The sequence below is a fragment of the Vicia villosa genome, linkage group LG6 (assembly GCF_029867415.1).
Source record: "Vicia villosa cultivar HV-30 ecotype Madison, WI linkage group LG6, Vvil1.0, whole genome shotgun sequence".
Classification (NCBI taxonomy): Eukaryota; Viridiplantae; Streptophyta; class Magnoliopsida; order Fabales; family Fabaceae; genus Vicia; species Vicia villosa.
This window is the reverse complement of record NC_081185.1, coordinates 123,439,587-123,570,540: the sequence shown is the minus strand read 5'-3', so window position 1 is coordinate 123,570,540 and position 130,954 is coordinate 123,439,587. Positions and strand designations below refer to the sequence as shown.

The window sequence follows — 130,954 nt, the reverse complement described above, 5'->3', positions numbered from 1 at the left end:
TAGATCGTAATAATTGAACACTTCGCAAAAATGAAGAAAAGGAGTAGAGAGAATGTTTCAAAAATTATTTTTATATATGATAACAAAAGAGTAACTTTCATTTAATGGTTTTTTACTATGCATTCAGGTAATATTTTAAATTCAATATTTTCATTTAATATAAATTAAAAATTCTATTTAAATTTAGACCTTCTATCTTGATCTAATGATCGCAAATGCAAATGTCCCAAATGCGCGGATGCATAAAATTATAACTGTAATGAATTTGAATTCTAGAATAACGCTTTAGGTTTCTCTAGTCACATTTTTTTTGTCTCCAATGAATATTATAGTAATTGAGACCCATTGATATGTGAAGGTAAGAAATCACATGTTGCAATCAAGGAGGGTGGGAATGGGGACAAAAGATACCTCCAAATCCAGACAATGTATTTGTCCTTACAACAATTTTTTGGATCCATGTCTTGTTGTAGTAGCTTTTGTAATTTGCTACCATCCGTAAATCATGTGCTTGTTTTGACTTTATCTATGTTGTATTTTAAAAATGGAAGATTGACTATGCTACCATGTCACATGGAGTGGGGTAAGAAGCTATACATGCACCTAAGATAAGGTGGCCCCTCTTTTCAAATTCACACTTTCAGAATATTTATAATTGTTTGATAAAGATTGAAAATAACTTTTAAAATTGAAGTTTATAATTAAAAATATTGTATGATTCATGTATTTCTCTCGCATACAATTTTATTTTGGTAAGAAAATAGAGCATAGGTTTGCTCAAGATATTTGAGGTGAGGTTCATCTGCTGAACCTATCAACTAATGATAAAATATGGTCTAAAATGTGATTACTTGCATTATTAGTATTTATTTACTCTTTTAGTTTTACATGACCTAAACTAGTTTCATGAGGAAATGTCCATGCTATCAACAAAATAAGTGTTTGATGTCTATTTGCGTGATAATCATACAAACTTTGTTGACTCATCATTTATTGGAGAATTTCAAATTTCTAAATATTTTTAAATTAAGGTTCATTCTCCAAATACTCCTCGAGTCAAAAAAGTTTCTTGACATCTCATAAAGTTGATTAGGTTAAATGTAATAATGATGACATTATTATTGGCAGCATTGTTGCCTTACTAATTAATATACTTTTGTTGTTACTCTTGATGGTTTGGTTCAAAATTCTGACATCACTATCAAGGTTGTTAAAATCTCGAGTTAAAATTTAAATTCTATAGATTTTACGTTTTTAGGTCAGCATTTCGTGTTAAATCAAAACTAAAAAACTTTTTATGTAAAATCGTATTCTGGAGCGATTTTACATGATTTAAATCTTTCTAAAATCGGTGAAATCGTGTAAAATCATGTTAAATCGTTGGATTTTACTCTGACCTGATTTTACTTTTTTTTTTGTCAAAGTTAAAAATCACATGTTATATTTTGACCCATAAATTTTCTCTATGGATTTTTAGTTTTATTCACATTCATATCTTGGTTATAATAGTAAAGAATTTTTAACATTTGGAGATGGATTTAATCAAGTCGAATATGAATGTTCTAATTAATGAAGAAGATGTTGTAGAAGGATTGAACTTTTGATTAAGTTGAAGAAGAAGATGAAAAAATTTCTTTTTTTGAACTTGAAAAACTTATGAAACTATTATTTTTTTATAATCTTTTGGATGTTATATTTTATGATTTGGTGGAAAATTTATGTAGTTTGATACATGTTTGTGAATATTACACTTTATTATGATGATATAGTATATTTTTGTTTTATAATTAATTTAAAATTTTAAATAATTAATGTATTTAGAATATTATATATATATATATATATATATATATATATATATATATATATATATATATATATATGTCGTATATATAAATTTAATATAATTTTAATATGAGGTACACTCGATGATTTTACGTTTTGATTTTACCTAGGTAAAACGAGTTAAGGTAAAAACTCGATTCTGACAACCTTGATCACTGCCACTCTACATGCTAAGTTTATTGGAGTGAGTTGATCATTGAGATTGCTTATAAAAAGGACGACATTCTCTCTTAATTGAATCAAATTTCCAACTAGCCAAGAAATATTACAACACTCCTTAAAAGTTAAACAATATATGGAAGAATTGTTTGGTTTTGGCTTCATAATGAATTGTTAAAAGATGCAATTCATTGTTTTAGTAAGAAAGTTGTATTCAATCTAGTCGAAGTTATTATAGACAACATAGTCAAAGTAAGTTAAGTAGAAGTAAGTTGTATTCGACGAAGTCGAATACAACATATGTGTCGAAGTGTGTAAGTAAATATTCAACAGAGTCGAATACTGCATTTTGTAAGTTGTCTGTTTTGGTTGTTTATATATAGGTAACGATGTAAATAAAAAAGTAGCAACTTCATAATAATAAAATCCCTTTTCACAATTCTCTCTCTCTCTCCCTCTCTCTCTCTCTCACACGCACACACACACACACACACTCTCTCTCTCTCCTTCATTCTTCTTGAAAATCTTAGATGTTCCAACAAATTGGTATCACTGAGCCCTGTTGTGATTCAAAGTGAATATGTAATGGCAAGTAGAAACACAACATCAACGTAATTTTCAGCGAATCTACCAGTTTTTAAAGGTGAGAACAACAAGAGGTGAGTTGTGCAGATGAAGGTCATCTTCAGATTTCAGGATGTAGCTGAAATAATGTGTGATGAAGTACTTGCATTGAAAAGAAAATGCAAATGATATTCTGAAGGCTGCACATAAGGAACAAAGAAAGACAAATGAAAAAGCTCTTTTCTTGATTCACTAGTGTATGTATCCAAATGTGTTCGAGAAGATCATTAAAGAAGAAACGTCCAAAGAAGCGTGGGACAAGTTGAAGAATGTGTACGGTGGAGATAAAAAACTGAAAAAGGGTGAAATTGAAAACATTGAGAAAATAGTTTGAGTTAGGTCAAATGTAATAATGATGACATTATTATTGGCAGCATTGTTGCCTTACTAATTAATATACTTTTGTTGTTACTCTGGATGGTTTGGTTCAAAATTCTGACATCACTATCAAGGTTGTTAAAATCTCGAGTTAAAATTTAAATTCTATAGATTTTACGTTTTTAGGTCAGCATTTCGTGTTAAATCAAAACTAAAAAACTTTTTATGTAAAATCGTATTCTGGAGCGATTTTACATGATTTAAATCTTTCTAAAATCGGTGAAATCGTGTAAAATCATGTTAAATCGTTGGATTTTACTCTGACCTGATTTTACTTTTTTTTTTTGTCAAAGTTAAAAATCACATGTTATATTTTGACCCATAAATTTTCTCTATGGATTTTTAGTTTTATTCACATTCATATCTTGGTTATAATAGTAAAGAATTTTTAACATTTGGAGATGGATTTAATCAAGTCGAATATGAATGTTCTAATTAATGAAGAAGATGTTGTAGAAGGATTGAACTTTTGATTAAGTTGAAGAAGAAGATGAAAAAATTTCTTTTTTTGAACTTGAAAAACTTATGAAACTATTATTTTTTTATAATCTTTTGGATGTTATATTTTATGATTTGGTGGAAAATTTATGTAGTTTGATACATGTTTGTGAATATTACACTTTATTATGATGATATAGTATATTTTTGTTTTATAATTAATTTAAAATTTTAAATAATTAATGTATTTAGAATATTATATATATATATATATATATATATATATATATATATATATATATATATATATATATATATATATATATATATATGTCGTATATATAAATTTAATATAATTTTAATATGAGGTACACTCGATGATTTTACGTTTTGATTTTACCTAGGTAAAACGAGTTAAGGTAAAAACTCGATTCTGACAACCTTGATCACTGCCACTCTACATGCTAAGTTTATTGGAGTGAGTTGATCATTGAGATTGCTTATAAAAAGGACGACATTCTCTCTTAATTGAATCAAATTTCCAACTAGCCAAGAAATATTACAACACTCCTTAAAAGTTAAACAATATATGGAAGAATTGTTTGGTTTTGGCTTCATAATGAATTGTTAAAAGATGCAATTCATTGTTTTAGTAAGAAAGTTGTATTCAATCTAGTCGAAGTTATTATAGACAACATAGTCAAAGTAAGTTAAGTAGAAGTAAGTTGTATTCGACGAAGTCGAATACAACATATGTGTCGAAGTGTGTAAGTAAATATTCAACAGAGTCGAATACTGCATTTTGTAAGTTGTCTGTTTTGGTTGTTTATATATAGGTAACGATGTAAAGAAAAAAGTAGCAACTTCATAATAATAAAATCCCTTTTCACAATTCTCTCTCTCTCTCTCTCTCTCTCTCCCTCTCTCTCTCACACACACACACACACACACACACACACACACACACTCTCTCTCTCTCTCTCTCTCTCTCTCTCCTTCATTCTTCTTGAAAATCTTAGATGTTCCAACAAATTGGTATCACTGAGCCCTGTTGTGATTCAAAGTGAATATGTAATGGCAAGTAGAAACACAACATCAACGTAATTTTCAGCGAATCTACCAGTTTTTAAAGGTGAGAACAACAAGAGGTGAGTTGTGCAGATGAAGGTCATCTTCAGATTTCAGGATGTAGCTGAAATAATGTGTGATGAAGTACTTGCATTGAAAAGAAAATGCAAATGATATTCTGAAGGCTGCACATAAGGAACAAAGAAAGACAAATGAAAAAGCTCTTTTCTTGATTCACTAGTGTATGTATCCAAATGTGTTCGAGAAGATCATTAAAGAAGAAACGTCCAAAGAAGCGTGGGACAAGTTGAAGAATGTGTACGGTGGAGATAAAAAACTGAAAAAGGGTGAAATTGAAAACATTGAGAAAATAGTTTGAGATAACACAGATGTAAGAAGATGAATCAATTGTTAATTTTTTCTCATGATTAGTGTTACTCAACAACCAGATGAAGGTGTGTCGCGAATCATTCAATAATTTGCAGAAGATTGAAAAAGTGTTGAGATATCTGAATGTAAATTTTGATTATATTGTAGTATCTATCTAAGATTCCAAGAACCTAGCTGAGATGAAGTTAGGAGAGCTTCAAGCTTCATTAGAGGCTCATGAGATGAGGCTGACGCAGAGGAACTCAAAAAGGAAAAAGGAGGCTGAACAGGCATTGCAAGCAAGATTCATCAAGAAGTCTGGTAAAGAAAAAGCAAAGGAATAAAAGAATCTTGCTAATGATGAGAATTCAAGCAAGAATTCAAAGAATCATAGTGAATCCACCAAGAAAGACATGATCAAATAGTACGCGAGTAAGAAAGTTTACATGAAGGAGGTGCAGTGCTACAATTGTCAAGGATTTTGTCATTATGCTCGAGACTGTCAAAGAAAGAATGAATCAAGAGCAAAAGATAATGAAGAAGTGCAATATGCACATGCTGGAGAAAGTGACTTTGATGATGTGTTACTCATGGCCAACACTAAGTCGAGGAATGAACAAACCAACATGTGATACCTGCACTTAGGTTCAGTAACCACATGATTAGTAATAAAAATTGGTTCACCAAGTTAGATGAATCTTTTAAGAAAGTGGTCAAGTTTGCATATGGCAGGAACATCACATCAGGTGGAAAAGGAAACATATATATGGTTAGAAAGGATGGTCGGAATGCCAATATCACTAATGTATTCTATGTACCTTCGACCGCAATGTACACACTTAATAGATGTCCAACCAAGAAGATAGTCGACATGACACCTTATGAGGCTTGGATAAGGCATAAGCCATGTTAAACATCTTAGAGTATTTTGATCAATGTATTTCAGGAAGATACAAGAGCAATTGAGGAAGAAGCTAGATGATTTAAGTCATACCCTGATGCTCATAGATTGTCATTTGACTGGTGCATACAAATTGTATTGCCTAAATAATGATAAACTAGTGATCAGTAAGAATGTTCTGGTTGACGAAAGCAAAAGGTGGAATTAGGCGGAGAGGAGTCACTTCAACATATGCAGGAGACAATCCCAACTGTGCTTGAAGTAGACCAGCAAAATGAAGACATAATCACTCAAAATGAAGAAACACTCAGGTAGAATATTAGAAGATCGACTATAACAAGAACTAAGTCGACAAGGCTAGCTAGATATGAGAGATTTCCATATCAAACAATTGAGGCAGATGGTGATCTCATAGAAGAAGCGATGATGATGGCTGAATTAGAACCAATTAATTTGGATCAAACCATGACTGATTCGAATTAGTTGGCAGCCATGAAAGAATAACTCAGGGCAATTGAGAAAAATAAGACCTGGGAACTTGTCAAAAGATCTAGCAAGAAACCAATTGATGTGAAGTGAGTGTTCAAGATGAAATCGAGGCCAAGTGGTGAAATTTTCAAGTATAAGACAAGACTAGTGGCAAGATGTTTTCTACAAAATCTTGGTATCTACTTCAAGGAAGTCTATATACTTGTTGCAAGGTTGGAAATAATCATGATTGTTGTGTCGAATGCATCATACAAAGGATGGAAGATACATCAATTAGATGTAAAGTCAGCATTTATAAATGAATCAGTGGAAGAAGATGTCTATGTTAGTCAACCATTAGGATTCAAAATCAAAAGGTAAGAGTAGAAGGTGTACAGATTGAGGAAGACTCTATATGGCTTGAAACAAGCCCCAAGGGCTTGGAATAAAAGAATAGTTAACTTCCCGAACGAAGTAGGTTTCAGAAAGTATGTTTCAAAAGATGAAGTATATATCAATAATGCAAACATGGTCCATAGAATTATTTTATGTCTATATGTGGATGATTTGTTGATCACATATGCAAATGAAGCAGAGATACAAAGAGCCAAGTCAAAACTAATGCAGGAATTTGAAATATCCGACCTAGGGAATTTGTCATATTTCTTAAAAATAGAGTTTAAAGACACAAGTGAAAGAGTGATCTTGCACCCAAAAAAGTATGCTCAATATATCTTAAAAATGTTTAAGATGAACAACTGTAATGCATCAATCACATCATTAGAGACACGAGCAAAGTAGAAAAGAGAGATAAATGATGAGATTTTAAATGCAACATTATACAAACAAATTATCGGATCTCTAATATACTTATGTAATACTAGACCTGACATTTATCAAAGTGTTAACTTTTGAACAAATTTATGAATCTCTAAGGTTAATGGACGATAATTTTATCAAACAAACCATATTTTCCTTCTCATAATTTTTCTTTATTTAATTGTATGAAATGTTTCAAAGTGACACACATTTTGAGAAGGATGGAGTACTATAAAACATGAACCTTCTTAAGACGCTCATTGTGGGAAGTGCCAAAAAAACATATCCATATAGCATATGACAACACTTGCATAGATTTTTTAAACAAAACAATTCCCTTAGCAAAATGGAATCTCTTGTAAACTTACCGACATACCAACAGAAAGAACCAAAAAACATTTAATAAATAGTATGAATGAAAAAAGAATGTATATAGTACATCTCTTGCTTATCCCGTGAAGCTATCACAAAATATATACCAAAAATAAACTGTCACAAAAATCACACTCATATATTTACTACATCTATTATTTATTTCCCTACTATATAACAAACATTTATCCCTAGACTCCTATAGTATTTTCTTATTTCAAACCCTTCTGTTTTAGAGACACTTCTTATTCATGGCTACTACTACTATCATAAAATCACTTGCTTTGGCTTTTGTGGTAATTATATTCCTTGAAAATTCACATTTTGTGAATTCAACTACTACTACTAATCCTGAGCCAACAATTTCAGCTTCTCCAGGTGTTTTACCTACTCCAGATATTTCCTCATTTTTTCCTACTCCAATGAGTTCCTTTGAAGCTCCTTTTGAGTCTGAGGCATCTGCACCAACACCAAGTTCAGGAGACTTTCATGACAACAAGTCTTCTAGTTCAACTAGATTGGAATATTGTGTTGCTGCATTCATTGTTGGTGTTATGTTCTCTAGTTTCTTTCTAAGTATAGCATAAGCATTTTGGTTGTATTTGTCTTAAGAAGGCTGAGGTTGCCATTTGCCTTCACTTTATGTTGATGTTCTTTCTTTCTACTATTAATTTATGTTCGGTAAATTACCGTTGATTTGCTTAATTATTTATGATATGATAGATTAGATCATTAATCAATGTGAGTTCTGCAATTTTGGCTTGTATTTGTAATTCCAAGTTTAAAGACTTTTGTTCCATATTTTGGGTCTATTTGGAATGCATAAGGGGGTTTATGGTGATACCTTATAAATCTATATATGGCTTATAGTTTGTTTGAAATACAATAAGTTAAGTTTCTAGTTTATACTACCACCTTAAATATAGAACTCCTATATGAAAAAATTCGGAAAATAAAATAAAATTAAAAGCTTGATAATTGATAACGTTTTTTTATACAAGTTTGTCCTTTAAGAAAGAGAGTTAATTTATATTTTTATAATAGTATTTAATTAATTTCAAAAAGTGATTTAAATAAATAAGGATGTATATATTAATAAAAATAATAATTCATGCAGTAAAAAATTTATAAATTTAAAGAGAGTAATATTTTTTTTAAATATATTATATTAAGTGACTGAGATACTAACTTACAAGTTCATATGATTATTTTTTATTCAATAATGATTATTTTGTAAGAATTTATAATTTATTTTTATAATTGTATTATTATTTTTATTTAAATTCATTCAAATAATTTGTACTTTATTATTTTCTCTCTAAATTATATTTTCATTATCTTAATTTAAAATAAATAAATAAATATTAAACATAATTTTATATTATTTTATATTTATAAATTATTTTAACTAGAAATTATACCAAACATTTTAAATTTAATCAGCTAAATTATTTAATATCAACTAAAGAACTATATTATTTTTTACTTATAAATTTATCTTGCTGTAAGCTAACTTTATGTTATTTTTTTCATCAAGCAAAAAATTTCTTCACCCACCTCCTAACCTTCTTGCTCACCCCTGGTGAATTTACAACATTATCTCTTGTTTCGGAAGTTCATTTCCGAAACGGTATTTTTTTTGGAAAAAAGGTGTTTTCGGAAATGAACTTCCGAAAACGTGTTTTTTTTAATATAAAATATTGGTTTCGGAGATGCATCTCCGAAATAAAGTTACATTATCAGAAAATGTGGTGTTTCGGAAGTTCATCTCCGAACGCACCCCCATGATGGAATTCGGAAATGAACCTCCGAATTTATGTCTGGACAGAAGAAAAATGAAAAACAACAACGATTCGCTTTATTTAATCGGGTGAAGATTACAACGATAATATTACTGAAAATTAAAGTTACATATTGTTGAACACGGGTAGGTGGGGATGAGTCAACATTTTGATAACGTTGTCCGCCGATCTTTGAAGTTTGGCGTCCAACTCGATCGGGCCTTTCGAAGAAAATCGGTCGAACGTTGTCCACATAACCGCTAAATCTTCGTTGTTCTTGATCTCAAAAGGTGTGAACTTAATGCTTCCCTCGTCGTTAAGCGATGGCGAGCGGTACTCGAGCTTGACAACCTTTCGATTCTCGGGATAGCGCAAAAGCGTGTTGAGCGACGGTATCAATTCCGCAAACGGCGTGTCGCGCGAGAAGCGAAATTGAAACGGCATCGGGTAGCCGGTTTCAAAGTAGACGAATGCTAGGTGGGGGTAGGTTTGTGTCATTTGTGTTTTGTGGTGTGAAGAGGATGAAGAAGAGTGTGTAGTATTTATAGACTTATTGGAGCATTGATGGCCCAACAAACCTTATCCTGCCTCAGGGGACATTTCGGAAATGAACTTCCGAAAATAGGCTCCAGACATGTATATTTCGGAAGTTCATTTCCGAATTATGCAGAAACAGAGGTGAATTTTGCATTTTGTGCATTGCATTCTGTTTTAAAACATTACCAAAAGCATACAAAATAGGCAATGACAACATAAAACATACTTATATTATATATGTATTGAATCGGTCCGATTTTACATGATAAACAACAATACATACAAAAAATGATCGTTACAAACAAAAACGATCCGGAACGAACTAAAATTCACCGAACCAATCGGTGGATCCTAAGTCCAAAATAGGCACGTTCTTCGACCGCTCTCTATTTTGCTCGCGCTCTTTGCTCATCATTTCTTCAAACTCCTCCATCCTCGAAACGAACGGATCCGGCCAAGTCTCCGCCTCATTGGAACGATGTGCCGTCCATTGACAAGAAGTAGCCGGTATAGGACAACCCGGTTTCAAAAACACTTGAACGAAGTGCCGCGATCGTAGATACCCGATGCATATGATGCGGCCCGACACGTCCAACGGCGGTCGACTATGAAGTGGAAAGAAAGTCTCACTTAGTCCAAACCTCGTCAAATCGATACACACCATATCATACGCACTTGCCATTAGATGACCCATATCGGGGAATGACATCCACTTCGAAACCGGAGCGATACCGGTAAGTGATGGAACAAGTGCATCATGAATTTTTGCAAACTTTTCTTGATTTTCATATAGTCGACCGTAGATATCCCGATACGAAGTCAACTCCGCAATGAGTTCCCGTCGGACTAAAGTGTGATTATTTTCCCCTTTACCGAGCAAACCCGCAACGGCCCGATATCCACAATTGTCGTCGCCTCCAACATCAACGATGTTATCGATATATTTGTGCATAAAAAGTGGCATCTCATCAATGTAGACAATTGTTGATTTTTTGATCGGCGGTGTACGAGGTGGCTTCGAAATACGGGCTCCTTTGTTACCACTACACTTAGACTTCGGTGTCTTATGAATTTCTGGGAACGATGCATCAACATGTTCAAAGTAGGAAGGAGATCGTTTTGTTGACGTGTCATCTTGTGTAATTTTGGACTTTTTCGGTGCACCTTTCGTTTTAACCAGTTGAGATGGCGGTTTCAAATCGGTGGTCTCCGGAAATGCGATCTTTCGCAATTGTTCTTTTATGTGCATTTTTGTTGTGTCGTCCGCTTTAGCAAACATCTCCATTATCACTTCCAACTCGTCGGAGATGGTGATTTTGGAGTCATTTTCTTTCGGCGGGTCAAAATCATCAAAACGAAGCTTCTTCCAATGGTCGGCTACCTCATCCATGCGTATTGGGGAATTCATTTTCTTCTTTTTTGCAAGTATACAAGCACATGGAAGGCCGTATGTCTTTCTAATGGTGCACCCACATAATGAACTATCGGGCCCCGTGGTCTCCGACCGCTTAGCTTCATGAAACAAAAAATTCAAACCCGTTCGAGATATGTTGTAAATCAATTGGGAGAATAGAATTTGGCCCTTATACCGGTGTTCCATAACCGTCTTGCTCCGACCGAACGATGTTTGAATTTCATTGTGTTGATTTTCAAGCATTTGGTTCACGGTGTCCCATCCCCGACACAAATCTCCCTTGCTATCACCCAACCACCTCTTGAAGACCGCATGTGCGGATTCAACACGGTTAGTCGTGGTGCAACCAAGATGTCTAACTCGATTTGTCCAAGCGCACATGACTTTTTCTCTAACTTTGTCAAGAATGGTGGATTCGACGTAATGACAAAATGTCCTAATGGAACCACACAAAGACCTAAAGTGTACCAATTTCTCGGTATACACCTCTTCGGAGTGTGCATCCAAAATTTCCTTCCATGCCGACATTATCCTTTCAACCACAACACCGGTTTTGACAACTTTACCGTTTTCATCCGGCCTATCTTTTGTCCCAACCGCGGGTTTCAACTTGCTTCTCACGTTGCAAGTTATGTGATACCGGCAAAGTAACGCGGTCGATGTCGGGAAGACGGTATCGACCGCATTCATCAAAGCATTGTCTCGATCGGTGACAATGACGTTTGGCATAACCTCTTGATCAACTAACAAAGACTTGCAAATTCCCAAGGCCCACGTAAAGTTTTCTTCTTTTTCACACTCCAAAAAAGCAAACCCCACCGAATAAGTCTTGTCCGTCGAGGTCACACCGACGATCTCTAGAAGAGGAAGCCTATACTTGTTTGTCTTGTACGTCGAATCCATGACTAGAACGGTTGGAAATGTGTTGAACAATTTGATACTTTCGGGATGAGTCCAAAAAATATCACGCACGGTAACTTTGTCCTCGGAGGTTCGGAAGCTTGAAACATAATTGTTATCGCCTAGAAGTTTCAAAAGTTGTTGCATTTCCGACCGAGGGCCCATATTCAAAACCTTGAGATTGTGCCGTTCATTGTAAACTTGCTTGATATTTGAAACGCTATCCGGTTTCTTACGCTTCAAATCGGCAAGTATGTTGCGAGGCGCCACTTTGACTATCGTTAGGTCCGATATCACATTTCTCTCTTCGCGGGACAAACGACACGCCATTGGATGCCCGTGTAACTTGACATCCAAGGCATGATTATGCATTCCACAAATTACGGTTAACCGCCACAAATCATCAACCCTCCGAGTGGCACGTAACTTAAACGGACACCTGCACTTTCTCGATCCCGTGTCCTCGTGTTTTAGCACCCGGTTTGATTGTACATATCTACCACCCCGTTCACAATTCAAAACAACGAAAGCTTTCCGCCTACTATTTTCGTTGTCCGACCTTAAAATAACAATTCCAAATCCATGTTTGTTAGCTTCCTTCCGAACCCAATCAATCAATTGTTCTCGACTACCGAAACTCCGATCATTTGTAAAATGTTGCCGAACATCGACCGCATTGATCATGGGAGTAGCGTCAATAACCGGATCGTTATTAACGTTGACAATTTCCGGATTTAATACTCCATCGTCTTGCACAATGTTGTCCGGATGCACCATACCTAACAAATGCAAAAATTAGCAAAATTGGCCAAAACTGTTTTTTTTTTAACTGCCAGGGCATATTTCGGAAGTTCATTTCCGAAATTTATTAGGTGATATATTTCGCAAATGAACTTCCGAACCATATCAGTTTTCAGCATAAATTTGTTGAATCAATGTAGTGAAATAGGGGATGAAATGAGAGATGTTTACCTGAAATTGTAGCTTTCTATGCTCCCTTTAACGTGATCAACGGTTTGAAACTTGATTTTAGGGCGAAAAATTGATGGAGATTGATTGGGTTTTAGAGAGGGTTTTGAGAAGTTTTGGAGAAAAATGATGAAATAGTGAAGGAGGGAAATTTGTATATGCAGAAATATTTTCGGAAATGAACTTCCGAAAATATTCACGGTTTTGAATTTTTTATGACTTCGGAGATGCATCTCCGAAAATACCAAAAAAGTGGTGTTTTCGGAGATGCATTTCCGAAGGCAAAAAAAAAATCAAAAAAAAAATAACTTCGGAAGTTCATTTCCGAAGCAGGGGCAGTTTTGGGTTTTCGCTGGGGGTGACCCCCCATAGGGAGGTGGGTAAAGAAATTTTCCCAAATAATGATGGTTAAAATTGATTTTGACTTTGAATTATTGTTAAATTTTATAATTTTTATTTTAAATGTAATTTTAACACTCAAATTTACTAGCTATACCTATATAAAGTTTGGTGTAGTTTATCTTCATTCAAATGGTAACCTTAAAAATGTTTTTGCAGAGAAATTTTGGGGCAAGATACTTGATATGTAGATCGGTTAGAACTTAGAAGAGATTCTAGCCATATTAATTCCTCAGAAGTCCGAGCCAATGCATAATATTCTTCTTCAGTGTTTGAGTGAGCGACCAATGACTATTTTTTCGAGCTCCAATCATGATCAAATACACACATGATCCTGATGTGGATCTTCTTTCATTCGGATCACTGGCCCAAAGAAAATCATTATATGTTCTAAGAGAGAATTTCTGCGAAGGATCAGATGGAGTGAGGATCAAACCATGGTGTGTTGTGCCACTAAGATATCGAAGAATCTATTTAAATGCACTGTGATTCCAATATTTGAGCCATGAACTAACATGGCTTATTGACACAAAAGGTGGTTATGTCAGATCTTGTTAAGGTCATATATTATAGGTCTTCATTCAACAATTGTTCTGTAAAGAGGAGGATCATGTAGGACATCTTTGTCATGCTTACTCAATTAGCAATGGCTAAACATTGGAGTTTTGACTTCGTTGACAACAATCATGCTTGCCTTAACTAACAAGTCTTTTATATACTTGGTTTGAGTGAGAACTATAACAACATTTGGTTGATTATGTACTTCAATACCAAGAAAATATTTTGGTTTGTCAAGTTTCTTGAGAGAAAACTTGTGATAAAGTTTAGAAATTAGGTCACGAATTAGCTTAGGAGAGGTTCTTATGAGTAAACTGTCATCTACATACATCAATGTATACAAGGTTATTTTCTGATGATGATAAACAAAGAGAGAATGGTCACATTTGATTTGTTGGAGGAAAAACTAAATTGTATCAATGCTTGATGAAGCTTTTCATACCAAGTCCTAGGTACCTATTTAAGCCCATAGACCGTCTTCTTCAATTTGCATACAAGTGTTGAATTGGTGTTAACCAAGTTAATGGTTATTGCATATACACTTGTTCATGAAGATCTCCATTTAAAAAAGAATTGTTATATCAATTTGTTCGAATATCCCATTCCCATTTGTATGTAAGAGCTAAGGACATAATGACTTGATGTTGCCATCGAAATTTTCCTAAACCTTAAAAATTTACTTGCAACCAATTGATTGTTTGTATGACGGAAGAGGAGTCCATCAATCCAAAAGTAATCTCAAATCTTACCTTTAACATCTCCCGAAATCTTCAACTCTTTATTCTTTATAGTTAGAGAAGCGACTTTATAAAAAAATATGTTAAATTTACTTTTCTTTAAACTTTTATACCTTCTGATTGGGTTTTGGTCTGGTGTCTTTTTTATTTTTTTTTACTTCAATCTTTTTTAATATATTGAGACATTATTTTAAAAAAAAAAAATTGGTGAATATTTTGTTCAAGTTATAAAATTTCTGGCGGCACAACGGCAACCGTGGACGGACTGCTCGTGGCAGCTTGCGGTGGCGTACAATACATTGCTATGGTAGAAAACACGAATAACCTATAACAACAACATCTTAATTACAATGATTCAATTTGTATGGAGAAGAACACGATCATCATCACCATCATTATCAATTAACAAGTATAAACGCATGCACACAGCAACCACTACTACTACAGAATGGACCAAAAACGCCAACCTAAGAAGCATGTTCGGCAAATACGTCGACAAAACTAGCGTCTATAGTTGGAACTCAATCATCGCCGATTTCGCTAGAACCGGCGACTCTTTACAAGCTCTCTACGCCTTCTCTTCAATGCGCAAACTCTCTCTTCACCCAAACCGTTCTTCTTTCCCTTGCACCATCAAATCATGTTCCTCATTGTCCGACCTCCGCGCCGGAAAACAGACTCACCAACAGGCTTTTGTCTTTGGATACGCCTCTGATGTATTTGTTGCATCTGCTCTCATTGATATGTATTCTAAATGTAGTCGTTTGAATGATGCCCGGAAACTGTTTGACGAAATTCCTAACAGAAATGTTGTTTCTTGGACTTCCATGATTACTGGGTATGTTCAAAACGAGTATGCCGGTGAAGCGGTGTGTTTGTTTAAAGAGATGTTGTTGGTTGAGGAGAGTGATTACGAAGAGGGTGTTACTGTTAGTGTGGATTCAGTTCTTTTGGGTTGTGTTATTTCGGCTTGTGCTCGGGTGTGTTTGAAAAGTGTGACTGAATGTGTTCATGGATTTGTGGTCAAGAAGGGGTTTGAAGGGTGTTTGCCAGTTGGGAATACGTTGATGGATGCTTATGCTAAGTGTGGGGAGATAGGTGGATCTAGGAAAGTGTTTGATGGGATGGAGGAGAGTGATGTTTGTTCTTGGAACTCTTTGATTGCTATATATGCACGTGATGGATTGTCAGCAGAGGCTTTAAGCGTGTTTAGTGATATGGTGAAGAGGGGTGAGGTAAGATATAATGCTGTCACGTTATCTTCGGTGTTGTTAGCTTGTGCTAGTTCTGGAGCTTTGCAAATAGGGAAATGTATACATGATCAGGTATTGCTAGCTAGCTTCATTGTTTTAGTTGATAATCATACAAATTTTGGATTTAATTATTTATCGCATTTTTGGGTCTGTGCATAAATCTGCTTATGTATAACTCTGCCTATGCTGCATTACGTAGTAGTTCTAAGTTTAGAGAAAATGTGAGGGTTGTGTATAGTAGCTGACAGCCAAGGTAGAACTTTGTTCAATTCTCATGACATGGATTGACCAAATTATTTTAATAGAACATTATGGCGTCATTTGTTGTAATTGTATTTTTATACAGAATCTTTAGTCAGGACTTAGGTGAGAATTGTTTGTCTAGCTGATGTATCTGTTTTCTTTTACTATAGGTTGTCAAGATGGAATTGGAGGATAATGTGTTTGTAGGCACTTCTATAGTTGATATGTACTGCAAATGTGGGAGAGTTGAGATGGCAAGGAAGGCATTTGATCGCATGAAAAACAAAAATGTTAAATCGTGGAGTGTTATGGTTGCTGGTTATGGAATGCATGGACGTGGAAAAGAGGCTATGGAAGTCTTCTACGAGATGATAAGGTCTGGAGTCAAACCAAATTACATTACTTTTGTGTCTGTTTTAGCTGCTTGCAGTCATGCTGGCCTGTTGAAAGAAGGGTGGAGTTGGTTTAATAAAATGAAACGTGAATTTGATGTTGAACCTGGGATTGAGCATTATTCATGCATTGTTGATCTCCTTGGGCGAGCTGGCTATCTTAAAGAAGCTTATGGTTTGATCCAGGAAATGAAGGTGAGACCTGATTTTATAGTTTGGGGTTCTCTTCTTGGGGCTTGTAGGATTCACAAGAACGTTGAACTAGGGGAGATTGCTGCAAGAAAACTTTTTGAGTTAGATCCAAGTAATTGTGGATATTATGTACTACTCTCCAATATTTATGCTGATGCTGGAAGGTGGGATGACGTGGAGAGGATGAGAATTTTAATGAAGAATCATGGAATACTTAAAACTCCTGGATATAGTATAGTTGAAGATAAAGGTAGGATACATGTATTTTTAGTTGGAGATAAGGAGCACCCACAACATGAGAAGATCTATGAGTATTTGGACGAATTAAATGTCAAGCTGCAAGAACTTGGCTATATGCCAAATGTAACATCAGTGCTCCATGATGTTGATGAGGAAGAGAAAGGAATGGTTTTAAGAGTTCACAGTGAGAAACTAGCTGTTGCCTTTGGAATCATGAATTCAGTTCCTGGATCAGCCATCCATATTATAAAAAATCTTAGAATTTGTGGGGACTGCCACATTGCAATTAAATTGATTTCCAAAATAGTAAATCGAGAAATAATTATCAGAGATTCAAAGCGATTTCATCATTTCAAGGATGGTGTGTGTTCTTGTGGAGACTATTGGTGACAGTAACTGAAATAAAGGAGTCAGAATTTATTGTGTTGGATGTGCATTACTTGTTCCCCATCAAAGCCTGACCAGAAGCTTGTATGGTGCACGCAACTTTGTGTTACATTTGTGAAGGTGCATATCCAGGGAATCAATTAGTTCCAGTAAGAACAATGAATAGATCACTTATTCTCAGTTCAAATACATAATGTTATTGTTCTACTGCAAAAGCACAATAAAACTCAAGTGCAAATTTTACAAAAGGTAACTGTTTTATTTGAAAATTGAGAAGCATCAACAATCATTACGAACGTGTAAAATAATACTCTTCTGGGTACTTAATGTGCCTACATTGCTGCGATTTCTAAAAGTACTCACTTGCTTGCTATACAAACTAGCATATAATAGCAAATTCTTCCAGAATTATCCACAAGAGATTGTTTCTCAATTGGAGCACAATACTGTTAGAATGACAAGTCTACAAGATATCATGGAGAGCAACCTCTGAAGAGCTTGCTCACAGATTTTCTTCCTGGTCTTGACATCTGCGATTGGCTGCATTCTGAATCAGCATTGGAGTTCCTTGACGAAATCTGGAGGGCCTTGTTCTCGTGCTTCAAAGTTTCCACCTCTAACTGAAGCCTTCTAATGGTTTCCCTCTTTTCATCATTTCTTTGGACCAACTCTTCTATCTGGTGCAGAGTATCATCTGTAAGTTTTGTCATCAGATACTTCAATGCTGGCCACGTACTTTCAAATTCGGAATGGATTACTAATGGGTCTTCAGTTCCCTGTTTTAATTCCATATCCTCAATCTTCATTAAAATATTTTCATTGGTGGAAAAATCTGTCATTCTATCTTCAAGTTGAATGTCAAGGCACTCAAATTCTGATTCTAATTTCCGGCTGCAAGGGTTAGATGGAAATACATCATCTTTCTTCTTTAATATCTCAAAATCTAAATTAGTGCCATTAGATTTGACATCTGAATGCTTCAAGAGAGATTTCATATGGCTATTATAACCCTTTCTGGGTTTCTTATTCTCAAAGTTACATGTTGCTCTTCTGGTGCAGCTAGCACATATGGTTTTTGATGTAGCAGAAGATGATAAAGATCCTGAATGAAAGGAACCATGAGATGTTTTAGACTTTAGTTGGTTATAAGCTAAGGCTATAACACGGTATGATCGGCCAAATTCCTCAAGCATCTGTACGAGGTCTTCTCTCCAATCGCAGTACACGTGTTCTTGGTTTGGAGAATTGACATCTTCTAAAATAGTCTTCATGGCTCCCAATTTCTCGTCCAAATCTAAAACTCAATCAAAAGTAAGTAGTTTATGGAATCAAATCAGAATTCCTATTTATTACAGAACTTAAAAGATGAATGTATAATTCTTAATATGTTGATGCCCTCACTGCCTTTAATTAAACCTCTGGCATGTTTTGTCTAGTGTTTCAGATGACAACAATCATGAAAAAATTGCAATAATTTGGTTCATATTTTTTGCTTCTTAAAATCAATTCTTTAATGGGCAAAACTTGATTTCAAGAGATTTGATTTATTTTTTGAAATATAGTTCTATGTTATCACTTCCAAAAACAAACCGAATAACTTATAAACATCACTCTTAAATATAAGTTAGTTTGGTTGACATTAACATTTTCAAAATCAATTTTATCCCATATATTTTTTCTAGAACAAATATATGGGAAAGCTTGTACAGCATAACACTAATTACTTGCAAAGTTGCAATCAACCATGGACTAACTTTTCTGTAGGGACAGTTGTAAATCGACTATATTGACTTCAAACTTTAGACTATATTTTGTTCTAGCCTTACTTTTATATACTTTCTATTCACAAAGTCAAGTAAAAAATGCCAACAACTTGTTAAAAAAACTAGCATTCAACATGCAGCAGAAAGAATAATAAAAGAAAGAAACCTGATATGGTTGTTTGAAGCCATTGAGACTGGTAGATAGGAGCAGAACTCCATGATTGACCATCTTCATTCTCCATGAACATTGATGTGATTATTCATTACCTCATCAAAAATAAATTTATCAGAAAACCAAAGGAGACAACAGGGTGAAGTGTAAAGAAAGTAAGTAAAGAATTTGAAAATTAAGTTCCTGGCTGGCATATAATTAACCAAGATCATACGTTAAGTAGATTCCTTATCAAATTCGAAAATGGAAATTAAAATAATGTCCCATTATAACTAATTATGCGGATGATTGATTGTCCTTTAATGACTAAAGTATAATTTTGGCAACAAGTTTAATGTCAAAATGACCAAATTAATTACTAGGTTACAACTTTAATTTCAAAATAGTCTTGAGCACTTGTTTGAGAGGGTAAAGATCTCTTTCGTCGAGAACTGAAGATCATGAATTCGGGTGATTAATATATAGTTGTGTGTACTGGATATCTGATTTATAAATAAAAAAATCAAAATATAGGGTTTTTGTTTATTGGTTTTTTCTCTAATATATTGAAGAGTTAAATGATTATGCAATGACGGTGTAAAATAGTTTTACACTGTTATCCAAAAGAAAAATATCGTTTGGCCATGTCATATCAATAATTTCAAAATTATAGTCTGATTTGCCAGGATATATGGTCGTGAATAGTTACACTGTAAAATTATTTATATTGTCCATGCATCATCTATTTCTCTGGTCAATTGCAAGTTCTGAGTTGGATATCCTTATTTAGGTTTGAACTTTAAATCTAATATATAAATTTGCATTGATTATTATGATTTCCTATCTAGAAAAAAAGATGTGGTCAGTTAAAAAAATTTAGATTCAAATTCAAATTATATATAACACATTAATCATTATCATGTTTTATTTAAGGAAGCTTGTGTATGTGATAATATGATTTGAAATTACTTGTAATAAAAATTGAAATGATTTCATAGATTTAAAATGTAATTTAATACATAAAAAAATATTAATTTAAAACACGTGTTAGTAGTAACTTTATTTTACGAAAAATAATAATAATAGAGGAATTTAAGAAAACAAATGTATAATAATAACATCACATGAAAGAAATAAAAAGAGGGGAAAGGGAGAAAGAAAGGAGAGAAAAAATAATAAATATAACTATTCTCTTTTGCGAAGTGCAAGTTGTATTTGAATTTTCCAAATCAATTGGAACAAAAGTTGAGCGAGCCAAAGCAATTGGAGGATTGAGAGGCAAAACAAGGTGGCGTTGAAATTGAATTGATTGTTTATTCTTCCCCATTATGAGAGGAATCAAATAAAATATTCCACCGCATGCTCTCCTAACCTTTTTCCGTCAACATTGGAGAACAAATACCATTCATCCCTTTTTTTCTTTTTTTTTTTATTGATCGAGAGTGTATATTTAAATTAATTTAAATTCATTCAAAAATGTTTTAAAATTGTATTTAAATATTGTGGACTTTGCAAACTATTGCTGTTTTAATAAAGTCAATTACTGAAATTGATAGTCTTATGCTGTTTGAAGCGGAGGAGAGTAAACATCCTAAAACGGTAGGAAAAAATTACAATTTAATTTTAATGGATGAAAATAAAATTTGATTGGTGTTTTGTTCATAAATCATAAATAATTGATGACGAAATGTGGTAAGACTCTAGTGCGGTAGAAGGTGCTTTCGTTACGACAGAGCAACGTAAATCTAAATTATTAGCACTGCAACTTTCAAATCAGTGAATGAATGACTGGTGTTGAGAATGAATAAAATACCATAGCCTTGGTAAGACTTTGGTCATAATCATCTTAAGTCCTTTGACATGGAATGTGGGGGCCCTTCGATTACATCTGACGACAAGCAATCATCTATAAGCAAAGATTTGGTGATGGCTTCTTGACTACGGGACTACTTGACCTTCACCAAATTCGACGTTCGTGCCTTTGTATTGGGCCTTCTCGTAATTGGGTATCTCCGTCTTTGAGCCTAAGGCCGACCCGAAATAGTTGCCCAAAAGGTTTGTCATTATGCAACAATGTGGAAACCTGAGATTATGGGATCACTTTCATCCTCTGCTGAAATATTCTAGACAATTATGACTAAGGCATAGGAGTCTCTGGCTAAAGCTAAGAAAGATTTGTTTGATGTCAAGGATACCCTTGTTCCTTCCTCGACCATTACTAAATGTTATAAGTTGTGTTCATTGTTTGGTTAGAAATTTTCTTTGTATAAAGAGGTTTGTGGGCACATCCTTCTAAAAGCTCACAAGTTTAGTGGACACTCTCAAGAATAATTCTTGGGGACATGAGTAGGTCATTCTAAGGTCGAACATTTATAATTCTCTACTATTTTTCTCTTCCTCTTATCTATTTTATTTTCAGTAATTCTCTTTCCTTTAGTTTTCTACTGCCTATTTATTCATTGGTTTTATAAAATATTTTCAAACTCTGATTTTCAAAATGAATTTGTTTTCAGCCAAAGTTTTTTAAATCTTCACAACTCGCCCTCTTTTGTATAGGGTCACATATCCAACAAGCGGCATCATAGTCTAACTCTTATTTAAAGACTAATCGTCTCAGGGGGAATATGACTTCTAACACTTCTTTTAACAAGAGGACTTTCTTAAACACACCTTCATCGTTTAATTGTGATGGGTTTTAGTTGTAGAAAGCTAAAATTAAAATCTTATTTAAATTATTAATCTTGAATTACAGGAAAACAATAATCAATTGTCTGTTTATCCCTACTCACAATGTTAATGATGAATCGGTAGATAAATCTGATTTCCTTTGGACAACAGAAGATAAGAGAAAGTTTGAAGTTGATTTTAAAGCAAAAAAACCTTTTAATCATGTTTTTAAGTTAAAATTAATTTCTTTATATTTTAAATTGTAAATTTGCTAAGGAAATGTGAGACACTCTTGAAATGATCTACGGAGTATCTCCAAGTATCAAACAAGAGAGAATGAAACGCACGAGGTGAAGATGTTGAAACACTAGATGAATGTGAATGTTGCTTTCACGTATGGTGTTCGGTCTTTAGATATTCTGTAAACCATGTTATAACTTTCATCGCTAACAAAAATATCTAAGAGTTAAAATTTGAAATCAGAAACCTTAACCAATCCTTAAATCGAGAGATGAAAATGTTTATAATTTTCAAGATAAATCCAAGAAGAAAGATATCAATGAGAAACTATAAAAGTTGATACAACTGTTGAAAGATGGGGGGATGAGATCAAACTTAGATTAATTTTAGCAATTTTATCAAAGAACTCTTTTGAATAAGAAGAAGAAAAATCAACTTTAGTAGTTTCCTTTGAAATAAAAATCAACTCAAAATATTCAACAACCAACGGAGCGTACAAAGAAGAAGAGGAAGTTTCATCCAGTGGAATCTTCAAATGGATTAATGAGAGAGAAGTCTTAACAAATAATATCGTTGAAAAATTGACATAAAAAAGAAATCTTGATTAATCAACCTCTAGTAGAATCTTCAGAGAGTCTTCATTCAACGAATAAGAATAAGTTTGATTGAAAGCTTCTCAAGAATAAGATGATTGTGAAGTATCAACTTTATCATACAAGTAAATGTTTAAATTGAAAGCTTCTCAAGAAGAAGATGATTGTGAAGTTGCCTCTGCACTGGGTCGAGACAAGGTATGTTGATGTTTTGCGGCCCAAGACAACAAATTGTCACCAAGATACATGCAATACCCAGAGATAGATCTTCTTGTGTGTGGACAGCCAGCCTTATCAACATCTATGTAAAATGATTTTGCGTCCCTTTATTTGATTAAAAAAACATTCCTATTTGGTTTAAATTCTCTATTTTGATGTCAAAAAGTGATACACACGTCTACACATAAGAAGAAAAGATTCACACTTTCTTTATTTATTTTGGGTGAGTCATTCACATGTGGAAATTAGGAGTACTGCTAGAAAGAAACGCGACTAAAGTAAGGACTCTTCTTCATACAATTCATAATTAAAATGTTGATATTTTATTTGGATGCTTTATGAAAAGAATATTAAAAAATTAGTTTTTATTATAATAAATAAGAGAAATTTCTAAGCAATATTTGATTTTTTTTTAAATAAGGCTGATATATATATATCAAAAGGAAAAATGGTACAAAAAGACAGGGGGGACTATACCAATACCCTCTCAACCAGAAGTAAACTTAAAGAAAGGCAAACCAAGCCCATTCTTTACAAAATCAACCCTTACAGCAAGAGGGAGAGAAGAGTAGTAAGTAGTACCAGTTAAATCTAAGCCTATGTTAGCGAGGGTATCAACACAGCTGTTCCCTTCTCTATATATGTGAGAAACGATAAAATTCCAGTGAGAAACTAAGTAGATACAATTCAACCATCTAGATCTAATCGCCCAAGGGACACGAAACAGGGGTTTAAAAGCAAGCACCACCGCCTTCGAATCCGATTCCAGCCAAACATTCTTCCAATTCTTCTCATGGGTGAACTCAATTGCTTGTATAGCACCCGAGAGTTCAGCAATGAGAGAATTAGATTCACCCAAAAAACAAGGAAAATTTCTATACACTGATTGATTTTGTAAAAGAGGAAATTTATATGCACAAGTAATTTTGTAAAAAGAGATAAATACTTTTGTATATATTATGTTAATTGGAAGGTAGGATATATACTTTTCTATAAGATTTTCCTATATATTGTGTTGATTGTGGTATAGAATATGTATTTATAAATATAAATATTAGTATAACTAATTAATGAAAAATTTATCTATATACGATTTTACTCAATCTTAATTTTTATTTAATTCTTGAGTTTATACCAATAAAATTGTAATAAAATATGAAATAATGGATAAAAGGAATTTTATGATTTTAATCACACACATGATGATGCATAAATGTATGTAATACGGTGTTGTCTAAGTGATGGGGTTTTATTCTTTTTTTTATCATCATATCATATGCATTTTTGTATGGTGCCTTAGTGACGGGTTAATTTCTTTATTAGTGTTAGAGCATACATACTTGTATTTAACGAAAGCTCCATAAAATTTAAGTTATGTTATTAAAAATGTTTGTGTGTTGCTGATACAAACAAATGATATAAGGGGGGCTAAAAATCCAAAAAAAAAAACAAGAAGACTACACATGAAAAACACGGGATAATGCCTCCCAAAACAAATCAGAAGTATATGTTAGAAAACCTAAAAAAGATAACTATCATACATCATTTTTCCTAGATTATTCTGGAGACTAAGATTAATTAAAGCATCAACACTCCTATTAGCTTCTTGGAAAATATGATGAACTGAATCTCCAAATCTATGATGAGCACCAACATAACGTTATTGAGGAAGGTCTTGCTTAGCTTGATGATATAAGCATTCTTGTTGATAGATTGATACACCACCCTGTTGTCGATTTGAAGGAAGACCCTCCTATGCCCTCGATCATAAGCCAATAGAAGACCAAGTTGGATAGCTTTAAATTCTGCTTTAATGACAGAGGCATATCCCATATTATGAGAAATACCTCTAATCCATAAACTGCATACAAGTTAGTCTTTATTGCTCCAACGGTATTAAGATCCAACCAATCAACATTTAGGGGAGATCGACTAATAAGGATAGTGACTTCTCACTTTTGGCGGACCTTCTGCATAAGGCTTGTGCTATCTTTGTAGACTAATTTTTTCCTTCTTATTTCAATCACCCGATTTGTAGCCATTATGTAGTCTTCGTTGTGATTCCTTTGATCTCTCTAGTATCATAACATGTGGCATTTAGTAGCCCAAGTGTTGCTTTAGTCACGATCCTTTATGTCATTTATATTGATACTTATCCACCCCTGCAAACCGCTATCAAAGAAATTTTCCCAATTTTCCTCATCCACCAAGTTACATCATATAATATTAGCATTGTCACAGTCTCATAAAAGATGCATGATTGTTTCATCTTTATAATGACAACAGGACAATCAGTCATGCTCAAATGTCTTAGAGAAGATCCCTAATTGGCGATCAAACATTTATGCTTCGCCATCCACATAAAGATTCTAATTCTTCCAGGAACCTCAAGCCTCCAAATTTTGTTAAGTCCTTAGAGCTTTAATCATTAATAGAGCATCTAAGGGACTCGTAAGCACTAGAAATAATGAACATGCTTGTATTTGTGCCCTTCCATATGCAAATATCTCCCCCATTTTCAGCACTAGGATGGCTCATAGTCAACATATTATCAATAATATTCTGAGGGAAATATCTATTCATGGTCTCCACATCCAATCACCACTAGCATCCAGTAGCTCAGTAGGGATGACAGGCAGACCCGAACCCGTGGGCCCCGCCTGAAACCGAACCCGAGCCAACGGGTGAAAACCTGAGTTGACTGGATTCGGGTGCCACCCAATTTTTTGGGTGCGGGTTTGGGTAGTGTGAAACCCGCGCCCGAAACCCGAAACTACACCCGGTTATATATGAAATCACATGAGTGCCTATATATATATATATATATATATATATATATATATATATATATATATATATAATTGTAACAAAATTTTAGAATTTCTTTCATACTTTCTTTGGGTAGAGTGCTTGTCATCATAGAGTGTGTAGGAATGACTCCAGTTACTGCCTTTGAGAGAGTAATTCTTCTTGCAAAAGACAAATGATCTCCCTTCCAAACCATTAATTTTGCTTTGACTTGGTCAATAATATACTGGTATTATTTCCTTTTAAAGTTCATGCCAGTCAAAGAAATGCCTAAATAGTTACCTAAATCTCTTGTCTTCTTAAAACTTGATTCTTGAGAAAGTTGCTTTCGAATTCGCTTTGCAGTGCTCTTGAAGAAGAAAATTTTAGTCTTGTCTTTATTGATTTGTTTACTAGAGGTATCACAAAAATTCTTGAGAATCTCCTTTTTTAGTTAATTATAGTAATTCTAATTTTTGATAGTTTATACATTTATTTATGAATATATGCAACATTTTTTAAAGTAAAATTTGTTTAAAAGATGCTTTATAATTTTTTTTCAAGAAAATAAGTGAAAAATTTAATTAAAGATAAAAAAAGTTTATTAATCTATTAAAAAAATGAAAAAATTAATTAATTAAAAAAATAGACGGGCAAGTCTGTCGCCCGCCAACCTGCTACCTTGACGGGACAAACTTGATTTTTAGGTCCATATCGACCGGGTAGAGATCCTCTCCATTTCTTAAAAGAAATGGAAGACTCCATTACTATAGTTTTGAGTATATAAAATTAAATAAATATGAAATAAATGTCACATGTCATAAAAATACGTGATATTTATATACAAAACTATAATAATGGAGAAAATGGAGAGATAGAAAAATGGAGAGGATCCTGACCCATATCGACCTGATGGACTTGTTCACCTCGCTCTTTCTTTGACAAATTTAAGACGGGATGAATCAGACGGCCATTTTGTCACCCATATTCTGCCCGCCTCATTGATATCCTTAATTATTCCTTATTTTGTATACAAATCTAAACATAACATTTCATATCAACTAAAAAAGTATAATTTATTATCATATGAAAATTGGAAATTTAGTATAACTATGACTAGATTCATAGAATATTCCCGCAAATATAGTTCATTTCATTTTTCACAATTGCGATAAAAGACACGCCAACTTCTCCATGGTGTCAACGCGATAATTCCTACAAAGTATCAGGGTCATTTCGGTCTTTGTAAAACTTTGGCATAACGATATAAATTGCCAAAGCACAGTGATTGGTGCATTAATACAGAGAGTGTGCAATCGCGGCGAAGAATTGGGAGAGACTGAGGAGCGAGAAATCCAACCATTTTCTAACCTCCTCTCTCGCATTTCTTTGCAAATTTCGTTCACTTCGATTCACCAAATGGCTCCGTCTTCAGAAACTTCCGTTCGCAAGAACATGATTCCTTCATTTCTCTACGGTTCTTCCCCTAAAACCCTACCGGTTATTCACCAGATCATCAACTCCGGTCCCGCTCCTTCCGCCGCCGCGTCGCCTTCGTTGTCCGGAACTGGATCTTTCATGATTCCTTCTCCCAAGGAATCCGGCAAGATCGAGATGTACTCACCGGCTTTCTATGCTGCTTGTACCGCTGGTGGAATTTTTAGCTGTGGTCTTACTCACATGACCGTCACTCCTCTTGACCTAGTCAAGTGTAATATGCAGGTATACTATTATTCTTCTTCGATCTGGCTTTTTCTTTAGTAGCGTTTTGATTTGTGATGTTCTAGATCTGCGATTTTCTTTCAAGTTTTTCCGATTGATGCGATGTATTATGAATCTTGCTTGCGAATTTGATAGTGTTGCTTTCGGTTAAGTAGATCTGTGATAGTTCGTGTTGGTTGTTTGTTAAATTGGACGGTTCTTTGGTTTGAATCGTTCTTTGTTAAATTTCGATTCCGTTTTGTTAATCTGAAGCTATGTATGCTGTATTTGTGTTATTTCACTGTCTTGAATTTTTAGTGTTTTGGATGACGTCTACTGAATATGTTGTTCTAGCCGTGATTTACTTTGTTGAGTTTCATATTTTGTACATTGACTTCTTGGACGACTTCTTAGTCTGTTAGTCTTGAATTGCGGCCTATGTGGTGACCTATGCAGCACCAACACCTCTAAAAAAGGACGCATCCGTGTTAAACACTTGCGATGAAATGTGTGATTATGTTTAATTATTCAATTAATTTTGTCAAAATATTACTAGTGTCGCCGTGTCAGTGTTGGTATTGTGTGCATGGTATCCGTGCTTCACAGGTGGTGAGTGAGTAGTCTTGATGCATCTGTTCTATTGCAATGTTAGTGTTGTTGGAGTTAGTATCCGTGCTTTGTATTATGTTGTAATGTGTGTGGATTGCTTACTGGTTTCAGATTGACCCTGCCAAGTACAAGAGCATCTCATCAGGGTTTGGAGTATTGCTCAAGGAGCAGGGAGTTAAGGGCTTTTTCCGCGGCTGGGTGCCTACTTTGCTTGGATACAGTGCACAGGGTGCTTGCAAGTTTGGATTCTATGAGTTCTTTAAGAAGTACTATTCTGATATTGCTGGTCCAGAGTATGCAAACAAGTACAAGACCTTGATCTACCTTGCTGGTTCAGCATCTGCCGAGGTTATTGCTGATGTTGCACTTTGCCCATTTGAAGCTGTGAAAGTTCGTGTTCAAACTCAACCTGGTTTTGCAAGGGGTCTTGGTGACGGGCTCCCGAAATTTGTCAAATCTGAAGGAGTTTTGGGGTATATGCTTATATAAACTCTTTTACTTCTGAACTGTTATGGTAGACTAGAGGATGTTGGGTGACTTTATTATGTTGCTCTTAATATATGCTTGGAATTAGGCTGTTATCTCACTAAAACTCTCATGATTTCAGGCTCTACAAGGGATTAGTGCCTCTATGGGGACGACAAATTCCATGTATGTTCACCATCCTAAATGTTGTAGTTTGTAATACATTAAATTCCTATCTTGTTGAGTTGATTGTTTATATGCTGTTACATATCCAATACTTAACTTACAAGCTGATGCATTTTAGTTTGCACATTATTTTTTCAATCTATCGCATTTCTTTTCATGCGATGCTTGTAAGACTTGTAGCACTGTGCTGTTAGACTTCTAGTCAATTTTTAAACTGGATATTCTTGACTGCCGTGTTGATATTTTTGTTAGAATTTATCATATATTATTAAAACCTGGTTCTACCTATGAATATTTGATAATTCATTCAAGAACGAGTCAAAGGTTTATCAAGGATATAAGTTGCGCTCTTTTAATTATCAATGTATATGTACATAAAGTTCTCAATGATCTTGCATTTTTTCTTTACCTGTTCTGTTAGAAAGTAACCGATAGTTTGATTTGTTTTCAAGGGATTTAGTTATTTTTATTGTGGATTTTAGATGCAATACTATTTATTGATTTAATAGTCATAATTAATTATCTTAGTTAATCATGACCTTTCTCGCCCTGTTATGTAAAAGGGCATGGTTAGGGCGAGATAATGTTTTTTTTTTTAATATTTGCAGAGAGATGTGTGACAATGTCCTAAATACATTTTTGATAATTTTATACCCCTTTTATCATATTACGTGCATATTTATGTATCCCTACTTATTGTCTGAAATAAATTGAGATTGTTGTTTTCTGAGAATTGATGAAACTCTTTTATGAGTATTGGTGGTGGAGTTTGCAATTTAAGTTTGTAGCTTGTTCTTTAATATCTTATGAAATTAAGATAACTTATTATTGAACCAAATGACATGGTGCCTAATAATAAGACCTGTAGAACTAACGAATATTATTTCTTGCAGACACTATGATGAAATTTGCTTCTTTCGAGACCATTGTTGAGCAAATCTATAAACATGCCATCCCCAGGCCAAAGAGCGAGTGCAGCAAATCTCTGCAACTTGGTGTCAGTTTTGCTGGTGGATATGTTGCTGGTGTACTTTGTGCAATTGTGTCTCATCCTGCGGATAATCTTGTCTCTTTCCTGAACAACGCCAAAGGTGCCACAGTTGGTGATGTGAGTTTCTTTTTCATATTTATGTAAATGTTTTGCATTTTTGTCTGATTTCAACAAGTATATATGATTTGATGCTATCTAATGTTTAATGCAGGCTGTTAAGAAGTTTGGTGTGGTGGGTCTTTTCACCCGAGGTCTCCCTCTCCGTATTGTTATGATTGGAACACTTACAGGAGCCCAGTGGGGAATATATGATGCTTTCAAAGTCTTTGTGGGACTGTAAGTTTATACAACTGCTATCTGATATTGTTTCATGTATTTCATCTTCTATATTATGACGTGCCTATTAAATTGTTGTTCTCTTTATTAGGCCAACAACTGGTGGTGCTGCTCCTCCTGCTGAGATCGCAAAGGCATAAAGCAACCTATGGTGACCATTTATATTTTGTTTGAGTAACGCAGTAAAGCAGAAATAGGGACCATAAATAAACAGAGGGCTGCTGTGGTTGCCCAAGTTCTCAAGTTCAGACACTGTCTACATTTTTCCTGCATTTGGTCATTTAATTTTTGGTAGGATGATTTTGCTCCCATCTCTTCCAGTTGCTGAAAACTTTTTAGGTAGGAATGATATAATTTGTGTGTTAGGATTACTACACGCAACTTTCAAACGGGAATACACATTTATTTGATTGTTTATGCATAAGCATGGACGCATATGCAGTGCTTGAGATCCAATTTTCTTCTATTAATTTTCATCTGGAATATATTTTTGGCGTTAAAAGAAAGTTATGCTTGTGTTGCTATTATCTGTATTTCAGTGTCTGTTACCAGGTGGATTCAATGTTGCTATTATATTATTCTTTAACATTGCTAAGCAAAGCTTTCAAACCCGTAAAGTTAATTGATTCAACAATACCCTTTTAATTGATTGACTCCATAGAAAATTATTTTTTAAATAATATAGACCATTTATCCATTAAATAGCTTTGAGCTTATGGACATATTTAACCATTAAATAGCTTTGAGCTTAAGGACATATTTATCCATTCAATAGCTTTGAGCTTAAGGACGTATTTATCCATTAAATAGCTTTGAGCTTAAGGACATCAAATCAGTGGATCAGTTCTGCACATTCTCTTTGTATCTGTTTTCTACTATAGAGCGTGGGTTGAATGGGGGGATCTAGAAATTTTTAATAGGAGTAAGGAAATTTTCCATACTAGTTTAGTGGATGACAAATATACGTGTTTTTGGGAACCCAGTATAGTTATAAAAAATTATTTTTATATGTGCTCTAAGTTGTTTTTATAATCTGTATGTAGAATTTATAAAAATAAACTTAAAAAGTCGAAAAGAAATAATGTAAATAAGGTCTCTCCGAAGTATTACAAAAGTTATGGATAAACTTAAATAAATCAATTCAAACTTAACTGAAAAGAACATACTAACTTCTACTAATTGCCTTTGTGTCTACATTTATACCTTGGGGACTTGATGTACATCGGCCTCTTAATTGGGGAGGTTTGAGCTTATCATTTGACTTAGATAACTGTCGCTGTATTTTCTTTAGTTAACTCATTTTAGCTATTTCCACTAAAATTGTATGCTGATTACATCAGTAAGTAATACTATAGACGTGTTACATTGCAAGTTTAACAACAGGCAACCGCAATATTATGACATAACATCCATTCACGATCATAGCGCAGTAGTGTCATTAAAAGATGAACAAATCGACAGGCTTGTCCAAGGTTTCTTCAAGCCTATCTTCTTCTTCTTTTTTTTTTTTTTTTTGTTTTTGTGTTTGCTACAACAATTTTGTAACCACTATAGCAAAAAGATGATATTGATCTTTGGAGTGCTTGTTCACACGATAAAACAAGTTTAAATAATGATTTACAATCGATCCACCTGTCATTTATCTTCTAATGCCACATCTAATGAATGAATGATTTTATGTAGTTGTTCACCATCTGAATTTTAATTTGAGTCGCCCTTCTTGAAGTTCATGGATAGATGCGAGTTAGATAAAGGACAACTATAGAACATTTTGTTTTTTTAGTTGCTTATATTTAAAACATGTTTGGAGAAGAAAATGAATTTATAAACTTTTGGATTTGAGTAAATGAAAGATTTCTCAAAATCCTAATGACATATTTGAATGAGGAGGTACCTGAAATCTTTAAAGAAATTAAAGTTTTAAATAATTTAAATGGTTCAATTGAAAGCAATTCATTTGAAAAAAATATTAATATGGTTCATTGTTGATTTTTCTGGACTACTTTAAAAATTTAAATTTCAAAAATAGGGATCAATTTGTAAATTTAAAAGGACCAATTTGTAAATTTTAAAAATTATTTTTTTTAAAAAAAAAAATAGGGATCAATTTGTAAATTTAAAAGGACTAATTTGTAAATTTCAAAAATTAATTTTTTTTTTTTAATTTTGAGGGCTTATTTGAAAATTTTAAAAAATATGGAGATTAGCTTGAAAATTTTAAAAGATTAATAATAGTTAATTTGACATTATAAAATATAGTTTGAGAAAAGAATTTCAAACTTCTCGTGTCATTTGAAATTTTTTAAGTTTAACTTGGACAAAATACTTCTTAAATTTTTATCTTTTTAATGATTCTCCATCTTTTATCCAAACAATAAATTTTAGTTAAGTTATATGAAATTTTCTTAAAAAATTACTTTTCCTCGTTAAAACCAGTCTTCAAAACACTCTAAGATTTAGAGATGAACAAAATCACATTAGATGTTCATACCCGCGCGGGCACCAACCTTTGTACCCGTATCTGTACCTTATGGATAACAAAGTACTCGTACCCACTACCCGTAATTTTAGTAAAAATAAATTTACCAATTAAAAAATATCATATGATTTCAAAGTTTTAACAAAATTAATAAAAATTTCTAACAACTTGTCCATACAATCGGCATAGTTTTAATACTCACATATGGGAAAATATCAACTAGGTAAATAAAAACAAATAAAACAACTACATGAATAAATAACGGAAATGGAATGAATGCATAGAAAATTCTAAAGGAGAAGAGATTCCTTCTTAGTTTTAGACTTCATCGCGTTGTGAGGATGGATGGGAAGCTTCCTTGCTCTCGCTAGCTTCGTCGGGCGGTGTTATCCTATGGTTGGCCTTTTTTGCCCTTACGCTGGGAAGACATGTCCTCTTTAACTTGAGGCTTTCTGTGTAGCACTTCCTGGATATTTCCTGATCTTCTCAAATCACTCCCACTCGCCCATTGGGGATGATACTTAATGCATAAGTACAAGGTAGACAAAGCGCCTCCCAGGTGGTTAAAGTTTGGTAGCCCAATAATCATATTATATAAAGAGGAGGTGTCAATGACTAGATACTTAACCTTTATTTCCTCGACATGGTCTTGCTCTCTGAATGTGATCCTTAGGGTGAGGTAGCCTTTCACCTGCACCTGGTCTCCTGAGAATCCAACCAATGATCCTTTGAAGAGCTTCAGGTCTTCCCTATCGAAACACAATCTCTCAAAGGCATCCACATACGGTATAGTGGCGGAGCTTTCCTGGTCGACTATGACTCTTTTGATCTCCCTTCTTTGCATTTGACAACGGTGACCATGGGATCATTGTTGTGAGGATGGACGCCGAACACATCTTCTTTCGAGAAGACGAGTGCGACTTGTGCTACCTTCGTACTTGAGATCTTAGTGGGTCTTCTACACTCAGGACTTGACGAGTGTATCTTTTGCGGGAAGAGCTGGTTTCTTCGCCCCCGACAAATCCTTTGGTTATGGTGTTAAGGATATAACGCACCGCTTTCTCGCTTTCGCTCTAGGATGCTTCTTTAGGGGCAGGCGGTGTCGGGAAACTATGTAGGTGGAGTAAATTGCGCTAGATCTGTTCTCGTAGAGAATTGAAAGGCGTGAAACTCTTTGTTTCTATTCTCGCCCTCTTGAACAAGGGTTTATCCTTCACGGGAAATGTGTAGCTATTTTTTCTTGAGGGATGAGAGCTCTCGGTGTAACACCCTAAACCCCGAAACTTATATATGAAGAATACTTGACAATTTAAGGTGTCACGATGACAACCTTTCAACAATGCTAAAACATTTAGAAGCACACACAGGAATAATAAAGAACATTCAACACCTTTTATCACAAGCTCGCCATACATTAGGCTCATTAATGCAGAAACATTACTAAATCAAGTTATAACTGCATAGAGACTCCAGAATTCAGTCTCATAACGATATAAATTTCATAATGTAATTAAAATAGATTTGAATTGTTCAACTCCCAACAACTTCAAAACTTTAACAAACATGGTATTAAACTTTGACGAAATCAAAATAAGCAAAAACAGACGTTCCCAACCCCGATGTTACATAGTCAGAGCATAACTTCTAGAATAATAACGAACTAAACGAAAATACCTCCAATGAGCTATCTCCCACTCACAACAATAACTTCTAATCCTGGTTATCTGCAAGATATCCATTGTGGACAACATTAAAGCAAAGGGGATCAGAATACACTTCCATAATTTAGCGCAGTGTAAACAAGCAAAGGTAGAATATCACATAACAAGTACAAACGCTAATCATGACAACATCAACACATCAAGTATTCTCATCCAAATAGCACATCTTTAAATGACCATACACAAAATATAACACTAATGCAAATGTACACAACAACTGACTCAACATGCATGTGGTACCAATATGAACACTCAGGTTCATCTCGCTCCCGATTCCCTCTTTGGAATCAGAGCACACCAAAATCGTCACCATTACCATAGGTAATGCTACACCGATTCCCATCGGAACCATCTACTTGCTCTCGATCGCCACCATAGAATCAGAGCACAACAAACTAAACCCAAGTTCGTACACCATGAATACATGACTCAACAACATGCACTTAAAAACATGCACATATGGGCCCACTTTTGACCGCGCACAACATCAATAATACAGATCTCCACCTTTATTGAACTCTTGAAACACCACTGACTTGTTGAAACAATTGATATGGACACGGTTAAACTTCAACCAGTTCATTCCAAGGATAACATCGAGTTGGTTCAACGATAGATAGACTAAGTTCATCCCTAAATCCTTACCATAGATAGTCAATAACCAATTCAAACAAACCCATGAGGTTGACATAAAACCGTTTGCTAGGGTATAAATAACCCTACTCCCAACCATAGCAAACATCTCTAACTTCAACCTCTTAGCATAATCAAGAGAAATAAACAAACGCGTAACACCCGTGTAAATTATAGCAATCAACAAAACACCATTAATGAAGCACGTACCTCAAATAAGATTATCTGCATTAGTAGTCTCTGTCCCAAATAAAGCAAACACATTTCCTCTAGATTGAGTCTTCTTTGGTTTCTGGAAGTTAGTATTAAGGTGATCAACCTCACCACAATTAAAACAAGTCAAACCACCATTCCTACGATGTGCCACACAATGACCTATCTTTCACCATTTAAAGCATCTCAAAACATTATTCTTGCCGTCTTTAGCACGGTGACCCTACTCACCACACTTTAAGCACTTAATTGCTGCAGGAGGGTCTTCCCCACTTTAATCTTTCCAACCTAAAGCTTTCTGCTTCCCTTTCTCAACAACATAAGGTTTTCCTCAAAACTGACATTTCCCTCTCTTCTCACTAAGACTCTTATAATGAGAAGACTGAGTTCTGCTAACCTCGTCATAGATCCTACACTTATTCACTAGCACAGCATACTTACTAATTTCTTGGTATCCAATACCTTTCTTGATTTCTAGTTGCAAGTGATTTTTCAAATCTGATACACTTAGAACTCTTAGCAGCAACACTGTTGTAGTGAGGAAAGAACTTCCCTAGCGACTCAAACTTGGCAGCATACTCTGCACAATCATATTTCCTTGCTCCAGCTCAATGAATTATATCTCTTTCTTTCTATACACATCTTCAAGAAAATACTTCTAAAAAAATCTAGCCTTGAACGTTTCCCAACTAACATCAACACCTTCATCTTCCAATCTCTGACGCACATTATCTCACTAGTCTGTGGCTTCCTCTAACAACATATGAGTGCCGAACAACACTTTTTGCATATCGGTTCAAGCCATTACTCTAAAAATAATTTCAATCTCATGGAACCATGTCCATGCACCTTGTGGATCATGTTTTCCCTTGAATGTCGGCAGATTGTTCCTTTTGAACTTCCCCAATCCACGAAATTCATCATCGACTCCAAAATTTAGTCTCATAATGATATAACTTTCATAACGTAATTAAAAGGGAGTTGTATTTTTCAACACTCAACAACTTCAAAACTTCTACAAACATGGTATTAAACTTCGACAAAATCACAATAAGCAAAATCAGATGTTCCCAACCCCGGTGTTACATAATTAGAGAATAACTTCTAGAATAATAATTAAACTAAATAAAATAACTTCAACGAGCTATCTCCTACTTATAGAGACGACTTCTAATCATGGTTATCTATAAGATGTCCATGGTGGACAAGATTAAAGCAAAGGGGGCGAGAATACACTTTCATAATTTAGTGGTGTAAACAAGCAAAGGTAGAATATCCCATAATAAAAACTAGACACGTTAATCATAACAACATAAACACATCAAGTATTCCCATCCAAACAACACATCTCCTAATGATCATTCGCAAAACAAAGACCGATGCAAAGGTACTCAATAACTGACTCAACATGCATGTGGTACCAATATGAACAATCAAGTTCATCTCGCTCCCGATTCCCTCTTCGAAACCAGAGCACACCAAATTCGATACCATCACCATATATAACGTTTCACTGATTCCCACCGAAACCAGCTACTCGCTCTCGATCCCCATCGTAGGACCAGAGCACAACAAAACTGAACCGAAGTTCGTACACCATGAATGCATGATTCAACAACATGCACTTAAACACATGCACACATGGCCCCTCTTGTGATCGTGCACAACACCAATAATACCAAGAACATAATAGTGATAGGAAAACATATAAACATACAACAACATTTAATCACAATGAATATCACTATAACATTCATTGTTTGTACCACACAACATAACTTATCATTTAAACCACGTTAAAATTAATTAAGCACTACTAATAATCAATGATAGACACCAAACAATACCCAACATCAAAAATTGGAATCGAGACTCAATTCCACGCACCAAATCTCATTACGCTCATTTCGGGTGCATGACAATCACTCGTCACAATGATGACGCCCTACATCGACTCAAAAACATGAAACCGTCACTCATTACGACCGACTCTACAAACCAAGCCTGGGTTCCATGATGCCCACCCGTCATGGCGATGACGCCCGTCATTGACCTAAAGGTGCATGATGACCTGGTCGCCAAGCTGGTGGCGCCAATCACTTGCTTAAAAAATGCATAAACGCGATTTCAGCCATTAGAGCAATATAGAAAATTAATAACCCAGATCAATATAGAAAATTAAATAATTATTCATACATTAGTTACTACATATTATTTCACTCATTTAACACAACCAACATAAAATTTCTTCATATCAAGATTATGCATAAGCCTTCAAACATCATCGATGGCATATTTTTATTAACAACTCTAAAACAAAAAGTACGCACATGTAATGGTACACGAAATTACACTAAATTCAGCATACAACCACAATTATAACAATAAAAATCAAAATTATGTATTAGAACACCCAATGTTTGCACTGTTTGATGTTTTGGAAATTTTCTTCCAACTTGTGGTTGTGGCGTCGTCATTCGTCCATTGCGGCTCGCATATCTGTCATAACATCAACATCGCCTGTACCGTTGGTACCTTGAAGAGTATGGGATAAAGCTCTTTTGTTTACCATGTTTGATAATGGTTAGGTGTAAGAGTTAAGGGTACGTCATGGAAGGTGATGGTTGTTAAGAAGAGGTGCGACCCATGTTAGTTTTACCGGGCCTCATGATGGGTGCCACTGTATTGTCCAAAAAGTATAGGTTTGTGCGTGTTCCCCCTACAAGGGTAGGGAGACTCGGAGGCCATAGTAGTTATATTACTAGCTTTAGGGTGAGGGCTAACCCACATCGGCAAGTACCTCTGTATTGTAGTTTTGGAGGTTGTTTAAGTGACCAAGTTACATGAGGTGAGGGGCCATGTTGGTGGCCAGTGCTGCTGGGTTGCAAACGAGTTGTTAGATTAACGATGTTAGGGATACAAGGAGTGAAGTGTTCTTTGAGTAGTAGTGACCCTCTTATTAAGGGAGGTTATTGACCATTTATCTTCACGGAGTCAGCAAGGACTCTTTCGAGTTTGCAGATTGGAAGAGATTCTTGGGCGACTCTCTTGAAATCTCCTCTTGGGCAGCCCAACTGCTGGGCGTGGGCACCCTAATCTGGGTCCTTACCAAATATAACACTACCGGGATGAACACAAATGATGGCTTTATATCAAAAAATTTAGTTGTTGATAGAAGTAATTGGAAAATATGGTGTGCTTTATTGAAATCGTTGAAATCTCAAGAAATGCTTGAAATGGTGCATAATAACTATAAAGAATTAGGAGCATAACCATATATGCGCAAAGAGCTAAATTCAAGGAGTCAACGAAGAAAGATTACAATCCTTTGGTTTATATTAAAAAAAAGGCAAAATACTTTTTTCAGTCCCGTATGTTAACCTCGGGGTTCATTTTGGTCCCTTAACTTAAAAAGTTCCATATTGATATCTTACATCTTCAAAAGGTACCATTTTAGTCATTTTTGTCATATTAGTGAATGATTTAGCGACCGCTTTTTATGTTTTTTCGTCACTAATTAGATGAAAAGGACCAATATGATACATTTTGAAGAGTTAAGGGACCAATATGAAACTTTTTGAAGTTAAGGGACCGAAATGAACCCCGAAGTTAACATAGGGGACCAAAAAGGGTATTTTGCTTAAAAAATGTATGCTCATCATTACGAAAAGATTTTAAAAGTATAAAGCAACGATAGTAGCTAGGGGTTTCATGGAGAATTGTGATATCGACTATAATGAGGTATTCACTCATGTTGTAAGACTTGAGATAATGAGATTAGTTGTGGTAACACTAGTAGCAGGAATTGGTCCCTCTACCATTTAGATGTACACTCTGCATTCCTAAATGATATATTGGAATAAACAATTTTTGTCACGCAACCACCAGGTTTTGAAGTAAAAGGCAAAGAACACATGATCTACAAGTTGCACAAAGTCATGTATAGTTTGAAGCAAGTCCATAGAGCCTAGAACAAGAGAATTGGTCTATTTTTTATTCAACTAGAATTCAAAAGGTGCGCAATTGATTATGTTGTCTGTGTGCAAAGTTCTAGCAATTCAAGAATCATAATGATATGCTTGTAAGCAGTGTTTTAAAAACCGGACCGGACCGGCCGGTCGGACCGGTCGAACTGGGAACCGGCCAGGTAACCGATCTGGTTCAATAGTCGGATCGAGTATGCCATCAAACCGGTAGGAACCGGTGAAAACTGGGAAAACCGGAAAACCGGCGGTTTAATTGCTTCTTTTTTTAAAAAAATATTTTTTAAACTTTTTTTTAACATTTTTTTTAAACTTTTTTTTTAAACTTTTTGTTTAATATATTTAGTAGTGTATTACTTAAATAGCATTCTCACATAGTTTTTTTCGTTAGTGACAAATTAAAAACTTTATTGTCTATTTGTTATTTTTGCTAATAAATTTTCTTAAATAGCATAAACATATTGAATTTTATTTGATTTTTTTTTAGGAGGATCCTATTTTGAATTAAATTTGGTACATATTGGAGTTATTTTGTTATAAACTATTCAATTAGATTATGTTGTAATTTGACTTTGTTTAGATTATGTTGTAATTAGACTTTGTTTGCAATTAGACTTTGTAATTTTTTACTATTTTGTTATGTGTGATACTAGTTATATTTTTTTAGAGACTGAATCATCCGGTTCGACCGGTTTTATACCTATATAACGACCAGGGCCGGCCCAACACTCTACGAGGCTTAAAGCAAACTTTAAATTGAGGCCTTTTATATTTTAATAAAAAATTTAATCAAATTATTATAATATTTATTAAAAATTTACTTTTTGAGCTTTTTGAGATGCAAAATTATTTATTAAACTATTATAATCAATTTTATCTAACATTTCTTTTTCAATCGATAATAAAGCCAATCCATTTAATCTTTGTTGAGACATTGTTGATCTTAGATAAGATTTTATTAATTTTAATTTTGAAAAACTTCTTTCTGCTGAAGCAACAGTTACAGTTACACGAATCGTTAACATTATTCTATAAGCAACAAATGCATTTGGGAATGAGTTTAGTCTTGTTATATAATTAAGTATATCAATTGGTGTATCTTTTTCGACATGTATGATTTCTCTTAATATTTTCAATTCTAAAAATAAGTCTAATCCATCAATATCAGAGTTGTCGTTATGTTTTAACGAACATTCGAGGTTAAGACAATATTCTTTTAAATTTTCAATTTCCAATGACCTTAATTTTTCTATACCAAATAGAAAACCAAAAATATCTTGATATATTTTAAATTGTTCAAATCTACTTCGGAATGATGTAATTGCATGATCTAATATATACAAAAAATAGTCAGATTTAAATGATTCTTGAGGAGTTTTTAAAACTTCATCGTCAATAATCTCATCAAGAGTTTTAACAACCGCAATGATTCTAAGTAATAAATTTCTCCAATGCTCTCTTTCTCTATTAATTCTTTCTTGAATATTCTTGTCAATTGTTTTATGTTTTAATAACCTCATTTCTAAATCAATACATAAACTCATATTAACAATATGATCATTACTCGTCTCATGACTCTTCAACTTAGCACTAATATTTCTCCAATCATTACTACCTTCATGTGCTAATTTACTTGTACTAGGAAGAGCATTAAATAATTTACAACAGAAGCAAAACACTTTATCCAAATTTTGAGAATAAACCAACCATCTTCTTTCACGTTTTTCTCCGTTAGACAACTGTTGAATGTAAAGTGATGAAGAAAAGTGTCTTGCATATACATCCTTAGGAAAATCTATATCGGTAATTTTTATAGGGCCGTTCTTTACTAATAAATCTCTCAAATTTGTGTCAATAGTTGTCCATTGACTTGGGTCATATATATTTTTATGAGAGGATTTTTCTAATACTTCTTCTCTATCTTCATTGTGAGTGTCAGAATCACTATTATCTTGCATATTAACTTGTACTCTAGTTTCATTTTCACCAGCTATTCCTTCTCTATTTTCATTAGCATATATATTGTTAACTTGTTCATCAACTACCTCTTCTCGATTTTCATTTTCATCATGGTTTACATTATTAACTTGTTCATTTAGCGAGCAATCACCGGTGTTTTCAATTTTACTTTTTTTGTTTGTCTTAACAAATTTGTCTAAAGCCCTTTTTTGTGATTCAATCAAAGCTTCAACTCTTTTCTTTTTTTTAAGTTTCGAATAACCCGATTCATATTTTCGAGTTGACATTTATATATTTTAAAACAAGTAAACAATTCAATCAAATCTTGAAAGTAAAAGAGAACTAACAAGAGAATAAAAAATATAGATTAAACAAAACAAATAGTAACAAAGAAAATAGATCTAACAAGAGAATAAAAGAACCCGTTTGCCGGTAAAAAGAGAATAAAAGAAAGAACCGCTTATTTGCCGTCGATCGAAACAACAAACCGGTGATTGGAGATGGAGAATTAAAAAAAACTCAATAAGCCAGAAGAGGAAGTTGTCTTTGTTTATGTAGAAAATGCTCAATGGCAGTTTCACGTGAAAGAAGGAGAGTTATTATTGGAACATTGAAAAAATGTTAAATCAATTTAATATTAAATTAATAATTATTTGGAACGTTTAGAAGAGAAAGAGTCAAAAGGGCACAAAATTGAAAAGGTATGAGTTGTTATTTGACGTTCTTGGCTGGAGAAATTTTTTATTAGGATTAATAAATTAATTTAATTTAATTAATGGATGCTATTTTTTAGGCCTTAATTGTTTTGATTAAATAAAATTATACAAAATGGAAAATGCACTAGTTATTTACGTGGGGATTCTAATGCTATTTTCTAGGCCTTAATGAATGCTATTTTTTAGGCCTTAATAAATTCTATTTTTTAGGCCTTAATTATTATGATTAATTTTTTTTTCTAGAGGCCTAAAGCCCTAGCTTTACCAGCTTTACCCAATGACCGGCCCTGATAACGACAGGTCTATTCAATCGAGTTATCAGGTTTGGTCGTGCGATTCGACCAGTGACCCAGTAGTTCGACCGATAAACCAGTGACCCAGTACCCTCACCGGTTTGATGACCGGTCCGATTTTTAAAACACTGCTTGTAAGTGGATGGTTTACTTATCACTAGAAGTCATTCATCTAAGACTAAGAACAACAAAATGAAAGTTGAGTTTGAGATGGTTGACTTAGGTAACTTCTCATACTTTCTCGACATGAAATAGAGAAGGTAAGAGCAACATTTTTTTTAAAAAAATATGGGGGTCATTCAAATACTTATGCAACTTGACATTTTCCTTTATTTCCAATTGTTGTGAAGAAAAAGAAAGCAAGATTGATAGATTTGCTATTTACAATTGTTGTGAAGGAAAAGAAAGCAAGATTGATAGATTATTCAGACTTTATAACAAACATTTCAGGTCAAACTCAATTTTAATCAAATTAATTTTGCTAAAAGCTTATTAAAAACTGCATTTGATAACTACTTACCCAAAACATATACTGCTTGATTTTTCCAATGAATTAGATAATGTATTAGACTTTGCAAATGAACATGTGTACCTTTTTATTTGCTGTTACTTGATTGAGATTTTACTTTTAAATAATGGAAAATTAATATTATTTATCAAATAATATTAAAAATTATTTTACAAGTGCCTACGAAGAAAGTTGAACTCCCCTCAAAGTCAAAGTTAGAAATCAAAATTTTACCTCAAAATTAGCCCCTTGTTAAAACTTAACTGAAACTGTTAAAAATTTTAAGTAACCCAAATAAAATAGTTTCTTTATAAAAATATAAAGATTTAGTTAGTCATTAAATTTCTATTACTGAAAATAAAGGTTAGGTGAAAATAGTTTCATAAGAATACATTTTTCCGAGGTAACCCTGATCTAAGGAAAAAAGTAAGGATTACAAGCATTTACATTATTTCAAAAAGATTAGTGAAGATGTAAATACAAGTTATGTCATGTTCCAAACCGTTGGGATTAACTAACCATTTTTAAATATTGAGAAGTATAATAAAGATTCACACAAGTGATGCAAATACACCCTTAATTTGAACCAATAAATTTATTGAATAACATAAACAAGTTCCATAAATAAATTCCAACCTATCGGTTAAAGTTCTGACTATGTCGATATATAAAATGATGCAACATAAGTATCCCCACAATATAAAGTTTATGGCGTACAAGTGACAGGTTTATTACTTTACTTTAGTATTCTCACGCATGGTTTGTTTATTTTCTGACGAAATGAGCTAGTGAGCATCATTTCTTCCGAGTTCCATCATCGCAAACATGAAAACTTACATGAAACAATACAAGTGGCCAACGATCCTGGCAACTAGCTCTGCCCTTGAAATTCATTAGACCAGTTGAAACTTCGACTGCTCCAATTATAATAAATAATAACAAAGAATGAAATATGATAGTAATGTACAAAATCTTCAAATCCTGTCTGGCTTTGGCATTATAGCTGTCCAAGATAACCTTTAGCAATCTAAATTAAGAGACAGGGCTTGTTGCCAATGGCGCTCAAAGAAGGTTGATGGTGAAAGAAACATATGGGTGAGTATCCGCCTCACCTGCTAGGTTAGCCATTCCAGCCCCTACCTCTTCATCAGTTTTCCAGTATGCACTGCACACAAATTTATTGAAGGTACAATATTACCATGTAAGAATAGTCTGTCAAATTAAGAGATAAAAATTACAAAAACAGAAGCAAATAAATATTGTCTGTATGTATCAAAACACGAGTGGGAAGCAAGATCTGCTGAAGTATGATACGGCGAATGGAATTCTCAAATTGAGTTTTTCAGCAGAGTTAGCAAACATAAAGTAGAATAATATCATATTTACACAAACAAGGAGTGAATGCTAACTGTTTTTCTAGCATCTCAATCAATTATTGTATTTAGAAAATCAAGTAGAAAAGTTTTAAAATTTCAAATAACTATCCATTAACTATAGCTTCTTATTTTCTAGAATAAGTTATGTATATTGGTCACGACAAAGAGATCAGTACCACATTTTGAGATTTGAATATTACAAAAGCATATATTAAGCAAAGCACACAAATTTATTTTTATGTTCAGAACTGTCAGCATATATTAAAACCTTAAATGAGTTTAAGTTAGCACTCTTCAAACACCAAATATGTACATTCCTAACTGTCAAAATGTGAATCTTGTTTGGAGTTGAACCTTTTAAAGAATTACACGAAGGGGTTTCATGAAAGAATCAGTTGAAGAACTATCAAATGTGGTAGTGACTGACACTACAAAATTATAAAATTCAAAGGCTTTCTGAGTGAATAATCCCCTAAGACTATGTTTGGGAATTTGGAGTGGGAATTTGGAGGGGAAGGGAGAGGAGGGCTTTGAAAAAGGCAAGGATTGAGTGAAAAGAATTGAAAGATTTTGGTTTGGAGGTTTTCGAGGGTTTGCTTTTATTCATAACACCAAAAACACCCTAATTTGGAGGAACTCAAAATTTGTATTGAACGAGGGTTTTGGAGGGTTTAGACAAACTGGTCAAATATAATTTTTGTTACAGTATTTCAAAAATTAAAAATATGTTGATGATAAACATTATTTTATCATTCTATACCAAATCTTTTTTCCAAAAAATGTTAAAAATTTCTCTATATCTTTTTAAAAAATTATTTTTCGAAGCCCTCCCTTCCCCTCCAAACTCCCAAACAAAGCCTAAAAAGAAACAGTATAGAGATTAATCAGCTACTTGCCTGTTTGAGCTATCACTCAACCCTTCAAGGATTGAACGAACTTTCTTCTCAGCTTTTACAGATGGAGCTAAGACGCATGCCTGGAATCAATACAAGACCCAATAATGCTCAGTGATAAATAAACAATATTGCTTGAGAGGGTGAGGGGGGAGACTGAACTTCGGTTCTAAAAGAGTAAAGTACCAAGAAATTTGGCGGCAATCCATATCTCAGAATGCTTTCGGAAAATAAGCGCACAGCACAGAAGTGCATCCAGGAGCTGAAAACCTTCAGAAAGTATAAAGTAAAAGTTGTCAGCAAGAATCATGGCATTTTAGATTAACAACAAAGCAGTAGTAGGCGAAGGCGGGAGATGTTTTATGGTTTGTAACCGCAACAACCATTTGAAAGTATCCGGCTACAAACCATTGTAAATATTTGTTTTAAAAAAACGGGTATTTTTCCCCTACTAGATTTTAAAAGAGAAAGCTAGGTCACTCCATATTGTCAGCCACAGCCTGAGAGGCTAGTCCAAAAACAGGCACATCAAGGTATAAATAGTCCATTTTGAAAATAGTCATTTAATACGTTTACCGTAACCACCTTACTTTTTCTAATGCGATCTGCAAACTCAGTCCTCATATATTCTTGGGTATTTCTACAAAATAAATAATGAGCAGGTGAATAATACCTCTCCATAACTGGTACAGCACCATTGTAACAGAGAACCCCTCAAACTTTCCTGATCTTGCATCAATTTGTCCAACTCCTGCTTTCGGCCCTCGTGTGTTTCAGGACTGTATTCAAAATCACGAATCTGCATACGAAGACAAAATTTTCAATTAAACACCTCCCACCAACTTATGAATTTAAATTCAATATTGAAACATTCAGCATTATGTGTCTCACAAATTCCATTAGAGATATGAAAAATATTTAAAAAATTAAAGACAGTATATGCACAATTAATAAAAATAAGTACTTACTTGGAACCCTTTTTCACGTGCACTAGTTCTAAAATTGTCTGCCACACGATTGAAGAGGGTTACAGTATAAAGAGCATATTCGTTATCCTCATGCAACTTCTTAGAAGACCTTGGGACCTAAAATATTTAACCTAATTAGAATGAGGAATAAAGTAATGAAAAACAAAAGCATACTCAGAATAATTCAAAGGTGTGAACAAAACATTATTGGAGTGTGTAGATGAATTGCAGGGATTTTTTTTAATAATAACCCATTTAAAATAACCACAGAGGAGTAGCATTCATATTTCCTAGTGAATATGATATATCTTACCACATAGCTAGTCAATGTTTCGTAGCTTGCAAGCCAATCCTTCTGTGAATACTTGGAAACAACGGCAAGAAGGGTAGTTAAATGTTCTGAATTTATAATGTCCTCAGGTTTTACCAAGTTAGAAAGATCACGGACTGCTAAGCTGAAATAATAAAGCAGGTCAGCTAAGAAATAGAATACATTAAATTTGAAAACTATATAAGTTGTAAAATACACACACCTTCCAGTTTGCTTTCGGTTTATAGCATTGAGCTGACTTCGGATATTATTATACTCAGAAACACGAACCTGGCATGAAAAATAAATTTTTAAAGCCCGAGTAGAAATATCAATCCACATAATGCAAAGTAGAGACTTGGGATGTTTTTCATAATATTAGTTACAGAGAAAAAAAATCTTAAGGGAAAACAATTTGAGTTTGTAAGACCTTTATGAAATGTCCAGTCAAAATTACTTTTTCTTGCCACATGAATAGACATTTTAAAACCCCTCCCCCTCCTCAACATTTTGCAGGAAAGAAAGACATTATGAACAATTAGCAAGAAAGGAGGTCTAACAGGCAGGGAACAGCTGGAGAAGAAACCTAGGTGAATAAATAAAAATATGTCATGTATTTACAATAACAACCACCACTAAAACTCACGTTAAATTATTATACAGCCTACATTTCCCAGTGCTCAGGGTCAACCAAATGTATCCTCCTGATCAAGTTTTGGAAAAAAGCAAAAGCATCTAGTTGACAGTACCGGAACTAAATAAATCTCAACCCATCATGTTTTTTCCTTTTCATGTTGAATCCCATCCCCTTATCTAATTTTTGTTTTTGTTTTGATGAGACCCCTAATCTAATATTTTGAATGAGAGAATGTTTGAGAACGGGAGATAGGGGATTGAATAGTTAGAATTAAAAACAAGACCCGCTCATTTTTTTCCAACCTGAGAAGATCCACTCCCCTTTAATCGACAAGGTATTTTTTCCTAACATTAAGGGAACTTTTCTATGCTTAATACTTATAATTCCAACCTTTCATGTGAAATTATGTATTTTCTTGCTTAACACCTCAAAATCCAGTTAATCCATATGCTTTGATTTTTTCCTTCAACTCCACCTGTCTCCTTCTAAATGTTTTATTTTGCGTAACAATTCCAAGATCTGCTTGTTAAGTACTATTAACCATCAAATTTCAATATCCCAAGTTTATTAAAGTTGAAGATATCACTTTAAGATAGCAGCATGCTGTCTCTCATACCTGGCTAAGGTGGATAACAGTAAATTCCTACATCAGGAACTAAAATGAAATTATTTTAAAGATGAGACTGAGCTGAAACCAATATCACAAATGAGGACCAGAATAGCACAAAGTTAGGTTCATAGATCAGCCCAGACAGTGGGGACAAAGAGAAAATTGTCTATATCTTCTAAATTATTTTATCAACGACTTATACACCATCTGGGACAAACTGAGGTCTTCTAGCCGGAAGTTCCACAAAATAGAAATGTCTGTAACTCTAATAGAGATCATCAAAGAGCATGTTTACTAGAATGAGAATAATGTCTATTCATCCATGACTCTGAAGATAAAGTAAAGAGAAAAGTGAATGCTTCACCATAGGTATGGATTGGCAGGTGGTCTGGTCTTATTTCTTTTTCTCAGCCTTTAGAGATAAGCTTGTGACTAAAAAAACTATCCCTAGACTGAGTTGTGCAATAAACTGATCTCAATTAACAATTCAATAGTAGCATAACATAAAAAGGTTACTTGAATATTGAGATATTTACTTTCAAATGGGCCTAAAGCACATGGATCAGAGTAAACAAACTTAGCATACTTTTATCAACCAAACATAAAGAATTCATTTGTTCAATACTCTCCTCTCTTGGATTTGTATCCTCTAAAGCATAAAGCTAACTTCAGAAGGAAATATTTGATGGCAAAGAAGATTCTAAACAAATCAATACTGTGACAAATGTGGATGTCTTTTATCAATATTAACAACCACTAAATTTCATATTAATGTTTGAGATCCTCCATCTGTCACTTTAAAGAAGCCAAGTTTGCTCCTATTGGACATCAATTTAGAAATCAAGCATGTAATGAAACTAGTTATAAACCTAAAATTAATAAAGAGCCAGGCTCCATAAATTGAGGTATAAACTCTACAAACAGGGGTGGGTCCATACTCATCACATTGTGAGCATTTGCAGCCACGAGGATTACAATATTTCTCATTATTATATATTAGAAGCCCAACAGGCAACATCTAACATATACATATATTTAAACACCAAAGAAATTATACATTACAATGAGTCAAGGGGGTACTTTAACTCAAATTTATATAAGGTTCCGAACTAAGAAACGACAGACAATCAATTGGGAAAGCAGAAAACCTGTAAACAAACGGGGCCAAAATATGTTATCTAAGAAAATATTAAAGCTGTTTCAGGCATTCATAAACAAAATATCATATATATTTAATGCCCCACTGGGGTTTTGTATATGAATATTGTCTCCCGTAACTTCATTTTTGTAGATCTGTCCACTCATTACAAAGCTTGCAGAATACACACTGATGAATCACATGTAAATTGGTAGCATAACAAAATTCAATTCATCCCTGAATTTTGTAGTAGTTAGTCAGACAGTAAACAAGAAAGTTACAATAACTTGGCAGTTGCTATCTCACTTTAGCATACATAAAAGAATGATATAGCAAACTAAAGAGGCCATGATTCCATGAATGACAAATACTATATAATGTGCTTCTTAATCCCTATCGGACATCTGAAATCAAACAGATAGATCAAACTAGAACTAGAGAATGCGAAGAAAAAAATGAAAACCTTGAGATCATCCTCAATCTTTGCGACTTGAGCATGAATGCCATCCACGATCTCCTTCAGAGGCGACATAGTCGGGTACTTAGCATCATCCCAAACAAATCTAGATCCATTACAAACAACAAAGTTTCAGCCTAAACAAACACAGCATCAATAGATCAAACAGATCAAACGTGAAAAGAGAGAAAACCTAGTCAGGTAGGAATCAACAGGAACTCCATCGACGGTAAGCGCAGCAGTATTAGCGCCGGAAACTCTCTCGAGTTCCTCAATCTGACGCCTGATCTTGTGCGAAACTCCCTCCATGAAAGCATTAGACTGCACATAGATGTTGATCGATCGATAGATCAAATCAAAGAGAATTACGCGATTTCAATAAGCGATCGTGAAATTGTTATCACAATAATAATAAAAGAAAAGCGGAAATTAAATTAACCTTGTTGAGATCATCGCTGAGGGAGAGGAGTGAATCTAGGGTTCCGACGCGGAGATTGGGAATGTTGAACTGTGATGAACGGAGACAGAGAAAGAAGAAGATCGATGAATTAATAATAACTGAATTAGATTGATTGAAAGAATGAAGCGTGATGGTTAGTTAGATAGTTACTCTGTAAAGAGGAGTGTCGAAGGAATGCTTGGAGATGTTTTGCTGCAATTGGTTCCATATCGTGGAGGAAGAGCCGTTGTTCTGGACGGGGAGAGACACCACCCAGTACCTGTTTGCCATTTTACTTTTGCGAGCTTCTCTCTGTTTTTCTGTCTTGGATGATTTATTATCAATGTACCTCAATGCCCAACTTCGGATATACTCCGTTTTTTTTTATAATAAAACTAATTATTTATTATTTATAGAATTAATTTTTTTTAATTTTCTTTTATATATTAATTATGCAATGACATTTTAGTCTTTAGACAATCGGAATAAAAAAATTGAAAAGAATTATATAACTCCTATTCTCATGAGTGAAAATGAAAAGAAAAATGAAAATAGGGTGACAAAATGGGTCAGGTGCCGGACATGTATGCTTTGTCCGTGGACGGATTAAGGTTTTAGACCAGCATCCTCTAATATGTTTGTTTCGTCTCGTTTTATTTTTTTTAGGCTTTTGTGGCCGTAGACATTAATATAAAAATTTATAATTTTTAGGCTTAAAAGGTACCCACGGGCTTGCTCCGCACTCATTTTTTTACGGAGCGGGTCAAAGTTTTAAGCCTACACCCTTAACAAAGTTCATTTTTTTACAGAGCGGGTCAAAGTTTTAAGCCTACACCCTTAACAAAGTCCACTCCAACTTGTTTTTTACGGGGCAGACATGTCCATTTACCACCCCTAATAAAAAATAATATCCCAAGATCACTTGATTTGGGATGGTAAGGTCTCTTACAGCTTAACCAAAGGTCATGGGTTTGAATTTAGCCACGAGCACTTAGCAGTGTTAAACATCTTGATGGAGAATTTTGGTCCTCTGATTTATACCAAAAAAGCTGAGAATTTCTTTTATAATATCTAATAGGTCTGACGCCTATGTGTATATTGATCGGAAAAATATCAAGTGTACTATTTTCACGATGTAGTAATAAAAAGGTTAATTCCAAGTATCGATCTCGAGGACTGCGTTGGAATATAAATTATTATAATTATTCAATTAAATAAAAAGAACATGGGGTTTGTTATTTAATTATAATTTCTAATGGTAAATTAAAATAAGCAAAAAGTGAATTGATGCTTTTTCACTAATATGAGTTATATGCCAAGGTAAGGTTTATGATTTGCTCTGTAACAACCCTGAATTGAGATCTCTCCAACAAGTTAATGATATTCAATTACCAAATCATTAGGGTATTTTCTCATAAGTCCTTATTGAGAAAACCTTTGGCTTTTCATCTTAATACCTAAGTCCTTAGAGACATAAGATAAAACCAAGCTTTTATTATCAAGAGTTTCTTAGTGACCATAGGGTATCCCTAGTCTTAGGTTATATCTACTATGGTTTAATCGTATACAAACCTTAACAATTGCGGCTCGGCAAATTGTTAACCATACAACAATCTTTATTGGTCCGATAAAGAAAGCATTAAAAACAGTATACAATTGAAATGAATAACTAGAACATGGAATTGATCAAATCCGAATATCAAAGTCATTACAAACCAAATCAGGGACACCCCCTAGCATTGGGGGATTTAGCTACTCATACTGTTCAAAAGAAATTCAAAGATATAAAAGTTAAACATTACAAATAATTGAGAGATTTTTTGATCTTCAATTGTTTTTGCTCATGAATGATCTTCGTTCTTCAACAATCTCATACGTTGCTTTTTAATCTTCAAGTTTTTCTCTCGTGTCAAAAGATATCCATCTCCTCTCCATCATCCACTATATGTTGCAAACCCTTCTTTTTAGTCGGAAAATACCAAAACACCCTTATGGATCTTTATTGGAGTTAAAAACTAAAAATACCCAAAATCAGCATAACTCTCCAACACGGGCCATGTTGTGCAACACGGGTGCTCGTGTTGACCTTCTGGATTCCAAAATTTGTACTCCTGCACTCAGGAGCTGCAACACGGGTCGTGTTGTGTAACACGAGTGCCCGTGTTGCTCCCCTGTCTTCCATTTTCTTCTTCTTTGCTACAAGCACAGCAACACGGGTCGTGTAACACGGGCGCTCGTGTTGCTTCTCTGGTATTTTTTTTCTTCTTTCTTTCTTGCAACTTTAGGCTTCACCAACTTCCTGCAACGCATACCATGGACAATTTTAAAGACCTGAGACACATCACTATAACAAAACCAATGCATAAAATAGGAAAATAACTCGAAAACTAATTAAAGGCTCTAAAAAGTAAATGCAAGCAGAAACACTTAAATGGACTCGAAAAGACTAAACTATGACATGAAGCAATGCAAAACACCTAGATTGTCGTCAGGAAAGTGACAAAAACATAGTGAGAATCGCGACCGATCACAACCCCAAACTTATCTCATTACTTGTCCTCAAGCGATGCTCGAGAAACAAACAAGGATCCCCCAAAATATTCACAATCATCTTACCACAGTACTACTGAGATCTTTCGCAACTTCCTTTCTTTTGGCCTTTCAACATTTTCTTCTTTCCCGAATTTAGCGATTCAGCTATACTTCCACATCGAGGTATCTCTTTACCTGTCAACTTTTCACACTCTCACCAAAGCTCTCGGGTTAAAGTGTTTGCACTCAATAATCAAAGCATGCAAAGTCAGCTCATAAGTTTGTATAACATTTATCTTCATCTCATACACACACCACACACACTTTTTGAGGTCTTTCAAGGTTGTAACGGGGCTAAGGGACAAGGTGGTATGAACAAACAAACGGGAAAAACTAATGGCTTTTGGCTCAGAGTCAGGGTTGCTACTTCAATCACCATGTTATTTCACTGTTCACAATCACAAGTGTCGGACACTGTTTCTTAGAATTCTTGATTTCCTACTCATGTATTTCTTTGAGCATTTCTTTTCTTTCAAAGCTTCATTTTCAAATCAAATCCTCATATAGGCAAGTGATTTTGTACTCATCATTTCTTTTCTCTTTTTTTCTTCTTCAAATTTCCTCATCATCTATATTACTATTTTTTTCTACTGCACTTACCTACTCTTTTCTGTTTTCGGTGTATCGACCCCAAACTTAAGAAGTTTCACAGATCAGAACTCAACAACCCTTATCTAAGCAGAGTGAGGAAGTGTTTGGGCTACTGGTTAAATTATGCAGTTAACAAACAAACGAAAGGATATACGGCTCAAGTTGGGTTGATAAAGGATAGCGTGAAAAGGTTGGCTTGAAAGGCCCTGGGTTAAAACAAACAAGTGCCTCAGTGTGTATACATGTGCATAGAAATTCCAACAAATACTTACACAAACTAAAAGTAACGATGACATACCTGACGAACTCTTATGATGATTTTGTATTTGGCTTTTTATAATCCTCACCATGTTTGGTCAAGCTCACTAGGTCCAAAACACCTCTTGTATGGTATAGCTTTATCTCCTCCCCAGGTCTACAAGTCTATTGTCTGGTTTAAAGCTCGAAAGTGCATCTGATCATTAAGTTTAATAGTTCCAACTTTTGGGGGGTTCCTTTCATCAACTATGGGGTGCATATTTGTCCACTATCTCAGATTTTCATCACTTGTCCTGATAACAACTTCTGCATCATGCACTCACATGTCCTAGATAAACACACAAACTACAAACAAAGTACTGACATAAAATCAAAATTTAAAAAGGTAAATAGAAATATTGAAATCAATAAATAGACATTCCCCCAAACCTGAACTAAACATTGTCCGCAATGTTTTAGTACAAGAGTGAGAGGTTGTTGAAAGAGTATTGTGGTGTACTTTTCGTTTATATCGTATCCACAGGGATTATTGCGATATCACTGCCGTTCTATAGCCTATTTTGTCTTGAATTAATGTTACTTTAGTTTTGGGTTTGCAAAAGATCATTCAACAATTTTAGTAGCAAAGAGTAAATTTATGAAAGTTCTAAGTTAAAGAAAATGTATCAAGAATCGATCTCATCGACCTAAATTTGTATGTATCCTTATAAATATATGTATATGAACTCGTTAACGATCAATATAATTATGTATCGACGTCTATACCGTCCGTGTCCGCAACGATATAGCTAGATTTACCGTATTGTTTAACCGACGATTTCTCCACCATTTAAACAATACAAATAACGTTTTAAAACCGATACTAAGTAAACATCAAACGCTAAATCCATGTCTGCAACTTATAGTTTTATAGATGATAAAGTTAGGTCTAGATACAAACATTGATGTCTCAAACACTTATACCAAAGAAAAGCTTTATTAAACAAACTAAACCATCTATATTGATCATCACTTGTTCATACATAATATATTCACAAGAAATACATACAAAAGTCTAGGAAGATTACATCTTATCTTGATACAAAAGAGATTTAGCTATCCATGAAAATGGTAGCTTGCTCAAGAAGGAAAGGATGAATAACAACAAGCATCTACGGCGATTAATCGATGATCAAAGCTTCGATTCTTCAATTCTCAGTTTACTACAGTATATTTGGGTTCCTTGAGCTCTAAAAATGATCAAGAAGAAGGAAAATATCTGAATTGCTCCTTTTATAGTAATTCTGTTTTCTGTCCAGGGCGCGTCGCGCCCTCCAGCGCGCTACGCGCCAATACACTTAAAAGATAAACCGCCCAGACGCGCGACGCGCGCAACTCTCTGCCTCCAGCTTCACAAAATATCTTGGCCAGGGCGCGACGCGCCCATATCACCGCACGACGCGCGCACATCTCTGCCCAGCAGTCTTCAATCAAGGCCAAAACAAGCTCCAAGCTTCCCAAAATGAGCTAAAACCTACACAATCATAACTAAAACACATATTAACATAAAATGAAAGCTAAAAGTTATAAACTATAAATAATTATCTAAAACTTCAGAGAATTAAAAGCATACTCGATAAAATCGGTCGAAAGGTGCCACTAATTAAACTAAATATTAACACAATTTGGCACCTAACAGAGGTACATACCGGACCTATTGAGGGGGTGGTGGAAATTGCAACATTAGACGTTGCATCATCTCGTGCATATCTGTTATCATAAGTCCTTGGCGGGTCTGCTCCTCGCCTTGTCTAGTTTGCTTAGTTCTGAGATACCCAATTTTAGAGCAGACCCATTCCCACTAATTCGGAGCCATAGAGGAGGATCCTAAACCATGGGAGTTAAAATGAGGGGCGCCAGTGTGAACTGAGTTTGTGTCGGCGCTTCTTCATCTCCCTGGTCACTTGCATCAAAACTAGCATCTTGGTCGTCCTCATCGTGAACGACATCAGTATATAGCCAGTTAGCACGATTAAAAGTGTTGGCTTTTTCAGGGTCAGGCAATTCAAACAGAAATCTATTTCTACTTACAAACCAATAACCACCGTTAGTAATGGAAATCATGGACTGATCGATGAGAGATTCCATATCAATTTTAATCTTACCCTAAATAGAAGTGTCGGCCTACAATAAATCTTTATACCCAAAATGAACAGCAGTTTGGGTGATAAGAACCCCTACAGAAATTCCACCAGAAGTAGCACGACCCATTTTTCCCAAAAAATCAGCCACGAACGCTGCTGCATTAAGCACATCATGGTTTAACATGGCATAGAGGAAAAAAATTTCCCTCATGGTTGCAACGCCATGGCTGTCACCCCTGCCAAACATTGTGTATGCAAGACCTTTTTGGGCATACCGAATACACATATTCTGAATCCATGATGACTTAGCGCTCGCGGCGACATAAGCTTCCAAACCTGTGATATCTCCCCAAAATTGTTGTACCGGAAATTCATCCGGAACAGACCCAGGTCCGTAGATGGGCAAGCCGAGGACACCACCTAACTCCTCTACAGTTAACTCATGGTCTTTGTTAAATAGACGGAGCTTAAGGGTATCAAAGTAGTACTTGGTGGACCCATTCCACTTCTTCTCTAACTTAAACTCAATGGTGCTCAGAAACTCAGGAGTAAGGCGTTCATATGATGGTGCCTCTAAATACATAAATTCCAGCATGCCCACAGTATGAAATAATCTGTCAATTTCAGTTTTTATGCCTAGAGTGTTCATGGTGTTTTCACAGATATACCTTGTCGGTGTGAGTTTCCGTTTGACATGGGTCATGTACCTTTTGTGATGTTTTTTGTCCTCAAAGAGAATGGCGTGAGGGTTGGATTGGCGTACTGGGCGTTTACGTGTTCCAGAGGTAGTAGCGACTTGCTTACCCGTGTTGCTCTTTTTGGGTGGCATGATTGGTACCTACAAGAGAAAATGACAAAACAAAAAATTTAAGAATTAGGCGAAAAAGTTACCGTAGGGTTGTAGAGGATGAGGAGTAGAACAACTTTTGTGAAAGGTGTGATGGGTTTTGAGTAGTATGGAGGGAGAAGTTTGAAGCTTTTTGAATAGGTGTTAATGAAGGTTTTAGGTTTTTGTGAGGGAGAGAGGTTGAAGAAAAGAGTTTATGAGAGAAAGAGAAAATAAAAGTGAAAATAATGGGGTTAGGGAAAAGAGAAACGGAATTTGATTGAAGGGTGATGAGGAATGATGAATGGATAGGGTCCACATGGGCAAATCTTAAAAATTGGAAAAAAAATCCGTAACACCAACACCTGTCGTGTTGCTCAACACGGTCGCCCGTGTTGGATCGCTGTCACGTTTCAAAAAAATTGCATGTTCCCAGTGGACGTAACACGGCCCGTGTTGCAGAACAAGGCCACCCGTGTTGCTCCACTATTTTATCCAAATTTGTTTGTTTCCATTTTTTCTTTGGGGAGGAAACACGGCCCGTGTTGGGTAACACGGCCGCCCGTGTTGCTTCACTGTTTTCCACCTTCAAAAGTTTTCTTGCCCGCTTGTTCATTATTTCTCCCGACCTCGTATCCACAACTGAAACTTGCTTTACCTGAAAAAGAACTTAACACCACAACAAAAAACAAAACAAAGAAATTCAATTAGGAAAAATGCGTGGGTTGCCTCCCACGAAGCGCTTCGTTTAACGTCGCATGGTTTGACAGTCGTCCATCTTATCTTGTAAGACGAACATTATCAATCAAACCACTCTCTTGTTCTGATAGTAAGGTTTCACCCTATGTCCTTTCATTTTAAATGTATCCCCGTTGGTTTGATTTTTTAGTTCTATAGCTCCATGGGGAAATACTTTGTGAACCAAGAATGGTCCTGACCACCGTGACTTTAACTTTCCAGGTAATAGCTTCAACCTGGAATTAAAAAGCAACACCAACTGTCCTTCCCACAATTCTTTCTTCTGGATCTTTTGATCATGCCATTTCTTGGTTTGTTCTTTATAGATTTTGGCATTCTCATAAGTTTGATTCCTAAACTCTTCCAACTCATAAAGTTGGTACGTTCGAGCTTCATCGGCTTTCAAAAAATCACAATTTAGGAACTTGGTGGCCTAGAAGGCTTTGTGCTCGAGTTCGAGCGGTATGTGACAAGCTTTACCATAAACCAACTTATAAGGGGACATACCTATCGGTGTCTTGTACGTTGTTTTGTATTCCCATAGAGCATCATTTAACTTTACTGACCTGTCTTTTCGAGAGGCACTGACAGTTTTTTCAAGAATTTGTTTTATTTGCCTGTTAGAAACTTCAACTTGCCCATTTGTTTGAGGTGATATGGGGTGGCAACCTTGTGTTTCACATTATACTTTCTCAACAAATTCTCCATTAATTTATTTAGAAAATGAGTACCCCCATCACTGATTAGTGCTCGGGGTACTTCAAACCTAGAGAAGATGTTATGCTTAAGGAAATTCACCACCACTTTCGCATCATTGGTGGGTAAGACTACAACTTCTACCCACTTTGATACGTAATCTACCGCCACCAAGATATAATTCTTCTCAAAGGATGGTGGAAAAGGTCCTATAAAATCAATCCCCCATAAATCGAACAATTCTACTTCCAGCATAGCATTCTGAGGCATCTGATTTCTCTTTGAGATGTTACCTGTTCTTTAACATTTATCATATTCTCGAACGACATGATGAGCGTCCTTGAATAAGGTAGGCCAGTATAACCCAGAATGTAGGACTTTTGTAGCAGTTCTAACACCACTAAAGTGTCCCCTATAATCTGAGTCATGGCATGCTTTTAGCATGTCCCTTTGTTCTTCCTCTAGAACACATCTTCTGACCAAACCATCTATTCCTCTCTTGTACAAGAATGGGTCATCCCATAAGTAAAACCTGCAATCATACAAAAACTTTTTCTTTCGGTTAGAATCAAAATCCTCCGGGATTACCCCACCTACCAGATAGTTTGCATAGTCGGCGAACCAAGGTACACCAATAACAGGGAGGATGTGTTCATCTGCGAACTCATCCTTTATTGGTCGCTTGTCTTCTGTTTCCTCGATAAGTGACATTCGAGAAAGGTGATCTGCTACCGTGTTTTCACACCCTTTCTTGTCACGAATTTCCACATCAAACTCCTGAAGAAGTAAGATCCATCTCAGAAGTCTTGGCTTAGAGTCATGTTTAGCAAAAAGATACTTCAAAGCAGCATGGTCAGTGTAAACAATGACTCTAGAACCCAACAGATATTTCCTGAATTTATCAAAGGCATAAACCACAGCTAGCAACTCCTTTTCAGTGGTTGCATAGTTCATATGTGCAGGGTTCAAAACGTGACTAGCGTAGTAAATAACATGTAACAATTTTTCTCTACGCTATCCTAGAACTGCCCCTACTGCAATATCACTTGCATCACACATGATTTCAAAAGGTAGAGACCAATCAGGGGCCACGACAATTGGTGCCGGTACTAATTTTTTCTTTATTGTTTCAAATGCTATGGCACACTCATTATCAAAAACAAAAACCTTATCCTTAACCAAAAGAGTAGTCAATGGTTTTGATATCTTAGAAAAGTCTCTTATGAACCTGTGGTAGAATCCCGCATGCCCTAAGAAACTTCGAATACCTTTTTCATTCATTAGTGGAGGTAGCTTTGATATGACTTCGATCTTTGCTTGGTCAACTTCTATTCCTTTGTGGGAAATTTTGTGACCCAAAACTATACCTTCATGCACCATGAAGTGACACTTCTCTCAATTGAGGATCAAGTTGGTCTGTTGGTATCTTTCTAACACAAGAGCAAGGTTAGTTAAACAATTATCAAAAGACTTACCAAAAACTGAGAAGTCGTCCATGAACACCTCCATATGGTTTTCAAGCATATCATCAAAGATGGCTTGCATGCATCTTTGAAAAGTAGAAGGAGCATTACATAACTTGAATGGCATCCTTCTATAAGCAAAAATACCAAACGGGCAAGTAAAGGCCGTCTTCCCTTGATCTTCTGGTGCAACCGCTATCTGATTATACCACGAATAACCATCAAGGAAGCATTAGTAGTCATGACTCGCTAACCTCTCCAGCATCTGATCAATGAAAGGTAATGGGAAGTGATCCTTCCTTGTCGCCAGATTTAACCTTCTATAATCTATGCAGACTCTCCATCCTGTGACCGTCCTTGTAGGGATTAACTCATTTTTTTCATTCTTTATCATTGTAGTTCCTCCCTTTTTTGGCACCATGTTGAAAGTATTTTGGGTAAATATTTTCTAATATATCGTATCCATAGAGACTGAGTTAATATTGTTGCCGTTCTATAGTCGAGTTATAATGAGTTAGTGAAAAGTATTGGTTTTGATTGTTTAATCTCAAGTTGCAAATAACAGAATAATAATTGAATGATAAAAAGCTTAAAGACGAATAACAATGGTGAATGAATATGTTGAGTTTTAGGGTTCATCAACCTATTCATATGCAATTGATCATTTAATCCACATGTGAACATTATTTAAGTTATTATCTTCATCCATCCTCAAAAGAGATATTATGTCTAATGATCACTCTAGAGACACCTCTACCGGTATGATATTCGATCTCTCAGAATAACTATAAAGATAAAGGGAATTAACTGCGATGATTTATGAAAACTTCTTCAAAATCTCATCTCTGAGTATTAATCAACAAGTCAATGTAAAAACCTAGGGCAAAAGTATAAACCCTATCTCTCGATTGATAGTTCAACAATGATATAAAATAAAAGCAAGGTTTTTCATTGATAATAAAGCTTAAACAATTGTTCACAGGAATTAAACAAGTAATTGCATCTTCATAGGTTAACAACTACCTTAAACTCAACACAATGGGGTTTAGCTCTCCATAGCCATGAAGAACACACAAGACTTCATAGAGGGATTCATCTCCATCAAGGGAATGTCTTCAATTGATGTTGAATTCTCCGTCGGATGTTGTTTTTTGCTCTGGAATAGGATTGCTCTCTGAATTTCGCTCACCAAAAGTCCCTCTCTTATGAGGATTAGGGCTTCTATTTATAACAATTTATCCTTGTAACGCAACCATCGCGCCTCGGCACGTATTGGCGCGGCGCGGACCCAAGTCAGAGGGAATGACGCGTCTCGCCCCTTAAGGTCGCGGCTCGGCCTTTGCTTCATTCCACTTCTTTGTGATTTCTCTTCTCCAGAGTCTCTATGCCTGCGTGTTTCTTCGTCTTTACTTCTCAACTTCAATATGTGCACAAATAACACCCAAAGTGACGCAAGTTGTTCTACAATTAGTATCGAACCTCTAAAGTTCAATTCTAACCATAAAATCCTCAAAACTCATAAGATCTGCTCAACTTTTAGCTCAAAAGGTAGTTAATTTGACTCATGAAAACACTACTAATTCACTCCTAACAAACTCTACCCAACTTAGAGTTTTGTTTGTCCCTAAACAAAATTACTTACCTCAATAATTACAACAAAACGTACCAACAATCATGCAACAAGTTTTTCAAAAAGTTTTTCAAATGGTTCAATTCAGTGACCAACTCAGATACTCTTCATCTCCCTGCAAACTCAGAACATGCACATGAAACAGATTTTGAAAAGAAATTACCTCCAGAAGTTCAAAACACTACACAACCTCAGTTGAATCAGCACTAATCACTCTCATCAAAAGATATGATGAATAAAAGGGTTAAACACTCATCCAAACAATTAAATCAACAAATATCCATATCATACGTTCACCGTATTGTTAGCATCAAGTCCTGTGGAATCTGAGAATCAGAAGGTCTTTATAGGGTTGTAATGTGGTTTAGATTCAAAGAAAAGAAGATATTCAAGGGTTGTTCCTATTCTAGGGAAGCATTCGAATCATCACTCATTCCTTTTTCTTTATATCATTAGCTTTTTCACCCGTTCATCTTTTTCATTCGTAGCTCGATGCTTCTTTCATTTATTTTTTTTCAACAACTGTCTAAGTTCAAACGTTGTTCTTCTTTTGTTTCTTTTTTTTTTCAAGCTACGCGTTTCTTTTTGTTCTTTGCGCATCACCACCTGTACTTACTTTTCTTTTGATTATGAATCTCCCCAACTTGGAGATCAACCTGTATTCAGATTCTATGAATGCTCCCCTACTTTCTATAAAGGTAAAAGAGAAAACACATCACCAAATTGTATGGTTGATGGTCTAGAACAAAACTTTTTATTTAGATCAAGAACTCACCAGATGTTTTTCTTGGTGCATAATATGAAATTTATCTTGACCTTAGTCTCAAAGAATGGTTAGCAAAGGATCACACTCTCAAAGAATTCCGCTTGCCCGTGTTCTCTTCCTCTGCTTCTATTTTCCCAAATGCTTCCAATTATGTTTTTCTGGTTTTCCCTCAAACCTAAATGTCTCACTTACTATTCCAATTTGGGCCAAATAACACCAATTACACGTACTGTAGCCCACTTAATTATATTATTCCAGTATACTCCCTTAACTACTCTATGTCTCGCATTTTCCGGTCTAATTTTAATTACTCAGAAAATTTCCAAAACTCCAAATATTATTCCAATAATATTTTTAATACTAAAAATATTAAAATTTCCGATTAACTCTCGATCCGTTATCCCGAAATAATACTGACTAAATCGTCCCAAAACACGAAAAATTCAATAATTGTCTCAAATGACTAAATTAAGCAAATAATCGTTTTTCCGAGCGTTACAACATCTACCTAATGCTGGATTATTTTACAATTTAGATGTTAAAAGCATCAGGCATTATGGTTGAACACATAGGAGTTGATCCTCAAAAGGCCTAGTTGGAGATAAATCAAACATGAAGATGTCTAGTACGATTTCCATTGATGGAAAAGATATACATCGACCATTTAAATAGCATAATTTCTCATCACTATGATGATACTATGAAAGATTAATACATGTTATGTGTGGACTAGGAAAACATTATTCGGCCTGGAAAGAAAAAGCTCAAAGGGTATAAAAAGAAACAACCCAAGAGGCCAAGAAGGAAATGGGTGTGTGTTACCCTGGGTTGCTTGGTTGTGACTTAGATCGTCTGACCAGGACCCATGTTCATTAATTGATCCATATCGCTAATACATGGAAGCCAAGATATTCTCGAGAAACAATCAAAATGTGGTATGAATGAAGGAAGAACCAATCTCCTATACTCCAACAAATTCGTAGAGAATATTGGAGAAACTATTTGTTCATCTCCACTACCCGGCCCACGAAGCCTCCTATATATATATATATTCCTGCACAAGGTTTGAAATAAATATTCACTAACTCAGTGAAACCTACCATACAATTCCTTTTGCAACCATACAGGCAAGCATGCTCCCCCCCCATTATTGTATTTCACAAATACAATTGGCGCCCATTATGGGATCTCAGTAAAACTAACATATATCACACTCAAATCCAATTTTTAACCACCTTAGCCACATTCTCCAACATGGTGACACAAAAAGGCGCCACCATAGCTAGAAGTGTCATCCACGACGACCAGGAAACCTTAGTAGAGATGTATGTTGCTATGGATGAGCTACATGGTTCCAATCAAACTTTGAAGGTGAATGTCCTAACCCTCTGAGAGTGAAAACATGAAGACTTTTAGATAAAAGACAAGTTCTTATACCCTTAACCTCTTTCAGATGAGATTTTGGACGCTCAAGTACTAGAGAACTTCAAACCACCACCAATAGTGAAGTTTGATGGGAAGAGTGACCCAAGGAACATATTTCTGCCATCAACACCCAGATGGAGATCATAACAGACCATCTTAAAAGCCCTAATAAAACACCAACTATTAGGGAACAGATGGAAGGGTGCAACAATGATGTTGAGAACCTTCAGAACCTCCACTGCAAAAGAGATAAAGGGGAAGGAAACCCTCATTAATTTATAAAGGGGAGGTAGAAGTAGAAATAGATGGATGGAAGATCAAAAGAGACGAGCATGGTCACCCTCTTCGATGGTGAACAAGCCTTCAAGATAACCATTTCTCCATCTTTTAAGGAAGAAACCCCCACTTTTGTTTGGAAAAGTTGGAATTGTTCGTCAAAAGTATAGTAAGACCCTTAAAACCTATAACTCCACACTAACCTAAACCCTATTTCAAACATTTCTTTATAATCCCTACTCACAGCTACTATAGAAGGATGGGAAAGAAAAAGATATCCTTACCTGAGAGGGTTGTAAACGAAGAATCATGGGTATGTAGAAAAGCTATGTAGTTCAAAGGAGCTTGAAGAAGTCGTGAGAACAAAATAAAGAAAGTAAGTGGAAGGAGAGACTTTTATAAGGGAGTTAAAACCACAAGGAACCTTTTAGGCTCCCCCAGAATTTTGAAACTCTCACCACGCTTTTGACTAGTTTTTAAGGTCTAAAAAAAATAGGCAATCATTACTTACATTAAATGAAAGTAAGCAAGATCGTCTGAATGATTTGTTGTCATTCTCCGTTGGCATCTTAGTTATTCAGGAGACACTTGGTAAGGGGGAGATGACTCAACCTCATTAGGAAACTTAAGCCAATAAAAAAAAGGAGGGACTCATCGTACAATTAAAAAGGCCGTCTTCAAATAAAAGGCTCGCCCCCAAGCTGAAGGACTTGCCTCCCACTTTAAAAGGTCGCCTTCAACTAAGGTACTCACCCCAAGCTGAGGGACTCGCCTCCCATTTAAAAGGGCCACGTCCCAAAATATTGAACTTGTCTTTTATCGAAAGGCTTGCCTTAGACTGCAGGATGGAACCCGAAAGAAGTCTTAAGACACTTCGCTCTTTATAAGTCCTCGTGCTTGAGAGAGTGTTATATTTGTGAGAGCTCTATATAAGGGTGACACATGGGTTCCCGTCCCATAAGGTAAAGTCTGGGCGCTACATTTGAGTACTATAGAGGCTCGCCCTCCTAATAAGACACGTGCACAATGTCTATATTCCTCCACCAGTTACACGAATTGAGGCATACAACTACTATTTGAAAAATAGTTAGTCAACAAACTTCCACAGTTAAGAGGGAAAGATTACTACCTCTCAGGATTTCCCAAGTCTTATGCCCAAGAACCTCTATAAATACTTATTCCCTTACAGGAGAGAGACAAATCATTCATACCCTAAGCACAACGCTTACTTACATAGCCACACTCACTTCACGTGAACTGGCCCTCTAAAACTACCGTAAACGTTGTAACACCACCATACATTGTCTCTCACCGCTTCAGACAAACCGTAACCACCCTAAATTGTTATAAATCCATTAAGATCTCGGAGTATCCCATCCCCTTGTCAGGATACCACGTGCACATGTATTTTTAACCAATAAACAATAATTTAATTTTTAAACGTTTAAAAGTTGAGAAGTGTAATTTTAATTACTAGTTAAAGTATTACAAATATTAATTAAAAAAAAATATAAAACACAAATGATATAGGATAAATTTTAAATTAAATTAATTTCAAATAATAAATAAATCGCACGTTTCATGAATTATGCATGACTTTTGGACTCATTCATTTCAATCACCAACATATCAACGTCATGCACAACAAGACTTATATATTGTGTAAAACAATACACGTCTTCTTCATTCTTTATGTATTATGACTCTTTCTCACACTACTACTTTATGAATAAATTATACTAGATTACATCTTTAAACTATGAAAATGAACATCATAAATTATTTTTTTGTATTTTTTTTAATATTTGTGGATTGTATATCTTAGGTGCGTAACACTAGAAATTAATACCTTGAGTTGAAGTTGAATTCTAACTTCTAATTAAAGTCAAACATGTTTTATCAATTTATTATATTTTTGTATATTAATTATTATTTAATCTTTCATCTGTCTTTTTTTCTTTTCGTTTCTTTCTTCTCTTTCCATACACATAAAAGAGATTCTTTTAAAAAAGTGCACTAGTACTAAAAATGGTTATCTCCGAACATTAACAAATTATTATAAAAAATTTAGTGTTCATCTAAATATTTATAAATTTAATATAAATTATCAAAAATATTTAAAATACCTTTTAAATAAGAGATATCTTCTTTATCACTTTTATCATTTATTACTTTTAAAAATTTAAATTTTTTGTTTTTACCATCCGTATCCGATTTCGTTGGACCATCTAATTTAATTTGATGGTCCGTTCTAACATGGTTGGACCATCTAATTTAATTAGATGGTCAGTTCTAACATTAAGTGGTTATAAATCTAATTTGATGTCAAAGTTGGTTTAGCAATAATATAGTTTTTTTTTACGTATATTCAAAAATGTCCATCTTGATTTAATTTGTATACAATATTAATGAAATAATTTAATAAAAAAATAAAAAAAAATTAGATAGATATTATCCATTCAATTTTCTTTTTTATTTAAAAAAAGCATCATAGAGTAGTCCCAACTTAGAGTAGTCCCAACCTTCTTTTAAGATTGAGAACACAACATGTCCCCTATTCCACATGTATAGGACAAAAGTTTCATTAGACTATTTAACAAACAAATTTATTTTGTAAAATTATACTCTGAAATAGTTTTTTTTTCCTAAAGGCTCTCTCAAAGTTTAAAAAATAGTTTAAATAAATTTAACATACTCACTTTTTACAAATGCATACATCCTGCTCAAAATTTCTCCAATAAAATTAAACTCTCTGTGACTATCAGCAATTACCACACCACCTTATCAGAGGGATTTGAAATAATGTAGAAACATTCAATGAAGATAGTTAAAATTTGAAATAATGTAAAAACATTCAATGAAGATAGTTAGTTTGCTAAATATTAACAAAGACATTTTCTAAATTTTACTATGTTTATATGAAATTTAAAAAATTGATTATTTTTACTATTTTCTCTAAATTAATTTTTTTGTTCATAATAGTAATTGAAAAGAATATACTATATGAAAACAACCCCAATTTATATGATATATGCATGCAATTATATTTTTCTTTATAGAATTCTACACTATAGATTCTCAAAATTAGTGTAGAAATACTGCTAATTCTTACTCTACACTAAAATTTTTCTTCCTATCTACATGATTTCCTAATACTATATATGATTAATTAAACAAGCTATAATGAATAGTTCAAAATATATAGTAATAGAGATATTATCAAGCAACAATTATAAATATTACATAATAGAGTAGTCTCAATCTTGTTCGACAGAGAGGAAAACCAAACCATGTCCTTGACTACTCTTTTATTCTACACACACATCCTCTCATTGACATTATCATGAAAACAACAAAAGATCCAAAACACACACTTGCATATTTATTAATAATAGTACCAAAATAGACTAAACAACACCACCTTAGAGTCTTGGTACTATGTTAGTGCCCTTCATATGTAGTAATGACCTCAGTAGAAATCATCAAGTGACAGATTCTCAACTGAGCCAAAAGTTTCAAGAGCTCCCATCTTGGAGAAAGATCCCATCTTCGAGTAATTTGTCATCGATCCGCTCATAAAATCAAATGGTGAGTCATTTGAGATTGTTGTGTCATATATAAACGACATCCCGTTATCATTCATGGGATTATTCATGGTGTCATTGATTTCAGGAAATGGATAGGTTACTTCAGGATAGGTTATATCGAAGAAGTTTGTGTTCAGCTCGAAATCATTAGGAAAGATGCTATTGTTTGTAACAGTTGCTTCCATAAACTTATCTCCATCACGACCAAGAGCCTTTTTCGCCTCAATCACCTGTATTAGTACAGACAAAATATACATACATGGTTAAAACAAACTCGACGGAATTTTACAGTAAAAAATAAATTGGTCGGTATAACTAGTTTTGTTGCATGTTACATACATAGTTGTGACTCTGATTATCCTGGTAAACCACAATGGTATCTCCCAAGCGTAAACCATGCGAGTTCACAAAGTCTCCTGCAAATATTAACAAATTAATTTTTTTTTAAAGTAAAGTTTAACTCTAAAAAAGATATAGAAAAGAAGTTAATACATACCAGTGTTTTCAAGCACATACATCCTACTGTTATTGTTTGGCCAGTACCTGCATTATTCAAATAGAAATTTAATTACCATTAAATCTACTTCAACATGTAGTTGCATTTAATTTGATTTTATTTTGTGACCATGATATTTAACTAACAATATATTATATATATAAATTACATGTAACCGACCTGTACTTGAAGCACCATACATGAACACCATCGATATCATCCATGTTGATCAGAATTCCTTCCTTTGAGTCAAGGTGAGGAAGGAAAGCCTCAGCTGCTTTCTGTGAGTTACAAAAATAAAGTGTTAGTGTTACAAGTTGGTTTATAATAATCGATTTCATCAAGAGAAAACAAGTTGTTAAGCAAGGATCAAACCTTTGGCAAGACCATTCTCCTTAGGGAGCTAACATCACTGTTCTTCAGCTCTTTTTGGAAAAGGAAACTCAGCCTCTTATGATCAATTTCCTAAAAAGTGAATAAATATTTCAAAACCATTTGTGGTATTAGTAATGAATATATGGTACAACATTGAACAAAAACATTTCAGTCAATGCCATATATGTCTAAATATGTTCAACATAAGAACACCAAGTCAATAGCAACAGTGTAAGGAGGTAAATTGTGGTGTACAAAGCATTGTCTAGCATGATTATTCTTTATCTTGAAATACACAAATTTACAAATATTAAGTTCAATTTACAACTAATAATCATAATTTTCTTATCTTTTTATTTAAGCTTACCTGCAAAGATTAGCAGTTACCAGCTTCCAAGGAAGAGACATTGACTAACATAATAACCATCTATAGTGAATAGCTTATTTCATCACTTAGTCAAGTCAATTTTAAGTTATCAGATAGAAAACAAAATACTCACATCATGCTTTTTTCATACTCAAAATTCAAAATCACAACTTTCAATCTATACCAAAACATCATATATAATGAAATATAATGAAGATCACATTTTAAAGTCATTGTTGACTCAACTTTTGTAACTCAAAGATGGTAACTATATACTACACGTTACATAAAACAAACAAAACGAAAAAGGGCAAGTTTACAAAGAACATTAATATTAAGTAACTATTAATTAAAGATGTATACTTCAAACCAGCATGAATATTAGTATTAATTAACATTAATAACTTAATCTGCACAGTTCAAACAGAAACAAATATTAGTATTAATTAATATTATTAACACAAGATATGCATAATTAAAACAAGCAAGAATATTAATAGTATTAATTAACATTAATAACTTAACCTGCACAGTTCAAACAAGCAAGAATATTAGTACTAATTAACATGATTAACTTAAGAACCATAGTTCAAACAAACAAGGAAAACATAAAAGTGCTATTACCATATAAACATTACATGAATAAACATTCTTTTGGTCATTACCCTGAGATTCACCAGACAACATCCGTACCGACATAGATTCTGCCTCTTCTAAAACAATGAGTTAAAAGTCTCATCTTTTTTCCATTTTTATACATGTTACACAATATTCTGACACAATACTATATTACTAATTCTTGTACAAGACATAGACATAAACATAAACAAAGCTTCAAAATCAAAATATTCTGACTTGTGTTTAACTACTTCGTTTACCACACAATTGACTGATATAACAAATAAATTCACTTGCTTTTATTTAATATTAATATTAAATTGTGTTTTTATAAATATATACCTAGATCTATAATAGATCTGAAGTGATTCATAATTAAAAATACAGATCTAAAAAGATCAAGTAAAAGATATGATGATGTAAAGTAAACAAGCTACTATACTATTCATTTTCTGTTCATTTACAAAGTAACTTATAATAAAAAAACACAGATCTATAATAGATCGAATTAAATGTATATGATGTAAAGAAAACAAAGTGAGTTATAATAAAAAACACAGATCTAAAATAGATCAACCCTCAAGAAGTCTAGGGTTTGTTGGATCTGTGAATATTAAAAAAAAAATTTATTAATTTTTTAAAAAATATTTTTTTATTGATTGAAACAAAGTTTATAATACTAAAAAATTCATCTATGAAGTATTTGAATATAAAAAAAAAATATAAAAAAGAAAGAGAAAAAACACTCACAACTTGTTGGGAAGGTGGTTTGGTAAAAAGAGGAGGAATTGGAGGAAGTGGCACTTGCGAGATGGTAGTGGAAGAAGCAGTAGGAGGAGGAGGTGGAGGGTTGGATGGATGAGTCCTGAGGTTGTTGTTCATGATGGAAGAAGAAGAAGAAGATGAAGATCTTCTCTGTCTAGCCATCCTCTTCCTCCTGTGAACAGTTCCAAATGCAGCAGTAACAAAGGTATCACCATAGATCCGGTGGTGAAGACCGGATCCGTTGACAGTGTTTTTGGTTACGTTCATGTACTCAACTTGACGAGGCTCAACAGCTGCCATGAAAGCACAGGGCTTGGTATTCTGAGCCAGTACTTTCTTTCCTTCAACCTCGTTCATCATCATTGCTAGCTACTTTGGTTTCGGTGTTGGAGAGAGTTGAGTGGAGATGAAAGTATGTAATGGAGAGAGTAGCAATAATGGATAGGTTTTTATGATAGGTTTTTTTGGTTCTATTTTTAGCAAAAACAACAAGGTTTTTTGTGAAATACAGAAAATATAGAGTGGTTTTTACGACATTTGTGACGACTATATTCACCTCATTCTCAATTTCTCATCCCCCTCCTTCTTTTTTTTTTTTACTACTTCATTTTTATTTTTCCTTGGACAGATTTTTCCACTGTAAATGGGTTTGTTGAAGAAAAAAAGAAAAAGTTATGAATATGTACAAATGTTGTGACCCGATTCATTGGGTGTTTAATTTTCTCTTGGCTGTTTCTCTGAATGATAACGTGGGTGTGGTTAGTGTGGCTGAACGTGAATGGAGAGTTGTAAACCAGAGTTAAGATGAAACGAGTTGGGTTTCGCATAGGGGTTAGTGCGGTGGTGATGGTGGTGGTTAAGGAATGACCAAGCAATGAATGACGGATGGATAGCAAACAATGACGATACATGTAGGTTGGTTTCTACATCCAGGTGTTGCAAAAGTTCTGAAACTTCCACCAACACACCATAATTCAATTGCTAGGTACTATCTTTTTCCATCTTAAATAAATTACTATACAGTATACACTATGGTAAATTGATTATAGTATATAGTTTTAGAGTATGATGATATAAGATGAAGAGAAAGTATGTATAATGGTTATTTTTGCATGTAGGTTGCCACGTCAGGTGATGGTGAGAGAGCACATGGTGATTGAGAATTTGTAATGGTGGAGACACGTGAATGTCTTTCTTCTTTCTCTTCTGTGCGGAGAGTAACGGGAGATGGTGATGTATTGATTTAAACAGTTGGTTGAAATGGGAGGCTGTCTGTTGTTTCCCAGGCTCCTTTGGTGTTCCACCTGGGTAACATGCACAGGTGCTTTTACGTATCAATTAATGACATACATTATTGTTTTTACTTTAACTAGACAGTATTCTGTTCTGGTTTCTGGTTTTCACTGTATCTCTGTATATTATTTTATTAATATTAATTTATATTTTTTTTTGTATTTTAATTATAAATAAATAATAATTTTTGTCTTAATTAAAAAATATGTTAAATATAATTAATTTTTTAAATTTGATTATAGTTTTTATTTTTATTAAATTTAAATAATTTTGATTTTATTTTTATATTTTGCACTTATAATAAATGAGATGTTCATTCAAAAGAGAAGAGACTTTTTAAATGAGATGTTCATTCAAAAGAGAAGAGACTTTTTAAATGAGATGTTCATTCAAAAGAGAAGAGAGTTTTTTCTGCCGGTAGGTATGAGATGAGTTAATTGAATGTGATTTATCAGTTCAGAATTTAATGTCTGAAACAGTATTTATATTTAGATTTAATTATAATTTTGGTTATTTTATTTTATTTTATTTTCGATTTTGGTTCTCTATTTTTAAAACTACAAGTTTGGTTCCTCTTTTGAGTTTTCGGTTGAAAAAGGAACACAAATATAGACTAACTTTATTAGAAAAAACAAAATAAGAGGACAAAAATTACACCAAAACTTAAAAGAAATAACTAAAATAGGAATTTTTAAAATAAAGGGATCAAAATTGAAAAGAAAAAAAGACAAAATAGGAGACTAATATTTATATTTATGTGTTGATGTAAATAAATTGCTGATATTTAAAAATTAATAATTTTTGATGAAAATAAAATGTTTATTTTTTATTTTTAATATTTTATAAAATTAATATGTATTAATTTGTCATATTTCACTATTGACTCGTCATTTAAAAATATGAAATGAGATTTGAAATGATAAAACTATTATCTTGAACCAAGTAAAATAGTGAGATCAAATTTATAGTTTAGTTTAATTTTTAAAGTTTTATTTAAAATACAAATTAAATTTATTAAAATATTTTGACGATATTTATTAGATCTCCTACTTGTTAAATACTTTTAAATTTAATGAAGATGTATTAAAAATATAAACATTAAATAGTTCAAGAGTTTTTAAATTTTGCTTATATTAATGCCAAGATTTAAAATCATAATGTTATAATAGTAGAAAGAGGAACCAAGGATTCATAAATAAAGGTATAAGTAATTTGATTCGAATCTTGTTACATTGTGAGTTCCAATGTCGTTTTGTCTATGGGCGAACAAAAGAAACTCTTGATTATTTATAATTTGATTATAATTCATTCTCTTTAATATGAATCAAATATTTTGGATAAATTCATAATTAACATTGTTTTAGAATTTCAAAATAAAAAGTAAATTGAAAGAAAAAATGTATGTAAATCATTAGAAAGAATAAATAAATTAATAGAAAATTTTAATTGTCATTTTGAGATTTTATGCACTTTATAAAACAATTACATTAATACTTTTTTTTAGAAAATGTTAAGTTACGCACGCTATTTTAAAACTGGACCAAATTGAATTGATTGAACTAAAAATTAGAGGGATCGACAGTCTAATTTGATTGTTGGAACAAATAAACTGTTGAACCAGTGAAAATTGATAAAAATTGGTCAAAATTGATAAAAGTCGATGAATCCATAGTTTTGAAAAATCGATGGATTAAATATTTATTTTTTTCCTAAGACAAAATGACGTTGTTTTAATATATATTTTAAAATAAAATTAAAATATAAGTAGACTTTATTCAAAATTATTTAGAATTTAGATTTGTATTTTGCATCATTGTGTTTAAAATTTGAATTTGAAGAATGAACATGTGAAATTATAATATTTTGAAAAATTGAAAATTTTAAGGTGTTATGATTATTTAAAAATCGAGTCATTGATTTAACTAATTTAATAATTATATAGTTTTGATATAGAGGTCGCTTTATTTATTTGAATATTTGATTTAATCCAATTTAATCATTTAGTTGAAATAATAATCAAATAATTTATTAACAAACCATCATTACCTCTATTACCGCTCTCATTTTTAAAACATTGCTTACATTACATAAAACTGAAATTTTTTGAAATTGTGTATTAACTTTATTGAAGATTTAAATTTTGCTTTTTTCAACACAAAATCTAGTGATTGAAGTTTTTAACTTATAGTACCTTTATGACAAGTTAACATGATTTATTTCTTTTACCTTAAATATATTGATTTTATCTTTTTTTGTAATATTTTCAATCATTTATTGTATCATACTTAAGTTATTTCTCTCTCTCTCTCTCTTGATCAATTTATAACAATTCATGATGTCAACTAAAATGTATTGAAGTAATTAAGTATTTCATCTTTCTTAATTAATTTTTTATTAAGATCTTATTAGAAAATTTATTTGTCCTTAAATATTAAACTCTATGTAAATTTGTAAATGTATACCATTATATCCGTTACTAATGGTACACTTATTTTCTTTAGAATATGAGAAGACGGTATTAAATATATTTATTATACTTTATTTAAACATATCTTTTATAAATATTGAATCAGAGATATTCTTGTCGACTTACAAAAATGAGAAATTCCAAACCAACAACATCCTACTTAAAATAAATAATAGGGTCTTTACAAAATTAGTAAAAGTACATTTAGAATGAGAAATATTTTCTAAAAAAAAATCACTTCCAAACTAACTAACAATTTGATCGACCAAACTAAATCTTCTAAATTAAAGCAACCCCCCTTAAACAAGATATCATTCCTAAGTCTCCACATACACCAAACAACTGTCACCCAAACAACACCTTCTTTCCCCGATTTAACCTTCCTTCCCTTGTTGAAGCAAAACCATCTACGAAGTCTAACCACATACAATTATCACCGAAGAAACGTTTCCATAACGCGCCTTCAAGACCTCTAACCATAAACCATAAACCATATTTTCCCTCCAAAATTCACCACTTCCACTTTTGAAGAAGAGCTAAGTTGAAAATTCAATGCTTCTAACTCATAAACCTCCATCGCATAAAGGTTTACAAACCTTACTCCACCTTAACCAATGAATGCACCTTTTCTCCTTTGAACCGCCCCATAGAAACCTACTTTAAATGCTTTCAATATCCCTCCAAGTCTTCACTAACGCTTTGTAAAACGACAAAATAAATATTGATAAGATACACAAAACAGACTTGAGAATAGTGATCCTACCCTTCCAACAATCGAATCTAGAAGAAATATTTTCTAATAAAAACTTCCATACTGATTCTCCTAAATTTTTCACTGATTGGAACACCCAAGAAGGTAAACACTCTATCCTCAATCCTACACGACAAGAAGTTAGCCGCAACCTCCAACAAATGATTATGAATATTAATCTCGATGACTCTACTTTTGTGATAGTTAACGCCTAGCCCGAAATCAACTCGAAGCCTTAATAGCCCACGAATTATGTTAAACGGCTGCAACTTATATAGAGGGGGTGAATAGATCCCAAGTTTAAATTTTTGATTTCAAAGGTTTCGAAAATGTTTAAACTACGGCGAGCAGAAGTATCGTGTTTAGATCGAAAATCGTCTAAACCGAACTGGTTATTGGAACCTCAAATATGCGTACAACCCTTAGTATAGGATAACAGTGATACAAATGATTAACGAATTAAATTCTCAATCAACCGTTATAATATGACCACTAAGCAACCAACTCCCAATGAAATTTAACACAAAAATTCAAAGTCTCAAATTATCGAACACTTGACATACGATCGATTTTTTCAGATTTTCCTTTAAGTTTGTTGATATAAAAAATCCTCTTACAATCTAATTGATTGTAAGACAATCAACATATAACCAATGCTTTAAATAATTAGCAGAAAATTGTTACAAATCAATCACTCATTCGATGTGTTTAACAATTTGATAATGGATATTTAAATTGTAAGAGATAGATAGATAGAGATAAAGAGAGAGAGAGAGAGAGAGAGAGAGAGAGAGAGAGAGAGAGGGAGAGAGAGAGAGAGACGGGGAGTCACTTAGGCAGTTCATTAATCATCCTCACTACGGCTACATCTGCCCATAATTCTAAATTGGAATTGAGATATCAATCTTACTATGAAAAAAATTGTTTACATGAGATGTGAAGCAATCAAACCCTACAAACCTTATGTTTGATGTTGATCCTTACACTTCTCTTTCCTTGATCTGAGTTTGATCAAGTCACCCAACAAACACCAATTGATTCACCGTCTCGTGTTACTCCTTTGCAAGAAACCACTGTTCTTCAACACTTTCACTCGGTCGAATCCAAATTGTGATTGTTGTCACTCAATATTACCAATTGGTTCACCGTCTCACGCTACTCCTTTGCAAGAACCAAGTTTTCTTCAAAGCTCTTCACTCGGCCGAATCCAATTGCGTAAATCTTGTAAAAAGAACCCCAAATCAACATCTTGTTCTTGGAGTAAGAACCCTCACAGTTTTTCCGATGAAACCCCCTATGATTCTCAACCCAACCTTAGGTTACAACCAACCTAAATTGAACGTTATCAACCAAGTCTAGATGACACCCAAACCATGAATGATTATGTATACTTTGTTTGTGTGTATCCATAAATTCAAGGTTGTAGATGATGATAAATCTTAGTGTACTGACCTGAGGATCAGAACTAGAATAGGGGCCACGAACGTCTTGCACAGTGTTGGTGGTGTCGAGGAGGGGGTGGACCTGCAAGGTACTCTGACGATCAAGTCAATAGGAGCACATATACAATTTAGTGTTTAGGGTTATGAAATTGTGTTCCCTGGCTCTCTCGAGTGAGAGAGTTTATGTATTACCCCCAGCGCGTGGCTAACGATCTGTGTTTTGGGCTGGATCGTAGATTTAGGCCTAAAACGCATGACTGCCTGGTTTTTAGGAGTAAACCTAGGAATCATGGGAGATTATCGAATCAGGATGTTGTTTGAGCACAAGAGTGTTTCGAGGAGCCTGATATTCGACCAGTGGTGCTGGAGATGGTTTGGTCGACCACATCATGGTTAGCTCGGTGACGAGCAGAAGAGAGTGCTCTTTCTGCCCATAAGTGATTGGGCCAAGGTCGTTGGGCTGCCTCATAATGGAAGTGGATTGGGCTGTCCCATCTTGTCGGGCCAGTCTAGAACAGGAGCCCCCCAAGTCGTTGCTTCGAGCATGGGAGTCGTAACTTAAGGGCAGTCGGGGACCTGTCATATATGTGTCACATGTCATTTCGATGAAACCGGTTGTCGAGGAGGACAAACGTCATTTTTTCTTAAAGAGATGAACAGTTTATGGGATGTGAAAGGGTGACGTCGCACGCGTGCCTTGGGACATGTGTCGTTATGACGATGCAATGATGGCTAGGCTAGGTGCATGTTCGATCACGCGCAAGGTGCCCTTCTATAAATAGGGGGAGCCCATCGTTTTGCCACTTTAGCTTCTCTCTCTTCTTTAAATTCTTGTTCGACAGTTGTTTGAAACTTTCTTCGTCGTTCGCCGCCTTCAACTATTTTCGAGCAGCCCCTTTTTCCAATTAGAACACATAAGTACATTAGCTCTCCTTTCTTTTTATGCTTTATTCAAGTTATTATGTAGAATGCATGCGGTTTAGGATATGAGAACTGTCACTTCAAACAATAATGTTGCTTCTTCAAACTTCACATGCACAGTCCTAGACATTCTTCCAGGATAACAACACATAGTGATGTTGTTACATTGTATAGGACATCAGCTTCACATCATAGACAAAAGATCACACCTTCTGATACAGTCAGCTTATAAGGCCACCTCTGGTTGTCATACTTCGGAGCACCATATTCAAACTTCTGGAGATGATGTCCCAACATCCCTTGGGACATCCAAGCAAAGTACATCGGCCTGAGAAAATATACTGCTTCTTTAAAAACTTCCATGTCTGCAGCAGTATACTTTTTCATCAGCTTTATCCCCCTTAATATTAGCTGATGCACACAAGGAAGAAAATACAAGACACTCCCCCTCAAACTGAGAATTGACACAACTTACACACCTTCCTCTCCTAGAACATGAGAGGTGACTCAACTACTAGACTCACTCACTTGAACCATCCATTCATAAGCATAGAGACCTAGACCTCTACATAGGATGACTCAGAACACATGACAACCAGTGTTCATGACTCTAAAGAGGACTCAAATACTCTGACTATCCATAAACATTCCTCTATAGAATGATTTAGAACACAAGAAACAATTTGTGTTCATGACTCGAAACAAGACTATAAAATTTAAAAAAATTACAAAACAACTGCAAAGAATGACCTCAGACTTAACAATGTCTGAACACTACCCTTATACCCTATGTTTGTCACAATTTGACAAACATAACCTAGACTCTAGATGTTAGACGCTGGCCTAAGGATCTAGAGGGGGGTGAATAGATCTCACAGAGTTTTTCGGAGTTAATTAAACTTTAAGCGAAAGCGGTTCTGAATCGACTCGCGTCTATTCCGAACCACTATTGAAACGATTGTATATGTGTTAAAACCACTAAATAGCTTGAGATAAACGATAAGAGAATACCCTATAGAATCAATATGTCGCTCTAATGAAAATCGATTAACTTCTTATATGATGAACGATGTTTGCAATGCAGTAATAGTGAAAGAAGCAAAAACACAAACACTTGGTGATAATGATCAAATTGATAGTGATTCAATGTGTGATGAATTGTGATGTTTCTACAAGTTCTTAATTCACAATTTTAACACTTGAATCGTTGATCAATTTGCAATTATAACCAAATATGAACAGAACGTAAATGAAAAGATAAAAGCAACAAGAACACGATATTTGTTTAGGCAGTTCGTCGATCGTCCTCGCTACGACTACGTCTGCCCCCAATTCCAAACTGAAATTGGGAAATCTTCCATTAATGTTGAAAACAGTTTATACAAAGAAGATAACAAAGCGATAAACAATAAACCAAATTTGTCGATCCTTTGAATCTTCTTCCCCCTTAATCTTGAGTCAGATTAAGGTCTTCCAAGAGCTTCACTTTGATCCCTTTCTGCAGTGTCTTGAATTGCTCGAACACTTGTTCTTCAATCTTCACACTCAGCTGGATCCTTGATGAAGCTTCTTGATAAAAACCCCCAAAATTCACCTATCTTGGAGGACAAAACCCTCAGATTTTATTCACCAAAAACCCCACAAATCTTCACCCACTAGGAATCTTCAATTCCGTTCCATGGACGTTATCGAACTCGATCACTAACCCTCAACACAAGAATGATTATGTGTAATTGTGTTGGAGATGATGAAGAACGAAGATGAGAAGCCTTTGTGTATCTTTCAGTTGTTGGTGTTGATGAATAATTAACATGGAATGATATATATATAGTTGTTGGTATGTTGGAGCAGAGAAAACACATAATTTGGGAAGTTTTCAGCAAATAAGTTGACCTACTTTAGTGCTTAGGTCGACCTAACAGAAGCAGAGTTGAAATTGTCCCAGTTAGGTTGACCTGTTAGGTTGGCCTAAAATATGTTAGGTTGACCTGCTGAAGGTTTAGGTCGACCTAAAGTCAATTGTTTCCAGTTAGGTCGACCTGTTGAAGGTTTAGGTCGACCTAAAGTCAGTTGAAATGCATTTTTGTGACTTTTCTTCAGTTTAGGTCGACCTAGGAGTGTGGGTAGGTCGACCTAACAGTGACATGTGTAAATCCCTTCAGTTTTGGTCGACCTGGGAGTGTGGGTAGGTCGACCTAACAGTGACCTTGTCAGTTTTGCTGAGTTTGCTCTGGTTTTGAGTCGACCTAGGGCTTTGCTTGGTCGACCTAACAGATGCAATACCATTTTCTGAGTGATTTGAGCTTCATAATCTTCCATTGTCTTGAGTCATTCATTTATGCTTTTGTATTTGGTTGCTTGTGATGTTTGCCATGAATTAAAAACTCATTTGTGAGTGTATGCTTGTTCTTACAAACTCCCCCTTTTTTATGATGGCAAACATTTGATTAAATGACGAAAGCTCCACCGGTCTTGTATGCGTAAGCTCCCCCGTACTAAGCTCCCCCGTACTCTCAACTCATCTCCCCCTTTGACAACATCAAAAGAAAGAAACCAGGAGAATAGTAGAAGAGAATAACAAAATAATCTAAACAAAACAATGTCTTACATAACACAATAGTAAAGAAATAGAGCATAATATCCAAACATATTTAAAGGTACAAACCAAGCTTAAGTTCAAGTAATAAAAGACATAATAACATGACAGAAATGAGATGCAATGCAATGAAATGAACTAATGCAATGCTCGCTAACGTTTGCCCAAACATGTTAGATGTATGCTTATTCTACTATTTTTATGTCCAAACATGATATGTTATGAGTAATGATGAACAACATATACATGTAAATGAGATAGGTGGAGAAGCATATAAGAAGTCACTATAAACATGTTAATTGATAGCATATTATAGCATCAATGATATTTTTGGAAGTGAACAACAAACATGTTACCGTCTTCTCAATATGTAGGTGTCACCGTTTAGTGGAAGCCTTTAGTCAATGTGGAATGATGTCTGGCTTGATAATGAACTACCTTTACACTAAGAGAAATGTTAGCTTGAGAATAACCAATATATAGATATAAAGTAAAGGAATAACTTTAAGAGAAAACAAACGTAATTATCCCAAATTAGAGATATCGAGTATCCCTAATTCCCTACGAATGTTAAAGTATTGCTCCGTTGCTAGAGGTTTGGTGAAGATGTCAGCTAGTTGCTTCTTGCTTTCTACATGTTCAAATATAACGTCTCCTTTCTCTACATGATCTCTTAGGAAGTGATGCCTTATTTCAATATGCTTGGTTCGTGAGTGTAAGACAGGATTTTTACTCAAGTTTATGGCACTTGTGTTGTCGCACATGATAGGTATACGATCAAGCTTAATACCAAAGTCAAGAAGCTGTTGCTTGAGCCATAATATCTGCGCACAGCAGCTCCCGGCAGCTACATATTCTGCCTCAGCAGTAGATAATGCAACCGATACTTGTTTCTTGCTATGCCAACTTATCAATGAATTTGAGAATAGATGACATGTTCCACTGGTGCTTTTTCTATCGGATTTGCAGCCAACAAAATCTGAGTCAGAGAATCCTACCAGGTAGTACTCATTCCCTTTGGATACCATAGGCCATATGTAGTAGTTCCACGTAAATATCGCAGAATTCTTTTGACGGCTTTTAAGTGAGATTCTTTTGGACAAGATTGATATCTCGCACACATACACACACTAAACATAATGTCTGGTCTTGAGGCAGTAAGATACAATAGTGAACCTATCATACCTCGGTACAATTTCACATCAACCTCTTTACCTTTCTCATCTTTGTCTAGCTTAGTATTTGTTGCCATAGGTGTGTCAATCTCCTTTGCTTCACTCATTCCAAATCTTTTGAGCAGCTCTGTACAGTATTTAGTTTGACTCACAAACGTTCCATGACTGAGTTGCTTGATTTGTAGGCCAAGGAAGAAATTTAGCTCACCCATGAGACTCATCTCAAATTCACTCTGCATAAGCTTAGAAAAATCTTTGACAAGTTTTGCATTAGTCGACCCAAATATAATATCATCTACATAAACTTGGACTAAGAGTACATCCTTATATTTTCTTTTAATAAATAGAGTAGTGTCAACTTTACCCCGAGAGTACCCTTGACTAAGAAGAAATTTGCTCAAACGTTCGTACCAAGCCCGAGGGGCTTGTTTAAGACCGTATAGAGCACGTTTCAGCTTATAAACATGAGTTGGATACATGTAATTCTCAAAGCCGGGTGGCTGAGCAACATAGACTTCTTCATTTATATAGCCATTTAGAAAGGCACTTTTAACATCCATTTGGAATAGTTTGAAGTCTTTTGAACAAGCATAGGCAAGTAAGAGGCGAATAGCTTCGAGACGCGCTACAGGAGCGTATGTCTCTTCATAATCAATACCTTCCTATTGATTGTAACCTTGAGCAACTAATCTAGCTTTGTTTCTAGTGATAACTCCGTTTTCATCAAGTTTGTTACGAAAAACCCATCTAGTACCGATTACTTGATGATCTCCCGGATGAGAGACAAAGTCCCAAACATCATTCCGTTTAAATTGGTTTAATTCTTCTTGCATGGCCATTAGCCAATGCTCATCAAGTAATGCGTCCTTCACGTTTTTCGGTTCAACTTGGGAAACAAAAGCAAAATGATGACAAAAGTTACTTATCTTGGAGTGTGTTGTCACGCCCTTTGAGATGTCCCCTATTATGTTGTCGATTGGATGATCTTTTACATTTGTCCAGGCCTTAGGAAGTTCTTCATTGTTTGAGATGCTTTCTTTTTCAACACTATCATGAGACTCATCTTTCTCTTTCTTAGCATCTTCCTTTGCAACACTTTCACTTTCGTCTTCCTTATCTTTGACACATGTCTTCAGTAGATGGGCCTGCACTATTAAAAGATATACCTTTCTCGACACATTTTGCATAAGATTCATCAAAAGGACACATGAACTGACTCTTCAACAATAAGTAGTAACTGAATTGAGAGAACCTATATGCCTATATGCCTTACTAGATTGAGAGTAACAAAAAAAAATATGCCTTCGTCCAAGTTTTAGCATATAAATGTGGTTTACTCATGTGCCATTAAACATGATCTCTCTTTTCTTAATATGTTCTATTGTGCAGCCAGAATTTGTAAAAGTTACTTTGAAGTCTTCGCCGCACAATTGACTAATACTTAGGAGATTATGTTTAAGACCTTCTACTAGTAACACATCAGTTATAGTTGTGGTAGACGGGTTACCTACACTTCCTTTACCAAGTATAGCTCCCCGATTGTTGTCTCCATAGGTGACATACCCCTTTTTCTTTGCGTGGAACTCAACAAAGAGTGATATGTCTCCCGTCATGTGTCTTGAACATCCGCTATCAAGGAACCACAACCTTTCGGCAATGTCAAGACACTTTTCCTGCAAAATTAATTTAGAGTGGAAGGTCCCCAATCTTCATTGGGTCCTAGGTGGTGAGTACACAAATTGTTGCACTTAGGCAACCATTGAAATACTCCTTTAGGAACTAAAATCCTCCTAAATTTGCATTTTTCAATGGTATGTCCCTTTTTGCAACAATAGTGACAAGTAATATGATGAGAGTATGCTGTTTTGCTAGTTGATACTTTTGGTATAAAAGTGTATTTACTATATAAAGGAGTATACGATCTTTTGAACTTATTTGGATCAACCGCAAAAGTCACTTTTGGTTGTAGAGCCTTATCTAATTTGGCCTTTAGATCTCTTACTTCTTTTTGCCAAATATGACATGTCTCACAACCAAACCATGATGTAGGATCTTCCTCAATTTTATCCTTTTGAATATCTAGCATAGATTGTTTCAAAGCTTCCATGTCCTTTTCGGTCTTCTCAACTTTTGATTCAAGATACGAAAAAAATTTCTTATTTGAGGCCAAAAGTTTGAAAGCTTCAATTGCATCTCTATGTAGTTCTTCAAAGGCTAATTTTAATTGAGCATGAGATACCTTATCTACAAGTTCAGGTTTAAGATGACTTACACGTTTCTTTTTCTTATGTTGATGAGCCGTAAGACATGGGTTTGCCGATTCTTCTTCATCGCTTGATGAGTCTTCACTTGAGGAATCACTTTCCCATGCTATGTAGGCTCTTCTAGACTTGTTGTGACTTTTGCTTTGATTCTTGTCTTTCTCCTTCTTGAGATATGGACAATCCGGTTTGTAATGACCATCTTTGCCGCAATTGAAACAAGGGCCTTTGGATTTTCTTTTATTGTTATCATCTTGTTTGGACTTGTCGAATTGCTTGCTATGATTAATCAAGCTTTTGCCGGAGTGTTTTGCTCTATTTTTCTTTATGAACTTGTTGTATCTTCGCACGAACAATCTCATTTCCTCATCATCCGAGTCTTCATCATCACTTGTATCACTATCCTCTAGCTCGTGCTTTGAGGTCTTGGAGCTTGAAGCCTTTAGAGCTATTGACTTCTTCTCTACCTCTTTCTCCATGTTCTTATCCTTCTTTGCCCTTTTCTCATGCATGTCAAGGCATTTAAGATGTTGTTCATGTTCTTCTAGTTTACCAAAGAGAGTGGTAATGTCTAAAGTGTTTAGATCATTCGCTTCCTTTATTGCTGTAACCTTGGGTTGCCATTCCCTGTTTAAACATCTTAAGATTTTGTTAGTAGCAACTGCATTGGAAACAGGTCTATCAAGAGAATTTAAACGATTTTTCAAGTGAACGAATCTCTTCTGCATGTTTTTGATGGATTCACCATCTTCCATGTGGAAGAGTTCGAACTCTTGAGTTAACGTATTGATTCTAGCTAGTTTGACATCATCCGTTCCCTCGTGGGCAACTTGCAATGTGTCCCACAGAGCTTTAGCGGATCTACAATGGGAAACGCGATAGTATTCATCAACTCCTAGAGCTGAGATTAGAATGTTTCTCGCTTTCCAATCGTATCCATATCTCTTTTCATCTTCAGCATCCCAAGTATTTTCTGGTTTTGGAACAACTGCACCAGCTACATTTGTCATGATGATCTGAAATGGACCATTGACAATAGCTGTCCAGATGTTCCTATCAATTGCATTGATGTGGACACACATACAATCCTTCCAATAGCCATAGTTTTCACCGTTGAAAACTGGAGCTCTATTGTGAGCCCCTTTAGGTCCGGAAGCCATCTTTCCAATAAGTGTTTCACGTAGCACGGAATAAACCAGAGCTCTTGATGCCACTTGTTAGACGCTGGCCTAAGGATCTATAGGGGGTGAATAGATCTCACAGAGTTTTTCGGAGTTAATTGAACTTTAAGCGAAAGCGGTTCTGAATCGACTCGCGTCTATTCCGAACCATTATTGAAACGATTGTATATGTGTTAAAACCACTAAATAGCTTGAGATAAACGATAAGAGAATACCCTATAGAATCAATATGTCGCTCTAATGAAAATCGATTAACTTCTTATATGATGAACGATGTTTGCAATGCAGTAATAGTGAAAGAAGCAAAAACACAAACACTTGGTGATAATGATCAAATTGATAGTGATTCAATGTGTGATGAATTGTGATGTTTCTACAAGTTCTTAATTCACAATTTTAACACTTGAATCGTTGATCAATTTGCAATTATAACCAAATATGAACAGAACGTAAATGAAAAGATAAAAGCGACAAGAACACGATATTTGTTTAGGCAGTTCGTCGATCGTCCTCGCTACGACTACGTCTGCCCCCAATTCCAAACTGAAATTGGGAAATCTTCCATTAATGTTGAAAGCTGTTTATACAAAGAAGATAACAAAGCGATAAACAATAAACCAAATTTGTCGATCCTTTGAATCTTCTTCCCCCTTAATCTTGAGTCAGATTAAGGTCTTCCAAGAGCTTCACTTTGATCCCTTTCTGCAGTGTCTTGAATTGCTTGAACACTTGTTCTTCAATCTTCACACTCAGCTGGATCCTTGATGAAGCTTCTTGATAAAAACCCCCAAAATTCACCTATCATGGAGGACAAAACCCTCATATTTTATTCACCAGAAACCCCACAAATCTTCACCCACTAGGAATCTTCAATTCCGTTCCATGGACGTTATCGAACTCGATCACTAACCCTCAACACAAGAATGATTATGTGTAATTGTGTTGGAGATGATGAAGAACGAAGATGAGAAGCCTTTGTGTATCTTTCAGTTGTTGGTGTTGATGAATAATTAACATGGAATGATATATATATAGTTGTTGGTATGTTGGAGCAGAGAAAACACATAATTTGGGAAGTTTTCAGCAAATAGGTTGACCTACTTTAGTGCTTAGGTCGACCTAACAGAAGCAGAGTTGAAATTGTCCCAGTTAGGTTGACCTGTTAGGTTGGCCTAAAATCTGTTAGGTTGACCTGCTGAAGGTTTAGGTCAACCTAAAGTCAATTGTTTCCAGTTAGGTCGACCTGTTGAAGGTTTAGGTCAACCTAAAGTCAGTTGAAATGCATTTTTGTGACTTTTCTTCAGTTTAGGTCGACCTAGGAGTGTGGGTAGGTCGACCTAACAATGACATGTGTAAATCCCTTCAGTTTTGGTCGACCTGGGAGTGTGGGTAGGTCGACCTAACAGTGACCTTGTCAGTTTTGCTGAGTGTGCTTTGGTTTTGAGTCGACCTAGGGCTTTGCTTGGTCGACTGTTAAGTGTCAAAATGTAGTTATTTTGTGTTTGTAAATAGTGGCACTTATCGATACTTTTTGTTAATACCGTTCGAATAATACCCCGTTTTGTGTATAAAAACGTATACTTTGTGAATAGATGTATTTTCATATACTTTTATACTTTTTGATAGTTTTCTATTCATTTTGTAGGTATTGAGGCGTATTTGGAGCATGAGCAATAACGTGGCGAAGACACGGCTTCAAACGCGCGATTTTGAGCGGCGGAATCAATTCATTCGGCGAATAAAGCTCAAAACCAAAGAATAATAAATCATCAATTTGGTTGCAATTTTTTCATTGTTAGATAGAGCATGGAATAAGCTTTCCAACGCTTCGAACCGGGCGCAAATCGGAGTTACGGTTCTTAAGATATGACCAAAACAAGATTTGCTGTTCTGTTGAGCGCGCTAAGCGGGCTTGACCGCGCTAAGCGCGGTCTGGGCGGTTTGGAAAGTCATTAAATAGGGAAAAATCACATTTTTTAGGGTTATGCTTTGGGGTATTTGTTCCCAAAGTCATCATAACCATTTTTGAGTAGGGAGAGCTTAGAAAACAACATTTGTGGCTTGTAATCGGAAGATTCTTGGTCGGGAGCTCGATTGATCGTGATTGACACCGCGAAAGATTTGGTTTTCTTCTCCTCCTCTTCTCTTTGTAACCACTTTTGTTGGGTTTGTTTGTAAGTTTACTCTAAAACACATGGATGTTTGTTACTCTTTGTACTAGTTGTATAATATATTTGCTTTACAAATCTTAATCGGTGTTTCCTTGATCTTTTTGCTTAAATGCTCTGGATTTGTTTTGTTGTAGACATAGACATCACAAATCTTGATTAGGGGGATATCTGTTAGCTTTTGATTCTAGACATAGGATTAGGGTTAACATCCACATAATATCTGAGTTTAATGTCTCTGTGTTGTTTGATCGGTTGAGACATCGTCGAAAGAGCAATATAGTTGAATTTCCGTTGATGTTGCAGAAATGGACATTGATGTGAGGGATATGTGGTGATTCTGATGAGTATTGTAGATTGAGTATGGCGGAGTGATAAATCTAAGTTTGTGAGGAGTAGTTTAGATTCAAACCAGATAATCTATTCTCTATCAAGAATGAATTTATTTTATGTTCATATGTTATATTTTTCCTGTTTACTTTAAACCCATTTAACCCAAACTCAAGAGCTAAGAATCCGTCGAACGGCAGTTCGGTATCACCAATCTCCGTGGACACGATAATTCCCGGATAAATATTTCCAAATCTTTTGTTGCTTGCCGCTATACCGCTTCAACAAAATGGCGCCGTTGCCGGGGATTGGTGTTTTTATTGAATTCGCATTGCGATAGTTTCTTTGTTTTTGAGTTTTGTGAATATCGTATATTTTGTGCATATTCTCATACTTGTATATTTTCTTATATTGATACATGTTTATATTTTCATACTTATACATGTTTGTGTGTTTGATTTTGTTCCTCTTTACTTTTGCTATTTAACAAGGTGAAGTTGGCTAAACAAATTGAACTCGGATAGTTCGTAAATTATAAATCTTCACTTTTCAATTTGTTTAGCCAAATAAGGATTTTGTAAATATTGCATTTTATGTATATTATGTTTTTACACATACTTGTATATACTTTTTCTTTTGATTCGTTTGTTAAGTGGTTGGGCATGTCGCTTTCTTTATGTTGCGTTTGAGGCGAAAGCATTGGCGTACCGCGAGGAAGTTACTTACCATTCGCGAAACAATAAAAGGCGTCGAGCTAACGACGTAAAATGAGCGCTTGTTGGGAGGCACCCCAACGGTTGTATATTTTTCTGTTTTATTTTCTGTAAATGAGTAGTGTAGGTGTTAAGTGGAGGCCGCACTGGAAATGCTGGTTTTCTTGTTTTACTGGTGTAGCACGCTTAGCGCGCTTACCGCGCTTAGCGCGGCCTGGGAGTTTTGTCCAGTGAACTCTTTTTAATGGTTCACTCGGCTCGCCTTTTTCCACTTCCACCAAGGCCTTATAGAGTAGTAATTATTAGTAATATGTTTTGATTCTTTTGTTGTTGTTTAGACTCAAATTTTGGCCCGATTACTTGGAATCGCATTTGGTAATTCTCCAATTTTGATTGATTCAACATGCCAATTGTGCGGTAATGATTGTTCGAATTTGTACATAGCAAGGTACTCGTTTATCGCTTTCTATAGCATAGCATGTTTATGAGACTTTTCATTTGTACAATTTTCATATTATTCATTCTTTTTGCATAACTTGCTCATGACTTGAATCACAATTAGTTTTCCATTTTTACCATAAATGTGAGGTGACTTTCCATTGTTTATATATGCGAGTGACCGAAATTTCTTGTTTTAACTGGATATTATTATGTTTAATCTATCGTTTGTGTTGATTTTGTGAATGCACGAAAGTGATCAAGGCACTTGTTTGATTTTGAGCACAACTACCATAGCCAAATATCAATTCACCTTGTGAGAGTGTGAGCATTAGTAACCCCCTTTGAGCCTTTTTGTCAATGTCCATAGTGTTTTTTCTTAATGCTTGTCTATGAGCGTTTGGTTTTCAATTGTGTATGGATGTTGATTCTTTGTTTTCTTGAACCCTCAACTATGATTTATAGTTTTAATTTTTACCTTGCCTTAAAAAGTAGGGAGTATTTACTTTATGTTGTGGTTGAATTCAAGTTGGGGAGAGGATGTTTGCTTGCTTATGTTGTGATTGATGTGAGGTTGAGGAAAGGAAAGAAAAAGAAAAGAAAAAAAACCATGTGAAAAAGAAAGAAAAACAAAAAAAAAAAAAGAAAAGAAAAGAAAAGAGAAAAAAGTTTGAAAAAGAAAATAACAAAAAGAGTTTGGAATAAGATTTGTGTTAATAAGTATTGTGTTTGGTGTGAAATTTGTGATAAAGAAGAAGTTGGATTGGAATTGTATTGCTTGAAACTTTGTGGAAGTAATTACTCCTTTAGGTTTAGGCAAGTTTTTGTTTCGATTAGCTTTAGGAATTATAACTTGTTTGTTAACCGAGCCACATTACAACCTTTAAAGCCCTTGTGATTCGTGCCATTGCATTTTCGATACTATTTTTAGATAAACGCATAATTTTGTCTATTGTTTGCAAGTTTGTCGGGTGTGTGTCAAAGTCCTCACCTTTCGGTGTTTTTCATCTACCGATGAGTTTTTGCTAGGCGTGATTCGTGATTGAGCTTGTTTTGTTTTAGAATGTTTTGTATGACTTTTGTATTTAGGATTCGTTTCATTTTCATGTTCGTTGTAGGATTGTGGTAAGTGTTTACTTTGTTTGTGCGTTTTTGGTTTGAACCGTGCAATTGTTTCGTTTTCTAAACTTTGTTGATTCTTGATTCTTTGGATTTTTACTTTTGATTCTTTGAGTGTTTGGCCTTGTTTGAGGACAAACAAATTCAAGTTGGGGAGAGTTGTTAAGTGTCAAAATGTAGTTATTTTGTGTTTGTAAATAGTGGCACTTATCGATACTTTTTGTTAATACCGTTCGAATAATACCCCGTTTTGTGTATAAAAACGTATACTTTGTGAATAGATGTATTTTCATATACTTTTATACTTTTTGATAGTTTTCTATTCATTTTGTAGGTATTGAGGCGTATTTGGAGCATGAGCAATAACGTGGCGAAGACACGGCTTCAAACGCGCGATTTTGAGCGGCAGAATCAATTCATTCGGCGAATAAAGCTCAAAACCAAAGAATAATAAATCATCAATTTGGTTGCAATTTTTTCATTGTTAGATAGAGCATGGAATAATCTTTCCAACGCTTCGAACCGGGCGCAAATCGGAGTTACGGTTCTTAAGATATGACCAAAACAAGATTTGCTGTTCTGTTGAGCGCGCTAAGCGGGCTTGACCGCGCTAAGCGCGGTCTGGGCGGTTTGGAAAGTCATTAAATAGGGAAAAATCACATTTTTTAGGGTTATGCTTTGGGGTATTTGTTCCCAAAGTCATCATAACCATTTTTGAGTAGGGAGAGCTTAGAAAACAACATTTGTGGCTTGTAATCGGAAGATTCTTGGTCGGGAGCTCGATTGATCGTGATTGACACCGCGAAAGATTTGGTTTTCTTCTCCTCCTCTTCTCTTTGTAACCACTTTTGTTGGGTTTGTTTGTAAGTTTACTCTAAAACACATGGATGTTTGTTACTCTTTGTACTAGTTGTATAATATATTTGCTTTACAAATCTTAATCGGTGTTTCCTTGATCTTTTTGCTTAAATGCTCTGGATTTGTTTTGTTGTAGACATAGACATCACAAATCTTGATTAGGGGGATATCTGTTAGCTTTTGATTCTAGACATAGGATTAGGGTTAACATCCACATAATATCTGAGTTTAATGTCTCTGTGTTGTTTGATCGGTTGAGACATCGTCGAAAGAGCAATATAGTTGAATTTCCGTTGATGTTGCAGAAATGGACATTGATGTGAGGGATATGTGGTGATTCTGATGAGTATTGTAGATTGAGTATGGCGGAGTGATAAATCTAAGTTTGTGAGGAGTAGTTTAGATTCAAACCAGATAATCTATTCTCTATCAAGAATGAATTTATTTTATGTTCATATGTTATATTTTTCCTGTTTACTTTAAACCCATTTAACCCAAACTCAAGAGCTAAGAATCCGTCGAACGGCAGTTCGGTATCACCAATCTCCGTGGACACGATAATTCCCGGATAAATATTTCCAAATCTTTTGTTGCTTGCCGCTATACCGCTTCAACATCGACCTAACAGATGCAATACCATTTTCTGAGTGATTTGAGCTTCATAATCTTCCATTGTCTTGAGTCATTCATTTATGCTTTTGTATTTGGTTGCTTGTGATGTTTGCCATGAATTAAAAACTCATTTGTGAGTGTATGCTTGTTCTTACACTAGACTTAACTCATATCCGAAAAAAGGACATGAGTGACTCAAACAAGACTAAAAAATTTAAAAAAAAAAACGGAAAAGACTCTAGAAACCTGAGCAATTTAAATAACATACCTAAACTTTAACAAATGTCTTGATCAAGAGATGTTATTTGAAAAAAACTGCATCGGGTGGACTTGTGCAATGGTTGAAACATACACTATATCAGAACAAGTGATATACACCATTAATACATGTTTTTAGATGATAATAAAAAGAATGATCCTTGATGGTTTTCAAGGATAAAACATGTCTTGAGTTATGTTCTGACATCTTGTATGACATTGTTCTTCTGGCTTTAAGAGATTAGTTTTTGAAAAACTTTCCATATGAATAGAAGCAGAATAACATTGTCCTTGTTGATCTTCATACTCTCCTACTCCCCCTGAGATATACAAATTTAGGACATATTTGATGTTCTTCCTTGAAGCACCCTTCATTTGGAATTTGTCACAGTTTCGAAATTTAGAATCTTCAGTTTGCTTGCTACACAAGATTCAGATTGCCACACTCTGCAACTTGAAGTAGAAGAAATTATAATTGTATAACCACAAATCAATCTTCAGCAGATAAGTTTGAACCTTATCTCTCTGGTGTCTTCAATAGTAGTGATGATGTATTTTCATGTAGAGCTTTATCTTCATCACATACTTCTTCTCTTCATACAGTTATTGCAAATATCCAGCTCCCATTAAGATATTTAACAGTATCAGTATGCTTCACCAGACACCATTGCCAAACTTCCTAAACTTGTGAAGATAACAGTGAATATTAACATTTAGTTCATACTAGTCCTTGAACACACAACTGGAACTTGTATTCGGGCTTCTCATCTAATAAGTACTAAGTCTCCCGTCAAAGTACTCATTAGTTACTCAGTAAGATTTACTACTCACACTAGTTCATCTTGACTGATTTCTTCTTCACAATCTTGCATCCAGGTTGTACACCTAATAAGTACTAAGTCTCCTGTCAAAGTACTTATCAGTTAGTCAGTTAGAATTTACTACTCACACTAGAATATTTTGACTGATCACCTCCTTGCTTACTCTTGGCAATAAACACTTCCAAAAAAACTGAAGACCTTGAGATGATGTTGTAACATCTGATATGACGTCATCCTTCATGGTTCTTGGTTAACATCTCTAACATATAATTCATAGCACTTGGGGTGGGAACAATAGAGTATAATTATCAGCAACACCCAGACATATCAATGAATAGAATAACCAACATCTCAATAAGCTTTTCTTCAGACTTTCATTCTGATTTTCAGATGATGGATGCCATAGTCTGTATCTATAGAGGAGATTCCCTCATTTAGGTTTCTAGAGCAGACTCAGTTATGGCATAACACTAAATTAGTCAGATTCTTCTGAGCCATCTGACTTCCCTGATTCTAAATAACATTACCCTTTCTGGATAACAACTAGGGCAGTCAACATTTGTGACCATATTTCACTTTGGTTGAGACATAGTATTCAGCTCCAACAACTGCTCTATGGTTATGAATGAAAATCCACATATCTGGTTCATTTGATCAGAAGAAGATACCAGATATAAGCTTATATTGATTTAAACATAAAGGATCAGAAAGGAATACCTTCACGAGTCTTCTTTAGTGTTGCACCCCAAAATTTGCCCTCTTTATACGTGCTATAATTTATGAAAGACGTTTATTTCGTCGCTTGAAAAATCAGAAAAAAATTATAAAGAGTTTCTTATGCATGATGTGTGCGACCGTTAATTCAACGGGGACTCATTGGATTTCATAGTGAGTTGTTCTTATGTGCTTAAGCTCTTATCTTCTTTGAGGGTTCCTTAATGCGTTATTATCACAGCGATGTGAAGTACAAGTGCAAGTCATGTCACATGAGACGAATTTGTGCATTCATTGTTTAGACATGTGTATTCTCTCATTTGTTTGGATTGTAATACGAGTCGAATTGGATTGATGATCGAAGCTAAGGGCTCATTAAGAACGGGAAACGAGTTTGATTCAAGATTACAAAAATATTCAAAGTCCATTCATTCATTCAAAGGAAATTATAAGTGCAAATCCAAATATATTACACCATTCAAAATTCACTGCAAAATTCAAGTCCATGTTCATTACAAGAAAATATTCAAAAGTCCATACATATCCAAATTACAAAAGCCCATTTACAAAACCATACAAAAATTACATCAAATTGTCCCCAAGCCCATGTGCTAATATTCGTGCTATGCCGATTTTTGATCCAATTCTTTGCCATCTTCAAGTTACCATCCATATCATGTTCGTCGCACCAAACCAAGACCGGTTCTGCATATTGTAAACCAAATACCTGCAAAAATAACCGAACCGCAATACAGAGTTACACAAAACCGGTTCGAAATTAAACCGCAGCAGAAAAAGAAGATAACAGAAATAGAAGAAGATTGATAACAGAAGAAAATCGGTTCAGTATAGCTCAACGGACTTCACAATAGAAAACAAAAAGAAAAATCAGAAGAAAAAACTCGTAACAAAAAACTGAGAACGAAAAAATGTAACAAACCTGAACAGAAACGTAACAACCTCCTCTCCATCAATCAACCTTCAATCTCATCCTCGATTGGGATCATCATCTTCAATCTTCATCTTCCTCTCTTCATCTTCTTCATTCATCGCCATTCTCATCCAATCTCAGAAAACTCTCTTTGTCTCTCCAATCTTCAATCTGAAAAACTCAGAAAAATCACAAAGACAATCTTCAATATTCTCCTTCAATCTCTTCACCATCGCAAACTCTTCATCCAACAATCATCAGAAAATCATCGGAAAAACTCGCCTGTAACAAACTTCCTCGACTTCATCTTAAATTCAACCTTCAAGAAATCTTCATCACGCATCAACATCAACACAGCAATACGCATCATCATCTTCATCGCTTTCAACAACATCGATATCACATCTCAGCATCTTCAATCATTTAACCATTCGCCTCCGCGTCATATCTGTGTAAAAGAACACCAAATCGATCATAATCGCACAATCTACGACAACACCGTAACACAGAAAATTAGACAAAGAATAAGAAGAAGATGAAATCAAAAAAAGAAAAGAAGAGGGAGAACCGAATTCAATTTGAATCGAGAGAGGGATCCGAGAGAGACTGGGACGTCGGAGAAAACGAGAGGGATTGAGATGCAGAGCTAATGGCAACGGAAATTTTCCACCGGAGGAAAGCTCTTTCCGCCGCGCCGTTCACCCTTGAATAGAGAGGAGGGAGACATCAGAGAGATGAGATCGGAGATGAAATCAGAGAGGCAAGACAGAAGGTGAGGTTACGCTATTACGGTGATGTTTTATTGGCCGGAGGATGAGGACATGTGTTGAATTTCGGCGCCGTTTTGGTGAGGAGGAGAAGAAAGCCTTGAGTGTTCAGTTGAAAGGTCAAGAGACATTTACCCTAATCCTCTTTGAATTTCATTGAATTTCATTTAAGCTTATGATATTAATTGGATTAATTTGATTAATGAGGATTAATTGCTGATTAATTGAATTGATAATAAAATCTGGAATTAAGTGTTGTTTTGAATTGAGATTAAGGAAAATCTGAAGAGATTAGCATGATATTTGATTGAATCAATTCAACCTTGGGCCTCCCACACGAATCACTGTTCACACCCCTCTCAGGCCCGTATACTTTTTTTGGCTGAATGAAGATTGTAACAAAAACAGTTCCTTGGGCCATCTGTGTGGGCTCAGCGCTTTGCCCACTCCCTGCACCACTTTTTCACACTTAAACCCCCTCTGTTTCATTTTAATTCATATTAGAATTAGTTGTTTTAACTAGTTTTGTTCCCTATTTCTTTCATGTAATAAAAACATAAAAAATCAAATATTTTGTTGTTAGTTTTTGCATGATAAAATCGATAATGAATAAAAACATGTAATCTTTTTAGTTAGAATTAGATTTTGTTTTCTATGTTTGTTTTAGATAATAAAAAACATGTAATATCTTTTGCTCGTTAGAATTTAATTGTTTTGTACATAGTTTTGTTCCGTTGCTTTTTAGATAAAAATGCCATAAAAACAATTTAATCTTGTTAGATTTTTGTTTTAGAATTTAATTAGGATTTAATTTCTATGATTTTCTATGGCGGGTGCCTGCTTCCTTGTTATTACTGATTTGATCGTGGAGATGTGCGAGGTACTTCGAGAGAGCCTTCGATTGCTATTCGACCTGCTTCGTGTTCCACTTTATTTGTGGGACACGAATTTGCTTCCGATACGATTGATTTGCGTCGTGTTTCACTTTATTTGTGGGACACGAACTTATTCCCGATACGATTCATCTGATCTCTCATTCATTGAGATGTATATTCCTGTATTGTCTGGCTTGTGTTCTCTTGCAGGTTGCTCGTGTGGTTATGATCGACGTGTACCACATGTTGCTCGTGATTTATTTTCACGACGACGCTTTCTGACTCGCTTTGCTCGATGATGGCTTACGCGAAGTATTTCGGACTTCTCTACTTACGCTTGCTAGCTCATTGTGGATTTTCTATCCGCTCGGTATTGTCTCCTTGTCACTTTTACCGCTTTCCGCATCATCCTTTAACATGAGAAGTAGGACCTAGACATGCATCTGGCCAAGCCCTCGAAAGAGGCTCTGTTTTTGTTGGTGTGTTTATATTTGTGCTTTGCGGCAGGGAGTCACGGTGTGTCGCACGCTCGCGAAAATGTGAACAGAGTCGCCACTAATATATTTATCCCAAAGAGGAAAAGGAATATCAGAAAACCTAAGGTGAATAAGAACGAGGTCTTTCGACCAGAGATAGGGTACGAGAGTCGGTTACGCAAGGGGAAGGTACTAGCACCCCTCACGCCCATCGTACTCGATGGTATCCACCTATGTTTGTTCTATTCTAAGGGTGTATAAATCTAAAGCTTAATTACTAAGGGAATGCATGCAAATGAAAGAAAAGAAACACGGGGAAAATAAGGTTTATAAATAGTTGTGCTCGCTTAGGCCCCGCGACCTAATGCCTACGTATCCTTTTCAGGAATCAGAGCGCCGTAGTTCGGCTCACATGTTTTAGTTTGTTTTTGTGTTTTTTAGTTGAACAGTTACATTCGCACTCCGCTGCTCGACCTCTGGAGTCTTAAGCTGGGAATGGAGCGGAAATAACGTGTCCGATTAGGAGAAAGAATGCCCTGAAGGCAAGAGAAAGAATGCCTCGGAGGCAAGAAAGAGAAGAGAGAAAGTTGGTTTGTGTTTTTTATGTAACTTCATGATGAACAAAACCCAATACAAGGTTCCGCACCACTTCATTACTTTGTTTAGGTCTGAGCCTTTATTAAGTGTTTTAGATGTTTTTGGTTGAGTGTTTTTTAAGGGAATTTACTTTGCGATTCGAATCACATAAAAATGTATAATGATCGAGAAGCAGATTAGGGAATGAATCCCACTCACTTCTATCCCATTATGTAATGTTCGAGAAACAGATTAGGGAATGAATCCCACTCATTTCTATCCCATTAGTTAATGTTCGAGAAACAGATTAGGGAATGGATCCCACTCATTTCTCTCCCATTAAGTAGTGACCGAGAAACAGATTAGGGAATGAATCCCACTCATTTCTATGCCACTAAGTGATTGAGAAACAGATTAGGGAATGAATCCCACTTATTTCTCTATCACTTTCTTAATGTGATTCGCATCTCTATTTGTTAATGTTTTAATGTTGAAAGAGAAAAAGGAGAAGAAAACTAGCTTGAGATGAATAACTAGCCTAAGTGTTTAAAAGGGAATTTCTAGATCCTAATGTTATCATGGTTTCTACCTAAAGTTAGGAATAAACGAACGAAATTACAAGCACAAGCAAAGATCAAAATTACGAGTAAAAATTACAAGTAAACAATGATACCAAATTAGTGCAAAAATGACTAAAAGAATGACTTGAAATATGGTACAAAACATGGAAGCAAATGATGCAAAATATAGTACCAAAAGTGAATTAAAGGACTATTGTTTTGTTGATTTTTTATGACAAAGTACATGATTTTAATCAAGCAAAAAGAAATGAAATAAAAGCCTAAAACTATTATTTTTATGATTATTTTTTATGTCAAAAGATTGGATATTAAGGTCTAAAAATTATGGTAGAAAAAAATAGCATTTTTATGTTTTTTGTTCAAGTTCTTCAGCACACAAAAATGGTGCATGCTGGGCCGAATGGGGGTGGAAATAGCGCTAGATGGGCCCATAGATTCAGCAATTGATCCAACTTATCATTCAGATTTTTATTCATTTTTTGCAACTAATCAAATCCAAAATCCATTAATATCAATTAGTTTTCAGTTAATCAAATTCTAATCTAATTAAACAGACTTATGGTGATTATATTCTAATTCACATATTGATTAATTAACACATTAATTGAAAAAAAAGAATTAAAATAAAAAGGGATTAGGGTTTACATGAGAGTGGCGATTGAAATCCAGAGATCCTTCTCTTCACCGAAGCAACGACGGCCTGAGACTCTTTCTTTCTCTCCGGCGACCTCCCTTCGTCGATCGAACAAAAACTGTCACCGCCCTCTCCTTCTCTCTCGACGAAATCAACAGAGGCGACGGTCCTTCCTCTCTCGGCTTCAATCTCTCTTCGTGTTCGATGGCGGCGCGTCTTCGTTATTGTCGATAAGGTTGAAGAATGACTCAATGATGACGATGCCACTGAAGATCGTCAAAGGAGATTGACGACGTTGCAATCGCGAATTCGCGGAGATTGCGGTGATATCATGGATGATCGAAGGCTTCAGAACGAAGTTGTGAAAGTGATGATATGCGGAGCGGCAGAGGAATGATGATGGAGCTCTTCAGGTAAATTCCGAGTCCATTCTTAACCTTGCTTTTGTTCGTGAACCTTCTTCTTCTATCATCTTCTCTGGTTTTCTTCTTCTTGAATTTCTATGCGATTGTTGTTGTTGTGATGATGATGGAAGACCGAACTGCATATTGATGGAGATGGTGGAGAAGCAAGAGTTGAAGACTGAAGATGATGATGGCGAGAAGTGAAGAGGATGAAGGTGGAAGCAGTGGAAAAATCGTTGTGAAGATGGTTCAAGGTTTGAAGTGAAGATGGAGTGAAGAATCGATCGAGAGAGAGAGAGATTGATGAAGATGGTTCCAGGTCTGAAGTGAAGCTCCTCAAGAATGAATCCAGGTTCTGACTTTATAGCTATGAAGGTTAGTTAAAACTCTGGTTTTTCTATTGAATCTCTGTTAGTTTTCTGTTAGGAATCAGTTAGAGGTTTGGAAAGTTAGTTATGAGCTGTTTGACAGTTAGAAGGTTTGTTATGAATCTGTTAGGAGGTAGTTATTTATGGTTCAGTTAGGTGGTTACAAGTGGTTAGAATTCGGTTAAAAATCTGTTAACAGGTTGTTATGAATTGGTTAAAAGCTGTTGGGAATTCTGTTTTGGGCAGTTAGGTAGTTATGAGAAGAATAGGTATTGGCAATTGGTTAGGGACTGTTTGTGGGTTAAAGAATTAGTAGGGAATTGGTTATGTGTTACAAAGTTCTGTCATGGTTAGAAAAGAAACTGTTTTGGTTAGTTAAATGTTGAGTGAAAATAAATTGATGTCACTGTTGTATTGTGGATGCAGGTTTATACTTGTGAGAGTGCAAGGCTTGTATGGTGTAGACTGAACTGGTTTTGCTTGCTGATAGCATTGCCTTGTGAATGGATTGAATTTGAATGTGGTGCAGCGGGCTGGTGGATTATTTGAAAAGAAAGGGACCGGTTCTGTTTTTTTTTTGAAGTGCAGGGACAACATGAATTTAAAGGGAACACATGAGATTCACCACCCAATGAAGACTTCTGGTTTTTTACTGTTCTGAGGCAGCAATACTTTGCTTTATTTATTCTTCATGTAACGGATACTTTTCTGTAACACCTTATTGCCTTGGAAATCCATGTTGAGAACTTGTAAATGAATGTAATAGACACTTTCTCTTTTCTCTTTTTAATGTGAATGACACTTGAAGTTGCACCATAGATTTTGTAGAACTATTCCATTGGATGAGCATGAGCTGTTTTTGGATTTCGGTGGACTTTGATGGATAAGATCAATAAAAGCCTTGAGTGACTTGTACATTCCCATTTTAATTCTCAATGAAGGCCTAAATTAAATCTCCCATTCAAGCTACCTTGTATTGCCATCAATAAGTAATTGAGAGGATGACAAGATCCTTGATCCCATGTCCATGTTATTGATTAAATGATGTATGATATGTTAATGACCTAATGGAAAAATGCATATGAATGGGAAGCTCAAGTTAATTAGAAGTGAAATTTAGATGGGCAAATTTTGGGGTGCAACAGCTGCCCCTATTTAATCGTCTTAAACCTGAAAGTGAGATTGGCGCTAGCCTTTCGAACATTCAAGGTAGAAGAAGATTAAATACCAAGTGAACCTGAAAATTTGCCTGATGAGAGATGTGATCCACTGGGGAGGAAATGGTGTCAAATCCACTGAGGAAGAATGCGTCAATTCTAGATTGAGCGAAGTAACTCTGGGTTAGGAATGAAGTAGAACTCAACTCTAGGTCGAAGAAGAAAAGTGGGTCAACTCTGGGTTTGAGGAATAAAGGGAAGTCAACTCTGGGTTGGATAAGAGGTAAACATCAATTCTGGATCGAGAAGGGAAACAAGAACATCAACTCTGGGTTGAAGATAAGATATGGATATCAACTCTGGGTTGAGAGAAGGAAGGAAGAACAACTAGGAATGATCGTCAACTCTGGGTTGAGGGAAAAATAAGGGAAGAAAAACCGTCAACTCTAGGTTGAGTGGGTAAAGATAAGGACCAACTCTGGGTTGAATAAAGGATAACCGTCAACTCTGGGTTGAGAGAATAAGACAAACATCAACTCTGGGTTGAATAAAAGATGACTGTCAACTCTGGGTGAGTGGGAAAAGATAAGGACCAACTCTGGGTTGAATAAAAGATGACCGTCAACTCTGGGTGAGTGGGAAAAGACAAGACAACCATCAACTCTGGGTCGAATAAAAAGTGACCGTCAACTCTGGGTGAGTGGGAGAAAGATCAACTCTGGGTTGAATTAAAAGATGACCGTCAACCCTGGGTTGAGTGGGAAAAGACAAGACAACCATCAACTCTGGGTCGAATAAAAAGTGACCGTCAACTCTGGGTGAGTGGGAAAAAGATCAACTCTGGGTTGAATTAAAAGATGACCGTCAACCCTGGGTTGAGTGGGAAAAGACAAGGAATCAACTCTGGGTTGAATAAAAGATAAGCGTCAACTCTGGGTTGAGTGAGAAAAGAATAAAGGATGACCGTCAACCCTGGGTTGAGTGGGAAAGGAGGAGTCAATTCTGGATTGAACAAGGGACAACCATCAACTCTGGGTTGAGAGGGAAAGGAATCAATTCTGGATTGAATAAGGGACAACCATCAACTCTGGGTTGAGAGGGAAAGGGATAAAGGATAACCATCAACTCTGGGTTGAGTGGGAAAAGACAAGGGATAATCGTCAACTCTGGGTTGAGTGGGAAGAGATAATTAACTCGGGGTTAAAATATGGAGGGAAAATCAACTCTGGGTTGAACTCAAAAACATCAACTCTGGGTTGAAGAAAGATGAATATGATTGACTTTGGGGGATGACACCACAATGGTAACTCTGAGTGATCCAGTGGAATATCAATTGATTGCTTGTAGGGACCTCATCTGATGAGTAACTTGGATTATGCTTCACATGCAAATGTTTGATTTATTTGTGCACTTCTGGAGATGCTATGCAATGATTGCTATATGCAGTGTACTGATCGATTAGGGTTTCTGCTTTGAGGAATAGATTAGGTGGAGTTCTGACACTCTGTTTGAGAATCAAGGTAGGGTGGATGCCCCTGATTTGTTGGTGATTGGATCATGCGGGAGAAATGATAATGAAAATGCAATGATATGCATGATGTATGTATGATTATGAATGGGATGATTGTTTCCATGATACTAGGAGTGAATGGAGGGTTCCTTGCAGGAAGGTTGTTGCTTGAAGGATAGAATTTGTGAAGGTGAGGTGTTTGGCTTGACCCCTCGACACTTGTCTCGATATCTGACAGTTGATTGAAGATGAAGAAATGAATTGTTGCTAGCTTGCCCCAGCCTTTAGGATCTCTTGAGATGGAATTCTGATGTGCTTGAATCATGGAGATTGGCAATGGTCTGCCCCAGTGTTGATCATGGGATGAATGCCCCAGATTGAAATGAACTATTCCACCAGATGGATGCTTCAGGTATTTGCTTTGCGGATGACCAACCTTTGCCTTTGTAAGATTACTCGACGGAATTTCAATGTTGAACTTTCCTTGGTATCAAGTACTTACTTGGAGACAATTCTGTTTTGAAAAGGATAATGAGAATGCAATGCACATGTTAATCTCAAAGAAAAGTTTTATTTGTCAAAATGTTGTATTGATACTAATACAAATGACACAGCAACATTAGGAGTCAGTTTGACACAATTTCACAGTTTGTATGCTTTCGGAACGAACCTTGCTCCAATTAGGACTTTTGAGGGTTGTAACGTGGCCGGGTTCACGGTTCGAGAAACAAAGGATAAAGGCTCAAGTTCTACTTAACCCACCCCTTCTTCGTGATGTTCTCCAGTCCTACGTTCAGCTAGTTTAACACGAGCGTTCGCCTTTCAGGAAGGATGGTGATGGATGAGGATCCTTTGTAGCTTTGATGGAGGTGGCAGTCACCCTTTAGTGCTTTTGTTGATGGTCATAACAACCTGTCCCTTAGAGGATTTCTTTCTTTTGATTTGCCTTTTGCTTTCCCTGACTTTTGCCTGGACAAAAAGTTTCTTTTGATATTGGTGTTCGTTGTCCAGCGGGATATGCCCTAATTTTTGCCTAAGTCATTTGCTTCAAAGCTCTTCCTTTCTTCTTCTTTTTTTTGACTTAGCGGGCTTTTGTTTCTTTCTTTTTTGGTCATGATTCAATACTTTCTTTTCATTCTTTTTTGTCTCGTTCGGGAACAAGTTGTATGACTTTTGTGATTGACTTGAAGGAAAGGTTGTGACTGCCTTCTTCTTTGTGAATGGGAGACATCCATTGTGTAATGTGCTCTTCTTCTTTTGTTGTGATATATGGAATATGATTGATCCTCTGATGGAATACCTGAAAGTTGAGCGCTCGGTCGCACTAACTGAAGACTACCCTGCCCCTGGTTAAGATTGAGGGTTTTTGTATTTTTTGAAAAGAAACTACTACTCCTTATGCTCAAAGGGGTTGACGAAGGTTTAACTTCCTTATAACTCCGGTGTTTAGGAATGGAAACAATGCCTGTACATCGTCAGCAGGATCTTGTTCCAAAGGCATACAATTAGTGATTCATGTGTTTTTGATTTTCATCATTCTCCTTTTTTAGTTGCTTAAGACAAATGAGTGAAGTATCAATGAACATAATAACAAAGATGAAATGATTTGAGAAAAACATGTATATTACATTTTTATTTATTCAAACAGAATGAGTTTCTTACAATGGATAGTACTTGATAACGACAAAAGTAGTACAATTGAAAATACTAAAGAAATCTATACAATGGCAAGTTTGGCCTTATTCTAATGCAAATGAAATGTTTTCTGACAAACATAAAAGTCCTTAGGCTTCTTTGGTGGAAGCTCCATTGTGAGGTGGCATGGGATTGTTGACCACATTAGGTGCCGCAGGTGTGAATGTAATCTCCTTTGCATCAAGCAGATCCTGAACCTTGTCTTTGAGAACTCTGCACTCTTCAGTGGTGTGACCAGATCCTCCAGAGTGGAATTCACACTTGGCATTAATCTTGTAATTTGGAGGGAGAGGATCAGGAGGGGGCCTCGCTTCAGCTAATTGAATCAGTTTTTGATCAAGCAAGGCGGCGAGAAGTTGGCTATAGGTCATTGGTACACGATCATACACCCTTTTAGGCCTATTCTGCCTCTGTTGACCTTGTCTCTGCTGATAACCTTGTTGTTGGAAACCTTGTTGTTGTTGTTGGACATATTGTTGATAAGTGACCCAAGGTTGTTGACCAACAGGTGCCACATAAGCTTGAGGGGCGGTGGCGGCCACTCGATAGCAAGGAGCTTGATCTTGAGCATAGGTGGCACTGGTCTCGCCTTCTTTCTTCTTGACAAAGTTACCCTGAGGTTTCTTGTACCCATATTGGTTTGCAGCAGCAGCATTGGCGGGATTCTGGATCTTACCAATTTTCAAACCATTCTCAATTCTTTCAACAATCCTGACTAGATCGGAGAAACCAGAAGAAACACTACCAACCATTCTCTCATAGTAATGTCCTTGAAGAGTGTTCATGAACATGTCAACCAGTTCGGATTCAGAAAGTGGTGGATTCACTTGAGCAGCCATTTCTCTCCACCTCTGAGCATACTCTTTGAATGTCTCATTGGTCCTTTGCACTTGATTTTGAAGTTGCAACCTAGTCGGTGCCATGTCAATGTTATACTGATATTGCTTGAGGAAAGCATCAGACAAATCCTTCCAAGATCGGATTCTATTACGCTCCAGATTCATATACCAGTTCAGAGATGCCCCAGATAAGCTATCTTGGAAGCAGTGAATGAGCAATGAGTCGTTGTGGATGTGAGAAGCCATCTTACGACAATACATGATGATATGGCTCTTCGGACAGCTCAAAACCTTGTACTTCTGGAAGTCGGGAGTCTTGAACTTAGGAGGGACAACCAGATTAGGAACTAGACACATATCCTCAGCATCCATCCCATAGGCACTAAATCCTTCAATGGCTCGAATTCTTTCCTCAAGGATTTTGTACTTCTCAGCGGATTTCTCAACGGGTCGAGCTCTTTCAGCAGTTGGTATTGTTTGCATTTCTGGGTTAGCAGAACGAGTACCACAGAAAGCAGGAATAGGAATCTCTGTTTGAGAAGGTGGCACAGGGAGTGGGAAGACGGGATCAGCCATAGTCATTGCTCCAGAAGTCACGGGTATAGTCCCACCTTGGTTTGGAGCTCCAAGGGTATCAACAGTCATGAAGTTGAATGGCATCCCAAGAGTAGCATTAGTCCTTGCTTGGAACTCAAATGGAGTAGAAGAAGGTGGAACGACCTCAAGTTGGCTAGCAGCAGCTTGGTTACCAACAACGGGAATCTCTTGTGTAGCAGGAACCCTTTCAGTTCGCAAGGCTTGGATAGCTTCCAGGATAGCATCGACCTTAGTTTTCATTTGATCCATCTCTTCTCTAATGGTAGCTTGATCTTGTTCGTAATTCTCCATGATTCTTCTTCTGTGAGCTCTTGTCAGATATCGGTGTGGAGGAATCGTCTTGACTGATCTGATGGAGAGGAAGAGTGGTAAGAGTCTTGGTAACCATGGATGCATATGCATGAATGCAAAAATGTTAATGATGATGCAAATGCAGCATAAATCAGGATCAATGATCAAGGCCTCTTGGATAACAACTTCTCATGGTCAATAAGATATGGTCGAATCCTCCAGATTCAGAGGTTCGACGTTGCTTTCTGAATAAATAGCTTGTGCATAAGTCAAAGATGGTCAAACCCTCTAGATTCAGAGGTTCGACGTTGATTCTGATAGATAACCTTTGCAAAAGTCACATAAGGTCAAACCTCCAGATTCAAAGGTTCGACGTTGATTATGATAGATAGTCTGAATGGTTTAAGGTAGGATGGAGGCATGTTTTCCTGCAAAACAAAATTCCCAACCCCTCTCACAGGTAGGATCTAGTATATGGTAGGTCAAAAAGCCAACAAAGGATTGAAAGTAGGCGCAATCATACGATATTGCCTCGTTCAACCAAGCTCTGCCCGTGGATACATGATCGGATCAATCAGACATACGTCTTCTGTCCGTCATGGCCACTCTATTCCTAGTTCCTAAGGTATCACTCATGGCCTGGGTATTGGGCCTTTTACCTCATAGAACATCCCACCCAACCTGCAAACAGAGAAAATATGCGGTCCCCACGGGGACCCATAATATAGTCCAGATGCATGCGGAAAGTAAATATGATATGCAAACAGGAATAAACATGATATACAAACATATATACACAGGATATAAGCATATAAACAAATAAATAAAAACACCCTAAGAAAATAAACAAACAAAGGCTAGGATCGACTCTCTAAGAATGGACCATCACAGGTCTATCACGTCCCCAGCAGAGTCGCCAGCTGTCGCACGCTCGCGAAAATGTGAACAGAGTCGCCACTAATATATTTATCCCAAAGAGGAAAAGGAATATCAGAAAACCTAAGGTGAATAAGAACGAGGTCTTTCGACCAGAGATAGGGTACGGGAGTCGGTTACGCAAGGGGAAGGTACTAGCACCCCTCACGCCCATCGTACTCGATGGTATCCACCTATGTTTGTTCTATTCTAAGGGTGTATAAATCTAAAGCTTAATTACTAAGGGAATGCATGCAAATGAAAGAAAAGAAACACGGGGAAAATAAGGTTTATAAATAGTTGTGCTCGCTTAGGCCCCGCGACCTAATGCCTACGTATCCTTTTCAGGAATCAGAGCGCCGTAGTTCGGCTCACATGTTTTAGTTTGTTTTTGTGTTTTTTAGTTGAACAGTTACATTCGCACTCCGCTGCTCGACCTCTGGAGTCTTAAGCTGGGAATGGAGCGGAAATAACGTGTCCGATTAGGAGAAAGAATGCCCTGAAGGCAAGAGAAAGAATGCCTCGGAGGCAAGAAAGAGAAGAGAGAAAGTTGGTTTGTGTTTTTTATGTAACTTCATGATGAACAAAACCCAATACAAGGTTCCGCACCACTTCATTACTTTGTTTAGGTCTGAGCCTTTATTAAGTGTTTTAGATGTTTTTGGTTGAGTGTTTTTTAAGGGAATTTACTTTGCGATTCGAATCACATAAAAATGTATAATGATCGAGAAGCAGATTAGGGAATGAATCCCACTCACTTCTATCCCATTATGTAATGTTCGAGAAACAGATTAGGGAATGAATCCCACTCATTTCTATCCCATTAGTTAATGTTCGAGAAACAGATTAGGGAATGGATCCCACTCATTTCTCTCCCATTAAGTAGTGACCGAGAAACAGATTAGGGAATGAATCCCACTCATTTCTATGCCACTAAGTGATTGAGAAACAGATTAGGGAATGAATCCCACTCATTTCTCTATCACTTTCTTAATGTGATTCGCATCTCTATTTGTTAATGTTTTAATGTTGAAAGAGAAAAAGGAGAAGAAAACTAGCTTGAGATGAATAACTAGCCTAAGTGTTTAAAAGGGAATTTCTAGATCCTAATGTTATCATGGTTTCTACCTAAAGTTAGGAATAAACGAACGAAATTACAAGCACAAGCAAAGATCAAAATTACGAGTAAAAATTACAAGTAAACAATGATACCAAATTAGTGCAAAAATGACTAAAAGAATGACTTGAAATATGGTACAAAACATGGAAGCAAATGATGCAAAATATAGTACCAAAAGTGAATTAAAGGACTATTGTTTTGTTGATTTTTTATGACAAAGTACATGATTTTAATCAAGCAAAAAGAAATGAAATAAAAGCCTAAAACTATTATTTTTATGATTATTTTTTATGTCAAAAGATTGGATATTAAGGTCTAAAAATTATGGTAGAAAAAAATAGCATTTTTATGTTTTTTGTTCAAGTTCTTCAGCACACAAAAATGGTGCATGCTGGGCCGAATGGGGGTGGAAATAGCGCTAGATGGGCCCATAGATTCAGCAATTGATCCAACTTATCATTCAGATTTTTATTCATTTTTTGCAACTAATCAAATCCAAAATCCATTAATATCAATTAGTTTTCAGTTAATCAAATTCTAATCTAATTAAACAGACTTATGGTGATTATATTCTAATTCACATATTGATTAATTAACACATTAATTGAAAAAAAGAATTAAAATAAAAAGGGATTAGGGTTTACATGAGAGTGGCGATTGAAATCCAGAGATCCTTCTCTTCACCGATGCAACGACGGCCTGAGACTCTTTCTTTCTCTCCGGCGACCTCCCTTCGTCGATCGAACAAAAACTGTCACCGCCCTCTCCTTCTCTCTCGACGAAATCAACAGAGGCGACGGTCCTTCCTCTCTCGGCTTCAATCTCTCTTCGTGTTCGATGGCGGCGCGTCTTCGTTATTGTCGATAAGGTTGAAGAATGACTCAATGATGACGATGCCACTGAAGATCGTCAAAGGAGATTGACGATGTTGCAATCGCGAATTCGCGGAGATTGCGGTGATATCATGGATGATCGAAGGCTTCAGAACGAAGTTGTGAAAGTGATGATATGCGGAGCGGCAGAGGAATGATGATGGAGCTCTTCAGGTAAATTCCGAGTCCATTCTTAACCTTGCTTTTGTTCGTGAACCTTCTTCTTCTATCATCTTCTCTGGTTTTCTTCTTCTTGAATTTCTATGCGATTGTTGTTGTTGTGATGATGATGGAAGACCGAACTGCATATTGATGGAGATGGTGGAGAAGCAAGAGTTGAAGACTGAAGATGATGATGGCGAGAAGTGAAGAGGATGAAGGTGGAAGCAGTGGAAAAATCGTTGTGAAGATGGTTCAAGGTTTGAAGTGAAGATGGAGTGAAGAATCGATCGAGAGAGAGAGAGATTGATGAAGATGGTTCCAGGTCTGAAGTGAAGCTCCTCAAGAATGAATCCAGGTTCTGACTTTATAGCTATGAAGGTTAGTTAAAACTCTGGTTTTTCTGTTGAATCTCTGTTAGTTTTCTGTTAGGAATCAGTTAGAGGTTTGGAAAGTTAGTTATGAGCTGTTTGACAGTTAGAAGGTTTGTTATGAATCTGTTAGGAGGTAGTTATTTATGGTTCAGTTAGGTGGTTACAAGTGGTTAGAATTCGGTTAAAAATCTGTTAACAGGTTGTTATGAATTGGTTAAAAGCTGTTGGGAATTCTGTTTTGGGCAGTTAGGTAGTTATGAGAAGAATAGGTATTGGCAATTGGTTAGGGACTGTTTGTGGGTTAAAGAATTAGTAGGGAATTGGTTATGTGTTACAAAGTTCTGTCATGGTTAGAAAAGAAACTGTTTTGGTTAGTTAAATGTTGAGTGAAAATAAATTGATGTCACTGTTGTATTGTGGATGCAGGTTTATACTTGTGAGAGTGCAAGGCTTGTATGGTGTAGACTGAACTGGTTTTGCTTGCTGATAGCATTGCCTTGTGAATGGATTGAATTTGAATGTGGTGCAGCGGGCTGGTGGATTATTTGAAAAGAAAGGGACCGGTTCTGTTTTTTTTTTTGAAGTGCAGGGACAACATGAATTTAAAGGGAACACATGAGATTCACCACCCAATGAAGACTTCTGGTTTTTTACTGTTCTGAGGCAGCAATACTTTGCTTTATTTATTCTTCATGTAACGGATACTTTTCTGTAACACCTTATTGCCTTGGAAATCCATGTTGAGAACTTGTAAATGAATGTAATAGACACTTTCTCTTTTCTCTTTTTAATGTGAATGACACTTGAAGTTGCACCATAGATTTTGTAGAACTATTCCATTGGATGAGCATGAGCTGTTTTTGGATTTCGGTGGACTTTGATGGATAAGATCAATAAAAGCCTTGAGTGACTTGTACATTCCCATTTTAATTCTCAATGAAGGCCTAAATTAAATCTCCCATTCAAGCTACCTTGTATTGCCATCAATAAGTAATTGAGAGGATGACAAGATCCTTGATCCCATGTCCATGTTATTGATTAAATGATGTATGATATGTTAATGACCTAATGGAAAAATGCATATGAATGGGAAGCTCAAGTTAATTAGAAGTGAAATTTAGATGGGCAAATTTTGGGGTGCAACACGGTGTAATAAGTCCTATAAGGCACTCCGTTAAGTCCTCATGGAAGGCACGCAGAAAGGGTTAGCAATCAACCCCCGCCTAGTCTCATCGAGTCTGTTCGGTATGCGCACGCTACGCGTTGCTCGCTTCTGAACCAGCACAAGATCTTGTTATCGATTATGTCAGGAAAAGGGTTCATGTAACCGGACCCCCGCATTTCCTATAGCTCACGTCGCTCGACGTTGATGCTCGGTGTACGCACGCACCGTTTTCCTTTCAGATCCGTGACGGCTTGGTTGCTGATAGGGACCCGCTCCTCTTGTCTATGGCCCGATCATTTTCGCGAGGTCTAATGCTTGGTTGACTCGGGTGATTTGCTCCCCTTGGCTATGGCGGGACCGCCTTTCTACCATTCGGCCAGTGTCGTTGGTTTGTTTGCTTTACGAGCGGAGCTCGTTTGTGTGATATTTGTTTGCCTTCCTTTTTCTCCCCGTAGGTTGTTAGTTTAGTTTAGACTTGTACCCTTTGTATGATAACATTAGGTAGCAAGATTTCCCCCTTAGCTTAGGTCTTCCTCATGCATTCTTTAAAACACAAACCACACTCTTTGATTTTCTTTTCTTAAGAGCTTGTTATTTCCGCTTCATTCCCAAGCATAAGTCTCCAAAGGTCGAGCAGCGGAGTGTGAATGTAACTCGTTCACCTAAAAAACACAAAACAAACAGAAATTAGTTAGACGAGCTACGGTAGCTCTGATTCTGCAAAACAGATATGTAGGCAGCGGGGTAGGGCCCGTGCGAGCACAATCCTTTATTTTCCCTATATTCTGCATTCATTTTAGTCCAGATTAGCGTAGATTTGTTACACACCCATAAATTTAGACACTAGCGTGGATACCATCGAGTACGATGGGCGCGAGGGGTGCTAATACCTTCCCCTCGCGTAACCGACTCCCTTACCCTTTTTCTCTGGTCGTGAGACCGTTGTTTTGTTTTGTGGTTTGCTGGCATTCCCTTCCTTTTCAGGATAAATATGTTAGTGGCGACTTTGTTAATTTTCGCGGTAGCGCCAACTGGCGACTCTGCTAGGGACGTCTCGACCTATTGCGGGTCCGGACTCGGCAAGTCGATCCTAGCGCTTGTGTGTTTATCCTTGGGTGTTTTATTGCTTTGCATATTTGCCTGTTTGCATCGCATTCTATGTGCGCTTTTAATTTTCTGCATCATATTCTGGACTGTCTGGATCTCTGTTTGTTGGGTGGGTGTTTCAAGAGGTAAAAGGCCCAATACCCAGGCTATGTGTGAACCATAGGAACCCTAGGATAGAGTGGGATCATGGTTTGTCTCGAGGTGTACGTCTCGGGATGGATTATGTGACCACGAGCAGAGTAGTGGTTTCTAACAGAGGTATTATCGTCACCCGCGTCCTCGCTGTGATGATGCTTACCTTCGGGCAGACTGTATATGCGTTTCATGACCTTACCTTGGCCTAGATTTTACCTGTTAGTGGGGCGGGAATCAATGATTATATAACAGGTACATTGTTAGTGACCGCTGTTCTCGTTTGTGGGTTACCGTTGTTCTCGTTCGTGGGTTACCGCTGTTCTCGTTCGTGGATTACCGTTGTTCTTATTCGAGTGTACTATTGGTTCCTGTTCGTGGGGTACTATGGCTCTTGTTCGAGTGATAATCTATGTTCTATCCCAGTGTGTTGGTGACTATATGTTATGGTTCCGATGGTAACTTGTTCCGTTGGTGACTTGTGGTTTGTATGGTGGTCTGAAACTATACCGAACCTTTGAACTTGTGCCGTGTGATCTCTCGGCATCTCAGATATATCCAGTATTGTGGTTCCCACCACCTTGCATCATTGCATGTTTACTTTCCAAAAAATTGATGTACAAAAAATAACTAGCATACATGTTCCTTCCATTTCCAAGGGATCATATCTTTAAGCCTCGTGCCGAGCTTTTCCATCTATTACTTGCCAGATCAATCAAAACACGAGGATTCCTTGGAAATTGATTGAACATGGCATTGCACGCATATCATGCATCTCATACATTTCATGCATAACAGGTGTTCAAGGTTGAGGAATTCTTATTCAGACTTGGTATTCTCTCCAGACTCACAGACTCGACTTGTTCTTATTGTTTGTTCAAAGATTAGTCATGGAACAACTTTGTGGGGATTTTACCGAGAAGAAAGCTCAGTTGAGGTTCTTTTTGAAGACTTGTCTTATGCTCATTTGCTTCCATGTTTGCTTTATTTGCAACTGGTTAAGCTCCGTATTGTGTGGATGTCTACATATTCTTTGCTTGATGACGATGACACTAGGTGTGAGTTCTATTATGGGACACTTGGTCGTGATGTTAGGATCTGCAATTCTTTGAAGTTGCTTGGGGCTCCCGAACGAGGGATAAGCAAGACATTGTCTATCTTGAGTATTGCACAATTTGCATTGCTCGAATCCTTAAAGCATTACAAATTCCGTGTGACTTCGCCAGAATTTTCTGCCAAGCAATAATCAGGAGTGATCTGTAGGGGCACACCTCTCATTCTCAAGGTTTTGCTGCACATCCCGAGTCACCTTTTCCTGGAGTTTCCTATTCAGTAGTCGTCGCTTGTCAACAGAGACAGAAAGAACACGAGAAACAAGCCGATGTGATCTCAATGCCTGGTGTTCAGTTGCTTCCCTGTTTGTTGGAATTTCAGTTGGTTAAGATGCGTGCTTTGGGTGTTTCTCACCATATATAGCTCTCCTGATTTCGACGATAATACTCGGTGTTTTCCATTCTGGGGCACCTGATCATAATTTCAAGCCTTACAAGGTGTTAAGGTACCAAAGAGTCCAGGACTTACTCGATGCAGGGATGTTCAAGTTTATTCATAATGGTTTCTACTGGTCAATCCCATTTTATCTGCTGCAAGTAGAATGTTTAATCTTCCTCGAGGAGTAACAAATGAGAATCACTTATAAATTGGTACTGCTAGAGGTTTCCTTCACAATAGCTATTGTGTGTTCCAAGTAATGACTTTGATAGCCAAGCGTTAGAGGTTATTGTTGTTCGCTGATAGTAATACAAGTTTCCTCCATTCATGATGGTGTTTTCTATCTAGCAGCTATATTTAAGGCTCCCGACCGAGGGATAAGCAAGACTTCGTGTTCTTGAGTTCGCATCATTGGCAGCTCAAATCCCTAAAGCATTCACAAACTCCAGTCGCTATATTTGGGGCTCCCGACCGAGGGATAAGCAAGACGCCTTGTATCTTGAGTTTGTGCACCACTGACACAACTCAAATCCCTAAAGCTGAGCACTTACAACTTTTGTATGGCCTCGCCGAAATCTTCTTCCAGGAAGTAATCTGAAAGGCTCTGCAGGAACATATGCTGTTGCTGGGTGTGCTTTCCACTCTAGGGGCACTTGGTTATCGGATTGAAGGTTGTCAGTCATTCAGAGACAAGGTTCAGGACCTGATTGGCTCAAAGGCTATCACATTTGCACCTGAATGCCAGAATTGAAGTTCTCCTTTGAATCAATTGATCTTTTGAAGCAATAAGTCCATACGAAGAGGATCTCCTCAACGCTGGCATTCCTTAAATCATCATGCATGTTCATGTTTAAGCTTGCTTGTTTTTTTCAATATTTGTTGCTTGCAATACTTGTTTGTTTTTGAACTATAATCATAATGCATTGGGTATGTTTGTCTTGAAAAGAATCCATTTGCTTTTGCTCTTATATGTTTTTCTTTGCTTTTTGTGATGCTTAACTCTTGTTAATAAAGCATGATAACTCCGTAGGGAGGATGATGAACATAATACCCATACCCTTAAATGGTATGCTTTTGAGTAAAACCCTGTTGATGATGTACAAGCATTGTTTCAAATTCCCAAACACTGGAGATATAAGGAAGTGAAACCCTCGATAACCCCCTCTAAGCCTTCGAAGTAGGAGTTTCTTTTCTATACGAAAAAACCCTCACATTTCACCCAGGGGCAGGGTAGTATTCAACTAACCTGATCGAGTATTCAAAATTCATCAGGAGCACACATCTAAGGATACACTAATGGCTATCTTTCAAAAGATTGACGACAGTCAAATCCACCACGGTTATCCCTCACCTCAGGAGGTCGAGACATCAAAATTATCCCTCACATCAGGAGGTCGAGACCAACATCAAAACCGTTGTGGTTTATCCCTCACATCAGGAGGTCAAAATATGACGATACCACAATGGTAATTCTTCATCAATCAATGACTCAGGCAGTCACTATGCACTTCCAACAAATCACAGATTCAGGATCACACGACTTATTCAAAAAAAAAGAATAAAAAAAAAATAAAAGAGCCCGCTAAGTCAACAACTTGAAAATAAGTGACTTAGGCAAAAGTTAGGGCATCCCGCTGGACTTCCAAATCAAAATTCAAAAGAATTTGTCCAGGCAAAAGTTAGGGAAACAAAAAAGGAAAAGCAAAGCAAAAGCGAAAAACAAGGATTACAAAATAAGAATCCTCATCAAAAGAACAAAGTCGTGTGATCAGACACCAAAAACGAAAGGTAAAGTGATTGTCATGTCCAGAAGACCTCATTGACTCCTCAATCATCTCAAACTCCTCTTGAAGGATGAATGCTCGCATCGATTTAACTGAACTTAGGACTGGAGAACATCATGAAGGGGGTGGGCACCAAATAATTTGAGCCTAAAAATCTTTTTTTCTAAAAAACCGTGAACCTGCCCACGTTATAACCCTTAAAAGTCCTAATTGAAGCAAGGTTAATTCGAAAGCAGGCTATACACGAGAATACGGTAAGCTGACTCCTAGGAGATCCGCTAAACGCTTGAGTAGGTATCACACCATCTTTTCTTTCTTTCATAAAACTCGATGTTATGACATCCTTTCAAAAAGTTTCTTTAAACTTCAAGACAAACATACTCTTTGCATTAAAATTATATTTCTCATAATAAACATTCTTTGCATATGAACAAGTGTTTGACATCAAGAAAGTTTCTATCATGAACTTCAGATGAAAAGTTTATTCCTCTTGAAGGGCAAGTTGTCTTCAGAACTCCGTTAAGCAGAGGCAGCAATGTTTCAAAGTCTGATCACCTTCATGGGCACAAAAGCGTTTGATTACTCTATCGAGTAAGTTTTCAATCTGAGGCAATCAGGTCAAGATTCGAAGAATCTCTCAAAGTACTAAACAATCAGGGGCATTCACCCAAGCACAGTCAAACCTACCTACAATACAAGTCAGACAGGGGCATGGTGCCAAAATTCTTGATACTGGGGCAAGTCAGTTTGATATGAACAGATATCAGAAAGTCCTTACGAGACGAATTTCTTCAAAGTCCTTACAGGCTGGGGCAAGCACTATGCATTAGCATTCTTTCCTCATCAGGAGGTGATCAGATTAAGTTCAGGTGTGAGCTAAACAAGTTATGAACTTGATAACCATCAGGGTCGTCATCCTTAACGGTCTGAAGCTGAAAGTCCAATCTTTAGTGGCATCTCTTTGCATTTCAGTGCGATTTTTAAATCTCTTCCAGAGGTTGCAACCATTGGTTATCGGTATCCCTCAACTAGAGTCCTGTTATATGGACATCGAAGTCCTTTGCTTTCCGACCCTCGAGTCGTGAGTTTCTAACCCTCGTGTCGTGAGTTTGTTTCCTTTCCGACCCTCGAGTCGTGAGTTTGATTCCTTTCCGACCCTCGTGTCGTGAGTTTGATTCCTTTTCGACCCTCGTGTCGTGAGTTTATCTCCTTTCCGACCCTCGAGTCGTGAGTTTGATTCCTTTCCGACCCTCGTGTCGTGAGTTTGATTCCTTTCCGACCCTTGTGTCGTGAGTTTATCTCCTTTCCGACCCTCGAGTCGTGAGTTTGATTTCTTTCTGACCCTCGAGTCGTGAGTTTGAGTCCTTTCCGTCCCTCGAGTCGTGAGTTTATCTCCTTTCCGACCCTCGAGTCGTGAGTTTATCTCCTTTTTTACCCTCGTGTCGTGAGTTTATCTCTTTTCTGACCCTCGTGTCGTGAGTTTATCTCCTTTTCGACCCTCGTCTCATGAGTTTATCTCCTTTCCGACCCTCGAGTCGTGAGTTTCTGACCCTCGTGTCGTGGATTTTCAACAATTGCGGATAGTTGTCGTATACACCCTAATGTGTCTGTAAGCCCATTACTTGTTGGCATCTTTACAATCAATACGAATATGCAGAACACGATGAAAGCCAATGCCTGTTTGGTCCCTTTGAAGTCAACACTTGCTTGACCCCTTAAGCCCACTTCCTGGTGGCATTCTCTTGGAGAACCAATGCCTGTTTGATGCTCTGGCCGATACTTGTTTGGTGTTCTAATCACTGCTTGCTTGTCAACTCGTGAATCCATTGCTTGTTTGGAAAGTTTCAAGCTCAGATGTCTGATAATCTGTTTGCTCTTGTATTTGTCCATTGTGGGTGAGCATTACCGTTCTCTGCCATGTGAGGAGATCCTATGAAAATGTCATGCTATATCCTAGGGCATTATCATCTGCTTATCTCGCAGGTACATATTTTGAGCACACCGTGTCAGTGCGTTGGTGGATCTAGCCAAGTGAGAGATCCTCATTCCCCAACCAAGTGCATCCAGATGAGGTTTTCTTTGTTCCAAGATTCTCATCTCCTCAACAAAGCGCATCTCAATGCAATTTCCCTGCTTCAAAAGTCTTATTCCCCGGTGGAATATATTTTCCCCAGTTGAATCATGATTGAATGGTATCTGATTCCCCAGCAAGATCTTAATGAGGTTCCTTTCCCGAATTCCTCATTCTCCCCAGTAGAGCGTTTCTCTCCCCAACAGATTGACCTGTTTTCCCCAGGAGAGTCATCTTATTCCCCAGTGGAGTGATCTTATCAAGAGGTTCCTATGCCAGGTTCCTTATCCCCAGCGGATCTCTTATCTCCTCAGCGGATCACTATGCAAAAGTGTTCATATTCTCCACTGAGTCTCTCCTCAATAGACTTTTGCTTGCATCCTCAACAAAATCAGTTTCCTTCAAGGACTTCCCCAGCGGAATGCGTCCTACACAAGTAAGTTGGTCACTCCCCATCAGAGTTGTCTCCATGACTTGCTTATCTCTACATCCCGAGAGTGTCGAGAATTTGCTTCTCTAGTGAAGTTGCCAGGGTATTCCCCAAGAAGTTAATCGGAATGTTCATATCCCCAAGTAGGGTTTATTCCCCAATCAGAGCTCGCGCCTAGATTTGATCATCTCCGGCAGATTTCTGATCCATCTTTGTCAGCTCGCAATGGTGACCCTTGGTCACTCGTCTTGTCCTCCCCGTAGAGTTCCATACTCTCTCCAGGACTGCTTCAGCAATTCAGTGCTCATCCGCTGTCTCCCTAAGTAGCGTTCGAATCATGCATCATTTGCATAGCATTCTCTAAGCATGTAGCGTCTTCCTCCTCGGAAACGTTATTCCATACACATTCATACATGCATCATGCATAAATCATATCATATATGTTTCTTTCTGCAGGAAAGTTATCCAGATTCAAATGCTCCCTAGAGAGTAATATTCGTCTATTCATTACAGGCGCTTATCCTGATGTTTTGAATCAGAAGAGGATTGTTCTACTTATTTTCTGGCGCAACTCAGATCAGTTCAAAGACATTCCTATTCCCGATGCCCCCAAATCGGTGGAAGATATTTGTTCCTATCCTGATATCCAGCTCAGTTGAAGGAACTGCCTCCGGATCTCTATAGATCTTCCGAAGGAGCAAGCCCTCTGATACATCAGATCAGTTGGAAATATCTACTCCCTGACGATTTAGTTCGTTCAGAAGAAGAAACTTGCCTGCCTAGTCCTGATGCCTAACCATCAGTTGAAGACGCTTTCTTTACCCGACGTACACAGTTCGGAAGAGATATATGTTCCTATCCTAATATTCAGATTCAGATTAGTTGAAGGAACCGCCTTCGGATCTCTGTCGATCTTCCGAAGGAGCAAGCCGCTGATATCATCAGATCAGATGGAGATGTCTACCCGATCGACTTTGTCTTTCAGAAGAAGATTGTCCTACTTATTTTCTGGCATCATGTCCAGATCAGTTTAAAGGCATTCTTTCCCCGGCGTACACAGATCGGAAGATATATTGTTCTTATCCTGATTACCAGTTCAGTTGAAGGAGCCGCCTCCGGATCCCCGTGGTCTTACGAAGGAGCTAGCCGCTAATTCCCAGATTAGTTGGAATATCTGCCTGATGATTTAATTGCATCAGAAAAGATGTCTGCCCAGATTCCCTGATCATGATTCCTAGATCAGAGATACCTATTACCCGTTGATGTCCGAATCAACTGATGTATCTCCCTCGATTCCCAGATCGACTTAAGACATCTATCCCGATGCAAGTTCGGAGACATCTGCTACGTCTGATACTCAGATTAGTCGAGATGTTCCTTCTCTTGATAACCAGATCATTTGAAGTGTTTCCCCTGCCTGTGGGTGCCCGTTCCTTCTTATCACAAGTGGGAGCTTATTTAATTATCCAGGTCAATTGAAGTTTTTTCTCCTCGCCTACGGGGTGATACATTCCTTCTTCATGCAAGATGGAATCTTCTATTGATCAAGAGCGCAAATTTTCGAGTTCATTCTGGTATTCAATCTCCTTCCACCTCAACGGTTCGAAACTTTCATTTCTCACTCGTCAGGTTCAAGGAGTTTGAATAGGGGTAGCTGTTGTAACACAAAATTTGCCCTTTTTTATACGTGCTATAAGTTATGAAAAACGTTTATTTCGTCGCTTGAAAAATCAGAAAAAAATTATAAAGAGTTTCTTATGCATGATGTGTGCGATCGTTAATTCAACGGGGACTCATTGGATTTCATAGTGAGTTGTTCTTATGTGCTTAAGCTCTTATTTTCTTTGAGGGTTCCTTAATGCATTATTATCACAGCGATGTGAAGTACAAGTGCAAGTCATGTCATATGAGACGAATTTGTGCATTCATTGTTTAGACATGTGTATTCTCTCATTTGTTTGGATTGTAATACGAGTCGAATTGGATTGATGATCGAAGCTAAAGGCTCATTAAGAACGGGAAACGAGTTTGATTCAAGATTACAAAAATATTCAAAGTCCATTCATTCATTCAAAGGAAATTATAAGTGCAAATCCAAATATATTACACCATTCAAAATTCACTGCAAAATTCAAGTCCATGTTCATTACAAGAAAATATTCAAAAGTCCATACATATCCAAATTACAAAATCCCATTTACAAAACCATACAAAAATTACATCAAAATTGTCCCCAAGCCCGTGTGCTAATCTTTGTGCTATGCCGATTATCGATCCAATTCTTTGCCATCTTCAAGTTACCAGCCATATCATGTTCGTCGCACCAAACCAAGACCGGTTCGGCATATTGTAAACCAAATACCTGCTAAAAGAACCGAACCGCAACACAAAGTTACATAAAACCGGTTCGAAATGAAACCGCAGCAGAAAAAGAAGATAACAGAAATAGAAGAAGATTGATAACAGAAGAAAATCGGTTCAGTATAGCTCAACGGACTTCACAACAGAAAATAAAAAGAAAAATCAGAAGAAAAGACTCGTAACAGAAAACTGAGAACGAAAAAATGTAACAAACCTGAACAGAAACGTAACAACCTCCTCTCCATCAATCAACCTTCAATCTCATCCTCGATTGGGATCATCATCTTTAATCTTCATCTTCCTTTCTTCATCTTCTTCATTCATCGCCATTCTCATCCAATCTCAGAAAACTCTCTTTGTCTCTCCAATCTTCAATCTGAAAAACTCAGAAAAATCACAAAGACTATCTTCAATATTCTCCTTCAATCTTTTCACCATCGCAAACTCTTCATCCAACAATCATCAGAAAATCATCGGAAAAACTCGCCTGTAACAAACTTCCTCGACTTCACCTTAAATTCAACCTTCAAGAAATCTTCATCACGCATCAACATCAACACAGCAATACGCATCATCATCTTCATCGCTTTCAACAACATCGATATCACATCTCAGCATCTTCAATCATTCAACCATTCGCCTCCGCGTCATATCTGTGTACAAGAACACCGAATCGATCATCATCGCACAATCTACGACAACACCGTAACACAGAAAATTAGACAAAGAATAAGAAGAAGATGAAATCAAAAAACGAAAAGAAGAGGGAGAAACGATTTCAATTTGAATCGAGAGAGGGATCCGAGAGAGACTGGGACGTCGGAGAAAACGAGAGGGATTGAGATGCAGAGCTAATGGCAACGGAAATTTTCCACCGGAGGAAAGCTCCATCCGTCGCGCCGTCCGCCCTTGAATAGAGAGGAGGGAGACACCAGAGAGATGAGATCGGAGATGAAATCAGAGAGGCAAGACAGAAGGTGAGGCTGCACTATTACGGTGATGTGTTATTGGCCGGAGGAGGAGGACATGTGTTGAATTCCGTTGCCGTTTTGGTGAGGAGAAGAAGAAAGCCTTGAGTGTTCAGTTGAAAGGTCACGAGACATTACCCTAATCCTCTTTGAATTTCATTGAATTTCATTTAAGCTTATGATATTAATTGGATTAATTTGATTAATGAGGATTAATTGCTGATTAATTGAATTGATAATAAAATCTGGAATTAAGTGTTGTTTTGAATTGAGATTAAGGAAAATCTGAAGAGATTAGCATGATATTTGATTGAATCAATTCAACCTTGGGCTTCCCACACGAATCACTGTTCACACCCCTCTCAGGCCCGTATACTTTTTTTGGCTGAATGAAGATTGTAACAAAAACAGTTCCTTGGGCCATCTGTGTGGGCTCAGCGCTTTGCCCACTCCCTGTACCACTTTTTTACACTTAAACCCCCTCTGTTTCATTTTAATTCATATTAGAATTAGTTGTTTTAACTAGTTTTGTTCCCTATTTCTTTCATGTGATAAAAACATAAAAAATCAAATATTTTGTTGTTAGTTTTTGCATGATAAAATCGATAATGAATAAAAACATGTAATCTTTTTAGTTAGAATTAGATTTTGTTTTCTATGTTTGTTTTAGATAATAAAAAACATGTAATATCTTTTGCTCATTAGAATTTAATTGTTTTGTACATAGTTTTGTTCCGTTGCTTTTTAGATAAAAATGCCATAAAAACAATTTAATCTTGTTAGATTTTTGTTTTAGAATTTAATTAGGATTTAATTTCTATTATTTTCTATGGCGGGTGCCTGCTTCCTTGTTATTACTGATTTGATCGTGGAGATGTGCGAGGTACTTCGAGAGAGCCTTCGATTGCAATTCGACCTGCTTCGTGTTTCACTTTATTTGTAGGACACGAATTCGCTTCTGGTGCGGATTGATTTGCGTCGTGTTTCACTTTATTTGTGGGACACAAACTTATTCCCGATACGATTCATCTGATCTCTCATTCATTGAGATGTATATTCCTGTATTGTCTGGCTTGTGTTCTCTTGCAGGTTGCTCGTGTGGTTATGATCGACGTGTACCACATGTCGCTCGTGATTTATTTTCACGATGACGCTTTCTGACTCGCTTTGCTCGATGATGGCTTACGCGAAGTATTTCGGACTTCTCTGCTTACGCTTGCTAGCTCATTGCGGATTTGCTATCTGCTCGGTATTGTCTCCTTGTCCCTTTTACCGCTTTCCACATCATCCTTTAACATGAGAAGTAGGACCTAGACATGCATCTGGCCAAGCCCTCGAAAGAGGCTCTGTTTTTGTTGGTGTGTTTATATTTGTGCTTTGCGGCAGGGAGTCACGGTGTAATAAGTCCTATAAGGCACTCCGTTATGTCCTCATGGAAGGCGCGCGGAAAGGGTTAGCAATCAACCCCCGCCAAGTCTCATCGAGTCCGTTCGGTATGCGCACGCTACGCATTGCTCACTTTTGAACCAGCACAAGATCTTGTTATCGAGTATGTCAGGAAAAAGGTTCATGCAACCGGACCCCCGCATTTCCTATAGCTCACGTCGCTCGACGTTGATGCTCGGTGTACGCACGCACCGTTTTCCTTTCAGATCCGTGACGGCTTGGTTGCTGATAGGGACCCGCTCCTCTTGTCTATGGCCTGATCATTTTCGCGAGGTCTAATGCTTGGTTGACTCGGGTGATTCGCTCCCCTTGGCTATGGCGGGACCGCCTTTCTACCATTCGGCCAGTGTCGTTGGTTTGTTTGCTTTACGAGCGGAGCTCGTTTGTGTGATATTTGTTTGCCTTCCCTTTTCTCCTCGTAGGTTGTTAGTTTAGTTTAGACTTGTACCCTTTGTATGATAACATTAGGTAGCAAGCTTTCCCCCTTAGCTTAGGTCTTCCTCATGCATTCTTTAAAACACAAACCACACTCTTTGATTTTCTTTTCTTAAGAGCTTGTTATTTCCGCTCCATTCCCAAGCATAAGTCTCCAAAGGTCGAGCAGCGGAGTGTGAATGTAACTCGTTCACCTAAAAAACACAAAACAAATAGAAATTAGTTAGCCGAGCTACAGTAGCTCTGATTCTGCAAAACAGATACGTAGGCAGCGGGGTAGGGCCCGTGCGAGCACAATCCTTTATTTTCCCTACATTCTGCATTCATTTTTGTCCAGATTAGCGTAGATTTGTTACACACCCATAGATTTAGACACTAGCGTGGATATCATCGAGTACGATGGGCGCGAGGGGTGCTAATACCTTCCCCTCGCGTAACCGACTCCCTTACCCTTTTTCTCTGGTCGTGAGACCATTGTTTTGTTTTGTGGTTTACTGGCATTCGCTTCCTTTTCAGGATAAATATGTTAGTGGCGACTCTGTTAATTTTCGCGGTAGCGCCATTTAGCACTGAGCTTTTACTTCTAAACTCCCATAAATTAAGATTTGGAGTAGAAGTACATGTTGATCGTGTCTTGATCAACTTATAATCAGATATCTCCTCTTCTAGGTCACGAGTAGGTTCCAAACCAATGTACTCACACTACATTAGTTTAGCACCAGAACATCTGTTCTTCAACTGGTAGCTGCATACCAGTACTAATGTCCCAACATCCACTAGGACATTTGTTCCTCCTTCTAGGAACATTCCAGCCTTGAAACTCTTCATGGTTCACACTTGTAGATGATTATGAATATCATTGATCAGTTGACATTCACCAGCTCTAATAAACCATGTCATTATGAGTGGGCTTGAGAGATTACTCAAGTATCTTTGACACTTTAATTATAGCTGTAAGATTCTGTTATACATTCTGTTAAATACCCTAGGATTCTCCTTTAATATAGGGTTTGTATCAGAGGCTAAGCAGCGGAAAATAGCCATTCTTCAACAGAATTCACAATGCATGCTCCCTAAGTTTATTGTAAGCATGACACGTAGGGATTGAGAATAAATCAACTCTACAAGCTGATTGTTTCTTCAACAAGCTACATTCTAGACCCTACTCCAAACATCGAATCCTGATCATAAACCTTAATTACAAAGGTTACCTTATTAGAGTCTTCACTCCCGCATGAAGCTTTTGATAATACTCTTCTCTGTGTATAATGATTGAACAATACAATCCAAAGTCTTCACTCCCGCATGAAGTTTCTGAATTTAATCTTCTTGTCCAAGCATCGTTATCTTCTTTCATCAAGAAGGTACAACGGCTCTGGTCAGGTTAGTCTAGTCTTCCATAAATAGGTTCATCCTCCAGTTCAAGGGACCATACAATATGAACACTCCTTATTCAAACAATCTTCTACCTTGTACACAACCAGAAAGTATCCCCCACGAATCTCATCTAGAAACAGATAGGATCCCATCTCTGATACCAATTGAAATTCTGGTGACAGCAGACTCAGATGTCATATAAGGATGTCTTGACATGTGATCTGATATTATAAAACAGACAAGGTAGGAGTACAAAAAATAGTGCAGGAAAACAATAAAAGCACAACAGAATTGTTAACCCAGTTCGGTCTAACTACCTACTCTAAGGGCTACCAAGCCATGAAGAAGATTCCACTGGTTTACCTGGTTTATAGATAAACAACCTCTGGTTTACCTAGTCACTATCCAATGCAACCTTTATCTTAGGACTCTATCTAAGACAAGAGAACCTCTGCTCACTCCCTAGTGATACCTAACTGTTACAACCTTGTAACAGCTATTTAAAAAATCAACAAGAAAAACTTACTTGATCTTGCTTAACAGCTTTGATCAAGAGACAAATCTATTAACTCTTACCTAAAGGATTCGAGTGAGAACAATACTTCTCTCACCTACAGGTTTTGAGAAGAACATGGCAGCCAACCCACAACTCGGGTGGTCTACCTTAACAAACCCTAATATTTACATCTTTTTAATACTCGGCTTGCTTACAAATTAGGTTACAAAGCTATCTATTTATAACCTATTCCCAACTGGACTTGGGCTTACAATCACAACTATATTTGTTGTTACAAATCAGCAGAATTCTTCTGCTAAAAGAAAGGTCTTTAATCATAAGTTTCCTAAATTGTCTCCATAATTAGAAACTACACAATCTTCAATATTCTGACTTGATTCTTTTGACCTTTAAATCTGCGCAAAATAGGATTACATAATATTCCATGGAATATTCTACATCTGTTAATTACATATTGAATCTTCACATTCCAGCTTCAGCAGGCGCAATATCACATAAGACATGATGTCACAGAACATGTCTTAACATTCCATAGAACATCTTGCTGTTGTACCTGTTTTTATATTTTCAAGTTCTATAATCTACTATAAATTGATGCTAATATGTTTTAGCCAAACATAAATGCCAATCACATAAATCAATGCATTAACACATTTCTCTCTAAGTATTTATTTCAGGGGGAGATTATACACCTCAGGGGGAGATTATACGTCTCAGGGGGAGATCGTTTCTCTCATATATACAAAATTTCTGTTCAGAACATAAATGTTTTATCATCATCAAAAAGGGGGAGATTGTTATAACATATTTTGGTTCTAATCTTATCTTAGTGTTTTGATGATAACAATTAAATAAATTTTGTATAAGTTAAAATGATACTCTAATTATCCATCTTTTATTTCAGAAGAAGTTCTTATCATATGCTGAAGTTCAAGCAAAACAAGTACCATCAAAACTTGAACTACATACAAATGCTGAAAGACAATCACGCTGAAGTCTAAAGAAGTTCTAATGAAGAAGCTTCGTTAAGCACCAACCGCTGAAGCATAACTCTGGTAGACGTTAACTCTACAAAGTCATAAAGAAGTTTTCTTGAAGAAATACAAAGATAAAATACTCTGACAGAAGAAAGGTTACCGTTGGAGACATAATGAATATTAACGGCTAAAAGCAGATTTAGTTACAAGTCTCAAGAAGCGTGGAAAGAAAGTTTATCCAAGATAACACGCAAACAAGAAAGGCTAAGGTAGCCTATTATCCAGCATTGGACGAAATCTTCTAAACGCTATAAATAGAAGATCATTTGAACAAAACAATAACAATAACGCAACACAAGAGAGCTGATATACAAAGCAAGAACACCTGCTCATATTTAAGCGAAGAACTCTTACGCTGAAGAACTTTATCTTTATTCTGAGTTCATAGTTTCTGTTCTAAACACTTAGTGAAATATCACATTTGTGATTAAAGCTTTCTAGAAGCAAATCTGAAACACTATTGTTAACTTGTAAAGGTTCTTTGAGAGACCAGTTGGGTCAGAATTTTCAAGAGGTCTAGGACTAGTTTAGTCTTAGAGGTTGTTAGTCACAAGCAGTTGGTTTGTGCAAGGTTGTTAGTCACAAGCAGTTGGTTTGTGCATTGTATTGTTAGTCACGACAGTTGGTTGTGCAGTTGTAATTAGTTTTGATTATAGTGGATTATGTCCTCAATTGAGAGAGGCAAAATCACCTTGGCGGGTGGACTGGAGTAGTTGAGTTATAACGAACCAGGATAAAAATATTGTGTCAATTTTTATATTGTGAACGAAAAAGAAACCACTTATTCAAACCCCCTTTCTAAGTGTTTTCATAACCTTTAGTCTTTTCCTCGGAACTCTTGGTCTCTTGGGCATGATTGTTGTCTTTCCTCTCTGTATACAACTTTGGGTGGTCGTCCCTGATCAGTATTTAGATGTTATTGATTGCATAAAAGATCAATGGTTGTATATAATTATGGTCATGATAAAAACAAATTTTGTTGTTGATTTATAGATTGTTATGAAAATATATTCATAAATTAGGAGTGTTAGTAATGCATTACCATTATTGTTTTCAAACATGAAAAATATTAACAGAACAGGTCTAATGATCATATATTGGTATATTTGTTTTAAATAATAATAATAATAATACATACATACATACATACATACATACGGCTTAAACGTCAGTAAAGTTATACCAAAAATTTAGTAACTTATTGAAGGCTTAGCCCTCAGTAAATTTATCGACGGCTTAGTTGTGGATAATATAAGACAAAAGTTTGATGTTTAACCAATTTTTACCCACAAATTATTCACGGTTTAGCCGTGGGTAATCGTGGGCTTATGTAGTCGTCGGTAGACATTACCAAGGAGAAAATTATCCAAGGCCCTGTAGTCGTCAGTAAGACCTCGGTAATTTACCATAACCCACGGATTTCTCTTGTTATAGAGGGATTTTGGCACTGGGTATTGGCAAAATTTCTTGTTGTGCGCCCGCAAAAGCCTATAAAAAAGGGGCAGAGCGGGCATATTAGATGTAGCAGGCAAAACAGGCATGTCTGACGGGCCAGACCCGTTTCACCATCCCTAATTTTGGTGATGGTTTCATAAGTTATCTTCAAGATTTCATGGGATAAGGCATCCATAAATTTGTCATCATTTATCTAATATTTGAGATAGAGGTGAAGAGAAATCACAATGTAAATGCAACGGAAAACAAAAATATCCATTAAGTCGATCCTTACAAATTATCATGATCAGTGGTAGAAATGGTTACCTCTTGTGGCGATTAACAATTTTGATGTAAAATCAAATGAATAGTCACAAGCGTTGAACGAATAACAACACCTCTACTCAGTCAACACGAACAGATTGTCTTCAGTCTCAATATTAGCTTTACGAATGAAGACCTAGAGAGAGAGAGAGAGAGAGAGAGAGAGAGAGAGAGAATACGAGTAGAGTTTAAAATCGAATTTCATCAAGTGTGTAAGCTTCTCCACAAGGATTCAATTTATAGAATCGCTTGTGTGGACTGCAAGCTGAAAAATCCCTCTTAAGTACATCGTACCTTACGATGTACGGTATTTCGCTTAAGTTCACGGTACTTTATTATGTATTCCACTTAAGTGCACAATATCTTACGGTGTTCTACAATTCACTTAAATGCATTGTATCCTACGTTTTTTTTTTTGCAATTGTCTTAACTACATCATACCTTATGTATTTGACTCTGTAGGTTCTCATGACGTTGGCAATTATACTAAATCACACATTTAATATAATGAACAGTGAGCAGTATCTAACAACATATCACTGCTACCCAAGTCACGAAAATATCATGTGATTTGACAAAACCTTTTCGTGATAATGTTTGTGTGTAAAATTATGCTTTGACTATCTGCACCTCATAAACACTATTATGTGCTCTCTCCTCTGTGGAAATTAAAGATATTTTTTCAACTCATAATCTCACATATACTTCATATAAACTGCTCATGTGTTCCCATAGTTGCTATTTGTTAGAAACCAGCCTAACAAGAATGTGTAGAAAACTCTTCCAAAAATTTATAATTCATAGCTCCTTAATTTGTAGTCAAGACACAAAATGGTTGAGAAATTATATATCCTTAACTTGTGGTTCACAAGTTGCAATGATGTGGCTAATACTAGTGCTTATATTGACAAGAGAAAACATACATACTATTGAGAAATAGTGTTGTCAGAACATTTCCAACATTGCCTTTCCCTATTTTTTTGTTTAGCATTTAGAATTAAAAAATAATTATAGCGACTTGTACTCAATAAACAAAAAAAATCATATATTTATTAAATTTTCAACATTGCATCATATGGTACAATGTTCATCACAGCATAGTTCTGATTCAAAAGCTAATTTGCCTGTATTCTGTTGCGATTTTTATTTCTTTCAAAACTGTCATAAGCTTGCTTAGTCCTCAAGAAAAGCAAGAAACTTGAAACCAATCCAACAATTGCAATGCAACCCCACCATATAAATGTCTGCATATAGCATTTCCTTCCCATGCACAAAGACATCTCGCGCAACCATATCGATTGTCTTGAACTTGTGGCATTAGTGTCATAAACCAATGCTGCAAGAAGGCCATAAAGACATGACCCTAAAGGAATGTTTGTGATGAGGATGTTGTGATTCACACCAACACTATTTGGACCAAATAGCTCTGATGTTATAGATACTGCAGCAGAAAACACAAAGCCGGAACTTAATCCAATTAAGCTTGTGCTTAATTGTAACGCCGTTTTAGTACCGGATATCGCTAGTAAAATGAATGCAATTGGTGTTGGTACCAAGGCTGCTGCAAACCATCCGGTTCTTGCAATGTGCGTCTTGCTGCATTTTTCACACAACATTAGTGAATTAACTACAATTAAGACATCTAAACTATCGTTGAACCTACAAATTAAGACGCTTAAAACATACCTGCTGAATAAGTCTGGTGCAGCTGCAAGAAGCCGACCGAAAAAGGAACATGTGGAGTACAGTGTCACAAGAGAACTTGTCTCAGAGTTATATCCAAGTGATTGAGAAATTTGTCCCAAGTTATTACTATAAGCCAATCCAATTGTTCCTCCGCAGAAATAAGCAATGTAATATAACCAAAAATCCCACCTACGAATTAACATCTTAGTCGTATGTTCTTCACCGAGCATTGTAATCTTTTCCTTCTCCAACACATTCGCTAAACAAAAACTCTTCTCAATCATCAAGCTGTGTACACTTCTGCTACTCCTTGCATCATTATCCTCCTTACAAATGAGTTCTTTGTGAAGTTCATTTTCGTCATTATTGTCAACAAGAGTGAAAATTGTAGGGAGAGTAAAACAAGACCATTCTTTCAAGTTCACAATGCTTGGCAAAAAAAAATGCACTGCTAAGAGAAAAACCGCGCCGACGAGGATAAGGCGAGCGACAGTCAGAGATGACGACGAGAGGGAATATAGGAAGAGAAGGTAAAGGCCTGTGACAAGTGCAAGGATGTTGAGGCAAAGAAAAACTATGGAGTCGCGGGGGTTAAGTGTATCGGCGGACTGTTGTTGATGAGGTTGTGGTCGTTGTTGGAGAATTGGAATGAATACTAATGCTGAAATGAGGAGAGGAACAATGGCATTGAGTAAGAGATAGAGAGTGTCATTGTTTGAGTTTATTGCATTGGCAATGAGAGTGTAGAAAGCTGCACTTACACCATTGAAACTGATGCTTAAAGATAATGCAAGTGATCGGTTAGTTGTGAAATTTTTTATGCATAATACATAGCAGATTGTGTTGAACCAGCAAATGCTACATCCTGCAATCAAGCATAGGAAAAATACCTGCAGCACAACAATATTGTTTGTTAACATAGAAAAATACCTACAGTAAAAATGGTCATAACAATGAGAATATGTGAGTTTAAAGATGTTGCAGCTAGTGCTGATAAAGTGCCTATTGCACTTTCATAAGGTTTAGTACGACAGTGGCTAGTTAATTGTTGAATTCATATATTTTTGAAAACTACGGATTTCCTAAATATGGCATTGTGCCATGTGGTTGTGAATTTCATCTAAATGCACCAGTGCTTGGCCATATCAGTGGACTATAGCAGCTGTTAAGAGTCTCACATTAGACAATATATAGCCTGAACAAGTGCTTTTATGGTTGAGAATGGAGTAATACACCAGTCATCTTGTCCCCATACCCCTTAACAAAATGGTATGGTTGAACGTAAGCACCGTCATATGATTAAAACATCACGTACTATACTTATCCATGCTATTGTTCCCTTAAAATTTGAGGGAATGCTGTCCTCGCAGCATGGAACTTGATTATTAGATTGTCATCTTCTGCTATCCAAAATAAGGTCCTCCTCTCTATATTATATCCTCATGAACCACTATTTTGAATCTCTTCTTGAGCCTTTAGGTCGACTTGCTTTGTTCATGATCTAACTCCAAGAATTGATAAATTGTCTGCTCATTCAATTAAGTATGTATTCCATGGTACCAAGGGCCTCGTTTAAGATCTGTTAGACCACCTGCTATCAGGCCACCCACCATTTATTTTCACGCTTCAAATGTTCAGTCCTGGACGCGAGGAGGTGTATTAAGAATCTCATATCGGACAATATATGGCCTGAACATGTGCTTTTAAGTGGAAGCAATCCTCGTCCTACAAGCCGGTTTTGTAGGATTGAGTTAGGCCCAACCACAATTCTTAACAATAACACTAGCCTTAACCTTTGAAACTTGAATACCTCGGTGGACTTGTGTTTCAAAATACTCTATTTCTGAGATGGCTGTAAAGTTAAGAGCCTTACCTATTAGTTCCTACTATTATGATTTTCTCAAACTGGATCTAAATGATGTCAAGAGGGGAAACTAAAGCGCAACGTGATTATGTTGTTAGGTTGTTACAATGAGATCATTCTATGAGAGATGCCATCATATAATTTAAGAAGCTTTCAACAATTTTGGTGCAACGACTGGAGTTAAAGAACTGAGAAACTGTTGTCATGACTCATGATAAATATATACTTTGCAAGTGTTCTTTGCATCAAACTAGGAAAGTGGCTCAGAAACAATATGCAGACAACTATATATTGTGTTGCAAGAAATTTTGTCAATGTTTATTAGGATTGACTCATAGTCATTCGAGCAGGATAATAGGAAGGCATTGCGGCGCTTGAAGTCAGAGAAGTAGGCACAAGTAGTCGAGCTTCGTGACCAAATATCATGTCTTCTCCGTTTGCGTTTTTCATTTCCAATTCCTTTTGAATTGGTGTTGTTATTCTAACAATGTTAATACTAAATGGTTATTATTTCTAATTTGCTTTTTAAAATCATACTCTTTATCAGAAATATGTTACGAAATCTCAAAATTACTAGTTGTTAGTTGCCAAACTTCATAACATAATCATTAATCAACAAGATCTCTATCAAAAGCATAATATGAAGTTCATGAACTAATAAAACTCAGAAATCAAAGTAACAAAACTCACAATAAAAACTAAGTAAAAATGTAAAGAGAGACTGCTTTGGGAAATGATGAAAAATACTAACCAAAAAATAAGGCAAAGTAATCAATCTTTGAATAACAAGCCATTGGAAGCCATAACCAAGAAGCCCCAAGAAAGCAGACATGAACATAACAACCCACAAAGGAAAATACATAAGCGAAACACCAGAACACCACCCAAACGCCTTCCCCATATCAGATGCCACTGAAAGACAATTCAGCTGAAGCTGAGTTATATCAAGAACTGATTTCAGCTCAGATGAATAGGATGAGAAATCAAAGTTGGTCCCAGTGAATGCTTGTATCCAAACAGTTGCTATTAGCACCACCCACTTTCCTGATTCCACAATCATTTTCCTTCTTCTTCCCTCTTCAATATTTTCACCTTCTCAACCTCAATTCCTTCCTCCAACCACCAAGAAAACAGGATTTACAGAGATTTGTTTGATGTTTTGTTAGTATCTTCTTTTTAAAATCTATTTTTGACCAATAGGTTGGTAGAAGGAAGGAAAGCTAAGAAGCAAGACAATTGTACAAAGAGGGTAAATTAGTTGGAGGTGGTTCTTGTTCTTGTTCAATAATACTCTATGACTGGAGGGTAGTAATATTTAGTTGAAAAAAAGTGCAAAAAAAGAAGAAAGAAAAAACAAGACCACTAAAATTCTATTTATTGTAAATATTCTTTTTTGGTTTGGGGATAAAGTTGGTGTTGTCCATTGTGACACATATTGTGAAAGCTACATCATTTAAAAATTAGATAGGAAAATTGGCATGTGCATGCTTTTCATTTTCAATAATAAATACATGCTTAGTACTTATTTTTAGTTTAGAATAACATGATACCTAACACTTTCAATAAAACATTATACCTAACATTCCTATATGTTTGTAATAGTAATAAAGGAGCAATGATTAAATAAATAAAATGATAGGTTTAGGGTGTGGTTATATTTATCTAATCATTTCCATTTATAAGAAAGAGAAAAATCAATACATGAAAATTTATATAATTAAAGATATAATTATGATATTTAATAATATAACAAACATTATATCAATATTTTATTAGTATCTTAGTATAAAGAGAAAAAGTTTTATAAAAAGAGGAGGGTATGTATTAGTAAGATTAAGGTGAAATTAGCAAACCCTTAAAATTATTTCGGTTTGCATGGCCCACTCTCAAATTAAGATGGAGCAATAAATTTTCTTTTTTTGTGGAACCCACGTGGTTGTTTTTGTAATAAAATAATTGTCACTTGGCATTTATGTTGTTTTGTTATTTCCCTTCCAAATCCATCACAACGTGACATTACAATGGCCACAAAGATTGTACTATCATAAATAAATCCATGGTGTGAAATGATTAAATTAATGATCTTTCAGTTACATCCAATCATAATTCCATTCCTATCTTATGAATGAGTTCAAGAACTATTACCATCATCTTCATCATCAAGGACAAGTTTAACTCCATTGTACTTAAGAGCATTTACCACAGCCCAAATCTTAGTTTGGCTCTTAAATCCTTTCTTTTCTACTTCTTTAGTTACATTAACATGGATACCTCTTCCTTCTCCTTCATTAAGCCCCTCAACCTTGAGTCGCCTGGCCAATACCTCTCCAACAACAGCAGCTGCTTTTGCATTGCAGGACCTGGCACACTCCAGGGACTGCTTGATGTCGTGTTCTGCAGTGGATGATGTTGCTACTATTCGTCCACTGTTTCGATCTACAACGTTTGCAGTAATGTACTTTATTGATATGAACAATCTCAGCACATACCGTTTCGTTAGAGTCATTCTTCAATCATCTGACAAGTGAATTGAAAATCAAGTTTATAAATCAGTTTAAGAAAAATAAGATAAAAACAACAAACAAACAGGTAATGTTATTAAAAGAAAGGAATTCAGATACTCATGCAAAAGGTTATTTCTTTCGTTTTTTTGGTTCAAGATTTCTGTCTATATTCTTTTTAATTGGCTGAAAATAATCACATGAATCACGATAATAATTAACAGAAAAACTATCATCAAGGTTAAACAGATGCTCTATTCAAATCTGAATAAAATCTAAATTTCAAGATACATGCAATAACAGCAGCAGACTTATGATACAAGTAGGGATACTGCTTCTAGATAAGATGCAGTAGAATAATAAACTATATGTAACAAACATTCAATACGTGCATGTTCCTTTTCTGTCAATGCAACTTGCAAGCCTTCAAGATTAGATATAAACTAACATGTGTTTGGAGCAGGATTATTAAAGACACTGATTGGACCA

At 35.9% G+C, this 130,954-nt stretch overlaps 7 protein-coding genes and 1 long non-coding RNA gene across 8 annotated transcripts in view; 2 read left to right on the top strand and 6 right to left on the bottom strand.

Annotated features, from left to right (window-relative positions):
- The first annotated feature begins 14,777 nt into the window (after positions 1-14,777).
- On the top strand, positions 14,778-17,591 carry LOC131609827 (pentatricopeptide repeat-containing protein At3g26782, mitochondrial). Its single transcript, XM_058881636.1, has 2 exons — positions 14,778-16,061; positions 16,403-17,591. Exons 1-2 carry the CDS (start codon positions 15,087-15,089, stop codon positions 17,444-17,446), a joined length of 2,019 nt encoding a protein of 672 aa, XP_058737619.1. The 5' UTR covers positions 14,778-15,086; the 3' UTR covers positions 17,447-17,591.
- Positions 17,592-17,916: 325 nt separating this feature from the next.
- Positions 17,917-19,555, bottom strand: LOC131609829 (uncharacterized). Its single transcript, XM_058881637.1, has 2 exons — positions 19,373-19,555; positions 17,917-18,737 (listed from the first exon to the last, which is right to left on the bottom strand). The coding sequence occupies exons 1-2, from the start codon at positions 19,452-19,454 to the stop codon at positions 17,917-17,919; spliced, it is 903 nt and encodes a 300-aa protein (XP_058737620.1). The 5' UTR covers positions 19,455-19,555.
- Positions 19,556-27,152: 7,597 nt separating this feature from the next.
- LOC131609826 (mitochondrial phosphate carrier protein 3, mitochondrial-like) lies at positions 27,153-30,657 on the top strand. The gene is made up of 6 exons (XM_058881635.1): positions 27,153-27,585; positions 28,285-28,646; positions 28,781-28,824; positions 29,718-29,932; positions 30,027-30,151; positions 30,243-30,657. Exons 1-6 carry the CDS (start codon positions 27,283-27,285, stop codon positions 30,289-30,291), a joined length of 1,098 nt encoding a protein of 365 aa, XP_058737618.1. The 5' UTR covers positions 27,153-27,282; the 3' UTR covers positions 30,292-30,657.
- Positions 30,658-40,404: 9,747 nt separating this feature from the next.
- LOC131614583 (uncharacterized) lies at positions 40,405-41,426 on the bottom strand. Its single transcript, XM_058886151.1, has 2 exons — positions 40,522-41,426; positions 40,405-40,429 (listed from the first exon to the last, which is right to left on the bottom strand). Exons 1-2 carry the CDS (start codon positions 41,424-41,426, stop codon positions 40,405-40,407), a joined length of 930 nt encoding a protein of 309 aa, XP_058742134.1.
- Positions 41,427-43,281: 1,855 nt separating this feature from the next.
- LOC131609825 (V-type proton ATPase subunit C) lies at positions 43,282-49,841 on the bottom strand. Its single transcript, XM_058881634.1, has 11 exons — positions 49,656-49,841; positions 49,485-49,553; positions 49,239-49,366; positions 49,052-49,151; positions 46,427-46,494; positions 46,207-46,348; positions 45,894-46,010; positions 45,599-45,724; positions 45,112-45,195; positions 44,929-45,008; positions 43,282-43,821 (listed from the first exon to the last, which is right to left on the bottom strand). Exons 1-11 carry the CDS (start codon positions 49,773-49,775, stop codon positions 43,719-43,721), a joined length of 1,137 nt encoding a protein of 378 aa, XP_058737617.1. The 5' UTR covers positions 49,776-49,841; the 3' UTR covers positions 43,282-43,718.
- Positions 49,842-66,084: 16,243 nt separating this feature from the next.
- On the bottom strand, positions 66,085-69,632 carry LOC131612267 (B3 domain-containing transcription factor FUS3-like). The gene is made up of 6 exons (XM_058884073.1): positions 69,062-69,632; positions 67,327-67,416; positions 67,132-67,232; positions 66,952-66,998; positions 66,795-66,871; positions 66,085-66,685 (listed from the first exon to the last, which is right to left on the bottom strand). Exons 1-6 carry the CDS (start codon positions 69,437-69,439, stop codon positions 66,338-66,340), a joined length of 1,041 nt encoding a protein of 346 aa, XP_058740056.1. The 5' UTR covers positions 69,440-69,632; the 3' UTR covers positions 66,085-66,337.
- Positions 69,633-125,442: 55,810 nt separating this feature from the next.
- LOC131609823 (protein NUCLEAR FUSION DEFECTIVE 4-like) lies at positions 125,443-129,346 on the bottom strand. Its single transcript, XM_058881633.1, has 3 exons — positions 128,716-129,346; positions 126,101-126,990; positions 125,443-126,010 (listed from the first exon to the last, which is right to left on the bottom strand). The coding sequence occupies exons 1-3, from the start codon at positions 129,022-129,024 to the stop codon at positions 125,530-125,532; spliced, it is 1,680 nt and encodes a 559-aa protein (XP_058737616.1). The 5' UTR covers positions 129,025-129,346; the 3' UTR covers positions 125,443-125,529.
- Positions 129,347-130,465: 1,119 nt separating this feature from the next.
- LOC131609824 (uncharacterized) overlaps positions 130,466-130,954 on the bottom strand; it is a 7,393-nt gene continuing 6,904 nt past the window's right edge. Inside the window, exon 3 of the long non-coding RNA XR_009286334.1 lies at positions 130,466-130,481. This is a non-coding gene — a long non-coding RNA (uncharacterized LOC131609824). The remainder of the gene's footprint in view (positions 130,482-130,954) is intronic.

Bases quoted from the DNA above. Each gene is read 5' to 3' on its own strand.
- LOC131609827 (XM_058881636.1), top strand. From the start codon at position 15,087: ATGATTCAATTTGTATGGAGAAGAACACGATCATCATCACCATCATTA. The intron at 16,062-16,402 runs GTATTGCTAGCT...CTTTTACTATAG, and splicing joins GGAAATGTATACATGATCAG to GTTGTCAAGATGGAATTGGA.
- LOC131609829 (XM_058881637.1), bottom strand. From the start codon at position 19,454: ATGTTCATGGAGAATGAAGATGGTCAATCATGGAGTTCTGCTCCTATC. The intron at 18,738-19,372 runs GTTTCTTTCTTT...ATTGAGTTTTAG, and splicing joins GCTTCAAACAACCATATCAG to ATTTGGACGAGAAATTGGGA.
- LOC131609826 (XM_058881635.1), top strand. From the start codon at position 27,283: ATGGCTCCGTCTTCAGAAACTTCCGTTCGCAAGAACATGATTCCTTCA. The intron at 28,825-29,717 runs GTATGTTCACCA...TATTTCTTGCAG, and splicing joins ATGGGGACGACAAATTCCAT to ACACTATGATGAAATTTGCT. The intron at 30,152-30,242 runs GTAAGTTTATAC...TCTCTTTATTAG, and splicing joins TTCAAAGTCTTTGTGGGACT to GCCAACAACTGGTGGTGCTG.
- LOC131614583 (XM_058886151.1), bottom strand. From the start codon at position 41,426: ATGTCAACTCGAAAATATGAATCGGGTTATTCGAAACTTAAAAAAAAG. The intron at 40,430-40,521 runs GTATATATTAGA...TATTTGGTATAG, and splicing joins TTTAAATCTGACTATTTTTT to AAAAATTAAGGTCATTGGAA.
- LOC131609825 (XM_058881634.1), bottom strand. From the start codon at position 49,775: ATGGCAAACAGGTACTGGGTGGTGTCTCTCCCCGTCCAGAACAACGGC. The intron at 49,367-49,484 runs GTTAATTTAATT...ATCTATGTGCAG, and splicing joins TCAGCGATGATCTCAACAAG to TCTAATGCTTTCATGGAGGG. The intron at 46,495-49,051 runs GTTTTCATTTTT...TTTTCATGCCAG, and splicing joins AGATTGAGGATGATCTCAAG to GTTCGTGTTTCTGAGTATAA.
- LOC131612267 (XM_058884073.1), bottom strand. From the start codon at position 69,439: ATGATGATGAACGAGGTTGAAGGAAAGAAAGTACTGGCTCAGAATACC. The intron at 67,233-67,326 runs GTTTGATCCTTG...TGTAACTCACAG, and splicing joins GGAGAATGGTCTTGCCAAAG to AAAGCAGCTGAGGCTTTCCT. The intron at 66,999-67,131 runs GTCGGTTACATG...TGAATAATGCAG, and splicing joins GTATGGTGCTTCAAGTACAG to GTACTGGCCAAACAATAACA.
- LOC131609823 (XM_058881633.1), bottom strand. From the start codon at position 129,024: ATGATTGTGGAATCAGGAAAGTGGGTGGTGCTAATAGCAACTGTTTGG. The intron at 126,991-128,715 runs GTTAGTATTTTT...GTTGTGCTGCAG, and splicing joins TTACTTTGCCTTATTTTTTG to GTATTTTTCCTATGCTTGAT. The intron at 126,011-126,100 runs GTATGTTTTAAG...TGAAAAATGCAG, and splicing joins GCACCAGACTTATTCAGCAG to CAAGACGCACATTGCAAGAA.